We start from the raw sequence: 122202 nt of genomic DNA, 5'->3' as shown, positions 1-122202 counted from the left end.
TATGCTTGGTCCTTTCATGAAACACTGGGTTTGATGCTATGTGCCGAGCGGCTTGATTGTCACAAAACATTTTCATAGGCTCCATCGTTTCTACTTTCATGTCCTTGAGTACTTGCTTTACCCAAATGAGTTCGCTAGCCGTGGATGCCATCGCACAATATTCTGCTTCGGCGCTTGATCTAGTAACTACGCTCTGTTTTTTGCTTTTCCATGTCACCAAGTTTCCCTCGACGAATATACAGAATCCAGTGGTTGACTTTCTATCACAACTTCCAGCTCAATCCGCATATGAGAAACCAACTGCATTAGTGGAGCTATTTTTCTTCATCCAGATTCCCTGTCTGGGTGTTCCCTTTAGATATCTGAGGATCCGATCAATGGCTTCAAGGTGGCTGGTACGAGGAGCATGCATAAACTGACTTATCACACTAACTGCAAAAGAAATGTCAGGTCTAGTGATAGTTAAATAAATTAATTTCCCTACTAAACGCTGATAGTGTCCTATGTTGGTCAAAGGATCTCCGTCTTCTAAATTGAGTTTAGTTTTATTTTCCATTGGAGAGAGAGCAGGTTTGGCTCCTATCTTGCCAGTTTCCTTTAATAGATCAAGAGTATATTTTCTTTGAGATAGAAATAACCCTTTGCTGGACTTTGCTATTTCTATGCCTAGAAAGTATGATAATTGACCTAGATCTTTAATGTCAAATTCCCTTTTTAGACATTGTTTGACATTTTCTATCTCTTGATTATCATTCCCGGTTATTATGATGTCATCAACATATACCAAAAGAATGATGGTGTGTGTGCGAGTGTGTCTAACGAACATGGAAGAATCAGAATCACACTTATTGAAATTGATACTTAATAGAAAACAGCTGAGTTTAGCATACCATGCCCTTGGAGATTGTTTCAGACCATAAATTGCTTTCTTGAGCTTACATACCAGGGATGAGTCTGAGTTTATCTTATACCCAGGAGGAATGGCCATGTAAACTTCTTCTGCTAAGTTTCCTTGAAGGAAGGCGTTCTTGATATCCATTTGGAATAGATTCCAACCTTGATTAATTGCTACTGAGAGTAGGATCTTAACCGTGTTCATCTTGGCCACTGGAGCGAAGGTCTCTTGATAATCAACTCCGTAAGTTTGAGTGAAGCCTCAGGCTACGAGTATGGCCTTGTATCTGTCAATAGTTCCGTAACTATTGTATTTGATCTTGTATACCCATTTGCACCCCACTGGTTTTTTATTTGGTGGAAGAGAGACAACACTCCATGTGTCATTCTTTTCCAGGGCTAGAAGTTCTTCTTCCATAGCCTTACACCATTTAGGATCGGCATTGGCTTCGTAGAAGTTTGTAGGTTCAAAATGATTGGAGAGCTGAGATAGATAATTGCGATATTGGTTAGATACAATATTATATGAAATAAAATTCTGAATGGGGTACGTCACCATATGAGACACATAGTCTCTAAATTTCACAGGTGGTCTGGTTTGTCGACTGGAACGTCTCAAGGCAGTTGCTTCCTCTGAGACTTCATGAAATGAAGCTTCTTGTTCTTGTGAGTGGTTATCTCCCCCTGAAGGAATGTGTCTTGATATGTCAGGTGGCTGTGCTGGGAGTGGGCTGTGATCAAAGCTGCTAAGAGAAATATCAGAGTTAAGCGGAAAAAGAGAATGAAATTCGGCACCGGTAGGGTTGGTATAATAGGACTCATTCTCGAGAAAAGTGACATCCCGAGAGACATAGGTCTTGTGAGTCAACGGATCATAGCACTTGTACCCTTTTTGGGTAGAGGAATATCCGAGAAAAAAAGTCCTAACCGAGCACTTGTCTAGTTTGTGATGGCGAGTGATGTGCACATAGCACACGCACCCAAAGACTTGAAGGTGACCTAAATCGATTTTCCGACCTTTGAGAATTTCCAAGGGACTCATATGTTTTAAGGTGACTGAGGGAAGTCTATTAATAAGATAGGTAGCAGTCAGGAGGGCATCCGATCAAAAAGTGGAGGGAACATTATGTTGAAATAGGAGAGTACGGGTGACATTGAGGAGATGGCGATTCTTTCGCTCAGAGACTTCGTTTTGTTCGGGAGTATTGACACATGTAGTTTGGTGAGTAATGCCATGTTGTTTAAAAAAGATGGAAAATTTTGATTGATGTACTCCGTACCATTATCAGAGTGAAAAAATTTTATATGAGCATTATACTGGTTTTTGATAAAATAGTAAAATTTTTGAAATCGTGAGAATACTTCATTTTTGCCTTTTAACAAATAGAGCCATGTAGTTCGGGAATAATCATCAATAAAAGTAACAAAATATCGAAAATGATTGTATGAGGTAACGGGGGCAGGTCCCCAAACATCGGAATGTATTAATTCAAAAGGTTTTTCAGACATGCTTGAGGATAATGAAAAAGGAAGCCGTGTGTGTTTGGAAAATTTACATACATCACAGTGGCTAGAATCCAAGTGAAAATACAATAATTTGTTGAGAACATGGTCGGAGGGATGTCCTAATCTTCGATGCATAAGCATGTCTTGGGGGATTTTGGACACTAGACATTGCTAGGGAGGATCAGAAAGACAGTATAGGCTATTTTCTAGGTGTCCCTTACCAATCGTCTTTCCGGAAATTCGATCCTGAAAAAACACTGAGGATAGTGAGAAAATAACATTACAATTTAAATCGCGAGTGATTTTACCAACAGATAACAGGTTAGATTTAAATTCTGGTAAGAATAAAATATTCAAAAGAGATGAATTAAATAAGTTTGAGGTGCCATAACCCTGAATTTTAACTTGATTTATCACATCACACGCCGAGAATCTCACTCGGTAAATTTTCTTTAATTTTGCAGGATTCCAAGTCATGTGATCGTGCACTGAGTCAATAATCCAGTCATGTTGATTAGATGCGATTATTTTTAAGTGACCGAGAATTAAATTGAACTGAACTGACCCATCGGGTTGAGAGAATCCAAACCTGGGGTTCTTTGGGCCAAGGCTTGAGCCACAATGTCCTGAATTTGGGCCTGGCGGGCTTGCTGAGAGGAGGGCAGATGGGCCTAAGGTAACTGGGCCTGAGCTGAGGCTGGATTCGGCCCAGTTGAGGACATATAAGCCAGGCCTGGGCCGAGCCCAGAAGAGAAGAGCGGGCCTGGATCAGCAGTGGGGTAGGGCCGGGTCGAGCTATTGGGCCGGACTTCTGAGTCGGATCGGTGGAGCCCAGCATATGACGCCCCCGCACTCACACCCCTTCGCCTAGGGTTTTCTTTCTCCCCAAATTTTCTGCCTCCTTTCTTCCACGTTCCCGAGCCTTCCCACCCCCGGCCGGTGACCCGCTGCAGCGGTCGCAGCTGCTCGATGGCGCCGACCTCCCCCATCGATCGGGTCGCGCGTGGAGTAGGCTCTGTTGTCGGTGGTCTTTGGAATCTCGTTCATCGAGTTCCTTCTTGTTTCCTCACGCTGAATCAAGGCTATTATGGCTTCGATTGATGGCAGTTGAGGAGCGAGCAGGATCTGCGATCGCAAGCCCTCGAAGCTTGAATCCAGACTCCTCAGGTATGTGTAGATGAGATCTTGTTCCGCTCTCCTCTATAGTTCTTCCAAATCGTTTGATGGTGGGAGGTAGTTTTGTAACTCCTCCTACCTGATTAGAATTTCTGTTGAATACTCGGTTGAGCTTTTGGTCCCTTGAGCAATCTGGGACAGTTCTTGCTTTAATTTGAATATATGTGCAAAGTTGTTTTGGTGGCCGTAGAGAGTCTTTATTTTTTCCCATATTGCTCTTGATGTCTCCATAAGGATACATAACCGAGCTATTTTGCTGTCCATTACGTTGGTGAGCATGGACATGACCAAATGGTCAGATGATTGACACTCTTCTAGTTTTTCTAATTCTTCTTCTGTTGGTGCTTCTGGAATTGCTGATTTTGGCTTTTGTTTGCTGCCTGTGATGAACCCAATTTTTTTTCTTGCACTGAGGGCGATAAAAATGGATTTTGACCACTCGAAATAGTTGGGACTGCCCTGCAGCACAATATTGGTGATTTTGGTGGTTTCATTGTGAGCCATTATTTTGAGTGTTGAATTGTGATTTTTTTTTTGTGGCTTGGTAGGTGATGACTGGCTAAACCAGCTCTGATACCATGAAGAAGTTTGTATAAACTTGTATTGATAAAACAGTGATGAGTATATTACAATTCTGAGTTTATTTATAACTGATGAAGAATTTATATTGATGCTTGTATATGTCCAACGACTATTTTTCTGAGAGGGGAAAGGTAGAAGTGACCTTTCCTGCTTTGCAGGAAAGATTGCTCCTTTTCACCATTGGTTAGTGATGAGAAGCCTGCACAAGCAATCCAGCTTGTGCAGTCTCTGAGACCATGCCTTCCATGTCCTTCTTTCTGTTTTCTTTAACATTTTTCTACATGAAAAATCCAAATCCAACATAATGGTTTTCCTCCTCTTTCTCTCCCTGTTACTTCTCATCCTACCACTTCCAATTCCCACTTTAAAGGTTTTGAAGTTGAAAAAGATGGGACTGTTAAAAAAGAAACCTTCAACTCCGATTCTTTCAAAGACTTAGATCTTTTCTTAACGACGTCGTCTCCTTCTTCTATAGATCCTATATCATAAAAACTGACTTATTAATCCAAATCAGCGATCAAATCTCTTAAGATCCTCGCTATCAATAACTACTTTTGATTACTGGAATGAAGATGAATGCGAAGGTCCACCCACCTCCAAAAATCTAAAAAAATTATAAAGCCTACTACTAATAATAACCAAAGTGCAGACTAGGGCTGAGCACAGATCGGTCAAATTCGGTTATTTATAAATTACCAGTACCATACCAAACCTCGGTTATTTTAAAATTGAAGGTACCAGTATCGTACCAAACATAAAAGGATCCAATACCGTATTGTACCAATTTTACGGTTCAATACAGTTCGGTTCGGTACTATTTTCGGTTCTAAAAAATTTAAAAAATACAACTTTAATCTTATCTTTAATCAAATACATTTAGATAAAATATGATTATCAACCTAAAAAAAGTAGCATGAAAATCTGAATTAAAATTGCAATCACATTCTTGAACAACCTGTTTCGCAATTCAGTCACTTGCAAATACAATAATTCATTCAATATTCAAATACAAACTATTAAAATATATATTACTGCTAGCATAAAAATATTTTATGGATGACAGTCATTAAAATAAATAAATTTACAAACTTTATGTAGCACTAAAATAAATGTCCAAAATTAGCAAAGAAATGTTATTACCTCCCCTCAAAATTAGCACTCCACATTTAATCTTGGTACAAGGGACTCACCAATCTCAAGATCTTGAATAATTTCTACAATAAAAGTAAAAGATTACGTAACTTAACAGCATCAACAATAAATAAATATATATAAGAAGTAAAGAAATATTACCTGACTCTATGCTTCAATATCCTCTATTGATTCTTCTAGTTCGATAGGTTTATTTGAACTTTTAAGCCAATCTTGACAACAAATGAGGACCTCCGCTGTTGTAGGAAGTAAAGAACTTCAATATTGTTAAAAGAAGTTTTGACAATTTTTTTCTCAAGTTTTGTTTGATTCTTTTAAAAAAAAAATAAAATTTATAAATATAATTTAATATATTTTTTATATTTTAATATTAATTTATAATATTTTAAAAGTTAACAAATTAATTATTTCTAAATATTTAATTTTTTAAGTTTTATTAGTATAATAATATAAAAATTATTTTTATAATATTTATTTCTCAATTTTAATATTTATATAAATTAATACTTTTAGTATAATTAATATTATTATTCTTAAAATAAAAATATTATATAATTAAAAATTAATTTATTAATAAATATAGTGTAAATAATATTATATTTATATAATAATATCTTTTATAAATCTTACTAATTTATATAACTTTTTATTAAATTAAGTAATTTTTTAATTAACTTATCAAAGATTTCTAGATAGTAAATAAATTTTAAATCTAGTATTATAGTATGTATACTAGATTACTAGTATCAATATACTATGTGACATATTAATATGTAACTTATATTTTTTATAGAGTATAAAGTATATTATAATATTATAGTTATTTTTAATATGTATTATTTTTTATATTTCGATAGCAATTGCTTGAATTATATAAATGATAAATATAAAATAATTTTTTATAGAGTATATGTATTATTTTTTTAATATATGTATTATTTATATAATATAAATAATTATTTATAAATATATGTAAAAAATTCGGTTCTACGGTTTGGTCCGGATCAGTACAAGATGGATCGGTTCTGGTACGGTTACGGTACGATTTTTACTAAAAAACCAGTACCATACCGTAATAATAAAAAAATTCGGATCGGTTCAATTCGGTTATAAAAACTTTCGATTTTTTCGGTTCTGGTACTTTTCGGTACGGTTATTCGGTTTGGGCAGGAATCACCGAGATCCATGCTCAGCCCTAGTGCAGACTCATAACCACCATTAGTAGCAACAGCTGCTGCTCGTGGAATATGGCTATTCTCAACAATTTGATAGGTAAGAACCAAATTTATCAATTTGATTCTATTAACGTCAATGAATTTTTTTTGTTATAATATATAAGAAATGATACGATAAAATTAGAATTTTGTGAGATCTAATTTTGATCCATCTCTCATATTTTGATTACATTTTCAGAGGCTTCCCAAATTAACTACTATAAAGGGGCTAAAGGAAGCGTTTTTCAAATTTGATGAAGTAGTTCAAAGTGTGTGTGCTTCTCCCTATAGTGGTGATGGTGCTTATGGAGATCGGTGGTGGTGGTTTTGGTTGTATAAAATGGTGGTTGTGATAGTGGTAATTGTTTGGTAACGATGATTGGAACGGTTAAATCAAAACTCACCGTTTTGCTTAACTGGTGAGTCATTAATTTTTATTTTTTTACTAACTCAATCTTTTAAATTATTTTAATAGTCTTCGGTGCCATGTCAGTAAAGTTACTAAATTTTTTCACCAAATAATATATTTGAAAAAAATTATACATATTGGTAATATTTTGTAAGAATTGAATAAATTTATTAAAAATACAAAAGGTGAGAATCTATTTGGTAATTAGACCTATAATATTATTTATTTTTAAATTATAATAACACTGTTCTTTAGTTACAAATGAGAGAAAACAAAACCATTCAAATTTTAAGAAAGAAAAATTCTCAAACTGAGACATCGAATTAGGTATTTTAGTATTTGATTAATTAAAATTATAGAAAAACCATTTACATAATACATTATAATATACAAATTTAATGAAGAAAAAAAGAAAAGAAAGGCAACCATCGCTTTTCATACACAACTAAACTAGAAAATTAGTCCTCACCATGTATATGTATGTAATATGTAAACCTTTTCTTAGTTTGAATCAAATAAATGTATGATTAGGAAGACTTCATAATTTTATAAAAGTTTAAGTTTAAATTTTCTTTACTGATTTAATATTTAATTTTATTAATAAAATAATATATAATTAAAAATAAAATATATTAATATATCATCATATCATATAAATAAAATTTTAAAAAGTAATAATAATATAATAAAATAACATATAATTTTATAGATATATGATATAATTATATTTTTAAAATAAAATGTAGATGATTATAATTTATTATAATATAAAACTTATTTTAATTCATAATTTTTCTAGATTATAATTAAAAATTTTATAACTATATAACAATTATTTTTATATAAAGTTCTATTATATATATAAATATAGATATAAATATTTTTTATTAAATATATTAAAAAGAAAAGGTTCATGATTAACCTTTTTAACAATATATGTGTTTTCAGCCACAGCTCAGTTAAAAAGTAGTTTTTTTTTTTTTTTTATTATATATTTATTTACTCTATAAAACCTGGATCACATACTTGTCAGTCGGTGGGGGGAGAGTTGAGTAGGATTAAGTGACCCTCTCAACTTTGTAATATTTTAAAGGACTTTGTAATAAATTCTTTCATTTCATGATTCCTATAATCGATTATTATTAAGCTGAAAAAATAAATAAAGTTTTATTATTTAAGGTTAAAAATTAGTGAGAAAAAGTCATTATTTAGTAAACCGTTAGAAATGTTATTTAATTAAGAAAATACTTATTTTTTTACCTTTCCCTTTTATAATATGAAGGTTTATTAAAAGTAATTTATAAAACTATAAGGAACTTATTAAATTTTAATGTATGTACATATTGACTACTATATTTTGCCATAAATGGTATACTTATATAATGATTTTAATTTGTAATCTTACTGATTGACTCCAACTTTGGTGTCAATATCATAAGAATATTATCAATCGAAATGAAATAAAAAATAGTAATTAGATTAAACATGCTTCCTGTGCATGATTTCCACCGTATTGATGACATGATATTTTATTTCTTTTGATCGTTACATAATTGCTATAACAAAATTAAAAAATATGATGGTTATGGTGGAAAATTCATAATCTTATGCGGTGAACATAATTTTTTGATTTCAGAGTTGCAGAAGCTACTTAGTCCACAGGCCTGTTACAAAATTTAGATACATGACAAAAAGAAAAGAAGCACCTCTCTAACAGCCTGAAAAATAGATTCAACTCCCATGGCTAAGCTCACTAAGGAATTAAACAAAATAAGGTAATAAACAGTTCTTGGCAGAGATACATAGGCTTCAGCTTGGAGAGGAGAAGAGCTTTTGACCACTTTGGAGCAACCAGCAATAAGAGTTCCTGTGTGGTGTTTGCGAATGACAGCAACACCCAATTCTGTGGAAGTTGGGCAAAAAGCAGCATCAACATTAACTAAACTTCAATTGAAATTGGTGAGGAGGCTTCCACTTAGCAGGAAGGGATCAGATAGAGCAAGAGAGCTTAAAGACTTCATATCCATTTCTTGCTTATAAACAAAAGCCTCCACAACCTCCTTCATTATAGTCCTAATCCCTGGAAAACATAGATATATGATTAGGAGATTTCCCTTCATATATAGCATAGTTCCTACTTTTTCAAATTTGCCAGCAAATACAAGCACGATAGATTACAAAATTAGAATCCACTTCAGCACTAGAATGGTCGATAACAGATACCACCAAGTCCTCACAGAGGAGAACCCTGTAAGAGCAGGGAAAAACCACATTTTGAGGCCAGCCAAGTAGCCCTGGCATGATTATAGAAGAAAAACAAATGCTCAGAGGTTTCAGAATCGAGCAACTTCCTGATGAAGAGATTAACCCTGGTAGCTAAGCAATTCCTGAGCATTCTCCATACAAAAGCTTTAAGCTTAGGAGATAAAGAAGAATTCTAAAGAAATCGCCAAATACTATATCGTCCAGAGATATTGAGGACGAAGGAGATCTACTATCATTCCTGGAATCAAATAAATTACAAAGCAGCTAATAAACAGATTTGGTAGTAAGAATCTCCTTATGATCATAATGCCAAATAGGTCTATCCTGCATGGAAAGGGAGCCAAGAGGAATCTTCAAGATAGCCTCTTGAATATGCTCAGGGAAAAGAGCCTGCGACAGATTGTCATTCCAAGAAATGTTAGGAGACGCAAAGTCAGAAACTTTAGCCACATTATAACTAGTCCCCCAATAATAACGAATTCGAAAATCCAGCGAACTAGGAACCCTTGGATCACCCCAATAGTATTCTTGACATTGCTAATATGAATTCTAAAACCTTTAGCCAGGATATCCTTAACTCCAACATACTTTTCCAACCCTAAGAGGGTCTATAACCATTGGTGGCCTCCCAAAAAGAAGAATTAGGGTAGTATAAAAATATAAGAAATGTTCATTATGTACATACTAAAGGAGTGATTGATGTGCATATACATAGCCAGAGTAAGTTTCATTTTTGTTTTTCTTAATCATGTGAACTATAAATGATTTGTAATGTATTTGTTTGTAGTATAATCATAGATTGCTATGAAAAAAAGAATTTGGGATTAAAGTAAATACACAAACAATTTATTTCATTATTTCGCATATCGATTGGAAAAGCAATTAATCATCTGAATACCCAATCAACAATAAAACAATGCAATTCCTATTGGTAACTGTAGAAAAGTTGGAAAAAAACAGAATGGTATATTTTATGAGTATATATGACTGAAACATCTATTAATTATTTAATATTTAAATAAAAATATAAGTTAATTAAATTAAATATTGTAACATATATATATACCTGAAATTGCTAAGTCTCATCCAAATAAGAAAAGGTAATAGATTATTTAAGTCACTTTGAGTTCTAAAATTTAACCCTTTTCTGCTTAAGAGCATTAACCTAATTAGCTTGACTACATATTTTATTTTATTTTATTTGGACAAAAGCTATAATAAATATCGAATGAGATAGAAACTAGGGCAATATGACCATCAAAATAAATGTCTCTAATTGATTGGTATCTCCTTCCAAGATTTTAATTTCTTTTTTTCAATGACTTTAAAAGGAAATGAAAAAGAAAAAAGGAAAAATTGCCTCTAGCCCATAATAGAAAAAGAAATAAAAGAAGATGAATGTGAAAGCAATAAAATCATTTCATAACATCAAAAGAGAACTGTGTCAGGTCTAACTGCAATTGCTGATGGGCATTATATTATGTGGGTATTTCTTTGTCACCAATATCATTTAAGTGGAATTTTGAGAAATTGAGTGAAAAATAAAGGGACTCATGCATGGGATCCAAGATGGGTCCTTGAGTTGCATGCTTGCCACGTGAATGGCCAATGGTAGGCATCATATCTAAGGGACCAGCAGCAGCAGCAGCAGCAGCAGAGCCAGAGGACATATTAATTGGACCACCCCATTGCCTTTTTTTCAGGACCTTTTTTCTTTGCATTGCACTAACTAAAGATTGAGTGTAACAGGCTCTTTAATTTGGTCCCCTGTCTTCGTTGATTCTTTTTCTATTACCAGTTCCTTTCACTCATCCATCCTTTTCTTCTTCTTCTTCTTCTTCTTCTTCTTGAACCCTACACTTCTTTTTATGAATCATATTTTATGTCAACCTCAATATTTATCCAACAAAAGTCTGAGCAAAAGAAAAGAGAAAGGGGAAAAAAGAGTTTTCTTTTTTCTGATGAAATTGATGGAGAAACCTATGGTATTTCCATGAGAAGATGAGTTTATACTAATGGGTTTCAATTAAATCAGCCGGCAATGCAAAGAAGAAAACAATATGTATACAAATATGAACCTAATCCTAGTTTTCCTAGATTATCTTCAAGAGTATACTACTTCAAACTAATCCCATTTTTCATTTTCATACTTCAGAGAGCTATGAAATAGATATTCAAATTTCTGGAGTAAGCTTGATAACTTTGACTAATATAATATTATTGAACAGAAGTGGACATTGCATTCATGTAGGAGGTCACAAGGTGATAAATGTAAGCATAAGAAATATCAGAGATATCCTCCTTTGATGACAAAGCTATTAAATAAATGGTCTGAAAACATCAGATATATCATGTCCTTTAGTTTTCTGTTCCCGATAATCCTGCAGATGTTCCTCCTTTGCAAGTTTCCAAAGCTTACTTCACCTCCTCCATGACTCAAATTATTGATCCCAGGCTGCCAGAATATTTGAGCAAGCTTATCATTAACTTTATCTTGTCAAAAATCTATGAGATGAGGTCATAGTAAATATCTATTGAGATTGAAGCCTGGATAAATACGGTAATATTTTATTTTTTATTTAAGTGATAATATGCGAGTGGATAAAAATCAATCATAAAACTCTAATACCATATTAAGATTTTAATCAAAATATTAAATTATGGTCTGTATAATTATGTATATATAATCAAGAATCATTTATAATTTAGGAGTGACATACGATATAAATAGTCTGAATTTGACTCGAATTTCATTTGTTATTTAACTCATGGGAATTTTGTTTAAAAAAGTGAATAATCCGAACATAATCTTATTTTTAACATCATTAAAATTTCAAATTGAATTTAAGTAAACTATTTGAACCTGACATTGTTCATAAACTTTTAGACTCGTTATAAATAATATATTATTTATGATAATAAAAATAAAGTTAAACAAGTCTTTTTCTATTTTTATATTTAAATATATGATAATAGTTTTTAAATTTTTCTTTTGTGAGAGAAGATTTCTTTTATTTTTATTTGAGTAGAGTAAAGTATTCTTATTGTAAGTTCTTTTAGAGGACTTTTTATATTATTTTTGGTATTTTTTCATAACCTTTTCATATTTTTTATTTATTATGATTTATATAACAAAAAAAATTAAAATTTTAATATTTCAAGTAGTTTAAGCTTGATACGGATTTAACTTATTTTTTAAACTCATTCAGGCTTGTAAAAATATCTTAAACTTAAGATGATCTCAAGTTACTAATATAACTTTTCCAAACCAAAACATGTTCAGATGAAGTGCTTAATGTCGCTAATATGTAATTAGGTCATATTGAAGAGAAAAGAGCATTAAGACAATTAAGGAAGAAAGAGAAGAGAACCTGCCGTTGGAATGATAGTAATATCCCAACGAACAAACTATAATAATAAGCACATAATCACAACAATATAGATTACTGCCGTTTGAATTTGGCTCGCTGTTTTCAAGCTATATCTCAACGGTGGGAATGGTGTATACATCGCATGCTATAGCTAAGGAAGGCATTAGACTTAGTAGTTTCCTTATCTAGATTGACAACGTAGGATCTAGCTGGCTTCGTGATTTTGTATTGGTCGAGCGCTTTAGTCATGACCGAGTGATTTTGTATTGGCCGAGGCCTTTAGTTATGATCGAGTGATTCTGTATTGAACTCTAAAATTTTATTTCACTTAATTTTTCTTAGTAAAATTTTTTGATGAGACAACTAGAATTTATATTTTTGCTCTTGATAATAAAAATTGATTATTTACAAAAAAAGAGAGTAGCATATACAAAGTCAGTATAATTAGCAATGGTTACCTGCGGATATTCTTTAGGTGTCGCAAAACTAGACAACAAAATGTGCACCTCAAATATTATTAAAGAAACGCATGCATGCCTTAATTTTCTCGAATTCATCGATTGAAAAGCCTAAGTAGTACAATAAGTGATTGCACCAGAAAAGGAAATTTGGATTCACATGCCTACTTGATGAAAGAACTTCTCAAAATAATTAGACACTATAAAAGATAGATGGAGCAGCATCTCAAAATCCACTAAGAAGACAAGATAGATTGAAAGTTTATCAAGGAAAGCTTCTGCACTGTTATTTTAATTGGAAAGATTGGCTATGGCAGTGATATATCTTAAATGGGCTTGGAAGCAAACAAAAATCACGCATTAGCTGAAGAATATTGATTCAAGCTGAACATTATAAAGAATAAACATAGCCCTTTTAGCAAACATTAAGAGGAAATCGATATACAGTAATTAGCAAGAACATAAAAGACCGTGTTTCAATCAGATTATGCAATCAACTTGTATAAACATATTCCTCCATTTCCATCTAAGTGAAGGATTTAAGCGTTGAAGTATGAATTATCTATCAACAAATGTGGAACTTCTACTTTATCAGAAGTGATTTCCTCACTTGAGCATTAAAGGAAATGTTTCTGGAGCAAATTAAATTGTTGATAAGCAAATGCCGAAAGGGATATATATTTTATTGGATCTCATCAAAACAAGTCAACAAATAAAGCTCATATTTGGATACCAAAAGGATATGTTTCATTAGGATAGTTCAAGCTTTCGGTGTATTTTAGAGCTAGGAAACAAGGATATGTACTTATAATGCTAGGGTTTATAATATAAATAATAACTTGAATATCCTTTACATGAAATACTAAAATTAAAGTATCTTCTCAATTTTGCTTCGAGATAGAGGAAAAATTAGAAGATAAGACAAGCATTGAATTCTATCTTTAGAGACTTTGGATCTCCTTCATCATGGAATCACTATATTGTCACAAGATACATTGAAGCTTATGTTAGGAGCGTTGAGAAGAACATATAGCTGTCAATTCTCAATGCTTTTAGGTTTTTGCAGCTAAAGTACTTAATTATCGGGCTAAAATACGGCAAATTAGATGATAAGACAGAGGTGGCCGAAGATTAAACTCTAGAATTCTTTAATTTTCTTTTATCATATAAGCTATGCTACTATAACAGAAACCAGCCCAAGCTATTGTTCAAAAAGAATAAATTCAAGATATTTGGCAACACTCTAAGAATAGTTATATTTCTAACAAAACAAAGGTAAAATAATGGGGTTAATTGTACCGCTGGTACTAAACTTTCGCACTTTTTTTCAAATGGTACCAAACCTTCAATTTGTTTCTTTTTGGTACAACTCTTATTATTTCAGTATCTTCCACCAGTACCAAAGAGGAATCCAACACTTATTTGCTGATGTGGCTGCCAGATTTTGAATTATAACACAACACTTGCCACATCTGTTGCTGACTCCTTCATTTTATCCTAGTCAGCAATTAACTAAAAACTTTTAATTTTATGAGGAATTTCCATTTCAAACACTCTCTTTTTTAATAATTAATCTTTTAAATTATCCTAATCAGCAATTAAAAAAAAATTAATTTTATGAGAAATTTTCATTCCAAACACTCTCCTTTTTAATAATTAATTTTTTAAATCTAGTTAATTGCTGACTAGGATAAAATGAAGGAGTCAGCAACAGATATGATGTTATCCTTCATAAATTCGGCAGCCACATCAGTAAATAAGTACCGGATTCTTCATTGGTACTGACGGAAGATACAGAAATAATAGGAGTGGTACCAAAAAGAAACAAATTAAAGATTTGGTACCATTTGAAAAAAAGATGTGAAAATGTGGTACCAGCAGTGCAATTAACTCTAAAATAATATCTAGTGTAACTAATGATACTAAAAGATTTCCCATGTGCAATGAACAATTTATAACCTTCTGGTAAAAATGCACAATCAGTGTGATTTGAAAGCAAAATCTTGACATCTGATGTTGGTTATGTTTATGAGCCTGCCTTCAAAGTCAAATCCTCGAGAGCCAAGAATAAATTAACTATATCCTGCTAAATAAGTTCTCATCATGTTATGCATTAATTCTTGGGGCTATAACTTAAGGGATACATGATTAATGTATGAGGGTTCATATAAAGGCAAAAACTAAAGGGTAGGCCTCCAAAAATTCAATATATTTTAATTTTGTTCCAGTGAAACTGCTACTTAAACACCATGGCCATGAAACAGAAAGTGCAATTTTGTAATTATTTAGTAAATTCTTGATTGATTATTTCAATCATTATCTTAATTTTCAGGGTATTCATGAAATTTAATCTTTTTACTGTTAACTACAAACCTATGAAAGCTATCGGTTTAACTTATTGTAAAAGATAAGAGTACTGAAACTGATCATTGTACCAAGACTTAAAAGGAATTATAGAAGTTTTAATTAGTGTAGATCATTAAAGACAGAAATAGTAGGAGAAATCTTTGACTTCCATCAGAGCATATAATTAATTAGAGATGCAAAGAAAATTAACAAGAGAATATCAGCAATGGAGAAATTGGGAATTGGTGGGCTGACTGTTTTTATATAAGAAACAACAAAAGATGGAGGGCTAACTGAGATGACTGAATAAAATTAAAAGAAAGAAGTACATAGGCTCTTGGGTACATTACGCAATAAAAGAGAAGCTAATGTTGGACTGTGATAGAGGCACACAGATATCTATAATAATCTTGAAATGACTGAATCATCACTGTCATCAAAATTATGAAGATTTTCTTTGCCATAAAAAAGAAAAATGAACACCTCATGGTACTATATAATTAATAATGTTATTGGAAGAGGACCAAAGATGAAATGTTTGCTTGGAAAGAAAGAGAGACTACATATATGGATAAAAGGTCCAAATTGCAAGCAAAGATAGTTCACAGTTGGTCCACCAAAACAAGAATGATAGTTGATTGAATGCAAAAGCCAACACAACAATGGCAGTGACAGTGTGTCAATGTTTCCACCATATATGTGAATATGAGTTTGGATGTCAAACTTTTAATTCTTCAGAGCATATAATATATATTTCCTCCATATATATTTTTCCAATTCTCAATGATCTACTAATTCTGAAAAAGACATTAAAAAAAAAAAAAACACTTGCAAGAATGTCTATAATATAATTAAGTGTATTTTTGAATCACAAAAGACAATATGTTTGTGGAAAGGGATATATGATATGGAGAACCTAATTAAATCCAAACTTCAGTAAGCTATTTTAGCTGATATCATCAACTCAAAACAACATGTATAGCAAGTAGCTAGCTAGCAACAAATATCAGATAACCACTTGTTATCATTCTTACCTTATTCTTAGCTTCTGCCCAAACATATTTCCTTAAATAATTCTTCTTATTCTTCAACCTCATCACCATCTCCAGAGGTTCTTGTTGGTTGGAATTTTCTGCACATACCCAGAAGAAATAGAAGAAGAATCAAGATCAAAGATCCATTAATAGATCTAAAACTATATACCCATTATAGTTAAGAGCTCATAGATTGAGGAAATTTACCTCCTTTTGTTGTTTTCCATTTTATTACAATAGTGAAGGCTCCATCACCATCGCCATCAGCAGATTGTTTTCGACTTTAGTCCTATCACATCTCTGGAAGAAGAAATTACTAATAAAAGACATAACATTTGGATTCCCAGAAAGCAGATTTTCCTAGGATAGGAATAATCATAGATCTGCAGAAAAAGCTATTCTTGAATTAACCTAAAAGATCCTATAATACTCCTCTGCAAAAAAGGCCACAAAAGGAAACATAAAATATGGCCTAAAAAAGAAAAGAATCCACAGGAATAAGATTAAAAATTTAAAAAGAAAAAAAAAAAAAGAATACACAGAAATCATATTAAGTACATACCCAACACCTGATAGCAACAGAAAAACAAAGAAAAAGAATAAAAGTTGACCTTTTGTTGTTGATGGAGTGCAAAATATTGTCTCTCTTTTTAAGTATATAGTCGTTTATTGCTGATGCAGCATCATCAAGATTCTCACTTTCAAAAAACAAACTCTGGCTCATGATCATCAAGAGAAAGAGATTGATTCATTAGCACATACATATAATCATCACCAACCGTGCATTTGCATGTGAATCTTGATGATGCTACACCCGCAAACAACGACTGCCAATCTATCTATCTGCCTATCTATTTTTATCTATCCATGCACAAAAACCTGCTTCTTCATTATGAGCAACATGTAGATACAGATATATGTACATGTGTATATGTATATATACATATATAGAGATTCAAAGGAAAAGATGAGAAACAAATAACGTTTCGGCCAAATCCAAGTGGAAAAATAAAGAAAAAGTGTTTTGTGACTAAAGATTAAAGAAAGAGCCATATAGCAACAAGGTCACGAGCAGTATCTGACGTGGCCAGATACTACTGGTTAAAATCAACATAGATTACGTGAAGGGGGTACCCAAGAAGAATCCACTATGGTGTGTTGTGTTTGTGTTGGTGTTCAGTTTAAACTCGATCTTTTAAAGAAACTAAAGACAAAACAAAACTGATTTTCAGATAATAGGAAAAAAAAAAAAAACAATGGAGCATAAGAGTACAAATCTTTTTTTTTATTATTTTATGATATAGCATATACTAAATGAGATTCAAAAAGAATCAATGAATTTTCAATTTTTCATAGATTTTGGTATCTGGGTCCGGCTTCTCCGATTAGACTCTGACAAGTAAATACATATATATATATAAGTACCCATGTCAGATTCCGGCCAAAAATATTCATCAGAGAGGAAAAAAGAAAACATAAATCATCCAAAAACAAACTACAAAAATCTTAAACATATAAGAACTTTGAGTTTCTTGAAAGAAATTGATTGATGAAAAGCAAAGCAAGAAAAAGAAAGAATGAAGCAAAAGCAAAATCCTTTCTTTCTTGGATATATAGAGAAAGAGAGAGAGAGAGAGAGAGCTCCAAAATATGGATAGTAACAGTAGATGAGTTGATAGAGATGTGTATGTGTGTATATATACATAGATTATTCGAAATTTTTATTACTTTTAAGTTTTATGTGGTTTTGATTTATAAGCTTTTCTTTTTTCTTTTCTCTTTAACTAAAATGATGTGTTTTTATCTTATTGGTTGATGCTTAGCTGTATAGTACTGCTGCACAAAGTGTTGCCGCAGTTACACATCGCCATCTTCCCAAAACCCTAGTTATTTAATTTTGAGTATTGATAGGGTAAGGTCTCTCCCTCTTGCTTCTAATATGCACTTTCATTTTTAAAAAATTAATTATTTTCACTTCATGTTTAATTCAAGAATACTGTATATATCTCATTTCTTTTACTCATTAGAAATGGAACAAAAGATTATCATAAAAGTTGTAAATTATCGCTAATAATGATAAATAGTAATTGAAAAACTCAATCTCTATAATTTTTTTAATTCTCACACATAAATATAAAGTTAGATTTCTTTCATATCTATTAAATTCCAATCAAATAGTCGAGATTTTATTAAAAAATTAATTTTATATAGTAGATGGTTATTTATTAAATAATAAAATCTCATTTATTAATTTTAAATTTAATAATTAAAATTGTATTAACATAATCTATTATGTTATTTAAAATATAAGAGAATGTTAATCAATAATTGGTAGATTTTCTGTACTCCAATTGATTGCAAAAATATATTCTATTTTTAATAAATAAAAACGACTAGACTGCCAACAGTAAGTCTTATTCAAATAGCAAAAAGAATAAAACAAATGTTATTATAAAAGATTGTTTAATTAATCCTAATTATTTTGAAAAGTTAATTAATGGATTTTTTCAATGAAGAACTACGTGAATTATTAAAGAGAAAATGTATTACATAAACTAAGCGATTGTTCTGTTTCAGCTATCACATGACAACATTTGACACGAGATCAATCATGTTCCACAACTACCTTAATTTTATTCCCAATTTCAGTGTCTATCTTTGCTGTCTATATTCATTAGGAAACGTCAAATATCAAATAAATACGTTTTAATTTTTTTTTTATCCATCACAGTAAATACATTAATTGGAAAAAGTAATAATCTTTCCTATAAATTATTTATCCATTGTGGTATATATTATATACCTTTAATATAAATTAAAGAGAAAAATAAACAAAATTTTCAGCATAATTAATTGTAAGCATGCATAATCTCCATTTCTCTTATCATTCATTTGCTGTCAAAAGCAGTTTAAGATCTATAAATTTTAATTAATCCATTTTATTTTTGTACAATCCTTCGAGATTAAATACAAAATATTCTTCTGTACAACTCTGATTGCATTAGAAAAGGGCAAACCCATAAGAGATTGTTCTATTAATTACCACCTAACAATTGACAATTAATGTGCCAAGACTCGAGTGAGATCCTACTATTCAAATCTCACCAATTTTTTATTTTTTTTTACTTTAGGATTCAAAAGGTAAGAAACTAAAATAATATACTAGATTTTTAAATTATTTAACTTTTTATTCATTTATTTGAAGTTGAATAACGTTATTAATTACATAACAGTTATCTATTATATATTATTAGAAGAATTGTTTCAAAATTGATGGTAATATTTATACCATTAATAATAATCATAATGTGAGAGAATGTATATTTGAATAATGATATTTCTCACATCATTAAAAAATAAGAAGTACAAACAATTTATAATTATATAAATAACTATGTAAATAACTAAATGGTTTGATTTTTATATTTTTCTAGTTTTCTGTCTTCATGTTCAATCCCAGCGGCTTGGTCCTACATTGTCTTTGCATTTTAATTAAAATTTCAAATTTTAGAGAAGGAATTTTATTTGAAATGATAAATTAAATGTTAAAAGTAAATTTCAATTGTATTTGAGATGAAGTATTAGAGATTTCACAACACTAAAAAATAAAAATAAAAAAGACCCACTATTTATAAGAGTAAAAATCCACTATTTAACTTCAGTCTTAATCAAATTAATTTAAATTTCTTATACATATCACATACCAACAACAGTACTAATTTCACTAAATAATTGAGAGATGGATGTATATACAGGTCGAAGGAATACATAATTACATCACCTGACTTTGAAATCAAAAGCAAAAAAAAAAAAAAAAGCGACAAACTAATAATTTTCCAAATGAAAATCATCAGCTGAATCAAATTATAAGAAAATAAAATATGGAAATTCTTTTCAGAAATTAAAAAAAAAAAAAAGTTTTTGCACACCATAAGCACGTGAAGCTGTCTGAATGGGTAGAGATTTTGGTGGGTTTTAAACTGAGGTTTCAGTGGCATAGGGTAAGAAGGAACCCCTCGAGTTTGGTGTGTTCAGTGCCGTCCCACCACTTGCCTTCTTACTGTCTCTTTCTGCATTTCATTTTTCTTTTTCATTTTGTTTCTCATTTATTCCCCTTTCCAAAAAATGTATTGTTTTTCCACTTAATTATATTATATCAACAAATCATTTTATATAATTTATATTATGATTTTACATAGGAATCTACTCCCATATCCATAGCTTCAAAATCTAAAATTTAATATTCTGATAGTTTCATTTTTTTCTAATAAAATTTTAAATGTTCGGACAAGCAGTAACTTTCCTTAATTGAAGTACATGCAATTATATGTATGAATTCAAAGTTTAAAACTTAAGCTGTGCAGTTAGCAATTATTGGAATTGACCTGGCACACTTGAATGAATGAAGGACGAGTAGGGTAGAAGAAGCCATGGCCCCAAGGCACTCAAAGATGCTTGCCATTTTCCTTTTCCCCTTAGCTGGTGCCTTTTTTTTTTTTTCCTTTGTAGAATACATTTTTCTCTTTCTTTTTTCTCCTTCTTTTAAGAGTTTATATTAGAAAAAAAAATAGAAAAAAGAGTTAAATTGAGCATTCAAAGATAAAAAAAAAAAAAAAAAAAGGCAGTCTCCCTTTAAGAATTTATTTTTATTTATATTATTTCCTTTATAATATTAGAATTTATATATTTAATGTTTCTATGTATAAATATGAAATTTGTTTTTTATAGAATAAAAGTTTTATATATACTTTATGTTTTAGAGATAACTAACTATGCTTAATTTATTAAATTAATAATATCATATTATACTGTTAGAAATTAGAATTTTAATTAGTGCTTATATTGATAATTGAATGTATAACTAAAAATTATGAACTATAATTTATTAAATAACAACTTTTTTTTTAAATAAAGCAGAAAAATCAGGATATCCAATTAAACTTATTTAATTTGAATTTGAAATATAACTAAATGGGCAATAATATGGAAAATATTATTGGATATTGTAGCTAAATTCTAAATATTGTGCTGTAAAATCTAATGAGGAAAATAATGCCACAAAAGACCACAGAAATTGGTGGGAGGCCATAGGGTTTACAGGTGATTCTATTTCTCATCCACCAACTGACACATACATACTTCTGACAATTATTTTAGCTGAGAATTATGACATCATTATTAGCTCACTTCTGAAACTTTAAGAGTAGGGCTTATGAGCAGCCTCATTGACACTGATGGTATCATAGGCTAAAATTCATGCCAAAAATGTTTATCACATTTTATTTTTATTATTATTACTATGCCAAACGCTCTTTAGAGAAAAGAATTGAAGCTATAATTTTAAGGTTTAATGACAATTTATTAAAACTATAGTTAAATTTATAAAAATTTAGATGCTTTGAATAAAATATTTTTAAAGTGCATGGTCCGCTCAAAATAAATTTATTATCTATTAATAATATAAGATTTTATTTTTCTTTAATTTTAAATAATCATACCAACGCGTAATTATATAATTGAAGCATATTCTTTTCGATATTATTTGAGCTCAAGTCGGTTCAATATAAATGGAAAAGAAAAAAGAAAATTAAGGGAAACAGAAGATTTAAAAAGAAAAATGAAAATTGAATAGGTGGATGATTAATTATAAATCGAGTCCATCAGGCCTCCACCTGAAGAAGGTATCCTTTCCGTACAATTTTGACGTGGCAGCTGCAGATTTTGGTGTTTATTTAATTGGTCGGTTCATCTTGTCATCATCGTTGAGGAGTTTGTCCTCCAGAAAGAAAAGCAAAAAAGAAAAAGAATTCGTGTATTGCTTACTAATAAAGCATGGTGAGATGACAAAACTGTCCCCCGTGCATTTATTATATAAATAATTAATCTTTGTTTTTCTTCAAGGGAAAAAAGAAATTTCAGAATTTTATGGTCAAAACAGAGAATTTTTATTTTTATTTTTATTTTTCTGGATCAACGTATCATTTTTCTCCAAAATCACCTTTATTTTATTTTTACAGCATTTTCAAAGCAATAAATTCGATTTCAGTTACTTCGAAAAATCCGGATTATTGATAGTACAAAATTTAATTTAGTCCTGATAGCACTCATTCTTCATTTTTATTTTCTAAATCAATTTTTACCATTTCATGTTATATATATATATATGATATATACAAAATTGCTAAATATTTTACTTTAATTAATATCAACTCTTATTTATATATTGACATATATAATATTTATACTAACTATCTTTTTTTATACTTTGAAGTTAAAAGATATTTTGTTAATATATTAAATAAATTTAATTTATTATATCATCCTTAGACTTTATCAATTATATGGTGATGTGTTATTTTATTTATTAACCGTATTTTTATTAATTAATATATTTATTATTATTAAAAATTTAATGATTAAAATTCAATTAATAAAAATAATTAATTAATAAATTAAAATTACGTATAATTATATAATCGATTTAACCTATATAAATATACTATTCTACTAGAAAAATAATAATATTTGGTCAAATTATGCTAGTGATGGCACAAAACAAGATATCCATCTCGAAAAGGAAAGGGAAGATTAAATGTTGCCTTCTTCTTTTACAAAGGAGGATTTGATGGGAGCCACGGTGGTGAGGTGAGATATATATATATATATATATATATATATATATATATATATATATATATATTAAAGTGGCCCTTTCAAGTCAATAAATAATAAAAGAAAATAAATTGATTGTGATTTGGTGATTAAATTGGGTATTTTGCCATAAAAGCAATGTTTGGGATTTTGGAGGGCTATAAATATGCCACCTCTTGCTTTTCATTTTAGCCACTAAAGCATTTTTCCTTCTTGCTCTTCTACTTTTTTACTAATGCCAATCCGCCATCCCACATCTCCTCAGGCAAAAACAAAAGAAGGGCTAAACGCCAAATGTTTTTATATAATCAAATTTTTATTCAAATTAGATTCATTTGTTGTCACTTTCCTTTCATTTTCTCTATATTATTAGTCTTGATGTTATCTTTTGTAATTAATATAAAGGACAAAATTAAAACAATCATCTTACCAATTAAATACTAACATATAAATAAATTGCGTTTATTCATTATTGTCAAAATATTGAGAAGAGCCGCAAATTCAGTTTCTCATACTTTAGCAACACTGATATATATGTTCTTTTTTGAATTTATGCTTGTTTTTAATTTAATTGTACTCTTTTTTTCTTTTTGAGATTTTGTCTTATTAATTTTTCTCTTAAAAATATTCTTTAAGGAAACAATATGAAATACTTTTTATATTTCTTCTCACAAAAACATACACATACCAAAACTCTTTTTTTTTTAATGTAATTTAATTTCATGTGTGATTTTATAGTTTCTCAATTAATTTATTAATTTATAAGTTATATTTCTAATTAAATACTCATTTTAATCATAATAAATAATATATTAATTATATTTTAATATTATATTAATTAATAAACAGTTTTCTAATCATATAATAATATTAATTTTATTCTAAAAATAATATATTAATATTATATTAACTAATAAATTAATTTTATAATTAGATATTAATTCTAATTCTAAAAATAACATCTTAAATTATATTTTTAATATTATATTAAATAATAAATTTATTTTTATTATATAATAAATTTTTAATTTTAAAAAATATTTATATTAATATATTAATTTATATAATTATTAAAATTAATTAATAAATAATTTTTATTAAAATATTTAAAGATATATTAAAAATAATTAGTTTACTATTATTTATTAAAATTTTATAAACTAATTTTAAAAAATAAAAACTTTATTTAATTATATTTATTAATTTAATTTTATAATAAAAATAAAAATAATAATAATAATGCGTGAGTAAACTGTTAATTAATAATTAAAGTTTATGCTTAGTTCTTTTTGATTTGTCGCCATCCTCCCATTGCCACCATCAGTGACAGAATTCATCGCAATCCAATCTAATTTCCTTTCATATTTTGCTCTGTCTCCTAATTATTTTACTCTCCCAATGATTTATTAATTTAGTTTTTTTTTCTCTTTTAAATAATAAAAAACAACAAGAAGAAAGAAAAATAACAATCATACATATCTCTGGGTTTTACAGTTAGAAAAAAAAAATGAACAGATAGAGGGAGTTTGATTTGTTTTAGAGTTTATACTATAAAAGACTTCTATTTTTAGATTTTTAAATTCAATAAATAAAGTGATGCAGTTTTTGTATTTGCCAAAACTGCGTCGTTTGGATCAATTAGTTTCTTAGTTGACACTCTTTTTTAATCAGAATTCAAGTTGGTGTAGTTACTTTACACAATCACATGTACTCAATTTTAATTTTATATTCTTAACTGCTGTTTATAAATTGAATTAAATAGTGTAAAACAATAATTTAAAATATTTTAAAACGTAAAATACTATTAAAAAAAACCATAAATCAAACAAACTCGAAAAATTTAGACATCTAAAAGTAGTTTTTTCTTTTTCCTATTATTAACTGAAATAGAAGCCAAATATAGGAGAAGAATGAATCTCCTAAAATGTGTAATATGAACGTTGAGGATTCCTATTTATACATAAAATTTAGGAAAAATAAATAAATGAAAACTAATTAATTCCGATTGATGATAGCACATAGAGGCAAGGGCAAAATGCAAGTGGAACCCCCCACTTGGCAATGGAAGTGGAACCAACAAATTAATTAATATATATATATATATGTATATATATATATTCGACAGCTTTATTTACACTTAATATCTATCTATCACATATGTTATATTTAGTCCACATAATCTACAAGTAGTTACAAAGTAGCTATCGTATGTCAAGGCATGGGATATGTCTCTTCACTGACCAAGCATCAGAGCTCTCTAATTTTTAATTTTCTCTCTTGTCCAAAATATCTCGTAACCTAAAATTCTTTAGAAAAACGATCATGATTATGATTATGAATAAAAGCATAAAAAAAGTAAAGAGAAATAGAATTATATTATTTTTTTTAAATGTATATTTTTAAATATCTCTTGATGTTTTAATAATTCACGAGATATTAAAAAAGAGACGAATACTCATTTATTTTTAAAAATATATATATATATAACATTCAATTATGTTTATCAATACATAATAGTTAAATAAAAAATCTAAATTCTAATGGTGGAAGTTATTAGAATTAATATTTTAAAATAATATACCTTTTAAAAATATCGAATTTATTTTTTAATTTCAATATAAGATATTAGGTATAAAATATATCATATTTTAATAAAAAATTATTAAATTATAATTCAATATTATATATATAAAATTACCTATATAGTATGATAAAATAATTCAATATATACATACGATAAACCGGTGGATAATATACAAACAGAAGTATGTTAACGTGATGGTAGCAAGAAAAACTAAGTGAGTTGGAGAAAAGACACTGATGTTATAGGCAACTGAAGAGTTGCAATCAGCAATGCAATTGAAGGAAATGGTGTTAATTGCAAAAGAAGAAAAGGGGGAGGGAGGGAGTGGGGTGTCACATGGAAAGCACGTGATTGTTAGTGAGAGATATGGGAATAAAAGGGTACGACCAGGGCCACCATGTCACGTGACAAGGTGTTGAATTGGGCAGAACAGAAGTATGCCTTAAATAACAATCTTTCTTACATAGTATTCGTGTATAATAATTTATGTACGCTCATGAATTGTCCATCTGTGGTATCCCACGTGCAGATGCAGGACCCCACACCAAAATCTCACGTCCTTGTCCACACATACACACACTTCTTTTTCTTCTCTTCCTCTCACGTTCCTTTTCTTTCTTCCCTTTTCATTTTTAAATTTATTATTCATTTTTCAAATTTTATTTTATTAGATTAAAGATTTACATTCTATAATATTCTTTTATTAACTTTTTATATTCTTATTTTTATTTAAAATTTCTCACATATAATATAAGAAAAAATTACGTATGTTGATAGATAATTGAAATATATTTATTAATTTTAAATATAAAATATATTTATTAATTTTAAATTTAAAAATACGTATCAATCATTAAATATTAAAGTCTAAAATACTTATATATATATATTATTTTTTTATTAATTATAGTATATATTAAATTTAAATAAAAATTTATTAAAAAAAATAAAAGGATTGTATTTTATTTTTTTCTTTTTGCATTTTTGAATGGGGAAGTCTATGATGTATCATCCTCCATGTCTCCACCATCTTTGTTTCAAATTTTCTTTTATAAAGTTTAGGTCTTTTTTCATTTTTGCCTCAAAAAACATAAAGTCTTAACAGAAACTTTTGGTAGTTATATGTAGAATTGATACAATTTTATTTGAGATTACAAAACAATCTAAGAAATAGAAAAATATGTAAAACAATTTCAAGATAATAATTTTTTGAATAAATATGAAAAGAAATTTAAACATAGAGATTTTCAATCTAACAGATAAAATATATTAAATGATTTGTGAAGCAATTGTAAGGATTAAAACTAAATTCTAAACTCTGAATTACTACATAGACTAATAATATTATTATGCAAAGAATTTTTAAAAATATTATATATGAAGAAAGCAATTAAGGTATGAACAACATGAAAAATAAAATAAACGGTTCATAGAATGTGATTTGTATCATCCGAGACTATTGTAGAGTCATGTGTGGAGGCAAAATCAAAAACTAACCTTTTTTTGTTACCCATGCCAGATTCAATGGCCCCTATAGGTGTAAGAAATTCATTGGACACAAAATTTTAAAATGAAAAGATTGTGAATGGGTCATTAATAAATTAATTTTAATTTGAGTTTAATCATTAGTATGATTTAAGTTAAATCAATAGATTTGTCCTTTTATATTATAAATTATTTAATATTTTTTATTTATCCGATACGTAATAATAAACCACACAAAATAGTTAAAATACGTTATCTCAAAACTTTCACCTTCTAAACTTCTCTAATTGAGATATATATTTATTGTTAGACTAAATACGAAAATACAAAATTATTGTCAATTTTAATTCTAATTAGTTCTCTCGTTTCTGTATAGAAAGAAAAATAGTAAATAATTAATTAAATATTGTATCTTTTATTTTATTTATAGATTAATATATATTATATAGTGTTAGAAGAGTGACAGGAGTAGATGGATGCAATTGCTGGCATATTTGGGCTTTATATGCTCCCACACTAAATCCAGCAGCTGGATGGGCTTGGGCCACCTTTTCAGCCCTTTACTTTCTGATGCCTTAATTAATTCTTAAAATTACACAATCCCTAAATCAATAAGCATGTCATTATAGGGTTAGGTTTAAAGTTTTAACCTCAATCTTATGGACCTTAATTAATTCTCTTAGTTGTTAAATGGAAAGCTGTTTCTCTTCTATTTTGTTTATTTTATTTTGTCAAAAAGTCTGTTCTTGTTTTTGTTAATCAAAATTTGAATTTTAAAATCAGAGCATAAATGATATTTTCTCGCTCATAAAATATTATTGACTTACTATTCATCAATGTTAGTTAAATTTATTAATAAAAATATATAAAATAATAATTATTTTCTTATGGCTCATAACCATTAAAATTCTAATAAATAGAAGATATTTTACTTTCAATTAAATACAAATTAAGAAATTTTCTTTATCATTACTATTAGTATTAAAACTATATTATTAGACATATTAAATTACGTTAATTTTATTGGACTTACCAATTAATTTATTGTTGCTAATATGAATTACTATAACTGTTGAGATTTAAATTTGATTACAACTAAATATGTATATTCAATAAAAATTTATAATTTCCAAATAAGAAAGTTATATTTGGTTTTTTAAACCAAAATTTAGTTTTAGATGATAATGGTATTTTTTTACCATTAATTATTCAACAACAATTAAAAGAATAGAGTATAATTACGATGGATTAAAAAAATCATTTTTTCAGGACAGAGGAAGTGAGAAAAAAAATCCATACTATCATTAAATTGTATAAATTTTAGTTTTTACCAAATTCAGACTTTTTTCATTATTTTTATTATTATAATTATTTTTATTAATTATTATTTTATTCTATTAATTTAATAATTTTTTCTCTTTTTTCGTTTCCATTCTGTATTTGTTTTGGTTGCATGCTACATAATTATAATTATTTGCGAAAAATAAAATGAGAAATGAGTTATCAATGAAGCAATGACATGGTGACAAGTCGAAATGAAATTAATTATAAAAATGGGAAACGCCATTAGGCTTCCACGTGGCGTCCTGTTTAACAATACGTCTTCTGTCTTTTTTAGAAAATACATAAATAAAATATTTTCTTTTCTTTTTGAATGTTCAAATAACAATTTTCCACGTGTGCGGTGCAATTGCCTTTGTTTTTTCCTTGTCCTTCTTTGCCCTTTTCCTAGTGGACTAATTATGGGAGCTCTGTTTTCAGTTTTTTCCAATTTCTTAATTAAGAATAATATTTTTAGTTTCTGTTAGATTAAAAGAAAAATAACATAAGAATAATATTTCTGTGATAAATATTAACATCTATTAGATATTTATGTATATTAAAAATATACATATTATATACAAATTATATACTTATTATGTATGCATTTATTTATTTATAAATTAATATTATTTATTGTCAAATTTATGCATAATTCTTGTAAATTAGAAGCGACTTTTTCTATTTTTTTTTCATTTATGATATAGAAACTGGTAAATTGATACTTTTTAAAAAATAAACTTCACAAAAACAATTTATAAAAGTTTACAAATTAAATAAAACGAATTTTCAAATCGTATGTGAAATATATAAATAGTATTACAGTTATAACTATGATATCCATTTAGTATATCAATCTAATAATAATAAAAATGAAATTCTAATTAAGAAATAATCAGATTACATATTTTATTATTATATAATAATATGACAGACAAATTCTTTTACTAACTACCATATCACCTTTTATTTGAATATAATTAATTATATTTAGATGTTGTACAATCTCTTAGCTCCTCTATTTTAAATTTATATTTTGCAATTATGTTTAATAAATTAAATTTTTTAGATTTTTTTGTAATTAATTATGTATAAATCAGTAGTGACGTGAAAACTAGAGAAAGAATTCGACTGCCACATCAACATAAAAATTATAGAAAAGTATAAAAGTATTTTTATTTGATTCATTAACGATAATTTAAAATACTTTTTTATAATTATTAAATTAATATATAAAATAAATATAAATGAAATAATTATAATATCATTTATATTTTTTATGCCGAACCAGAATCCCACCGTGTTATCTAGCAATAAAAATTAATCACTTAAAAGATATATCCTATACACTATATATGTATTTAAATATCTTGATTTTATACATTTATTATTGTCATTAATTTTAATAAGATCAAGATTACGTTTAGCTTACTATTTTAAAATTAACTACGTCTTCAATTACTGTTAATATTTATAAATAATAATAATAATTGACAATTTATTAGGATATTGTAACATACTAATATTCAGTATTCTAACTCAACCATCCTACTTGATATAAAGAGTTTATTATCATACTAGTGATGATTTTTTTTTAATTCTCATAAATAAGAACTATTATCTAATTGCTAAGTTTTGGCTTTATTTAATTGTTACATTCTTCATTGCGTGAATTTTTTTTGAATGCTATTAATTATTATTTGAATTAGTGAAAGAGATATACAATCATAAATAAAAATTCAAATTAAATATATATTTTAATTATAAGCAGTAATTCTAAATATGCGTTCATAAAATTTGACTTAAATTTTTTTAAATAAATTTTAAATTTTTTTTACATCTTTTTTCTTAATCTATGATCCAGATAAATAAAATAAAATCTCCCTAACCTCATTTAGGTTCTTAAATTTACAAATTTTATCAAAATTAATAAATTACTAAAATTTAGAATCCTATACAATTTAATTTTAAGAATATTTCTGTTTATATATTTTTTACTTGTTATGTATATTAAATTTATGGATTTTAAAAGTATATGTGAAATAAATAAAATTGAAATAATTTATCATTCATTAAAATGAAGAATTTCATAAAATTCCTTTAATAAAAATAAATTTTTTTAACTTTATTTTATTTTCCTTTTTCAAATTCATTTTTATTAAACCGATCATAGGCATTAGCTCGTAGACTCTAAGTTTACCTTTCACTCAAAATTTAACTCTTTTTGATATTATAATTTGTATAAAAGGAAAAATTAAAACCTTGTAATAATATTTTAAACCTTTTGGCAATTTGTATATTCTTTTAATGTGAAGAAATGATAATAATAACAATAGATTATAAAAATGACAATAAATTGTAAACACTAAAATGATATTTTTTAAAAAACTAAAGTTTTGAGAACCCCTAAAAAGGGGAGAATTGTCCTCTGCATTATTGATATAAAAAGGATAAAATTGCCATTAACAAAATAAATAAATAATAAAAGAAGACAACAAAATTAGGCATGACGAAAGTACAAATAAATAAATACAGTTTGCGGGTTGCTGTCTGATGACTTCCCTTTTTGCAAGTCCCCTGCCTTTCCCATTTGTTTGTCGATTCAATTTTCATTTTCTCCCTCAATAATTTGGAAAAATACAAAAAGAGAAACCCTTTCTTTATTAATTTTTCTGCTTTTTTTTTTTCCGTTAAATAAAATTCTCTTATTTAATCTCTAAATAAATTTACTAAGCTTAAATTCTTTATAATAGCGGGATACTTGAATTTCACCTTTGTCACTAACAAGCTTAGTTCATGTCAGATTCTATTGACGGATTCTCCTAGAAAAGAAGCAGAGAGTCTTTTCTTTGTTCTTCTAATTCTTTTACTTTGCCTCACAATTCTCTCTGTTTATCGATCAGGTGTTCTGTTTTATTTATTCTCTTGAGCTGGATTTCTACTTGTATTTGTTTCTGCTATCTTTTACGTTCAAAATCCCCTCTTGGGTTTTTCTCATTTTTGTTTTTTTGAGCTAAATTTTGTTGCCTCTTTTTACTTTTAGCTTGAAAGGGTTTAGTGGGTTTTCTTTGTTTTTCTTGATTTTATGAGGATTTGAGCTGAAATTGGTAGGGGTTTTAGGCTGTCAGGTAGTTCTTTTTTGCTTCATTACTTGCATTTGATTTCATCTGGGTTTGCCTTATTTTTTGCAGTTGAAGTATAAAGTTCTGATTGTCAAATAATTTATCTGTGTTGGGTGGCACATAGGAACTGTCAATTGGTGGTTGAAGGGCTAGAGACTTGGCCCAATCAGGTCAGTCTCTTCTTGAAAATGTGGATTTTGTTGTAGATTTTAACTCAGTTTTATGCATTGTGGCTCGTGTGGATGTTTAGATTACTTAGCTGTGCTTGAATATAGATTATAGTCGCATGCCTTTCTTTGTAGTAATTGGCTGGAATCTTTTAGTTTTTTTTGCTCCTTTTGTGTTTATCTATCTCATCTGTTTTCTATTTGCGTTCAAATGCTTTCTACTGGGTTTTGGAAATGATTTGAAGGTTGCTTTTACATTTAGAATCTGTATGTCTTTACATTCATAGAACTTTTGCATTTTAACTGAATGCGTATTGACTATAAGCTCGCTTGGTTATGTCTATCATCTTTTTTGATCTGTCGCAAGAAATTCAAAATTAGTTTTCATTTGGCTGATTATTCTTTAAGTTTGTTTGGATAAAAGTTTATAAATTTAGCTGTTTTCTCCAGTTGCATTACTCCATGAGTTCTGTTTGGTTTCTTTTACTGTTTTTGAATGTACATGTTAGAAGGGGCTTTTGTGACTTTTCTCCATCCATCCACAAGACTGAAAAAATCTTTTGTTTGCTGAATCAAAGAATGTGCATCACAATTGAGAATCCTTGCACATAGCAATATCATGCGCATTGAGATGATTTACACTTATCCTCAAATGATGGGTTGAAAATCATGAAATGACTAATAAGAAATTGTACTGCCACATGTTCACTTTATTTTAGCTAATGGAATTTGAAATAGGGTGATTTCGAGAAAATATGGAAGAGTTTTATCTGTTGAAATTTTGCAAATATATAGACTTTTAATTTACCCACTAATGACACTTATCAGACATTTTTGCCTTCATTGCTTGTTGGTTACCTTGTATGAATCAGCAGTTAATAGCTTTGCATTGCCCTACAAGTTCTTTTTTCCTTTGCATAATTAGGACAGGCTAGTAATGGTTTAAGCATAATAGTAATAGATAAAAGGACTTGACATCATAGATAATATAACATACTTGTATACACAGGAAACTCAGTCTTTTCAATTGTTTTGTAAAAGGAGATCCTTCTTTGAGGAATTCTTATCACATTGTCAATGGATAATATTTATGTAAATTTCTTGAAAAGGTCCCTTGATAATGAGCTCCATCAACAGTTTGAACACCTTCAGAATCAAGCTATATTTTCTTCATCTACATTATGATTAGTTTGAAACATGCATCAACGGTATTAAAAGCTACAATCTCAGGTCAAGAACTTGTGAAATGAGAATGCGACAATGTTTAGTATGAACATTTTGGGTTTGGGAATTGTAAGAATCTATATGCTTAAAAAGCATTAGAATTCTTTACTGTTAGATGAGGCAAGATTCATGGATTTTGACAATCTCTCATTCATTAAAATTATTAAGAGATAACGGAGTTGAAATCCCACCTAGGGAGTGGGATAGTCACTTATTTTAATGATAGGGGGTGGAATTGGAAATCTTATGATTCCATGAATAGCAAAAGAAAATTCTTAGTATAGAAGTTATAATTGGGTACTGATATTTTCTCAAATCACTTCCAGTTCCTCAATTAATCTACATAAGATGTGAATATGCTATTCTTTCTAATCTGTTGGTTATGGTTCTTTTTCAGTACCTATCTTAATTAATAGGTATTTGATGGACCCATTTATATTGATTAATTGCTATAGTTTATACTGATGATATTTGTTATCGTAGAAGCTCAACCTTGGATAGATATTTTATCTGTGGAAAAATATCTCAAACCACAACCCTCAAATCAATTTAGGGGTTTTTTAGTACATAGAAAATTGGGATATTTTGGTAAACGTTTATATAACCAGTTTTATAAGATTCATATCTTCTAAGCTGATAACATTAGTTGCACTCCTATGCTACTGAGATTTCAAATGGTTTATATGTTAATGATTTGAATCTTATAATCCCTTTTATTGAATCTTTTCTTATCTAGATGGTATATCATTGAACTTTTTCTTCAACATGTACCTACCTAGTAGAGATCATTATTTCCTGGATTCTGCATAGAAGTGCTGACTTTGGCCAATAGCAAGCACATTTTCCCCCATTGGCTGATGAATTTCTTTGTCGCGTCGTTATCTTATTTATTGGGATGATCATGAGAAGAGTACATTTTTATTGCTCTTTATTCTTCTCTCTCTTCTCACCTCACCTTATTTTCCTTAGAACTCCTTAGACACAACTAAATGACTAGTTATGTTTATGTGTTCTCCTTCTCAAGAACTGTCTAATCGCTTCGGACTTCTAATTGTGAAAAGATAAACTATACTACTTGGAGTAGGAATTTTTCTGAATAAAAACACACTTTAAAGACAATTGGACAGTTCAATTTAAAACTGGAAACTCGGACAACCCTTTTCATCCATCTCCAGCAGATATTGAAATTGGAGAAATTCCCTTAACTCCAGTAGACATTTCTGTTTATTTTTTTAGATTTCCTTAAAAAAATTGTTGGCTGTGTTGTAAGTCAAAGCTGCAACGTTTAGAGAGGCTCAACATGTGACTTGAGAGTGTAGTTGATTACGTCCTGCTATCCCCCATATATGATATTGTCTTGTACTCTTATTAAGCCATACATTTTCTATTTCATTTGGCTTGCAGCTCTATTTACAAATTGTTGACTTGCCTCTTTTAGTTTGAGAATTTCTAATGCATGGCCACTTGAAATAATTTCAAATGGATGTCAAAGGCTAGTGGAGAAAGAAATGGCCTTCAAAATAGGCATATCCACTGGAAGGCTGAATCGCATTCAGATTGATTGGCTTCAATTAATGAAAACCATCCATTGGGCCTGTGTTCAAGATCTATTAGATGGGTTGCTTCACTATTCTGAGAAGTGACATTATTGGGATCACTAGGCCACATCTTTAGTTGTTAAAAGTGGAGTGTGATTTTATTCCATTAGATAATATCCTTCAGTTGGTAGTGAAAACATACAAGTCTTTGAAGATGGAAAGAGGGTTAAGATTTTGTTTTATGGACGAACATTTTTCTACATCATTTTTGTTTTGCTGTATGCTTTCTTTGGTTTCCTGGTGATAGGCTATTAGATTAGCTTTCAATTACAAAATAGAGTACTGATATAGTAGGCCGGAATTCTTGTTCAATTATAGATGAGAGCGAGGAAGCAAGTCAATCTTTGTATCAAGGCTTCTTAATAGATAAAATACTAAGAAATATGTGGCAATGATGGAGGAATGCATCATGAGCAATAAAGTTGTTTTGTTGATCCTAGATCAGATGCACTCACTCGGTTAATCATGGACTTATTATAGGCTGTGATACAAGTGTATAGCTACACTATAGGATGAAGGCCTTACATCTCTGGCACCTTCTTTTCGGTCCCTACTACTCCTAATGATTTGTTTCACGCGCTAAAAAGAAATACTGAGTCTTTGATTCAACATATCTTTGCATGTCTCAAACATCTAAAAGGTAATCATGGGAGATAAAGTCATAGTCTTCACTCACCAATTTTTAGGGTATTCCTGCTTCAAAGGAAATCCAGTTCTGTTCTCTCTTTATGGTGAAATCAGTAGGCATGTCATTGGCCCTGCCGTACATTGTTTAGTTCTTCTAATCTACAACAATCAAGATCTCCTTCTGCTAAAGAATAAACTGACACTTTATCAGAGTCCTAGAATTCTCTCATTGATAATTAAAATGTGAGGCGCTAAGGTGATTTGCTTGCATATACCTATTTCTTGAAATCTAATTTCCTGAAAGCTACACTGTCAGGATAGTTATCTTCAAGAAAGTTGAGTGCCCTCGTATTTAGTTCTCATGCCGTTTTTTTCTGGAAAGTGCACTATTTTTCCGTGGCAGTGATGTTTGGTACTGTCTTGGTTATCTTAATTATATATATATATATATATATATATATATAATGGTTTTCCCTTAAACTTTAAAAGTTGACTTATTGACATCCTCTCAGTAGGAGACTTTGTTTATATTTAAGGAAGTTAAGTAATCAAGGAAATAATTTTCTTTTTCAATTCAACTTTTTTGAGATTATGCTTAGTTTATACTTCAATACAAAGACTTACTGGGAAGTTTAACTTTTTGAGGTTACTTAATGCAAGCCAAACACTGCTTATTTCTTAGACTGGACCTTTATAAAATGCTTTGAAATTGCATACTACTGATTTAGTTTTCTTAGGTTGTATATATTGGTTTGTGAAGAAAAGAAGAGATAAAAATATTTTGCATAATGACATGACTCTTTTTATATTGGAGGTGACCTATTTGGTTCCTTTAGTTATATCTTTACCTGTCAAAGTCAAAGGAAGAAGAAGAAAGAGGAAATACAACATTCTATATTATATGGATCAAAGGAAGGCTTCATTAGATATTTGAGTATGCCAACTGGCTTTGTATGAGAATCATTAAGCTACTACATTTTTCACATGACCTTCTTTTAGTTGCATGTGCGGGCATCTATTCTAAGGGAAGCAAGCCCAGTTCTATCTATATTCTGTAATTTCTTTTTGGCTAAAATTTCAGTCCAGGAGAAACGGGGATAATGATTAGTAATCGGCCAAACTCTCTTAATTGACCTTCTAAGAAAAATGAACATGAGCCAGCAGAATTTTATAGTGTTGCCAATTTGTTGCAGTTAAATAAAATGCAGGTCAACTTTTGTATGCTCTCATCATAGTTTCTTTTTATTCTTATGGAGGAAATATCTCTTTTTTCTTTCAGGTCATTGGTGTTGCTAACTTGATGATTTTGCGCTTTAGCCAGTTGCTTCTTTTTTCAACATGAGCAACCAATATGGTGAAGATCATGTAGGTAGAAACAAGTAAATTTTAGGGTTATCAGAAACAAACAGTGCCCTGATATTTAGTCCTTTTGCAGGAAGACACAACTGTTGTGGGATTTGAAGTTCCAAAGTCTCCAGATTCAAGTTACAACAATGCCTATCCTGGGAATGAAGATGATGCTCGAGACCCACCTGCAGTCCCTCCACACCTGCAACATACCTTGCTTAGCTACCCAGCAAGTGCAGATACTTCTGAAACTATCCCTGAGCCGCAAAATGTAATTCTCAACCATCTTTATATTGAAAACAGAGAGGCCCCACGCTCTGTGGTGGCACTTGGTTTCACTCATCGCTTCCGTTCAAAATATGTCACTGTTGTGCTATACAAACCTGTTCAGAGGAGGGGGAGTTCCAGCACTTAAATATGCATATAGTATAAACCATTACTAGTGTTGGTTTGATTGCTCTGATTGTGATGAGATTAGCCGTGACTCGTGATTGACTGAAATACAAAATTAGACAGAAAGAATATTTTATTGTCTCGCAGCAGCTGGTGGGATTATGTTTGTTTCATTGAAGTTCTCTTCCCCTGAATTATCAATTCTGTCAGCAGGGGAGAATTGCTATACATATAAAAGTTCTCGATTCACATTCTTTTCGCCTGGTGTGGGGTAAGGGATGTAGCTCTTATATTACTAGACTTGCAACTTTGCTTTTATGCAGGTCGTGCATTTGCAGTATTGAAACTTGAATATCCTGTTCATGTTGATGGGATTGACTTTTCTTGGAGTTATCTGGCTACTGACCTGGTTCCATGAATAGAAAAGAGCTTGAGACCCACAAGATTGTCTCAATGATGAGTTTCTTTAATTGATTGGCGGACACGTACATGTTGCAAGCAAAACCATGTGCATCAGATGATAAGCTGTGTTTTTTTTAAAGATAATTTCAGTTCTGACTTTAGTCTGTATGTGAATGTGCTTATCCACTCTGATAATGAAAACTTAAAGAGGCATCAACACAATAATATATTTCTTATCACATTAAGATAAGTTGAGTCAACCCAGAACACATAATGTCCAAAAATGGTTTTATCCTCTGGAGAGAATGTTGACAGGGCAAGACCCTGTCATTGCATCATTGTTCCTCCTGCATTATCTGCTAATTTAGAGTCATTTCATGGACCTCGTGGAACAATTTCTTCTTATCATTAACAGTTGAAATGTTAATCAGAATATTCTGATTCATTAATTTTGAGATAGAAGATGACTAGGGCTTGTGGGTAGTGGACCTGGTCAGGAGTTAAAAGTCTAACCTTTAAATGGATCTTTTATGATAATGTTGTATCAAAACACGTATGATATATATAAACCTGACTTAGAAGGAATTTTAGCCATGGAAAATTCTTCATTTTTTCTGTGATTTCACTCCAATTTATTTACGCTCAACTTAACATGGTTTGTTTTAAGTCTATCAAGAAAAACATTGATAGTTTCTCTAATACAGTAAATATAAGTTAAGCCCTTAATGTATTAGTACTGAAAATTATGCTTTTCTAAAATATTAATGAAACCTTAATGAGAAAGAAATATATTTCTAAGAGGTTGTTATAGCTTTGATATGAGGTTACCAGGCTGAGTTTGTAGCTTTTAGACTTCATTCATTAGTAGTTTCTAAATTAGACCCTGTTTGTCTTAATGTGTGTACGGCGCTTTGAACTGTTACAGTGCTGCACTTTTCAGCGCTCGGACTTGATATATGAATCATCCAAGGCATATTAGTACGATATAATTTTCTGTTCGAACTGGGGTTTGAATTTTAAAGCCAAATTCTAACTAGAGTTTGAACTTTGAAGCCAAATTTCTCTTCAAGAAGAGAGATAGAGTGATTCATGTGAGATTCAATGTAAGTTTAACTTTCTATTCACTCGTGGCATAGAGGTTATCACGACTAGCTTTGGGTATAAAATTTATTAATTTCACACCTTTTTTTTAAAATCAAATTTCTTAATTATTCTATCACTTTTCACTAGTTCAACGATGGGTTCAACTTATTTTTTTAAAAGAAGCAGTGGGTTCACTTATAAATTTAATTTTGCTATGTTATCGAGTACCGGATAGTTTTCTATCGCAGTAAAGGCTAATAGTGGTAGGAAAATGTGTACTTGAGGGCCTTATGCTTTCCATTTCTCTATTTAATTTGGGGAGTATTCTATATAATTCAAAAAAAATTCATTGAATTTTTGAATCGCATAAGTTAAAGCTGGCAGAAGAGCAAAAAAAAAAAAAAAAAAAAAAAAAAAGGAAAAAGAAAAAGAAAAGAGAAAGGTATCAAAATATGATAAACTAAATTCTCTATATCTCCGGCTTCAATTTCTGGAACACTAACCACATTCTCAGACGACCTGAATCATTCTTGAGTTCTATTCTACCTCAAACATGGCATTGCCTACTACAAGGTTTAGTTTTGATTTTTAGATTAATTAATTATTCAATATATTATTTTAAAGCGAATTGATTCATAATCATATCAAGTCTGTTCGGTTTTCTAAATCTTGCAAGTTTAATTTTAAAGTTTCTATAACTTCATAGCCAAATAATAAAAAAGAGTCTTATATGATTAGTTTCAATTCTTACATATTTTTCTATTAATTATTTTTTGATTCGTTTTGTTGTGTAATTCGATTCATTCAAGTTTAGAGTGTCGCCCTTTTAAAAACTTGTTATAAGTAACTCCTTATCCAAACATCATATTTCTGCCGTAACGTCTATTTTCCATTCTCATCGAACTGTTTTTTAAGATTAGACAGTCATAATTATATACCGTTACTTCTTTTATGGCTACACCATATTTATAGTCTACTAATTTTTCATGTCCAGAAATGTGCTAGAAATAATTTTAGCAGTCAAATTCAACTCTACCGATTTTTTTTTCCTTCTTTTTTGGCCTTTCTGGAGGATCGTGGCATGGAGGGTGTGTCTCTTACTTGGCAATTTGATCAATGAAGTGACTTATATCATAAGATGTGAGCAAAGACTAAATCTCTTGACAATATATAAACTCAATAATATTGCATAAAATAAAGTTTTCAACTTCCAATATGTTAATCTACTTTTCTTTTTCTTCTTCTCCTTCTTCATTTCCAGCAATTCCCAACCACAAAGAAGTCAAGATGTCCCAATTTCAGAAAAAAATAACACCAAAATAATCCCTAAGAGGAAATGAAAGGGTAACATGGGCCATATATTATATATTTTCTTTCTCCATCAAACCAGCAATTACACTATCAGGAAGAAATGAACTTCCACTTTGTGTATAAAAAATGATGATTTCTTTTTTTCTTTTCACTTGATAACTTGTTGAAAATATTAATCAATATAGGCCACAGAAATGTAAACAATTATTAAAAAAAAGTAGTTTATATTTGTCAAGTAATAGAATGATGGCAATACGCAACTTAATCTTATGAATTTAGAAAAAGTGAATTGGAGTTGAAGAGGATGTTATGAGCAATCCTAATATTAATCAGTTGACTTTGCAGGATTAATTTTAAATTTTATTAAAAAAATGGTAAGATGTTTCTGATAATTGGGAAACAAACCTTAAAATAAGTTTTGGGTTGATATTTTTAAAATGGAGAGTTATTAATCAATTGCAGGATCAATATATTGGTCATTACTAATTAATCTATTGAAATATTCATAAAGTAAAATAGAAAAAAGGTAAGATGAGGTAAGCCCTTTTGCTATAGTCAAACAAAGTACAAACTTAGTACTATGAAATTGTTAATAATTACTATTAAATTAAGAGGGCAGATGAAAAATTGTTGAATCAATTTGAATGCTAGATATGACCTTTGTTTCAAGAAAACAACCAAAAGCCAACAACGAGGGTAGAAACATGCAACATGTATATGTATATATATATAAACATCAGCTCTCTTGAGTTTGTGTGTTTCTTTTAAATAATATTTAGAAAGTACTCAAAAGCTAGCGTTGAGATGAGAAAATTAAAGGCTATTCTGCAATGACAAATTTTCAATTGTTGCCTAATATATATTAAGTTGGTGCAACTGCCAATAAATTGACTTCTGTTCAGTTTCATTAATGGGAAATAATTAATCTTAGTGTATGTTTTCCAAATAATTAATTATGTATATAGAAATAAAATTTGATCATCCTATTACATAATAAATATTAATCAAGATTAAATAAATATTGTCTTTCGTTTATAAAGTTTGTCAATGAAATTTTTAGATAGACAAAGCCTACTATTTCATCTAGACACATCTAATAAAAATAAATTATAATAATGAATAATACTGCATCATCTAAAGTAATTTATTTTAAATATTTTTTAATTAAATGTTTACAGTTAAGTTTAAATTAATTATTTTAGTGATATAATTTCGTTAACTGATGTGAATCAAATTCATTGGATGTGTTTATAGCTAACGTAATAAATAGCACATAAAGATCTTTGAAGTCGACCAACGTTTCCATTAATAAAAGATGTAAAACTTATATACATTGAGATTCATACTCAAAACATACCAAAATTCAAGTTTTAGAATATGAATTGTAATACAAGAAATTGATTAGTGAACTCTTAAGTGCTAATTGGAACTGTCATTAGTTTAATGATCAACTAGCTACTATACATATCAAGACATAAAATATATTTTGGTTTGTTATTAAGCAATTTAAAGCTCATTTGCACACATCATTTAGAAAAAAATAAAATTAAAAAAATAGTGCATCTTGAGAGTAATTAACAAGTTATATGGTGGAGTTAACAAGCAAAACCAGGCTTTTGTGGTGAAATAAACAATTACTCTTGAAATAGAAAATATAAAGAAATAAATTACCTTCTTGTACATGAACTGCAAGTTGGTTTGGCTCATGAGCTATCCTTTGGGATATAGCATGAGACTAAATACTATATTCATAGCTAAGATGCGGCGAAATGGATTCTGTTCATAATTTTTTTCTGTATAATTTCTCCACTAATGGAATCTCATTTGCCCCTTGAAGATTAAACTACAAATTATATTTTCTGAATCAGAAATGTCAACCCTTTAACATATTATAAATATCCTTTCATTTTCTCTATACATCATCAATCAAAACTGCTTCAGTTTTCTCTTTATCTCCCATTGTAGAGCAAGAAAAAGAGTGAGTGAATTGGATAAAAGAGAAAAGAAAAGAAAAGAAAAGGAATAAAAGAATGGGTGATATTGAGGGATCTCCAGGTAGTTCCATGCATGGGGTGACAGGAAGAGAGCAAACATTTGCATTGTCTGTTGCTTCACCTATAGTCCCAACAGATACAACAGCAAAATTTGATTTACCAGTTGATTCTGAACACAAGGCAAAAGTGTTCAAGCTTTTCTCGTTTGCTAATCCCCACATGAGAACCTTTCACCTTTCTTGGATTTCTTTCTGCACTTGCTTTGTGTCCACCTTTGCAGCTGCTCCACTTGTTCCTATCATTCGCGATAATCTTAATTTAGTTAAATCTGATATAGGAAATGCTGGTGTTGCTTCTGTTTCTGGAAGTATCTTTTCTAGACTTGTAATGGGTGCAATTTGTGACTTATTAGGACCAAGATATGGCTGTGCTTTTCTTATCATGTTATCTGCTCCAACTGTGTTTTGTATGTCGTTTGTGTCCTCAGCTGGAGGATACATCGCTGTCCGATTCATGATTGGATTCTCTCTTGCAACCTTTGTTTCTTGCCAGTACTGGATGAGTACTATGTTTAATGGCAAGATCATAGGACTTGTCAATGGAACAGCGGCAGGATGGGGAAACATGGGCGGGGGTGCAACTCAGCTAATTATGCCTTTAGTCTATGACTTGATTCAGAGAGTTGGGGCAACTCCATTTACTGCTTGGAGGATTGCATTTTTCGTTCCGGGTTTACTTCATGTGATTATGGGAATCTTGGTCTTGACTCTAGGCCAAGATTTGCCTGACGGGAACCTTGGCGCCCTACAGAAGAAGGGCGATGTTGCTAAAGATAAATTCTCCAAGGTCAGTAATTCATCAAATTTCACCTCAATTGTCATTTCTTGATTAATTTTGAGTTTTGAATTACCTAATCTAATAATTTTGATATGCTTTTAATGTCTTGTTCAGGTAATGTGGTATGCTATCACAAACTACAGAACCTGGATCTTTGTCCTTCTTTATGGCTACTCTATGGGTGTTGAATTGTCCACTGATAATGTTATTGCCGAGTACTTCTACGATAGGTAAATAATTGCTTCACCATCAAGAATATTCAAGTTCTTGAACTGCTATAATGACCATAATGTAACTAACCAAAATATCTTTATTTTATGTATAACAGGTTCAATCTTAAGCTACAGACGGCAGGCATCATTGCTGCAACCTTTGGTATGGCTAACCTTGTTGCTCGCCCTTTTGGCGGATTCGCCTCCGATTATGCAGCCAGGTACTTTGGCATGAGAGGAAGATTATGGGTTCTGTGGATTCTCCAGACACTAGGAGGAGCCTTCTGCATCTGGCTTGGCAGAGCCAATTCCCTGCCAATTGCAGTCTTGGCAATGATTCTCTTCTCGGTTGGTGCTCAAGCTGCTTGTGGAGCTACTTTTGGTGTAATCCCCTTCATTTCCAGACGTTCTTTGGGTATTATTTCAGGACTAACCGGTGCTGGTGGCAACTTTGGTTCTGGGTTAACACAACTGATCTTCTTTTCAACCACAAGATTCTCCACAGAAACAGGTCTTTCTTTAATGGGTGTTATGATTGTTGCTTGTACTCTTCCTGTCACATTAGTCTACTTCCCACAATGGGGAGGAATGTTCCTTCCACCATCGAAAGACGCCATGAAATCCACTGAAGAATTTTACTACGCATCAGAATGGAATGAAGAGGAGAAGCAGAAGGGTTTGCACCAGCAAAGTCTCAAGTTTGCTGAGAATAGCCGCTCGGAGCGTGGCAACCGAATTGCCTCAGCACCAACACCACCAAATACTACACCTAACCGGGTCTAGTCAACAAACAAGAAAGCAAGGTTTTTCAGGATTGATCAAGATCAAGAGAGCAAATTATTCTTGGCCATAATAATTGACAGAAGGTTTGTTCAGTAGTTACTACCATTGCTCTATTTTCTTGCCATTTCCTGCATTGACCCCTTCATTTCTTCCGACAGTTTACATGTTTTGGAGAATCAAGAAAAGGGGGAAAAAGAATATTAACGAAAGTGAATATTCATATAAGTACTGTTTTTTATATATTTTATTATAGAGAATCAAGGAAAGATGCAGAGATCTCAATGAATATATTAATTTAGATTCTATCTGGCCTGCAATGATCTATTCTTCGCATTCCATATCTGGATGGAATTGGAGAAATAAATTAAATAATGGGTAGATTTCTTAGTTAGTACAGGAAAATTTGACCTGTCTTTGATTATGAAACACAATATAATGTAAACAAAGATCCAACAATTTGTAAATAAACAAGAAAAAGAAAAATTATGCGTGTGTAAGTAGCTTACTAATAAAGTATTTAAGAAAGCTACATATAACATTAGTATCCCATGCTTGGACAGAGTAGAAAAGACAAATATATATATATATATATATATATATATATATATATATATATATATATATATATAAGACCCTTCTGCTTAGACATGTTTGCATTAAAGAGTCTGGTTTTTTTCCTTAACACTTTAGAGCATGTGGTTTTTTTTATTTGTTTTAATATTATATTTTATCAATTGATATTATTAGAGTTTTGTAATATAATATTAATTTCTATAATAAATTATTTATTCAGTGATTTAATAATACAATTGATTGCAAAACTTACAAATTATAAAACTAATATGTATTTTAAATCTATTAAGATGAAAAGATAGTTTCAAATAAATTTATAATATTTTTGAGAGTATCTTAATAATTGATTTAAAGATAAATTGTGTAAAAAATTACTTTATTATTAAAATTCTTATAATATTAATCTCTCATCATAAAGAAAGGGTAACGATCTAAAATGTAAATAACAAACTACATACTCATCTTCAAGTGTAAAATCAATAAGCCACAAGTTTTTATTTTTTTTATTTTACTTTTCTCAGAAATATGGACAGATAAAAGTAATTAGATCAGTAGCCTTGTAAGAATTGGGATTAAATACGAGATAAAAACTCGATTTTCATTAACCACGTCAGTAATGACCTTTTTGTGGCTTAATTGTTATTATCTGTTTTTCTTTTTCTTTTTGGAGTTTTTAATTGAAGAAATTTTATGACTACTACATTTTTAAAAAATATTATTTTTACAACCGTTTCTTAAAATTCTTTTACTACTTTTTTCTCTAAAGAAATTTTTTATATAATTTTTTTAAGTTTTTGTCAAATACCGAAAGAATATTATTTTTAATTAATATAATTGTGAATTCAGTTTTTATTTTCTATCTTTTTAATTTTTTTTTATAAGATTTCTTCAGAAAAACATGTAGCTAAAAGATACTGAAAGTTTATTATTTTAATTTTTATTATTAGATTTTTTTTTTAAATTCTCTAAAAATAATAAAAATATACCTATAAAATAAAATAAAAAATACTATTTTAACTTATTTTACTGTGAGATAAGCCAAATGAGATAACCTTACTATTTTTATTTATATCTCTATATTTGACATTCTTGAATTGAATGACATTATATATTTTTATAGAAACTAGTATATTTTGATGACATGAAAATATGTGTTTTAAAAAATATACCACAATATTCTAACAATATGCTAAAATACTGTTTAAATTATATGAAGATGGTAAATTATATGGTTACTTTGTACCATATTTTGTTTTGATCCACCAAGAAGGTAACGACAACTTACATAATTTTTTTTTAAAAAAAATTGATAATCTGTAATTACAGATTACCAATTAAAATAAAATTTGCTAAATTAATATAAGATAGTTTTAAAAATTCATACACTTTTAAAATATACGAAAAACTAGTTTAATTTACGAAAAAATATAAAGATGATTCTCATTTTTCGTAATCAAAACTTAAAAAAATAGATATGTACAGTATTTACCCTGTATACGAAAACATAAGTACCCAACCAAGAAACACAATCTAACAGAAAAAAAATGATAAGTGTCGAGACTTTCTTTGCCAAAATACGTCATATCTTTTTGTTTATTTGCACACGAGTCAGTACAACTTTTTCTCAAATTATAGATTAATTTGGCAATGCCAATAAAATAATTCCATAACCTTAATAATTATTAATATATAGTGGCATCATATACAAGAATTCAATTGGAATTTAGTAAAATGAAGTCATTTTAGGTATGATCTCATTTCTTTTCCTTTATTCTTTTCTTTTTTAATTTATGGCGGACCTAATAAGCTTATTCTACAAAATAAGTAGTTAGCATCTTATTTTGCACTATTTGAGTTGAATAAACAATTATTTCATATTTTTTTCTTTTATTACATATACTTGAGTTAAAATTGCATAATAATAATAATATAAAAATATTAATTTAACTGAAATAATATCGTGCTTTTACACGTATCTGTCTTTCAAATTTTAAAAGAAATAATTCAATTCTCTAAAAGAAGAAAAAAAAAAGCCATTTATGTTATATTATAAACTAATATGTTATCTTACAATGTTGAGATGGAAGAGATTAGCACTGAAGTCATATATGTGGACAAGAATGCATAATGTACCTAAACTCACATAAATAAAAGGATGTCCTGGCCGTACCTTACTCAACAACCTGATGACGTCCTACATGTACACACAAAAACCCTAATTCCTTTGGACGGCAAGAAATCCCATACAAAAAGGATTTGTTAGACAATTATCAGGCTGATTTGATATGGCATAATTATCTGCAACAGCACCCATAAATCACTAGTCACTAATTGACTCATTCTTGGAGCAACAATTTTCCAAGCATAATATCCCAGCAAATTTCAATAAAAACTGCTATACAGGGAATTAAGCAAAATACTGTCGGATAGAATAAATATTATCAAAAGGAAGAAGGGCAAGAAACTTGAATTAAATTGGGTTCCAAATACTATTTAAAAGTTTGGTTATTCCTAAAATCTTATTAACTTAACAAATTTAATATTAAAATAAATTTAATGGTAAACTTTCAAAATTATTATTACTTAACATTAAAATAAATTTCTATCTCTGATTAGTATTACAGTTTCTTTTCGGAGATATATATTTAAATTCTAGAGATTAATAATTGTAAAAGACTTCTTTGCTCAACATTAAGATAAAAAGAAAAGAAGACTTTAGTTTGTTTACTTTGTTGCATGATAAGGAAAACTCTTCCTGCCTACTCAAGGCAGATGGACAATATCTTTCTCTAATGGAACCAATTTTTTGCGAAGAGTTTTATTATAATAGGTTTTGTTTGTTGAGTATAATTTAATATACGGAGGATATATATTCAACAAAATTTAAATAGAATAATAATGAACTAATTAATATATTACATTTAATTACAGCTTACAATGATATAATGACCTGGAACTAAATCACATGAAATATGCATGAAACTATTGGGCTAATTGAATGTATGAAACGTATAAAGTAATTATTAAATTTGAAAAATGTATTTTTTTTTTCATTATTCAAGTGTGAAACACTCATAATATTAGGCATTCATTTAATAATTTAGTATAGATATCTTCATGTGAAATCTAAAAGAGATTAAATCATTACAGTATAATTAGATATGGTAATTTATAATCTTTTCAACTATATTTTGCGTTAATTACTCGAGAGTAGAGTCTAGATGAAACAAATATTATGGCTCTATGGAGCTTGGAGCGTTAGTCAACATGATCACAACAACAGTAGTACCTACAGCTCAATACAACAAAGACAGCAAGTGTTATTTTTATATAATTACACAGAAAAATATCATTAATTAGGGTTTTAGTCTTAATGATTCCGAATTGGAATGAAAGGCCAAGTTGATCCTTTGGATATACGATGAGTCCCCACATAATTGAGTATGCAACCAGTTGAGATGCGAAGACAAGTCTTTGGTTTGTTTGGTTTTTCTCGTTTTTACCCTTAAATCCAAAATGGCCCAAGGGGATCACAATAGTCAATGAATCTCCCCACTTGCTTTCTCTTAGCTATGCACCTTCTTTACAATGTCAACTTCGAATTCTATATAAATACCTCAAGACCTTCTCTTTTTCACATATCAAGAAGTTTTCCTCTTCTCTACTATATACTCTTAGAATTCCACTTCTTTGAGTAGAGAAAGAAATGGCTAATATTGAAGGATCACCAGGAAGTTCCATGCATGGAGTAACAGGAAGAGAGCAAACCTTTGCTTTGTCAGTTGCTTCACCAATGGTCCCAACTGATACAACAGCACACTTTGATTTACCTGTTGATAGTGAGCATAAAGCCAAAGTTTTCAAACTCTTTTCGATTGCTAATCCTCACATGAGAACTTTTCACCTTTCTTGGATTTCTTTCTGCACTTGCTTTATTTCCACCTTTGCAGCTGCTCCACTTGTTCCTATCATCAGGGATAACCTTAATTTAGTTAAATCTGATATCGGAAATGCTGGTGTTGCTTCTGTTTCTGGAAGTATCTTTTCTAGGCTTGTAATGGGTGCAGTTTGTGACTTATTAGGACCAAGATATGGCTGTGCTTTTCTTATCATGTTATCTGCTCCAACTGTATTTTGTATGTCGTTGGTATCCTCAGCTGGAGGATACATAGCTGTCCGGTTCATGATTGGATTCTCTCTTGCCACCTTTGTTTCTTGCCAGTATTGGATGAGTACTATGTTTAATGGCAAGATCATAGGACTTGTCAATGGAACAGCGGCAGGATGGGGAAACATGGGCGGGGGTGCAACTCAGCTAATTATGCCTTTAGTCTATGACTTGATTCAGAGAGTTGGGGCAACTCCATTTACTGCTTGGAGGATTGCATTTTTTGTTCCAGGTATACTTCATGTGATCATGGGAATTTTGGTCTTGACTCTTGGACAAGATTTGCCCGATGGGAATCTCGGTGCCCTACAAAAGAAGGGTGATGTTGCCAGGGATAAGTTTTCCAAGGTTGGATTGGTTTCTCCTTCTTGCTCTCTCACATTAATTGTCTACTTATTTCCCATATTTGAGCAAACTTATTAACGCCCATTTTAACTTCATTGTTACTTGTTTTTTCAGGTTATGTGGTATGCGATCACGAACTACAGAACTTGGATCTTTGTTCTTCTCTATGGATATTCTATGGGTGTTGAATTGACCACAGATAATGTCATTGCAGAATATTTCTTTGACAGGTTTGTTCCCCACTTCCTTCTCTTTTCTCATTAATATTTCGTTTCTTTTTCCTGATTAGTTGAGCTCTGGCTAGGGTTTTAGCTCGTAACTTCATATAGCTTGGAAATGATATCAGTACCCCTTAAAGAACATACTATAACTGCTTTCTTCATTATTCTTGAACTTGTACTAATATGTACTATCTCAAACAGGTTTAACCTCAAGCTCCATACTGCTGGCATAATTGCTGCAACTTTTGGTATGGCGAACCTTGTCGCTCGTCCCTTTGGTGGATATGCTTCTGATGTAGCAGCAAGACACTTTGGCATGAGAGGAAGGTTATGGGTTTTATGGACTCTTCAAACTCTAGGAGGAGCCTTCTGTATCTGGCTCGGACGTGCAAATTCACTTCCTCTTGCCATATTTACAATGATTGCCTTCTCCATTGGAGCTCAAGCAGCCTGTGGGGCAACATTTGGTGTCATTCCCTTCATTTCTAGACGATCATTGGGTATTATATCAGGATTGACAGGTGCAGGTGGAAATTTTGGTTCAGGGTTAACTCAATTAATATTCTTTTCAACTACAAAATTCTCAACACAAGCAGGTTTGTCTTTGATGGGTGTTATGATTGTTGCTTGCACACTTCCTGTAACATTAATTTACTTCCCGCAATGGGGTGGGATGTTCTTCCCGGCGTCGAAAGATGTCACAAGATCAACCGAAGAACATTATTATGAAGCCGAGTGGAATGAGGAGGAGAAGCAGAAAGGTATGCATCAAGGAAGTCTTAAATTTGCTGAAAATAGCCGATCGGAACGTGGCCGGAAAGTTGCCTCTGCACCAACTCCACCATATAATACACCATCCCATGTCTAGTCTACAATCCAAGATCAAGAAAATCATGCGTAAGTGATTTCCAAGATTTGACAAGAGAAATATGTGCAATAACACAATGTATCTAAAATAGGGTTTCTTTTTCTTCTTCTTCTTGTATCTTTGCATCAATAAGAATCTAATGGAATCCCGTATCAAGGATTCTGAAGGTATGTTAGGCGTGCAAGTATCTAATATCTTCAAACAAAAGTATATTCATCTTTTTTTCCATTCCTTCCTTGTTTAAAATACTAATTTGCAGTGCTATTGGTTTTTTATATATAATTTTATGGAATAGAAGTGGTGATTAGTTGGCCTCAGCATAACCCAAGAATGATAGGAATTGATATAATAATAAAAGTGGAGATCCTCAATAATTTCCTGTGCTTAAGGAGAAGTTGACTTTCCTCGGTTAAAGTTTTATTAATAATCATGACCTAATTAAACAAACACAAGGGTTAATCATCGTGACGTTAAGGATGCCAAATTATTTATAAAACAATGTTACAACTTCACAACAGGTAAAGCCTTAATAATGATAATTAGATATATTCTGTAGCTAGTTAGTCAATGGAACACCAATTATGTACTTCATTTTATATATAAAAGAAGAATGAAATTGTTGGAATTCGGCTGGAGATATTAAAATATGTACCTATTAGCTAGGCAGTTTATTTAACATTTCAACAGGAGAAAAGAAAATCATATAATTGAGTCGCTTTTGGGACCATAACAGAAGAGCAAATTCTCCCCTCCCAAGAATATGTCCAAAAATAAATTTAATTTCTCATTGGCCATATGCTCATTATTATTTATCTTTATAAATCAAATAAGTCTTTCGTGACTTACTCGAAGTTCGACTTGGAAAAAGTTCGTCCGAACTCATTAATAAATACTCGTTAATATTAATAAATTAAGTTCAAACTTATCAATACTCCAGCTTGTTAGCTCTCCAACTAGCTCTTTTACAGATTTACGAGTCTATTTGTGAGTTAACTCATTAATAGATTTATATTTATACTGATACAAAATATTTTTTATTTTCATTATCTTATTTTATATATATAGATGTTTATCAATTTATATAAACTAAAGTGTAAATATACTTTTATTAAAGTTATATAATATAATTAAATTCTATTAAATATTAAATATTTAGAATTAATCAATTCAATATAATAAAATAAATTATATTATTAAATAACTTAATAAAATTAAAAAATTAAAATTAAAATTGATAAATAGATTTTAAATAAATTTTAATGAATTAAGCTCGAAATAAGTTCGAGTTCGTAATTATTGAATTCGAATTTGATTTGAGTTCATCCAAAATAGTAATGAATCAAACACAAATTTATTAAAGTTTGGTTCGGCTCGATTCAATTACAGCCGTGTTCGAACAACTGAAATGTAAATATTTTTCTTATTATTAAAAAGATAATTTGTTTCTTATTAGGGAAGAAAACAAACAACAACAACAAAGGTTTACGAAGTGAAATTTGGAATAATACAGGATTCATTTATTCCTTCCTAGTTCCCTCTCAATTTCTAGACTAGTTGCAGCAACCTATAAATACAAGGCTTTAATGTGTTTTATTTTTTCTGTTCTACTTCCTTGTACTGTAATTTAAATCTTCGGATGCAATGAAATGGAACATATTCATTTTTGTACCTTATCAAATCTTTAAATCTTTATGATTTTGAAAAAAAAGAAGAAGAAATATTTAAACATTTTCCAGAAAGCTGTGTAATACTGGCACTAAGGGTATGAAATTGAGAAGCGATAATTTTGGTTTTCACTTAAATATTTTGTCAATTTGCTCATTTAAGGGCCTCATACTAGGCCTGTAAGCCGAAACTGGCTCAGGCAACAGAGCTTCTTTGAGCACCATTTGTAGTACGACGGCCTGATAACCCAACCCAAAACCTACAGTAGTTTGAGCCTTTGTCATACAGGCCAGAGGATCAAACTTTTTGTTGGATTAACCACAATGCTGTGTTAATGGACTTTTTGTTGGGCACCTTGCAAGTGACAAGTGATTTTGTTGGCAGGAAGCATACTTATACATCTCAGATTTAATTATTTAACACACGTGAACATATCGGATTATGATCACATATATATAAAAGTGCCAAAAGGAGGGAGGATGGATAAATTTACTGAAAGGGTTTTATAATTTGTGTCGTTAAGATTGACCAATCCGGCCTTTTACTAATTTAATAGAAAAGATAACAAATAATAGTAATATAAGAATAAACTTTATATAGAGATAGAACACTATAAGATTATAAACAAAATAAAAATTAGAATTTTATTAAAAAAATAAAAAAATAAAAAAAATTAAATACCAAACTTAATATATTGAATACCAATTTTACTTAAATATGAAAAGCAAACGCTTGTCTGTATATGAATAGGGGCAAAAGAAATGAAGAAAAACAAAAATAATATTGCCATGCATTACCTAATATAAAATATAATTCGATTTCAAAATCTTATACAATAAAAAATCTTAAATTTATGTTTTTAAAAGGAAAACAAAAATTATAAGCATTAATTATTAAATTATATAAAATTTATAATATAATTGATATTAGATATGTTCAATTCGTCATCATATTGGATTCAAATTTTATCTTATAAAGTTATATAAAATCTTTATATTCATTTCGTCTAAATTTAATGATTATTTTATTATTTACCATGTGAAAAACTATTTAACCAGTTCAATTACTGTTAGATAAAAGAAAAATATTTTTATTTTTATTTTTATTTTTATTTAATAAATTAGAAGTATTTAAATAGAAAAAAATTTCCTATAAGTCTAGCTACTTAAGTAAAATTAAATAATCAATCTCAACTATACTTTAATGTATAAATATAAAATCTAATTGTCAAAAATAATCGCATATACAAATATATAATATATATTATTTTATAAAAAGAATTATAATTAAGTTAGAACCAATAAAGTAACTATGTAATAAATCTGCATGTTCTTACAAACTAGATAGACTTTTCATATTACTAAAAATTAAACCATTGACATTTAATGAATGGAAACTAATTTTTTAAGAGAAATAAAATCAGAACTAAATTTGTCTGATAAAATATCAAAGAATTTATATTTTGGCTGGCATCAAAGGTTTAAGTTTTCTAAATTGAACAAATATATGGATATTGACCATAAAAAAAAAAAATTATATGATCAAATTCAAAGTTTGAGAAAATACTTAAACAACGTTAATAATTTACATAAATTTTAATATTTATTTTGTTTTAAAAAAAATTAAGTCAATATTTTAGAACGTTGACCCAATCATAAATTTTACTTAAAATAGATAAAACTATAGGAAATCTTTCAATGCATTAGGAATTAGTATCAAGTGGACTAAATATATATATAAGAAAGCTATAAATAGAAACTATTTTGATTTATGTGTATTTTTTTATTATGAAATAGCACAAGATGAACTATGTCTATTTACATATTGTAAAAATATATGATAGGATTACCCTGTAGTATATATTATCGCAAATAATATAGATAAATAAAAGATTTATAACATATTTATGAGATGAATATTACTCTAGGAGACCATAAATATTTAAATTGAATAAGTTACATTTACCAAACAAACATATGATGAGATGTTTGGAGAAATAAAATTTCCATTTGGTTAATAATATATCAACTTATTGATGATAGATTATTAGTATTAGTATAAATTTAACTTGAATTATGAGAACATTGAGTTCAATTATTTAAAAATTTAAAATTAATTCAACTAATGCAGTATGGATATAAATGGATTAATTAGTTCTTAAAAATAAAATTATATGTTTCAATTATAATTTAAGAATTGTACAATTTTTAAATTAATAGTATTTATTATTATAAATTTAATAACAATTTTTTATTTGATTATAAATGAGCTCAATTATTAATATTTACGTGCAATGCATGTGAGTAAAAAAACTAGCATATCAAAAAGTGTTAGACAAAATGAAGTGTATTAAATTACATTTAAAGTTAAGACGTTGAAATAACTAAATGAATACAATTCAAGTGTCTAAATATGTATTTGGCCAATTTTATTCTTTTATTTTATTTTTTTACTTCTTACTAACTATTTTATTTTCAGTTCTATCTTCTTAAAATAAAATTTATTTTTCTAAATATCTCTTAGGAATTTTTTCACAAATACCATAAAAAGAGCCAAAAATATTTTTACTATTAAAAGATTTTTTTTTCAAAAATACTATTAGTTAGGATTTCAAAAATACTGTATAAAAATCAAACAGCCACCACATCTTGCACACGTCATATTAGGAGCAAAAATTTTAAGTTGGATGATTCAAATGAAAGGAAAATTACAAAAAGCCCTTTAATCCATTTACATGTTTTTAATTAAAACCCTAAACTAATATTTGTTTTTGCTATACTATTTCTAATATTCAAAAGGACTAACTTTTCATGTATATATCATGTGATCTATAATATTATATTAATTTACATATAATATTATTATTTATTAAACTATTTATTAATTTTAATATTATACTATCTACATATTATCTATATATACTAATATATATATTAATTTCTGACTTTTCTTTTCAGATTTAAAGAGCATCTGGAATAATAAAAGTATTTTTGTTATTATAAAATAAAAAAAATTATATTTTAATATCATTAGTAAGATTTCATCAGTTTATAATGAGTGTAAAAGAATAATTATTTTAATAAAGAAAATTTATAGAAATAATGAAAAGATGATAAATTATAATATGTTCATATAAAAATAAATACAAAATGGTATTTGTTATAACCGAAAAATAGAAATATATTAAAAATATTATGTTTATTTTAAATATAAAAATTACATTTTAAAAAATCAGAAAACAATAAAGAGTTCTTTTAAATGCATTTAATCACCAAATAAAAATCGTCTCCATAATTAAGATTATGAAACTTTTCTTCGAGTATAATCAAGTGGAATAATCACAAAAGTAGTTTCTAGAGGCTCCCACTCGACTTAGTGACCAATCTATTAGTCTTCTAAATTAAGATTTTAAAATAGGTGCTCTTTATTTTAAAATTCTTATTTTAGTGTATGGTAAACTATTTTAATTAGAGATGTCAGTTTCATTTAATATTTTCAACCATGTAAAAATGTTTAAAATAATTCAACTCAATTTGAATATATAAATTAAAATGACATTTAAATATGTGGAAGACTTCCAATCTCATTAATATTTATTTTTCAATGTTAGAGTGCCTATTGCATAACAGAAAAAGAATTATGTAATTTATTTGCTAATTTAAAATTTACGTGCGTTGAACGAAGTTAAAATTAATTTATAATCAAATTTATATGAAATTAATTATAGATAAATTAAATTCTAATAAAATAAATAAAAATGCTAAATAAATTATATATTAATAAGTCAATATATTTTATAACACTAAAATATTTTTTTTTTAAATTTACTATTTTTATTTTTTTTTCAAATGAAATAAATTTTTAAATAAATTTCAATTAAATATAATGTAATATTCGATTCTGACAATTTTTTCTTTTTCTTTTCCATTCATGTTAATAGAATATCAAAATTCAAACCTGGAAATCTTAATGTTAATGAGGATGGTTTGTTATTATAAAATTAAGGCAAGACAGAAGCAACTTGGCATGTGAAAATAGCAAAGGATTGAGTGTCAATGAAGGGATATATGATATAGTTAGTTGATAGGCTATCAGATCTAAATATGAGGCTATCTATCAGATAAGGATGACTCAATTTCACATCAGGAAAAAGCTTTTCAATAATAAAAATCCACAACTGGGAAAATGCCCATACATTTAATTATTTATTTCTTTGGCGCTGCAGATATCTATTGACCTTAAGAACTCGAAAAACTGAACCAAGTATGACTCAGATCTGCATGCCATTGCCATGTGCTAGCTAACTGCAAAATGCCACTGACAGACTCCTTACTTGGCACTGCATTATTTTTATAGCATTCATTTTTCACAATAAATTCCATCCCAATTTAAATTATTATGTCAATATATATATTATATAATATTCCCACCATTTCTACCAAATTTTTATTTTTCTATTATTGTTATATATGGTACCAATTTTTTATTTTTCCTTTTTTTGAGTCTTGACACGTAAACATTGACTCTGAATCTTATAATATTGGTAGATAGCCTTGAATTTTTCTTTTCTCTAAAAAGAATTTTCTATAATAAATAATATATTAATTAAAATGAGGAACGCCATAACCGTGGCGGCAAACTGAAGTTGTGAGGTCAATGCGATAGAGTGGAGGTACGGCTTCGTACTTGCTGTAATTTATATAGTTAAATAATATCTGTATCTCTTTATTTTTATTTTTGTTTATTTTATTTTCCTTTGTATTAGGTGATGTAAAAATTGGAAAATAGATTAAATAGATAATAAAAGTTTTGGACTTTACCGAATCCTCTTTTTTGAATTGTGTGTGAAAAGTTGACATTGATACCTTATTTTATTTTATTTTTAAAATTACAGTTTTGATTTTTCTTTTATTTGTCTTTTATATAAGAATTGAGAAGATGAAGAAGGGAATTGTTGATGTGAAAAATGAGTAAATTCTTATTAAAAGCTTAATGAATTCTTACAATCCTTTTATACAAGAAAAGACAGCTCCTTCACTAATCTAACGGCTATATTGGCAGCTAAGCTAAGTTAACAGAGTATTAACTCTGTTATAACAGTATCTTAATTACTTAGAATTCTGATTATAACTATCTAACTTACTCTAACAAACTAACTGATTTCTATAAACATAAAAGCTTAATATTCTTGATTTTTAATCCTCTATTACCTCCCCTCAAGGTGGAGTGTATATGTCATATACACCCAGCTTGTGAAGCAGTTTTTGAAAAGCAGAAGGTGGCAATATTTGGTGAAGAAATCTGCTATCTGTTGATCACCAGAAATAGGAAAGAGATGTATTAAACCATCTTGAATTTTTTCCCTTACAATATGACAATCTATCTCTATGTATTTGGTACGCTCATGAAAGACTGAATTATGTGCTATGTGGCAGGCATATTGGTTATCACAGTATACTTTTTTTGGAGTTTTTTGTTGAGTCTGTAAATCATTCAACAAGTATTTGATCCATTGAAACTCACATGTGGTGTTTGCCAAGGCCCTATACTCAGCTTCTGCATTTGATTTTGAGACTGTTACTTGCTTCTTTGTCTTCCAAGATACTAGAGCTTCTCGAAGAAATATGCAAAATCCAGAAATTGATCTTCTGGAATCAAAGCAAGTAGCCCAATCAGAGTCTGAAAAAGCTTTCAAGTTCGATGTGTTCTTTGCTGGAAAAAACAAGCCCTGCCCTGGTGATTTCTTCATATATTTTAATATTCTGGATATAGCAGTAAAGTAAATCTCAGTTGAACAATCTAAAAACTGAGATAACTGTTGCACAGGAAATGATATATTTGGTCTTGTACTACACAGATAGATCAACTTGCCTACCAATCTCCTATAACCTTTGATGTCTGAATAAGAAGGTGATCCATCTTCTTTGATTAATCTTGTTAATGTTGTCATAGGTGTTGAAGTTGGTTTAGAACCATCATGATCATGTTTATTGAAGAAAGTCCATTGTGTATTTTCTCTGGGATAAGTTAATTTTTGAAAAAATTTCAGTATTTAATTAATAGATAATAAACTATTATAATCTTAAAATGTCAAAATCTAAACCGCATAATAATAATAATAATAATAATAATAATATAAACCTCTCCTTTGAATTATTGAGTATTCTGAAACACATAGGATCCATATCCATAATAACAAACCTTTTTCATAATCTAAATCAACAAAGTATTTTCTTTTTCATAACTAAAAATTCAACTTGCTTGAGTATGCATAGAGTAGCTGCCAATGGGTATATTTCACCATATATTTTGCACCATATATCATTTTCCTTCAGAAGTTTTTTACATCAATTTAGTGATGGCAGTCAGTAAACTACAAAATTAGCATAAAATACCAAAGTGAAAATGTCTATCAAAACAGATGAGGAAATGCATCTTTTCTTTTAATTATTATTTTTAACTTTTCCGTCGAGCCAGATTAGGAATCTATTAAATTAAAGTCAATAGATTCATGTACACAGTCCATGTTAGTTTAACATATTAAAACTATTAGAAAAAGAAAAGATGATAATTACCATATTAACCAAATGTTATTCGAATAAAACAATTAATTAGTAAAATCACCATCTAACTGATTCATCAATCCAATCTCCAATCACATTAATTTTTTTAGAGAAATATGAATATTTGTTATTAATAAAAAATAACAAATACATTTTAATATAAAAGATAAAAATAAACATCAAACATTGAGAAATACATAACAATCATCAATCGTGTTGATTGAACAACAACTTGTAATTTTGTGCGAAAAATGCTTTACTCGGTGGCACTAAACCATATATCGACTTTATAGAAGTCTTTTAACAAGCCCGATTGTTTGAATATTAAATTTGATATTTTTTTTTTCACTACTCCTATAGAGAAATAACTCAACACTCTCGTAATGAATGACCGTAAAATTCCTATAAAAAGAGAACTCAAAACCTTTATAATAGAGGACTATAAAACTCTTAAAAAAATACTAATATTTATTTATAAAATTAATTAATAAAAAAAAAAAGAACCAGTGCTGATCTAAAAGTACGGGCGATGGGTCAAAAAATAAAATTTTGATGAAAGGAAAAGAGGTGATTCCCAATCACATTAACTTAATACATATAAAATTGATAAAATTTAACTCTAATCATTAAAATATCTAGCTTAATTTTATTGGACTCCATGCATCCTCTACTTATGGTTTTTGCTATAGTAATATTGCAGCACCCTATCATTGTAAATTTATTTATTTTAATTATAGACTATTATTTAATATTATTTTAAATAATTTATTTATTTTATATATTTTTATACTAATATAGATTGTCAATAAATTTATATATAATTTTAATTATTTATATGAGTTAAAATTTTATATTTGAATCTTTTAATTGTCAAGTACCACTAATTAAATTCTAAAAATAGATAAAAAAAATTAATAAATAATAATGAAGTACTATATAAAATTGATTAATCTAGTATATATTTATGTTAATAAATTATTAAAACTAAAATAATATCAATATTTATAGGTTTATATAGTACCGTACACTTATGGTATATTAGAATGATATATTAATACAGACAATACAAAAAATTTAAATATAAATTTTTTAATCATCAAAATAAAAAAATATTTAAAATGAGAATTTTGTAACAACATTGTTCTTAAAACTTAAAGAATAGAATATTTGGTTCATGAAATAGCTAAGAAATAAAATAGTTACTTCATATTTTAAGATTTTATTCAATTTTAAATAAAGAATAATTATTCCATAAAATATTTATTCTTTAATTTGTAGAATATATATTTCATGGCGAATTAAAACTATTCTACATGATAATATATTCTCTTAGTTGTTTATCTTAAATTCACTTAATACTGTCTTTAATTATATGATTATTACTATTAATTATTCATTATCACCACCAATATTGCCACCATTCACTACTATTGATGTCCAAGTGGTCGCTGCCACTCACCACTATATACATTCAATTATTAATTTTATTTAGAAATAATTAATATAACTAAGCTCATAAACCAAATTAAGGAGAAAATACAAATTATCTAAAAATAGTTATTATATTTCTTAACAATATTTATTCATTCCATACTTATTTTATTGCATGAACTATACATAGCCTAAATTCATAAACCGATGAAGGATTAGAAATGTTGGCATCAATGGCCATAACGATGATTAGACACTCTGCACGAATTGACCCCGGAATTAACGGAAAACAAAATATTTTATTATTTCTAATCTCATTTTTTACCTATTTAACGTAATATTCACTATTTTTATAAAATTATTAATTAATTTTAAAATATTAAAAAAAATTATAAAAATATTAAAATATAACATTAAGTGAAATAAAAATGAAATTAAAATGATAGACCATATAATAATAATTTTTTTTTAATCCGAGCAATATCTTTATAAGAGTTTTATTTAAAAGTTATAAAGATAAAAATATATATAAAATATCTTAGCTCTTAACTGAAAATTAGCCATATTAATGACTGTCAAATATGAGATCAAAGAGAACCAAATTAGATTACGGTTTTGATGTTATTAAAATCTAATTTACCGATCTAGCCACCCAACTAATAGAGTCCGATAGTTTAAAGAAAATGTATATCTAAATTAGGTGAGGTTGTGAGGTAAGAGAAAGGGGAAGAAGTCAAAGGATACCGACATGTACGGCTAGTACTGTCTGTGTCCTTTTCTTTTTAAAGTTGAAAATAGCTAATCGTGGTTGTCATTGTTCTTTTTTATTTTTTATTTTTTAATTATGTTGAATAAGAAAGAAGAAATTTAAAACGTAAGAATGACCCTCACCACATAATGATAAGTACAGTATTCATATTATAATCAGGTTTACAGATACATCCATCACTAACCCTCGTTATCAACTTAACAAGCAATTTTAGGGCCGTCAAGACAATCTTTCTCTACTTTTTATATTCTTTTTTTGTTTATTAGAGGTTGCCCATTTCTATTACTTAAGATTTTTCTAATTTTTTTATAAATAAAATGATTGGCTACTTTCTAAGATCTTTTACCGTTAAAGATTACTTTGCTATCATTGATACTCTTCTTCTTTTTCTTGGTTAAATGCTATCGTGGTACTCTCAACACCCAAATAATATGGCAAGTTTGGGAAGGCTCTCTAGATTCGACTTTTCTCTATATGAAGTGGTGTAATATAGTTTTCACCCTCAAAAAAGATAAATTGTTAATTCTACAGTTTGATCTATATAAAATTTAATTTTATAAGATCTAGAAAGATATATGGGCTCTTCGGAGTTTTAAAATTTAACGAACTGAAATATTTGAATAGCTAAAAAGAAGAAAATCAATCGAGACTCCGTTAATCGCATAAACATTTAAGTTTATGCGATTTTTATCATTTTTATAATAAGCAATTAGAGAAAAAAAGAAATTCTATAAAACAATAAGCTATATATTTTCTTGAATAACTTGATTTAGAATTAAAATTATATATCATCTATTTTTTATATTAAACTTTCACCCAAGTTTCCTTCTCTCTATATTTTTTGTTTGGAGAGTCTTTTTCTTTTTGGCTGAGAAATTAAAATAATGCATCTTTTTATTCTTTTATTTTATTTTTATTTTTTTTCCATTCCCAGACAAAAAGTCTAAGTGCTAAAATGACTCCTAACCGAATCCCTCTGGCGTCTGATAAAGGCTAACTCCCTTTGGCCAACCATTGAAAAGCTAATTCTCCAATTTTAGGTTATAAAACAGAAATGGTTTGTTTCTTCCTATAAAATTTATAAGTTTTATTTTAAATATCTACATATACATGAGAACAAAATTAATATAAAATACATAGCATTCAAAATGCTGATCTAATAGACCGTACCATAAGGACAATTCATGTGATGTTTTGGAAGACAACATGAACCTTCCCTCCCTACACGTATTAATATTATAATATCCCAAAAGTACAGGTTATCTTCATAAGAATATAATTAACCATAATAACTTTAATTAACTTACAATGTCAACTTGTATTTATCTATAATTTCTAATTGATTTCCTTCTCTTCCCCCCACTAGCAATTGTGTTTTGACTTCTCAAATGTTGCCCACACCTACCTACCTTCAACTAAATATGTTTAATTTTGTTATTTGACTTCAGCTTGCACCAATTACTCATGTGATCTTCTCCATTCTTATTGGGATTTTTGGCAGTTAGTAACTTCAACCAAAAAAAAAAAAAAAAAAAAACTATTTGAAGAGCAGATAATTTCTCCTAAATATTTTTTTAATTCTTTACTAAAATTTCATTCTTTAATCTACCGTTGATTAGCTTTATATCGACGGTTATTTCTTTTTTTTTATTTTATATTAATTAATTCTAATAAATAAATATTAATGTCTTTCTTAAGAGGTTTATGGTCCTCTATTACGAGAAGTCGAGTTCTTCTTCTATATGAGTCATGATGTAAGTGAAACAAGAGATTCAATCCGACAATCAAAAGATCAGCTCGTCAAAAGACACTTATAAAGTCGATATGTGGTTTAACACCACTGAATATAATATTTTTCCCATCGATTTGTAATTTTTACTCTGTTAATATATTTGATGATTATTAAAAATATTATATATATATATATATATATATATTATAATATTTAAAATTTATTTTTATCATTTATCATGATTAGTGGAATACCATATTATTTTATAGAAAAAGAAAAGGAATTTCTCCTAAATGAAGTCACGTCCTCTTTCAGTGCTTTACTTCAGTTGATATCAAAGATGAAATTGGCTTCATATTCATTGTTGAATTGAAACTGCAAGCAATAAGTTTTGCACTCTCTCTACTTCTTTTGATGCACAAGCAAATTAGGCAGTCTTAATTATGACTTGTGTAATCAACCCTTTCCTGGTTTTATATAATCCACACAAATTGGAGCATTAGCTTTTATCAATCCCATGTTACATAATAATATTATTTATTTTTTCTTTTTTAATTTTATATGTTTTTGCAGTCGTGTGGTTAGAAATAAATATGATCTCTAAAATGAGAATTGCTAGTGGGTTAAAGGTCGATTACACATTAATTAATTAATAGTAAAATACTAATAAATTAAAAATAGGTTTTTGTTATTTTTGAAAGCTGAGATAGGAGCAATTGACACCACTCACTTCCAATATGCTATGCTAAAACATTTATGTATAGTTTGATATATACCTCCAAATTAATATTTCAATAAATAATCATCTCTAATATCCTATTTTTTAACGCATAATTTAATACCTTTGCTATAGAATGATTAAAGAAATTAATTAGTAAAGTCTTATTTCCTTAGAACTATTTACCAAGAGCAGTTCGTTTCTTTCCAGTTGTTCTAATCTCGAAATATATCTTAAATTACCTTATGAAATACAATATAATAATATTTAAAAGATTAAAAGAAATATATTAGTGGGTGCATCTAATTTATCATCTTTATATTTAATTTTTTTATTATTCGGAATATATAGCAAGCTCATTGGTAATTTACAAACAATAAATATATAAAAGAATAAATTAGTATAATGAAAACCTTCTAACTGCCTATAATTATGTGGACAATAGAAATTATACATGAAAACATTCTTATTTTTCTTTAAGTAAATGTTCTATGAGTTAGTAATCTCCGCTAATTAATAGATTATTTACAACGAATCGTATTAATTTTGAGAAGTTGGACCGCATATATTAATTAGTTTATCGAGAATCATGACTTAATAATTTAATGATTTATTTATTTAAGAGATAATAATTTGATGGTACTTCGAAATTACCCCCTTTATTTTTCCCTTATCAAATTGAATAATACAGGAAAAGAAAAAAAATAATTCACGCAAAAGGGTTTTAACCTTTAATCATCATTATGACAAGTCTAATCCAATTGGAGAAGCTAAACAATATATAGATTTAGGCACTGTTCAGGCTAGCCAACGGACTCCAAATTAAAATAAAATTAATTAAAAGAAAAAGTTTAATTAATCAAGGAGAGCATAGTACTTAATTAAATGGCCAAGTAGTCCTGCCGTTTGTAATTCGGATATACCCATTGGATATACCATTTTACAATTGGATCCAGAAAACTCTATAAATACCAGACCTCTTACTTCTCTTGCATCCAACATCAATTTTGTGCCCTTTGCTTATAGCTGTAGCTAGCTTGCTTTTACATTCCACCTATAATTTGCTCTCTTCTTCTTAGTTTGTCCATTAGTTGTTAATTTCTTTTCAGAAATGGCCCAAGATGGTGCTTTAGGAACCTCCATGCATGGAGTTACAGGCAGGGAGCAAACGTTTGCTTTCTCAGTTCAATCAACTGAAAATGATACAACACATAAATTTGAATTACCAGTTGATTCAGAACATAGAGCCAAAGTCTTCAAACCATTTTCTTTAGCAAATCCTCATATGAGAGCGTTTCATTTAGCTTGGACATCTTTCTTTACTAGTTTTATCTCAACTTTTGCAGCTGCACCACTTGTTCCCATTATCAGGGACAATCTTAATTTAACAAAATCAGATGTTGGTAATGCTGGTGTTGCTTCTGTTTCTGGAAGTATATTATCTAGGCTTGTAATGGGTGCAGTTTGTGACCTTATTGGACCAAGATATGGCACTGCATTTCTTTTAATGTTATCTGCACCTACGGTTTTTTGTATGTCATTTGTGTCTGATGCACAAGGGTATCTAATCGTTCGGTTTATGATTGGATTTTGCCTTGCTACGTTTGTTTCTTGCCAATATTGGACAACTATGATGTTTAATGGCAAGATTATAGGTCTTGTTAATGGATGTGCTGGAGGGTGGGGTGATATGGGTGGTGGAGTTACTCAACTCTTGATGCCTTTAGTTTTTCACATTATTAAATTAGCTGGTGCAACCCCATTTACTGCTTGGAGGATTGCTTTCTTTGTTCCTGGTTGTTTCCATGTTATTATAGGAATCTTAGTTTTAACTCTTGGCCAAGATTTGCCCGATGGAAACCTTAGCACTTTGCAGAAGAAAGGTGATGTTGCCAAAGACAAATTCTCTAAGGTAAACTTCTCTCTTTTCTTCTTCTACATTATGTTGAATTCGTATCAGTCTTGTTCTTTAATTTTTTTTCTTCAAAAAAAAAATAAAAGAAAAGAAATTTAATTAACTGGGCTACTAGTGATTACTCCAGTGCCATTGTGTTCAAAATTCGTCAAATAATAATTCATGTCAATTATTGCAGTCTGATAAGTATGAACAATAAGCTTGTTAATTTCTTGTTTCAGGTCCTGAAGTATGCAATCACAAACTACAGAACATGGATTTTTTTCCTGCTTTATGGATTTTCCATGGGTATCCAATTGACCACCAACAACATTATCACTGAATATTTCTACGACAGGTTGGTTTAATTAAGTAATTTCTTTCTTTTTATGACTTCTCAAATTAAAAGAGAACTAATATGCCAGATTTGAACTCCTGATAGATTATGCTACTAGTCTAATGGCCCATTATTGATCTCCTTTTTAGAAAAATATTGAAGACCATTTATTTTAACTATAAAGACGTAATTATATAATCCAGGTTCAACCTGAAGCTCCACACAGCAGGAGTTATAGCAGCAAGCTTTGGCATGACCAACATCTTTGCTAGACCATTCGGTGGCTATGCCTCTGATTTAACAGCTAGACGTTTTGGCATGAGAGGCAGGCTATGGACCCTTTGGATCCTCCAGACATTAGGAGCTGTCTTCTGTATATGGCTAGGCCGTGCAAATTCACTTCCCATTGCAATTCTTGCGATGATTTTATCTTCAATGGGTATTCAAGCTGCCTGTGGAGCAACTTATGGAATCGTTCCTTTCGTTTCGCGGCGATCTCTAGGCATATTATCTGGCCTGACAGGTGCAGGAGGCAATTTTGGTTCTGGCTTGAATCAGTTAGTGTTCTTTTCTAGCTCGAGATTCTCTACAGCAACAGGGTTATCTCTGATGGGCATATTGGCATTAGTTTGTACTCTTTCTGTGGCATTGATTCATTTTCCGCAGTGGGGAAGTATGTTTCTTCCGCCTTCGAAAGACCCTGCGAAATGCTCGGAGGAGTACTACTACACGGCGGAGTGGACGGAGGAGGAGATGCAGAAGGGAATGCATGAGGGAAGCGTGAAGTTTGCTGAGAATAGCCGGTCGGAGAGAGGCAGACGGAATGCTCTTGCTTCGGCAGCAACCCCTCCAAATGCTACACCACTCAATAATGTTTAGTACATTGCCATGTTTCTTGGGTGAAAAATCCAAATTTTACGGAATAAATTGTCATTATAATATTAGAAGCACATGTGCATATCTTTTTCTATAATTTGTTCTTGATTTCCGTTGGCAGTAATATATATGTATATGTATAGAGGTAAGACTTACGTATCGAATAGATAGTCCAAATATTTTACATTTGGACGTTTATATGAACACATATATCAATAATTTTGTATTTATAAATATGTGTTATTATTTAGCAATTTGATATTTTATTTTATTTTATTTTATGCATATATATATATTAATTTCTGAGATTTAAAATTTTTTTGACACGTTTGTTTAATTTTTGACACGTAAGATTTTTATTTTGATATGTATATTATTTTTTGACATATAAAATTCGAGTTTATGTGTAATTTTATAATTTTTTTTATTAATTTATTAATTAATAAATTACATTTCTAATTAAATAATGACTATAATCCTAAAAAATAACATAATATTTATATTTTAATATTATATTAACTAATAAATAGTTTTCTAATCAGATAATAATACTAATTCTATATTAAAAAATAACATATTAATTATATTTTAATATTATATTAATTAATAAATTAATTTTTATTAGACAATAATTTTAATTCTAGAAAGTAACATCTTAAATTATATTTTAATATTATATTCTATAATAAATTAATTTTTTAATTATATAATAAATTTTTAATCCTAAAAATAGTAATGTGAATTATAGTATTAAGTTAAATAATACTAAAATTAATTAATAACTGTTTTTAAAATAATTTTCATATAATTGCACTAATAAAATTTTAAAATATTAAAAAGATTAAAATAATAAAAATAGTAAGTTTGTTATTATCTTTTAAAAGATTGTAAATTAATATTAAAAATTAAGATTTTATTAAATTATATCCATCAATATAATTTTATAATCAAAATAATAATAACAGTCATGCTACGCACGAGTAAAAGACTAGTATAAAAACTAGTTTGTAATGATTATTATAAATCATTTGAGCTATATCATCACATATCGGGTTGTTGATGTGCTCAATTTTGCTAATAATGAAGAATAAAATAGGGTAATTTTTATTTATATTAAATTAATAGAAAAGTATCATATATATGTAAGTATTTTTACATTTTAGAATCGAATAATTACACACATCCAATTATCTAAAATTAATAAATATGTGACATTCTTTTATGATTTTAATACATAGATGAAGCCTGTAACTAAACTAGATAATAATTCTCCCAATAAGATAGCCATAAACATTAAATTTATGATGTATTTAACCTCTTTAAAAAGTTCTTTTCTTTTCTCACATGAAGGATTGAATTTTGCTAATAATAAGAAATAATATTTTAAATAGATTCAGTCTACTATGTTATTCATAAACTAAATTAATTGTATGGTAACATGTAATTTTAATTTGTTAATTGTTGCATTTTTATTATTTGAATTTTAATTATAAATTGATAGACCAAATCAATTTATAATTAAAACCACATATCACTGTGTAATTAATTTAGTTTAAATGGTTTGATAGACTAAATCTATCTAATTTTTTTTTTAATAAAAATAGAATAGCATAAAATATTAAAACCGTGATGCATTAACCTCTCAAATAATATTTTTTTTGTCTTCACATATAAGACTTCCAACTATAAATCTCATTTTTTTTTTAATCAATTCATATTTATAATATTATATTTTTTTTTTCCTATTCCCAATTACTCGAGCTGATATCCTTAACATGGCAAAGACTTGAAACAATGGTGGGATTCAAGTTTCTCCTAATCACATGTGCAATTACTATCACGGCAGGAGAAAATATGTCCCTCTCTTCAAAATCGACTTCTTTTAGTGACCCATAAAGCAAAATAAATAAAAGAATAAAGTAGAATAATGTTAATGTAATTTGACTTGGCTGACAATGATGACAAAATGAAGAGGTACATTAAATTATTTATGAAGGTTCCTAAGAAACTTCCATATTAAGTTGACTTTCATTGGATTAAGGGCTAATAATGAACTTTCTGTCTGCCCATTTAATGGCTTAAAAAAAATGATTAGTAATGAACAAACTCCTTTTGCAAATTATACACAAATTTTGATTTTATTTATTTGTTTTATCATCGTGTCTGTTTACTGTTTCAATTGATAAAGAGAAATGGAAGTGGTTTACTTCAATTGATACCAAAAATGAAAATGGTCATTGATGCAAATCCCAGCAATAAATCTCTACTTTTTTTTTTTTAATTTAATGTATAAGCAAATCAAGCAGTTCTTAAATATGATTTCTGCAATAATTAGTCCCCTTAATTTGTGGTATTATCCACAAAAATTGGAGCATTAGCATTTAATATCAAATTTAAGTACATATATATATACATTCATGCACTGGTTTATAGCTTGAATTTTAGGTCAGTATAGCTTATATATAGAATTTAACTTTTTAGTGGGATTAAAATTACACAATCTGAGCTTTCTACATTGATAACTCAATAAATTAATAAGATTTTACATTTAATAAAATTTCATGAATCTGACTGCTTATTGTAAATATAATTTCATATTGTTACTATCTCATAATTAATATAAAAAATTAATTAGTAGAATACTGCATCTTTTGTTACATTTATGTACTTGTTAATTAGATTGAAAAGAATTTATTAAATAGTAGTTTGTTTATTTATTCAAAAAAAAAAACGATAATTCTAGATTTTTTCATATATATTTTTTTCTCCCTCGAAACCCTTGAAGCAAAGTATATGCTTTGAGTTATATAATTTTATAAACAAGAAAATCAAGAAAAGGTCTTTGAATCCTTATTATGGCAACTCTAATTCAATTGGAAAATCTAAACAACGAACTCTTGAGCCAAGCCAACCGACTCCAGATTAAATAACATAAAAGAATTTGTTCAAATAATCATTAGGTTGAGCATTGCTCTTGAACTTATAATATTGTAGTAGAAAACTCTCTCTCTCTCTCTGTGTATACCATTTAAAACGATTTTGGTGCAGCCAGAATTTGCTCTATCTTTCATAATTTTAATCACAGTTGTTCGTTTCTTCTTAGAGCAAAATCTGATGTTGCCAGTGCAGGTTTTGCTTCTGTTTCTGGAAATATATTATCCAGGTGCAGTTTGTGACCTTATTGGAACACTGCATTTTGTTTTTAATGTTATCTGCACCTACTGTTTTTTTTATCCTATTTGTGTCTGATGCATAAAGATGCCATGAACCACCTTACAAGGACCACACCTCTCCCAATTCTATTCTGTTGCTTCTGTGTTCTTCAATCTTGAAGAATAATTCGTGTTAATTTCTGCAATCCAACAAATATAAAGTGGGTGTGTATATATATATATATGGCAAGACTTGAAACAATGATGGATTCAAGTTCTCCTAACCACACAAGCAATTACTTTGATGATAGGATTCATTTTGGTATTGGTTGGACTCGAATCCAATTCTATTAGTAGACTCTATACTTGGCCAATCTAGTTAACTCCCACCTTAATCAATCAAATTAATTCAATTTCTAATACCATTTCTCCCATCAAAATTGATTTCTTTCAGTGACCAATGAAGACAAATTAATAAAATAATAAAAGAAAGAGCTTGCCAGTACAAGTGTCCGGTAAAGAACATAGGAAATTTGTCATATATTATGCAGCAAGTTACATATGTTGTTGAATAATATAACGTATTTGACTTGCCTGGCAATGCTGACAGAATGAACAGTTCTTTACAAAAAGAAAGAGAAACATTAATTTGGAAGACTTCAAATTATGGAAAATCTGCAACTATCGATTTGTAGTATGATTCTGATTACATCAGTTTTGGGCTGCAGGCATCATGCTGATATGATATTGAGCTGTCTATGTTCTGTACAGTACACAGCCATTAACCTTTTACTGGGAGTATCTAATTACCAGCACTTTTTGGTTGACTGGATACACCAGTAATGCTCTAGAGTCTATCAATCAAGTGCTTCAATAAGAGAGAAAAAATTTTCTTATGTGTGATTTTCCAAAGAAGCAAAAGATAATGTCAAATATTATACATCCTTGCTCATCACATGACAGATTAAAATCGACTGATATTGCAATGGAATTGTATCATTTACAAAATCTATATACAGTGAACTACAGAAGGAAAGCTCACCTCTGACTGCAACCTCGTGCATTTCCTCATGATTTAGCAATGAAGCAGCCTAGAATACCAATCTCAACTAGAGGCAAAGGAATGATTACATCAAAACTAGTAGCTCAGCTTTCCACGGCCACCACACGTGAGACAGGACCGTGCCGATGAGCACTTCGTGCAGTAACTCCACTTCTTAGGAAGCCTGAGATAGTATTGGATCAGTCCAAACCAAGTGAATATGTTCATATGAGAGAGACTGAGAGATTCAAGCCTTACGCTGCTGTATATCGCGTGGCCATATTCTTTGCATTCAACCTTGCTCTCTCAGCACTTTCTTCAGACAGTTTCTTGAGCACAAATCCTTCGCCTTTACATTCAGAGCATAAACCAGAACCTTCACAATCTTCACATGTTTTCAACTGAATCTGCATAAAAGATAAGACTATTAATTAGGAAAATTAAATCAATCACGCATGCCTAAAGTGTATATAAAATAGGATATTAGGCAATAAGGGAGCTGAGCTCCATACTGGATGCTGCAGCAAAATGTAATTTTGTACCTATTTCATGTTTGAAATTAGCATTGCAATATAAAATGCATGACAAGAGAATAGGCAAAAGTTTTTACAGGAAATCTTGGCAAGAGACTCAATTATCTAAAACTTTATTTTAATTGCTAAAAGCTGCAGATATATGAACTCTTTTTAATTGTTAAGAGCGGCAGAATACATGAACTCTTTTCCTTGCAGCTCGGTCGTCATGACTGTACATTTGTTGCCCAATTTATGATGACATGATACAAGAGAGAAAGCACTCTGTACTTATATAAGCTGCATTTGTATATATCCAAGCATCAAAACATGTTGTTTTTCAAATGAAGCACTTAATATGTCATTCCAAGTTGAATATGCACCTCATTTGTCTCAGTAGCTTTGGTTCTTCTAACAAGAACTGTAGCTGCTGTACCAACAACTGCAGCAGCAATTGCCAGAGAAGCTGTTGTTTCTGGTAGAGCAGAGGATATTGTGGATGCATTTCTCTTATGTTTTTGTAATTTTACACCAATTGAAGACCAAGTAGTGGGATCCTGTATAGTAGGAACTTCAGGCTTGGACACCCTAATTGCTTCAAAACATAAAAGTTTTAGATAATTCAACGCACAAACAATTCCAAAAGTTATAAGTTCTAAGATAAAACCCCAAAAAGTTAAAACCCCAAACAGGCTATTTTCAAGTAACTGAATAAAAAGCCCTGTTTCCAAGGGATTGTTAATATGCATTGAGTAGAATTTTACTAATGCAATCAGCAGAGTTTGTGTCTCTTAAAATTAAGATTCAAATACACTTGGCCTAAACAATGTCCTACGATTAACTGGAAAAGCAAACATCAGAACAACATCACCAGTTACTATAGCTTATAATTCAACAAGGGCATACGAAGAAAAACAAATTTCCTTACACAAGTTGATCCAGAGATAAATTTCAGTAAGAAGCACACTTGAATAAGTGATACAGTAAACACTAACAAGTTTGGACTCAAATAAAGAAAAAAAACCAAACCGGAAACAATTAGGGCAATCACAAAACAAATAAATAAACATGAAACCAATGTCAAAATGGGGCTTGAAGGCAGTCAATAATTAATGAAAGCCAACTCCGATAAACTAATGTACTTTCTGTGCAAAGGTCAAATACTTGATTGACAGAGAAAATCACATTATCTAATTATCTTATAGAATGTAGGAAAAAATATCAAAATCTCTAGTGAAGTCGTTTGCCAGGAAAAAGTATATAATGGAAAATTATATATTATTCAGCAGCAACTAAACAACCATAGTTAATAAAGTTACTTGTAAAGGTTGTCAGGGTTACATATTTTGTAACCGCAAGTGGTGGTGCATACACCAAAAAAAGATGTGTTATATATTCTACATAAACCAAGAGAGAGCTCGAAAACCTGATAAGCATCATTTGATAATTAAGATCATAACATATCTCAAGCATAAATCTTTTAGCACTTAAGAGACCTTTTTGGTGAATTCATGGGCAAGTTTGATGGAATATATGAAAAGAATAGAACTTATATAGAAGATGAACCAATTAGTTTATTTCACCACTTTGTGATATGGTCTACTAAAACTACTTTAAGCATTCAAGAAATCATAGAAGCCTTCAAGGTAACTGAAAATTAACAATACAGCAGAGGACGATAGCCTTATCCCTTCATCATGCTTCCCGTAATCTATTCAATGATTCCTGAAATAGTAACTAATACTATAATCACATGAACATCATGACTTAGTGCATGGAGAATATCAGAGATTTGGTGGTTTAACTGTAAAAAGATTATTGTGGTGTAATCTGCATAAAGAGTACAAGAAAATTTCTGATGTAGCTGCAAAATGACTATTTTCTTACAGAAATTTTAAGTATAACAGAATTTTCTAATTTCTCATATACTAGCACATCACCAATCAAATTGGGCCCAACATTAAGTAGTTACAAATGAATGAGAGCTTTCTCATTCAAAACCGTGCATGGATTTTCATGAAACCTACTTCAATCCGTTGAAAATGGCTGCTCAATCCCAACCATATTCATTATGGTGCATACTTGCAACTTGCAAGTAGTTTTGTTAGCTTATTCCACTAGAAGCTTAACAAGGCGACGCATTACTGTGAGTTTTGATAGCTCAGCAAGATGAAATATCCAAAAATACAACAAATAATCCTTGTCTAGTTTATTCTACGTCAATGGTGAAACAATACAGTAACAAAACAAATTGGAAACTTTACATAATAAATATTCATACTGATCAATTACAGAAAACTCAATGAAGAATTTATACAACCAGCATAAATGCAATTAGTCCACATTTCATAATTTTCTCCACCACCCACAACAATAAAGCAAATCACAAAAAGTATATCTATTCCATATAACTAACTTAGAAACCTAATGCTTAGCAAAGAATTCACTCTATGCAACTGAATAGTGCAGGAAATATATTAATACATTAATTCTTCCTATCTAATAATACAAGGGCCTTATTCAAGAACTCAACATTACTTCTAGTGTCCACTTCTTAAGCTACCCTTTTAACAGCCGCAACAACTCTAATTGATTTGATAAGCCAAATACGAAAAAAATTAATAGCTCATCTTTATCTCAATTAAAAAGGACCATTATAACAAAAACCTTCCTCCGTAAGGACCAATATGAATGGAGGATGGTAGTTCTACCAAATAAAAAGGAAACCCACATCAAAATGATCAAGAAAATACAACTCCCATCACTTAAAGCCTCAAAGGCTCAATCTTCTACGGGCATTTATCCATTAACGGTTGTCAACTACCTCAAGTAAATTGCAATAATTATGAAGCTATAAGTGATTGTAATAGCAAAATTAATATAGATAGATTATGCAACTAATAGAACAACTTGGAAACCAGCTGATTGAAACTGAGTAACTTACTTTTATGAAAGGAAAGAAACGATAAGGTGGGCATCATAAGCTCCATTTTAAGAAGGGCGTTCTTCTTCTCCTGTGTTTTTAGCAACAAAAGCAACTGTCTTTATATTTTCTTTAACTTCTTATCTTGGCTGTCAGCACTATTCTCCATAATACCCCTCAATGGTGCAAACAATATCAGAAATACCACCTATTTTTCTTAGGTTTGATTTATCTTAACATGCACTTCAATTTTGTTACTGAACACACTACAGTCTACAACTAAAATTGCTTGGATATCAAGGGGACAGTTCAGATTTATGAATCTTTTTTCTCCAAGTTGGCTTCCTTCCTTCACCTATGTGCATTTGTTATGTACTTTAATCAAAACACGAAGACATCACCTGTACACCACAAAACGTGGTTTAAGGTTGAGTTTATAAGGTCCAAGTATATATGTATAAAAGGATATAGAACATAATTTCTATGTTGTGTTTGTATTTTTCTTTAGTATCTTAAATAGCATGTCAGTTTCTCTAATTTAGGAATTGGTACCACTCGCATGATGATTTTGTCTTTTTATCTTTCTTTCTTTTGGTGGGTGAATTTTTTGAAATAGCATAGCATGAAATTGCAGAAGCAATAAAGAGAATCACGAGGTGAAGATGGAGCAGCCAAACTTGAATCCCATGGAAAAGAAGGATCCCCTGATCTTTAACAAAGTTGTTGGCCCATTTTCTGACTGTTATATAATATGCAAGTTTTGTAGTAAAGGGAAGTTCTTCTTGGCCATGAGTACCATATTTATAGAGGGTTTTCTTTACTTTTATGTTTATGGAAGGAAAAAAGGGAAAGACAGAAAAAACCCACCTCTCATTCAAAATTTTTGGTGATGCATACACCGCATTAAAGCCTGATCTTATGGTCATTTACTCACACACACACATGCTCCCTGAGTTTTTTCTGCTCAAGCACCAGCAGACATAAAGGATTGTGTCATGTCGGAGTTTCACATAAAATCTTATACTTCTTTTGTGATCCTAAGAATTGGTGACAACAATTTATTGTCTATTCACTTTATTGCATTCATGTGCTTGAAATTTTAGTAAATTCATTATCACCTTTATTAGAGTTATATGTTGATAATGTACTCCAAATTATTTATTATCTTTCTATAATTAAATGATCTATTCAATTAGTCTTTAAATTTGTAATATCAAAGTGAGAGCTACGAAAAGAAAAGAAAAGAGAAAGTGTTTCTTTGAAGTAAATTAGGTTGTGAAACATGTTTAAAAAGAAATCATAAGAATTAGTCTAAGCGACAACTCAATCATTTTTATTTGTATGTGAAAGTCGAATTTAGAATTTGCGTTCTTACTTAGCCTTTTGATTAACAAAGAGGAAAAGAAGTAAAAAGAAAAATAGATAAAGCAAAGTGTAGATTTAGCTTAAGATTAATGGAACCTAAAATGAGGAAAAGGGTCGATTGATTTATTGTATTGAGGTTATTTTCCGGAATTATAGAACAAAAATCTTTGGTGGGAATTAAAAGATAACGTTTAAAAGTTCTGGATGCATTAACAAGAACTCACGGGCATCCCCCCCACAGCACTCTACTACACTGAAGAAACAGAACCCACCTCACCAACTCACAGTCACCACACCATCAAAGTAATGCCAATTTGCTACTAACAAATGAGCTGGTGTGGTCTCTGTATCTGCTTTCTTCAGCAAATTCACGAGCCTATTTAAACACCCCTTTTCCCCACCTTACCTCCTCACTCCCTTAAAGCCCATCTCTAAATCTTCACTAGTTAGAGCCACAGTATCCTTATAGTTACTGAATATCACTAGCCACAAGGTAAATTGCCCTGACAAATAACTCATCCAGGACCTTAAAAAATGCAGACTAGAATCGTTTGTGTTATGGTTGTCTTTCTGTTGTTTTTGTCTTGTGCTACTACTGCTATGGCTGGACGTCTAATTCCTTCAAGTGTACCGAGCACCATGAGGCCAATGGGTGCAGAAGGTGGAGATTTTGTGAAGATGAGGCCTCATTTCAATCATAAGCTGCCAGTTTTTGGCGGCAAAGAAGTGAAAGGTTGCTTGCCAAAAGGGTTTAGGCATTCTTCTGCTCCTAGCAGATTTGTCAACAACGAGCCATTTGGCTCTTGCTCTGGGGTCCCCGACAAGAAGCCTTGATCCCTTTTTGCTTCATGAAAATTCTTAAGATTTTGAGGTACTGCCCCTATATATGATCAGCGGTTGATGTCGAAGAAGGATATATAATTAAGGATTAAGCAAGGAAAATTTTTATTTTTTTGGGTTGATAATAATTAAGGAAAGATATATATATGACTTATGTGTATGTCTTCCATAGTTTTGAGGAAAGATGTAATGTAAGTTTACTCTCTTTTATATATATATATATATATATATATATACACACTTCCAATCATGATTTTGCCTTTAATTTGTTCTGGTATACTGGAAATCTTTCAAGAAAGTTAAGAGCGCCACAAATCGAAATTTGATTATTTACATTGTGTGCTATAATGATTCATAACAATTGGAATCTACTGTTCATTCACTAAAATATATTTTTTCTAATTTGAAATCTTTTTATTTAATTAAATTGATAAATAATTGATATATATTTATTAATTTTAAATAATTAATTATGTGTCAATTATTTAATATTAAAATATAAAATATACTTTTATATATATATAAGTATTCTTTTCATTCACTGCCATGCATGCACCTGCTGCTGCAGATATATCTGTCTAATTATGCTCTCGTATACTATTCTCAGTCTTACTCATTAAATTCAAGAGGAAAGAAAACTTTTATTCAAAGGAACTTTCATTTCCTTTCTTCCATACTCATCAATAACACTCTTAGAAATTATGACGAGAACAAATATCAGGAATTTTTCTTTTCTATTTCTATTTTTATAAGCATTAAAAAATAAGTTTTATATATTTTAGAGGTATGAATACAGTGAGATTAAATATTTATTTAATCAAAATTAAATCTAAATATGAATAATAAACTGTACACTTCTAAAAACAATTCATAACTTTACATTTATATAATATAAAATTATATATTTTAATCAGAGCAATTGTGGTAGCTTAAACCCAATCATGCGAGTTGGGGTTTTCATTCATATGTCAATTTTATTAAAATGTAGGAGAATTTTCAGAAGTGTCATATAATTAATAAAAAATAGTACTTTTACTGTATAAATATTTTTAAAAAAACACAGTTTTTCTATTTTTTTTTTTAAATTTACGATTTTTAGTTATTTTTCGTTTATTCTTTAATTGTTTTTTGGTTGTTTATCCAAAAACAACCAAAACTATAATTTTGAAAAAATTTAAAAATAATATTCTTAATATTTTGACTACTAAAAATTAAAAAAATAAAAGAAGATGGATATTTTTATTATTTTTCTAAAATTATATGTGGGTCTCTGTTCTGTTTTCTGGGCCTGTTACTTGTTAAGACTCTAAAGCCCACCAAATGAGCTTAGGAACGCACAAGCAGTTCCATTTCCTAAGAAACTACGGCCCATTTTGATTCCTAGAATATTTCAAGGCTAAAACCCGTGCAAATTAGATGAAAAGATACCATATTAATTACATTCCATCTTGAATAATCTTGATTTATATAAGGTATCAATTAACTTTTTGTAATATTATCTCCTTTATGTTAATTATTATTGATAATCTATTGGGTTAATTTTAATAGTTGTTTCTGGAACTTAAAAATAAAATAATTAAATTTGTTATACATATAAAGTATAATAAAAATAAAGAAAAAAAGTGGACTATATAAAATTAGTTTGAATAAATAAAATAAAAAAATCAAAACTATTTTGAGAGATTAAATTTTTATAAATTGAGGTCAGTAATTCTGCTGGAGATGACTTATTAAAAACATGGAAGGGCTTAGTTTAGATAAAATTGATTTAATTAATTAGTTAATTATTTAAAACTGTTAAGCTTAACCTCTATTATATCTATCAATTTTAATGTTACTTACTAATACACTTAGTTAAGTAATACCAGAAATCAAACAGATTGTTAATTGATGATTAAAAAAAAGTATAATTTCACCCATCAACTTATTATCAAATGTAATTAGCAGATCCGATGCTCTCTTTCCTCTGACAATCCAAATTCAGATCGTAGGAGCAGAAAATTAAAGTAAAATTGTTATATTTAGAAGAAATTATCTTATTTTTTAACAAAAATAAAAAATAAATTGATCTAATTACTTTATTTCTTAGCTTAAACTTTTTTCCTAATATAAAAATCCTACGTAGCTCTCTTTTTTTATTTATTTCTTCTATAAAAATCATGGATAGTTCATTAATTAATATCTCAAGAAAATAGAAAATAAAGAAAAGAGGGTTGATAGGCCGTGAATTATATAACTGGAGTATTTAATTCCTGACATTTACCATAAAAGTGAAACTTATATAATGTAAAAAAAAGAGTCGAATCCAAAACTTCTCACTCCTAAAAGGAGACGTTCTTACTATTTAATTAGGTCATGAGTATTTCATTATTTTAATTTTTCGTTCTTTTTATCTGTAAAAGATATATAATTATTTACATATTTTTTAGCCAAAATTCACTAAGTTGTATATTCTTTTTTCATCAAATTAGGATTTTGTGCCAGTATACCTATACTTGCCACATGAAAAATGATTTATGCAATATCCTACTTCACCACATCTCTGAAAGGTTTAGGCATATACCAAAAACTGGCCATACTCAAATAAAACTGTAAGGAAAGACTTGTAGAAGAAGAGAAAGAACCAAAGAAGATGAAAATAAAATTAATTTATTTATTTATATTTTTAATTGCTTTGATTTTTGGCATACTTTAATTATGTGCCTAAAATATTACTATTAATTAATTTCTATCAGTACTTAACTTGATCTAAAATAATAGATAATTAAAAGTCTTAAACTCGTATTACAATGAGATTATCATATACAAATCAAGTAAATACAATAGTGTAGAATTAATACTATAATATTAAGATTGAAAAAAAAAACAATAGTATAGAATTAATAGTATTGGTATAAACTATAAAGGCTCTTCAAAATATTTAAAATCTTTATTTAGTTAGATAAAAATATATTTAGAAATTAAAGTTTATTTTTTAAACATTAAATTAAATTATATTAAAACTCAAAAATATATTATTCTAAATTTATGATTAATTCCTGCTAAGTTTTATACTTAATAATAAATATAATGATTAATTAGAGAAAGAATAGAGGGTTATAATAAGACAAAAATATATTCATATTATTGTCATTATTCTTTTTTTTTTAAATGTGTATTTCTTTTATTCATTAGAAGACACAATAAAAATATAGTTTCTATTTACATTGGTTATAAAAGAGAAAAACTTGCATAGTATAAAAGTGAGAAATTAAACCTAAAATCTTCTTATCTAAGAGCAAAAGCACTTTTCAGTTTTTTTTTCATTATTTAATTTATAAGAGCAATCAAAGAAAAAGTGGGTTAAACAAACCAAAAGGGCCAAAACCGGTTGTTATGGAAGAGATGAGATGAAGATGTCTTCTTACATCATTGTCTTCTTTCTTTACCAATTAAATTATTGTCATCATTAGACAAAACAAACTACAATGTGTCACTATAATTTAGGGTCATTACTAGAATAGAAAAAGAAGATTATTGGACTATTATTTGCCTTGAATGGCAAGGTAAGTCAAATCATGTCTACAAAAAGTATGCAAGAACCATTACTTGGCAAGTTTTATGAGCTTGCTTTGTATTATTATGTTACTTGTGCTCCCCCTCCATTAAGATAATTATGTACAACCAAAAGTCTAAAACTATGTATACTCACTTATTGCATGTCTAATGAAATGTACCCATGTGGATTGGTCTTCTTAGGCTCAAAGTAACCATTTTGCTTTCATTATTTCTTAAGTGAATACAGGATTTAGAGAAAAAGAAAGAAAAAAAAAAAGAATCCAAAAGGTCAATGTAATTGTAGCTGAAATTTTGATTTTTTTTTTTTTGCATTTTATGAATACCCCGTGAAAACGAACACCATTTAGATAAATTTTAGAGTGTCTTAATTCATAGCGGGCGTAAATCTTTTTTAATATTCTTATGTATTTATTTAAAAAAATTATAAAATTTAGATCAAATTTATATAAAATATTAAAATATGTATGTTTACATAAAATTACATACTAAGATATTTTTATATAAATTTTTCAAAATAATTATTTTATGTAAATTAATTTAGATTTTATAATTTTTTATTCATTGAACACACAAAAATATTAAAAGCCACTGCTCTAAAATTCACCTATTATTTAACTGCCATATTTGATAATATTTCCAATGTAATGTTAATTGATTCTCAATTAGTCTCATTAAAATTCCAATATTTTCTTATAAAACCAAAGTTATTCTTATAAAATCATTTAACCATTAATTCAAATAAAGGAAATCCTTATTTTTCTCTCAAATTTGAATATTGAAAGAGATACATTGCTGTAAAATTCCAATCAAAATAAATTAGAATAATAATATTTTTAAATTCTTTCAGAAATATAAAAGATATATTCAAAAGTCTCATTTGAATCAACCCATATCTGAAATGATTATTTTGTTTTTTTTTTCTTTGATAAAATAATTTTGATATTGAGTGATTTGAAAGATCAAAATTGTCAGTTTATGTAAATCTTTTTGGAGCAGTTTCTGTGTCTGCGTCACAAAATAGTAATGATTTTAAGAAAATTGGAGAGCTTTTGCGTCACAACTAGAATTTCACTAATAGACCCACGCGGCAATTTTTGGCCCATTTTAGTCAAAAAGGAATTTTCATGCAATCATTCAAATTAACCCTCCTTTTCCCCCCTTCCCCCAAAAGTAATCACTCATTTCCTAAATTATTCAAGAATTAATTTCTTTTTCTTTTTCTTTTTCTTTTTTAATTAGAAAAGGGGTTGCTAATTTGAAGCTAAGAACAGTCTCACAGTTCTTCTTTAATATGTTTTGAGTAGAAAATCTATTCTGTTTAACAGTCAATGGGTAGTGATTTAATAATGAAATCAAAACAGAAAATGAAAATCTTTTGATAAACATGTGATATCTAGAGTTGTTGGGTTTTTCTTCTCTAATATTAGTGTCATTTTATAATTACCAACCCATCAATAATTAATATTTATTTTTCTTCTTATTCATGATTTTCACTTGATATTTACTTTATTGTTTATTTGTAATTTGATTTTAGTAATTCGTATGATGTGTAAATATATGTGATAGTAACATATAAGTTGCTGATAATAAATAACGACACGTCATTTTATTTTAATTAAAACTTTAATTTAGCTATAGTTACAATCAATCAATTAAATTAAGTCATCTAAAAAAAATTAAAAGGACAAATAAATTTACAATAGATTTAAAAATTTAAAATTTTAATATTATTATATCATAAAAATATTATATATCAAGTCAGATATAGAATAGTTGGTATAGATGAAAATAAGGTGTTATAACATTTTTCATTTATTTTAATAGAGAAAAGAAAGTTGACATTGATGAGAATTAAATCTTAGTGTCTAAATTTTTGAAATTAATGTTATCTTTATCATTGGACTAACCAAAACACACTTAAACATATTCAATAAATTGAGAAAAATATTGTTAAGCTGTGGATGCCATCATTTTGGACACAAGTCAACCTCATAATTTTTGTGATCACACAAAGAGGTTGAAAATGACTCATTACTTGCTAACAACTCTGTGTTATGTCTTGTAATTATAAAGGCTCATTATTTTGATAACAATGGGGCAAAAAAACAAAATGGAAAAAAATGTGTGGGAAAAGGAAGGAGAGTAGCCAAATAGAGGAAAAATAGTATATGGAGAATTTTGAAAAAAGAAAGGGAAACAGAAGCATAAAATTAGGTAATGAGATTAAAGGTATATATATAGAGAAAAAAGAGATTATTTGTCTGAATTATCTGGCCTAATAGATCACAAAATATATACATATAGGATTAATTATATATTATTAAATTGAGACTAGAATCGAGACTTATTGTATTTTTATAATCAAAATTAAAAATGGTATTCTCTCGATATAAAAAATTTCTATAAAAATAAGAAAAATGTTATAGAGAACTGTTTTGCTTTCACTTTTCTAATTTGATAAATTACAACTAATATACCCTTAATTTATTTGTATTTGTAGGTTAATTTTTAGGAAATTAAATAAAATAGTCAACGCTTGTACTCTCACATAACTATACATGTTTCAACGACTTAAATGGACTTTCTTAACACTTCTATATGTGAAGTTGAGTTCCACACATAATGATATTAATTTTGGGCGAGGATGTTTTCAATTTTAATATAAATTAGTTGTTTATTTACGCTTTATATAATTATTGTTATTATTTTCTTATTATAAATAATATTAATTTTATAAATAAAATCTTATAAAAGTTTTAATATGTAATATTTTGAAAATTAGTAACATTTAGATGTCGGTATTAAAAAATTAATATTATAAAAATTTTATTAGTACAATAATATAAATTATTATAAAAATATTATTAATTAATTTTTAGTATTATATAAATTAATATTGTAAATATAATTGATATTACTCTTTTTTTAAGATTAAAAATTATTATGTAATCCATAAATTAATTTATTCATTAATATGATATAAAAAATATTAATTAAAATATTATTTTCTAAAATGAAAAATATGGTATAATTAATAACTAATTTATAAGTGAATACAATATTAGAAGTATAATTAAAATATTATTTTATCGGAATTATCATTTTATAAAATAATCTAATTTATTAATTAATAAATTAATAAAATCTTTATAAAAGTATACATGTCAAAATAAAAATTTTCAATATAGTAACACATGTCAAAATAAAAATATTTAAAGTAGCAACATATGTCAAATTTTCTTTTATGTCTCATAATATGATATATATAAATATAAATAGGAAACATTTGGTTTTCAATAATTCAATAGTAGAATATGGATTATCACCTTATAGATCCTAAATGTGATTAAATCAATTAATAAAAAAGATTTAAGTGATTGAAGATTTTGGGAAATAATTGAATAATAAATGCATTTATTTATTTAAAGTAGATTTTTATTGGATTAAAAATACTAATAACTATTTTTTTAAAATAATTAAAATTAATAAATTAAAAACTTAAGAAATTCAATAAGATGTGAATTATATAATATGAGTAATTATTTTTTATATATGTTTCTCACCATAAAAAGAAATATATTTATTACACTTATTTATGAGCAGTTAAATAATGACTTAAGTTTAAATTATTTTAATTTTTTTATAAATAAAAGATCAATTAATGAGAATTCTTACGTTTTTAAATAGATTTATTATATAAAAATTAAATTAAATTATGATATGCGATACTATTTAATAATTTTTTTATTTATATTAGCTAATTTGTATATCACTATTAATCATTCATAATTAAAAATTAATTAATATAAATACTATAACTAACTAATAATAATATATATTATTATAAAATTAATCTTATCTACCAATAAAAATTTTGTTTCAATTAAATTATTTCTTAATCGAAAATATCCCTTCATTGACTCATTTAGGTTGTTAATTTACGTGCTGATTGTTCTATTTTAATCTTATTTCTTTGTATGATTTTATGTTATAGGATTAAAGTTCCAAGTCTAGCTGCTTGGATCAAAAGCTCAATGGGCAAGAATTATTTTCTTTTCAATTTTTTCATTCAAAATACATAATTAATATATTTGTTTAGAACTGGCAAACTAATAATTCAAACTAATGCTTACTTTTAGTCTCTTCTTTTCCTAGATAAATTGATTTGAGATTTGTTTTTGTGCTTTCCAAGTGTTACTTTGGCTGGCAAAACATCATCACAACCTAATTTTAGGGAAAAAAAACAGAAAGCAATTCAAGAAAAAGAAAAAAATAAAGAGAAAAAAGAAACAAAAAGAAAAAAATAATCATAAAGCAAAAGATGCTAATTATACAAGACCCGAAACAATCGGGTCAGATAGTATCCAACTCCCTTAAAATGTCCCATTATTAAAAAAGCTTCATTCTCTCTCATTTTCTTACTAGCTTTAAAGTCACTTCCGCATTCTCACTTCACTCTTCGAGCTCTGCACTTAGATCCAGGTTTGTCTCTTTATACTCTCCACTTCTATCTCTCTATCAGCATATCTTGTTTTCTTGTTATTGGATAGTGGTCTGATTCGTTTCTACTAAGCTGTTTAACTCACAGTAATAAGAAAAAAAGAAAGGAAACATGAAGTTGGGTTCTTTGTGTTTGTTGATTTTGGAAAGGAAAATGAGAAACTTTAGCTCAAATGAGATAAAGGGTAGTTCTTGAAGCTTAGTTTTCATAAAGGTTTAGTATTTTGAAACTTTTCCTCCATATTCTTGGTATCCAAACAGGGGAACCAAGTATTTGGATTATTTCTTTTAGTAAGTTGAGTGAACGGTACTTGAGTTTGAGAAAGTTAGCAAGTGGGTAGGACTTGTTTTCTTTTGCCATGTGATCTTTGTTTCCTTGTGTCAAGGTGAAGGCAGGTGTCTAGTCCGAGTTTAACTCATGGGTTTTGGAGTTTCTGCCCTTGTCTTTTTATTTACTCTTTTCATTTTGTTGCATTAAAGTTTAGTTAAAGGCTACAAAGATTAATAATATTTTACTATCTGTTTAGTTACTGAGATAATTAGAGAATCGATGGGAAAGAAAACTTGAATGCAATAATTTCTTCTTCATGATGTTTGGGCTTATTATCTTCTTACTTGTTGATTTGGTTGACATAGACTGCAATTGGTATTGATTTTGTCCTGTCTCCAATTTGTTAAAGAGAAGCTGCAAATGAAGATGGGACGTCCAAGAAGAAAAATCGATTTCCCCTTTGTTTCTCATTGATTGAATTTATGAAATTTCATTTCTCGATTCCTACAAATTACAATCTTGTTAGCATTTCTTTTTATGGTTTCTTATTTTCTTGCCTGTCAATGTAGTCACAGCTCAGAAACTTGAGTATATGCTTCATTATTTGAGATTTTTCTTTTTCTCATTATCCTTCATGTTGGATGCAGGAGATAATTTTCTACAAAAAATGGGGAGCTAGGAATAGCAATCTAGATTGAATAGTGTAAATACTAGCGGTGATGTCTGTTAGTTGGGAAAGAATCATTCCTTCAACTGTGGAACGCTGTTTCTGACAATCTGAGGTCTAAGATAGCTGTAGGAGAAGATGGAAGAGATACAATCTCAGTCAGATAATTACAGGTCTTCATCATCTTCTGCCAGTAGTCCTGCAAGCAGGGTTCCTTCAAGTAACTTTTTCTACTTGCGGAAGCCTGGTTCGCTTCGACAACCAATCTCATTCGAGGATTCACCAGAGTGGGAGGATACAGATATTGATGTTAGGATGGAGGAAGGAGGTGATTCTATCAATCTTGCTGTCACTCCAGCATCCCCATCATTATCAAAGCTCAATAGTGGGTCATTGCCATCCCCGCCACTACCAGACAGTACAGTTGTTGCAAGAAAGATTGCAGGAGCTTCTGTAGTGTGGAAAGACTTGACTGTTACAATCAAGGGTAAAAGAAAGTACTCTGATAAAGTTGTCAAGAGCTCAAGTGGTTATGCATTGCCAGGGACAATGACAGTAATCATGGGTCCTGCCAAATCTGGGAAATCCACTTTGCTGAGGGCTATTGCAGGTTTATAGCATGCTATTCATTATGATCAGTAATTGAACTGCTGTATATATCTAATAATTGTAAATAGCATGTAGTGTATTTGACATTACTGTATTTCAGGAAGATTGCATCATTCAGCCAAAATGTATGGTGAAGTATTTGTGAATGGTGCCAAATCACGCTTGCCTTACGGCTCATACGTAAGTTCTTAGCCTTTCAAGGCTATCTTTATTTTCTTATATACAGCAATATAACTCCTTTCTTTCTTCCTTTTCTTATTTTTTTTTTTTTTCCTCAATCTGGAGTTTCTTCAATGTATACTCTTGGTCTTTTCATTCCTATGATTTATTTTGTCTCGGTATGTAATGTAGGATAGAAAGGTTCTCACTTGCTTTATTAACTTTGGTGTTTATAGTCTATGGCGCTACTTGTTCTCGAGGAGCTGATATTAGTTTGTTTCTTACACATCAAAGTCTGGCTGAGGTGTTATGGAGATATGCATTGTCAAGTCTAGTACAGCATGTAGCTTTGACTAACTAGCTCTTTTGTACACATCCATTCCTCTCATAACATGATCAGATTTTTATCATGTTGGAAAAATTTCATGGTAAAAGCTAATTCCTGTTAAAGGAGGGAGGTTGTCTTCAGACAAAAAATAATAGTTTCCATGCAGTGGTAGACAGAAAAGTTTTTTTATGTTCTAAAATGTAGTTGGTTTTGACTTTTGCTTATCTTCCAATTTGTAGGGTTTTGTTGAAAGGGAAACTACTCTAATTGGGTCCCTCACTGTCCAAGAATATTTGTACTACTCTGCATTGCTTCAACTCCCTGGTTTTTTCTGCAAGAAAAAGAGTGTGGTTGAGGATGCAATCCATGCCATGTCCTTGACTGATTATGCAAACAAATTGATTGGAGGCCACTGTTATATGAAGGGCCTCCGTAATGGTGAGAGAAGGCGTGTTAGCATGGCTCGGGAGCTAGTGATGAGGCCCCATATCCTATTTATAGATGAGCCCCTTTATCATCTTGACAGGTTATTATATTCCTCCTTCTAGTCTTATTTTGGTTTCAAAGAGTTCTTGTCTGGAGTTCCAGACATCTTTGTTACATCACTGTCCCTGCATAACTACACGAGTGCTTGGCTAACTGCATTGCCGATATCTAGTACTTGTTCAGGGCTAGGAACAACGCGTTCATTTCTGGGAAAAGGAAGCTTTTATTTTCTAGATCTTTTCAGACATACTTGGGTGAACATGTAGTATGCAAAAATGAATCTGGATTATTTCCTTTGCATATTGTTTAAATTCATGTAAAACTGCAACTACTAGGATAAAGTACTTGGCATGACAAGAAAATGTAATCATTAAATGGCGTGTTAATTTTATCTTAGGAAAATTACTAAGTCATTTTGTATAGAATCTGCCAATCTTGATTGTCTAATCATCCTTTGTTTTCATGTTAGTATCTGGCCCAGACTCTGGACAGGATCTCTGCATGGTCATAGTAATTTGACTTTTTTTGTCACCTGGCATTAATTTTATCACCATATCATAGCTAACTCTTGGACTTTGTTCTGATCAGTGTCTCTGCTCTTCTGATGATGGTTACATTGAAGAAACTTGCTAGCACTGGCTGCACTCTTATCTTTACCATTTACCAGAGCAGTACAGAAGTATTTGGCCTTTTTGATCGAATCTGCCTGCTCTCAAATGGAAATACACTATTTTTTGGAGAAACTTTGTCTTGCTTGCAGGTATGATACTGAAAATTAGTCTTTATCTTAATTCCAGTTCTGAATAAAGGAACTATATTTTAGAATTAGCAAAGGCCACACACTACATGAAGAATTTAGCCTAGTGCCATGGTTGTTATTTAATTGCTTCTTATTTGGCATGTCTAATGAAGCACTTCTCAAATGCCGGATTTCCTTGCCCCATCATGCAAAGTCCTTCTGATCACTTCTTACGTGCGATAAACACAGACTTTGACAGAATAATTGCAATGTGCAAAAACTGGCAGGTAAGTTTTATTATTGCAATTAGTCAGCAACCTTTTCAGCCTAAGAGGCTGAATCATATGCACTGTATTAATTATTGTGTGTGCTATATCACAAAAATTATGTAGCATCGTATTAATCTAGGTCATGTAAATGTAATAGTTATGAAGTCATGGTAACAGGATGATGGAGATTTCTCATCAGTGAATATGGACACTGCTGTCGCCATACGTACTCTAGAAGCAACATATAAATCATCTGCGGATGCTGCTGCAGTTGAAACAATGACATTAAGACTCACCGAAAAGGTAAGGATGTGAAGCTTGTAACTTTCTCTTTAGGGTACTTTTATTTGGCCAGTACACTTACTGAGGTTATACTGAAGATGCAAATAATAACTTACAATCCTCAGATAATTCTTTTATTCTGGATAAAATTAAGTCTCAAATGTCATCAACAATTTTAATAACTATGTATGCTGTCCAGTCCTTTTGCTCTTATCTGCCTCAAATTAACCAGAGTGAAAGAGCTGCATGCATGACTCCATTAAGCATTGCAGTTATAGTTTTGAATAACTTGTCATGTGTGGTTACTTCTGCAGGAGGGTCCATATCTTAAAAGTAAGGGAAAAGCTAGCAGTGCTACAAGAATTGCAGTTTTGACTTGGAGATCATTGTTAATTATGTCAAGGGAATGGAAATACTATTGGCTTCGACTTATTCTTTGCATGCTTTTGACACTCTGTATTGGCACCGTATTTTCTGGCCTAGGGCATTCTTTGTCTTCAGTAGTGGTGAGTTTGTTCAAATAAAAATTCAAATAGCATATCTAATTTCTCTCTTTAAGATACCTAAAGGAAAAAATGGAGTAATTAATTAGAGTTTTGGATCCTACATCCTAGTTAGAATGTAACTTCAGAAAATGCATCTGATTTTTGTTTGTAAGATACTAGGAGAAAGGGGGAAAGAGGCTTTTGATCCAAGTAAAATCTAGTACCTATATGATCTCAAAGTCTCTGAAACACATTGTTTGACAAGAGATACATCTAATTTAAATCTGGCCTTTGCAACAATTTTATCTTGCATGGAGTATGGAGCCTGGCTTTTCTTAGAAAGAGTTCGCCTTCAAATTGATTTTAACTGCTTCAATAATGCTGAAAATCCAAATGTTCATCATCTTTTGTTTTCTTCAATATTTACTGTACTACAGTTAAAGTTTATCATCCATGCTTATTGTCTTGACTTATTGCAAATAGAATTTCTGCACAGACAAGGCTCATGAAATGGTTCTTTATCTTTTCATCTTTATATTTCAGACGAGGGTTGCGGCAATATTCGTATTTGTATCATTTACTTCACTTATAGGAATTGCAGGAGTACCTTCACTTCAGAAGGAAATTAAGGTATACGTTCTTCTTCTTTTTTTATTGGTTTGAACTTCAAGGACTTGAAAAATCTGTGGTTTTGTATGAAATGAAGGATAAGCCATATCTTCCTCAAGAATATAACTTTTTAATTTTTGGTCGAATAGTAAATAAAATATATTTATGTACCATTTTCAGTTTTAAATCTATATCACCATATTTAGTAAATTGAAACATGTCTGAAATGTATTTGAGAAACTGATTTTTGTTTGTTCTTTCTGCTTGCCTGCATCATTACATTGATTGATTTTATCAATTAATTTGCAGATATATGCCAGTGAAGAGTCAAATAGGCATTCTGGGGCATTGGTCTTTTTACTTGGGCAGCTTCTCTCCAGCATCCCTTTCCTTTTTCTCATCTCCATTTCATCAAGTCTTGTCTTCTATTTCCTGATAGGGTTACGAGACGAATTCAGCTTGTTAATGTACTTTGTTTTGAATTTCTTCATATCTCTCTTAGTAAATGAAGGACTGATGCTACTTATAACGTCCCTTTGGCAACATGTTTTCTGGAGTATTTTGACGATGGTATCAATACATGTAAGTTCATTACAGAAACAAGATTTTGAGATTACGTTTTCGTGTTTAGCTTCTGCCAAGAATAGTATAATAACAATGAGAAAAGGATTTACTTCAGTACACTCTTATGCACGCATGCACAGTTGCATATACATATTTCCTTTGCTGGTTAATGTTACTCTCTCTATCTAGCTTGCTTGCACTTGGCGGAAATTGGCAGTTCTACTGGATGAAAATGAAATTTTAGCTGCAAATTTGGTTGCTGATTTATAAACAAATGCTGGATTCCATTTACTGTAAATTGATTGTACACTTGGTGTGATCAATGTTTCACCGACATGTTTGATTTTTATTGATTTTAGCACAATTAATGACGTGGTATAAATCTCATTGGAAGTATTTATTGCATTTCAGGTGGTTATGATGCTTTCGGCAGGATATTTTAGAATTCGAAATGCTTTGCCAGGACCAGTATGGACTTATCCAGTATCTTATATTGCTTTTCACACTTATTCTATTCAGGCAAGTAGGCTTGTAATTCAATTCTTTTTTATCTGCTCCTTAATTATGACACGGTGTTGCTGAATTTACTCCTATATGCAATGTTTTGTTTAGCTAAGATACATGTCACATTTAGAAAGCAGTATTGAGAACATCATTTTCCCTCTTAAGTTTTCACATCTTGATACATTTGGCTGACTTTTTCAAGTAAGTTTTACCGCCCAAATGGATCATTACATCTAATATCTGTTTTCTCATTGTAGGGACTTTTAGAGAATGAGTATCTAGGAACTTCATTTGCAGTTGGAGAAGTAAGGACCATTTCAGGGTTCCAGGCTCTTCGAAGTGCATATGACATCTCTTCAGACAGTAATTCCAAATGGGAGAATATATTGATATTGTTTCTCATGGCAATTGGGTATCGTATATTAGTGTTCATTGTACTGCATTTTCGTGTCGGAAAAAGTGAATCTGTACTTAAGTTTTGCCGGTGTAATCAGGATACAAACAATCCGAGATAAATGGAAGTTGCACTACTAGCTAGTCTTAGATTCTGTTGAAGTTTGTATGATGCTCTTTTTATTTTAGCCTGCTTAGCAACTCTTGATGAAATATAGAAAATCAATTCCTCAAGATGTTTTTGGTCAGCATCTACCATCAAGCTTCTCAAGACCATTTGGTCTGTCAGCTTAGATTATCTTTATAATTTCCTAAAGGGTCCATATTTAGTGCGTCCGCACCCTTCTATTTGAACCTCTGGGTAGGATCCCTTCAAGTTATTTTCATTTTTATTTGCAGCAGTGTATGTAGGAGGATGTAAGTAATTGTCAGAACAAAGCAAAATGAGACGGTGAATTTGAAATTCCAGGGTAAGCAATAATAGTTACAGACAGACAGGCTGGCTGCAACTTTACAGCTAGAGCAATGATTTATGGGCAACTAACCTCTTCTGATAGTAACAGCTTTCCAGTATTCTTCTTAGAGGTCTGGCTGTTGTCAGCTCCTTTTCCTGTCTGATATGAAGCTCAATTATTTCAAGCTTAGTTATATGTGCCTTAGGGCACATGTTGGCCAGAAACAACCTGACAGTAGCTAAGTAATGATATCTTACATCTTACCCCTTTGGAATTTAAACAATATAAAGATCAAAGCAAGTAAACAACCCCTAGTTACAAGTATTGACAAAAACACTGTAAGAAGAAAATAATACATGGAATCATGGAAATTGGGTATTTTAAGTGCCATTACACATTGGCTCCTTGGCTTGTGCTTTCTTTTCAATCCTGTCCTCTAAATCCTTCATGAATTGGGCCATATTTTGCTCTGATGACCCACCAGGTGACACTGCATTTTCCAATGTCTTCTTGACCTCCTTAATTTTGTTCCTGAGCTCATCTTTTGAATTTCCACACATCAGACGGTTAATATTGTTTGCAACATCCTCTTTGGAGATCAACTTCATATTACTCATGTTAATGCCAACCTTCCAATCATCAACCGCTAGTTTCCTGTTAGTGAATTGATCAGTATATAGAGGGAAACACAATAATGGTACTTCACACCATATACTTTCTAGTATGGAATTCCATCCACAATGTGTTAAGAACCCTCCTATTGCTGGGTGAGTCAGCACTGAATGTTGATTGCACCAAGGTATGATGATCGAACGGTCTAAAACCTCTTCCTTAAATCCATCGGGTAACAGATCAGTCTCGTCCGAGCTCACGATATCGGGGCGAAGCACCCAAACAAAACTCACTTTGCTGAGGGCAAGCCCATTTGCTATTTCTATAAGATCATTTTTTGAAACATGGGCATAGCTACCAAATGCCACATACAAGACTGAGCCGTTGGGCTTTTGGTCTAGCCATTGGATACAATCGGACTCGGACCACAGGCTAGTGGACAGAATGCTCTTGCCAAAGTCATTTGGCAAGATGGGTCCAATCGCATAGAATGGAATTTTGGCATGTATTGCCGATAGGACGTCAGATTCAAGTTCTTGCACCGAATTGCATATAACAAAATCTGCATTTTTAGTATCATTGAAGCAGTTAAAAATAATTTGATGGCAAACCGATGTTGTATCTGTTTCTTGAAGATACGACGTCGTATCTTTCGGTTCGATTCCTTCCACTCCCGGTATGTAGTCTATGGTATCTTCGCGACAATCTGATTATAACATTTATAGAACCTTTTTTAGAATAAAAAGATACATCATGAAATAATTTTCAGTATTTTCATTTGTAAGAATTGAAGTCTGAAATTTAAATATCTTCGTCCGTCGTGAAATTTTTATGCTATATTAACTTTTACTAAAAAAAAAAAAAAAACTATAACGTTGAAATTCTCATAAAATTGAATAAGCTTACCTTGACAAGCAAAATGACCATGTATCCTTAAGAGATCCATATGATAATACAAAGTAAATACCAGAGCAGGTTCTGTCCAAAAGGAAACATGTACTAGTCCAAATTTACTGGCAATCTTTGAAGGCCAAACGAAAAATGTATCAGCAATCAAGCAGTGCACATCCTCTCCAGAAGAAACAATCTCGGCCACAGCCTCTTCTACATGAGCTGAGAACACATGCAATAAGGCTGCCATGAATTGGTCATGGTTCAATGACCTATCGAACCCAATGGGTAGCCCGTCGGAGACGGTGGTGTACCGGATGTCAAGACCTGATTCACGGGCGGTAGTGAACATGTCCGGTCCGGCTCCTGTTTTGGTCAGGGCCGCTTTAGAGGTCTGGTGGTGGATGGAGTAGGTGTTGATGAAGGTGATGGTGAAACCTTGAGAAGCAAGCTTGATAGCAAGGTGAACGGATGGTATTAAATGGCCTTGAAGAGGGTAAGGGATGAAGATGGCATGAGGCTTCTTGGGTTTGTCTGCCATAGTTATCTTTACAAGCTTTTGATTTTGTTGCACGAAATGGAAAAAGAAAGGCTTTCTTTTGTACAAGGAGAGGGGGTGCGGTTCTTGAGGTTTCTATCATTTTCGAGAAAAGTTCTATTTACCCAGATATACTTTTACAATGACTGATTTCGCCTTTTTTTCGGATTTTTCATGCATGGACGGTAATGGTTCTACCTATACAATTTGCTAATAGTAGAAATGAAGGCGAAGAAGTATTTGAAGTTGCTGGTTCACTTGGTACTTCAAGTAAGTTGGCCATATATCCATGAATGGTTATTATGTGTAAGTTAATACCGAGTATTCAAACAAATCCGAGATAATAATTAGTTTCATTTTAATTCGATTATTACCATTTTTAATTTTCATTATTATAAATATATGTCTCCGTATTATTTTTTATTTTTATTTATAAACTAACTAAAATTAAAATATAACTATATTTTATAATATTTACACAATCATCTCAATAAATACGTGTCACCTTACCTTGTCGAAAATGAATAATGCATGTCAGCGATGAAGAGAATAAGGGGGCACTTCCATGGATATCATTCTGGATAAACATAGGAAGGAAAAGATCTTCCCTGTAGAAAGCAGCCAAAAAAATAATTCAGAATTCGGTGAAAGATGATGAGATTATTATTATGCATGCCGCTTTCGATGACCTTCCCAGTTCGGAAGCAACTTTTTAGGTTTGATCTAATATTCTTATATCAATTAACATGTACATAGTTTAAACCGAGAGTCCACGTACGTAATACTGACTTCATCAAAACAACCATGTTAGGACTTAGATAGCAAGCATGGTTTAGATCCTTCCGTCTCCGCCAAGAATTGACATGTGTATTTTGATGATACATCTTTATATTGCCTTTATATCTTTTCTCAATTGTTTTACATTTAAATTGGATGTAAATATCATATAATTTAAATTTCATAATAAAAAGATGATATATATAAAAATATTTTAAATTTTAATACTAAATATATTTATTTATTTATTTAATCTAATAGATATGTGCCAATTATTATTAATTTGTTATTGATACACTAAGCCTAAATAATTATTTTTTTATAAAATTTAGATCTTATTTTATTAATCACTATTATTTTATATTAATCACAATACGATATTATTTAAATAATTTTTTGAAATTTTATATATATTAGGCGGTTTTTCAATACATCTTAAAAGTTAAAAGTTAAGAGTACCATCCCGCTAAAATTTAGCAAAAATTTATTAATTTTAAGTAATAGTTGTAATTTCCTCATAATATTTGAGGTGGAAATTTTAATTTGTTTTAATTTTTTTTTAATGTGGTTAATGATTAACTATATTTTTGAATAGATTAATGCATTGAATTTAAGTATTATCTATCTATAATATATCTTTGAATTTCTCCTATATATGGGACTTTATATTATTAGAATAAAAGGGTTCTTAATTCTAACAATACAACTATTTTACTTTTTGAATCCAATTTCTTGAAAAGTAATAAATAGCAAAGAAACTTAAAAAAAATTGTGAAAATTAATTTATTATTGTTTGCATAGACTGATTTGGTATAAATGAAAGCAATAAACATAATAAAAATAAAACTGTACGGTGCGTTCGTTGACACCGTAATAACAGTCAAATGAAAGATGAACATAGCTCACGCGGCATACCGTCATTGGCTAGAACACGTGTTAGTGGGACCCTCATCATCCTGAGTTAGCAACCTAACCGGAAAACGGCACGCAGTCCAACATGCGCTTTCGTATTGCCCAATTCCATACACACCAAAGAGAAAAGAAAAAGAAAATTCTTCCCGCGAAAACAATCGCCCACCAATTTTCGATTTCTCTATTCAGTATTTTCTATTTTTATTTAATTTATTTTGCATGATTTAGTTCTCCATAAACAATTTTACTGAATAGAGAACGATCAATAATTTTGCAGCAATGATTTGCCACTTCTCGCCGTTGATTAACGGCGAGAGAGCGGTGGTTATACTTTTTATTGGTTGCATTTTGTTCTCTCTCCCTCTCTCTCTAGTCTTGCACGGCGTCGTTCTCTCAATAATCGCTCTCTTCGCTCTCTGCACCGAGATATGCTCCGAGACTTGTTCCAATTCTCTTTCTCAGTTCAAAACCAGGTAATTTCCCTCTCCTCAATTTTCTAACTTTCATTTCTTAGGTTTTTGAGATTGTTAAGGTGTTTAAATTTGAGGCTTAATCAAGCTAGAAACTTACTAAACATGAAGTCATTTAACACCTTTCGGAAAATCTGGAAATGCAAGAATACAATTCAGTTGAGTTCTGTTGAGTCAACTCTCATGTTTAATTTCATTCAACTTGAGGAGAAAAAGTACGAAAGTTTTGAAAGCAATGAAATCATTCCAAAAGTGACACGATTATGTAAGAATTCAATTCAATTGAACTCTGAATTTAGCCAGTTTAGAGCCACTACAAAATGAGAACTGCTTTGTTTATTTTTTTAATTGTTAATTTGTGATATGAATTATTTCAGGCCTGGTGCTTCCTCAGGGATCTTTCTAGGTGCAATTACATTACCAGCTGTTATGCTCTCGAAATTGATACAGCTTTCAAGAGCTTTCTCATTGCATCAAATTGAATCTGGAGGTACTTATTATGAACTCAATTTGACTCATTTGGTGTTATTAGAGTCTAGCAATCTTTCTATATCTAACATATATAGATATGCTTGTAATCCAATTACATTTTCATTCATTTATAACTTATATCATAATAGGAACAGATAGTCAATTTTATTGCTTTTACACTGTAAACAAGTAGAATTGTCTGATTTAGAGCATAAAAGCTCTATGAATGACTTTATGACCTGAGATGTGGTTATTTTGGTTGGACATCTTTTGCATTTGGAGAATTCATCAGACAGATGGTTTATCATAGTATATGGAAATTGTATTTACCCCTTGTTTGGAAATTTTAGGATATAAGAACTTAAATCAATCGAATACTATTTAGTCAATTTTTATATTTGGGAAACTCAGTTGATTGAGTTCAATTTGGTTCTTAAAAAGCAGGCATTTTGAAAGAAATGAAATCATGCCACAGGTGGCATGAACTGAATTCTTGCATGCGACTTGTTCCATAATCTTTGTTTTTGAAAGGCCATATTTGCTGGAATTCGTTTCTTTCAACTTAGGAAAAAGCAATGCAATATGGAACAAATGAATCATGCCACAAGTGGCATGATTTTGCAAGAATTGATTCAGGTGTACTCTTGCATATTATCTATTCCAAGCATGGCCTATGATTATTTACATTGTCATCACCTTCACCAATCTGTCTCTCTAGCTTTCGCTTTATGATAATGTAAATAACTTACTGTGCAGAACTTAATTATCTAGCGATGCAATATTGGGCGACATCTGCTATCTGCATGAGTGTACTTATCTTCCTCTGCTCAGTCATGCGGTATTCAATGGACAACCAAGAAGACCACCCGCAACATAGGCCATCGGATGCGAAATTTAGCTTAAGCTGCATTCTTTTATGTGCAACGATTTTCGTTTTGTTTACTATTGGTAGGTCTGCCATTCTTCTGCAACTAGTGCGTGCATGCCCAGAGGGTTTTTCTTATGTTGACTAATTATTTGTTTTCTTGTGAATATGTGAAGCGGCTGTTTCTTTCAAGATATTGGAGATAGGAGTTCCAATGTCTTTATTTGGTGGTTCTGCTGAAAGATATTTTGATGACTGGTAATTAAACCTAATCACTGTATTTTGTTTATTATTTTTACAGGTATGCAAACAACACTGGAATTAATGTGGGTGCTCTTTCATGGATTTGCAGCAGTGAAGTTAGTGCAGCATCTACTTCATACTTTTCCATCATGTGCTTCCATAGGTATGTATATATGATATTATGCTAAAATTCATCATTCATCAATTAAAAATTTAATACTTTTATTCCAGCCATAAATTGTGATTGCAGGTCATAACGGACCACATGTACCTTTATCATTCCTGTTTTCACCACCATGCATACATTGCAAATGTGGTATTTAAAAAGCCTAGTAGGTTTCATGAACTGTAATGGTAGTCTGGATTAATTGGTTATTGGCTCTGATTTTCTAGGGCGGATTTAAGATGACTGACAATGTTGCCTGAACAATTTTAATTGATTTGGTCATTTTTGTGCTACAAAACATGAGGTCTTTGTTAGCAAATGTTATGGAATGTAGTGACATTAATATCATCAATATGCATATGAGAAGTGATTTATACCTGAAGTTTTTTGTGCTAATGACCTGATATGTCCTTTCTATATTTCTAGATGTATTTTTCTTCCATGGTGTTGTTTGGGTTTTATCAAGGTCTTTCCAATTTCTTAGAAATTATTTCCACCTGTTTCTTTTCTAGGGGAAGCACTTCTGGTGACTATGGGTCTTGTTATCTACTTTGCTGACATGGTGGCCTGTACCATCGTAAAGGCTAGTGCCTTCACATGATATTTTACTATTTTAGCCTGGATGAACCAGGAATTTTATGTTATATTGGTGATGGATATTGTTTGAACAGCTTCATGGATATTGGACATCATCAGAGTCAGTTCCCATAGTGTATGGAATCAAAAGAAGTGAGATTAGTACTCTAATTCAGGTATGATCTTTAATTGGTGGAACTATTAATGAAGAACATTATTATCTATTCTTGAATGAAATAGCTGTACAGTAAAGGTCAATCTCTTTCATGCAGGGACTACTTCTTGGTCTTCTTCTCTTCCCAATTGTGTTTAAATTTTTTTTACATATATGGAATTGCGCTTTCTGTCGAACAAGCTCTGGACCGGGGGCATTTAGTGAGAGAGGAAGAGCTTTCTTATTTTTTTCTTCCCTTGGTCTTTTCATGGTTTTGATAATTCCTTCATGGATGCAGTTTGTTCAGGATTTTCAAGTGCATCCATTGTTATGGTATTATTTCCTTTAATATCAGACCATTTTTTTATTTGATTTACAGTCTGTTCTAATGCAGAAGTAAATATTTATTGAAGTGATATATGGCATAGAAATAACTGAATAGGCAATAGGTATCCTATGTTGTAAGTTACAGATATTTCTTGAACAATTGCCATCATGGTTTGCATAATATTTCTTAACATTTGAATGTTCATGTTATTTGTCTTTTCCCTCATTTAAAATTATTGCTGCATGGGTTTAAAATAGGAACATTTCTGCACAATTGGTCTCTACACCACCCTGATAGAGGTGCAAGTCATGGCTCTGCAATTTGCACTTATTGTGGCAAGTTATTTATGTGGGCTTGAAACTGCTAGAATGCACTTTATTTTGACATCAAATTGTTTGCAATCCTTTCTGTGTAACTTATCAGAATCCCTTCTTATCATATTTTTTATTAACAGGGTGGTATCATTTGTCTTTTCGGAACCAGTTAAAAGACTTTCTTTGTCTGTCTACTGGGTTTGTGTGATATATGCATCTGTTCTGAGGTTTTACAACATATCAAAGAGTAGTAAGATTGAGAGGATTCTTCTTCGAAAATATTACCATCTGATGGCTGTTTTAATGTTCCTGCCTGCTGTTATCTTCCAGGTAATTGGGATTAGTATCAGATAGTCTGTTCTCTTTTTGGTCGGGTGTGTTTTTCGATTCTAGTGATTTCATTAGGTACACCTCAGCTGACTCTGAATTTGCTTTCAGCCAAAGTTTCTTGACCTTGCTTTTGGTGCGGCCTTGGCAGTTTTCTTGACATTAGAAATCATTCGAGTAAGTCAACGAACCATGCAGATTGCATTTGTAATTTCTGTGATTGAACAAAAATGAGATGGTCAATTTTATGATGTTTTCTAAAATGGCTGAAATCAAGTTAACTAATGGCTGAAAGGGCTTTATTTTAGAAATTTCTGGAATTATAAGAATCATGTTCATGAACTATGACCATTTTGTTTGAAGATTGGGATTGAGGCTTAGTCGATTTAAGTCATTCTGGTTGCATATTTGGAATCTCCGTGATAAATGTAAACTCAAAATACCCATCAGCATATTGTTACATTATGGCCTTAATCATTCAATGCATCACCATAATGGTATTCTTCTTTTTATAGTATTTTCTAGAATAATATCTTCTGTAGCCAGGTATGGAGAATTTGGCCTTTGGGACAACTCATACATCAATTTATGAATGCATTCACAGACCATCGTGACTCTGACCTCCTTATTGTCAGGCATGTCTTGTTATTCTTCTTCCCAGTTTGCTTTTGTGATGCACATTTTCTTATGCAAACGACTAATTGGTGTTGCTTTTGTTTGTTTACATATCCTTTAGCCACTTCTCGCTTTTGTTGGGATGCGCACTCCCTATTTGGATGTCTTCTGGGTACAATGATCGACCTCTTGCTCCTTTTGCTGGAATTTTGAGCCTTGGAATTGGAGATACAATGGTGAGCCTGCTTGTTGCTATGTATGTTACTGCCAGCATGTTTATTTACAAATGCTTTCTTTTTTACATTTGCATCTTTGGTAGTTGCCAAATTATGCATCTAGCCTCATCAGTCAATAGCACCTACATTCATGTACTAAAACCCACGTTGCACTATTGATAGGAAAAGAGTAGTAATCACCATTCTTTTTAAGATTAGGTCCTTTCACTTATTCCAGTAATTAATTGTTTGTTTAGCCAGATTAGCCATATGGAATGTGCCATGAGGAATTTAATTTCTTAAATATTGACTTTTATTAGGAATGGCAAGACTTAAGCCTAATAGGGAATATGAAGTGAATGACGCGGCACCATCAATGAATTTCTTTTATATATTTCCTTGCACTTTCTTGAACTTCAGGTTGAGTATTTTTAGAAAATTTATTCCCTACTGAGCTTGGGTTACCATTTACATTTTGCTCGATTTCTGGATTTGGAGCTTGAATCCAAAAAAGAAAGAAAAGAAAAGCTGAATTTGGAGCTAGTATCTTGTTGTAGGTCGATGTAGCTTCTGGAGTTTAACCCTAGATTTTCATTTAACCCTCTGCTGCCTATGCCCTTATTTAAGTTAATTTTGAACTTTGATAAGGGATATTTCATTTCAGGTTTCGTTGTGGGTGATTATTATGTGTAGTCTCTTGGTTGATAGAATAGCTACTCATTTGGCAGGATGCATGTGGCCAGTTGGTCAGGAGATTCTTAATGCTTGACAAATTGAATCGTAGTTTTGCAATGCATCTGGCTGTATATTTAAAAAATGAGAATGATTGGGTATATGATAGTTGTGCGGCCAGTGGTTATTCTCTCATATTACTCGTATAATAATTATATCTTTCTTAGACTAAAAAGCGTTTGCTTTTATGTTTAGGCGTCAATGGTTGGGCACAAATACGGCGTCCTTAGGTGGAGTAAAAGCGGGAGTAAGTATTATTTTTTGTTATCAAGAGATATGGATTAATGTCAGTCAAGTGTTGCTTGAGTTGATGTCTCCTAATATCTTATGAAATTTATCTACTTGCTAGAGAAAACCATTGAAGGCACTGCAGCTGGTATAACATCAGTCCTGGTTGCATGCTCTGTTTTGCTTCCAATTCTAGCATCCACTGGATATATTCTCACCCAGGTCTGTCTCCCTCTTGCTTGCTTTCTCTCTCATTGAAACACACACGCACAGACTAGTGTGTCTGCACATCTTTCCAGTTTGGACCTAATTTGAACAGTTGAACTTCAGAATCACTCTATTATTCTTTTTACAGATATGACACTACTACTGAGTCAGTTTAGTAGAACTCCTGCTTAAGATTTTTAAATAGATCTTATATATTGGGACCAATATCTTCTATATAAGTTGAATACCTTTGTGTTATTGATACTCATGCTTATCATGTTTAAATTCATGCATAATGCCTTCCCATTCCAAATTGGACAAGTTTTTTGCTGAGGTTTCTGTGCTTTGAACTACAAGTTTCTGGGTTTAAACTGTGTGCACTTGCCTTCTCTCGAGAAGAAAAAAAAAAAGAAACATAAGTACAAGAGTATTTGTGGAAATTTATTACGTGGTTGATTAATCTCTATTTTCTTCTCGTACTGGGTTATAGCTACAGTTTGATGTTTCCAATATTAATCTTTGCAGCATTGGGTCTCTCTTCTCCTAGCGGTGATTGTGAGTGGTATGTTGGAGGCCTACACGGCACAACTTGATAATGCTTTTATACCACTTGTGTTCTACAGTCTTCTATGTTTGTAAAATACAAACTGTCATCATAAATTAAAGTATATTAACAGCTCAATAAAGAAATCCTTCTAACAAATTCCATGATTTATCTCCCTTGCTTAACTCGAGAAACATTTTGTAGATACAACCTAACCACATTTACTGTATGCATATTTTTTATAGGTCGAGTTATTCATTAGAATAGGCGTTAGGATTGAGAATGTTTCTTGTTGTAATACTAGATGTAGGCTTAGTAATAGGGAATTTTAGTTGCTTGCTTTGTTGTATTAATGTAAGCTCTATATATAGAAATTCCTTTCTGAAAAGTAGCTTGTGAATTGTCCGACTTATCTAAGATTCTTTTATTGATTAATTTGGAGAGAATGCAATATGCATTCAATAATTTTACAATGTGTGGTATGTTCATTAATTTTGCTATTGCGCTTTATGTGATGATGCTTTTTATGTGGAGAGGGCTTGTAATTTGGAAAATCTGCGTCGCCTGAGTTCCCTTGGTAAGGTCGTTATGCTTATGCTTTTACTCGCCCGGTATTAGCAGTTTCGGTGAGCAGTCTTGGAAAATTCATCTTGGAGCTTTGTTAGGATGTTGTAAGAGCATGCCCTGATATAATTCAGGGCCAATAACCTCTTCTTGTACTATGATATATAGTGCTATGATCTGTCCTTTGACAGGTGTGATCTTTTCAGAACTTTTTGAATTGACAACGCATGGGGATTTTAGGAATTACTCATCTTTTGTTGCCAAGTGGTCGAGATCCACTACCATTAAATCATGCACTCCGTTACATTCATCGCTACATTGCTTGTAGCATGAATGCAAGAGGAGGGAGGCAACAATATGAGGGATCTTTTACTTTGTGGGGCTATGGAGAACAAAGTGCCCTATGCTTCCAGGCAATGTTTTGTTGAGCACTTAATTGAGACTAAGTCTACGGGTGTTGATCATTGTTGGAATCTTTTATCACTTGTATTACTTACAACTTAAATGTTCCTGACTCGGCCAAAACCTCCTTTCGACCCATTCCTGAGATTGATCAGCTGTCCATGGAGCTAATTAAGAAAAGAGGAAATGTGCATAATGATGCCTCTAGCTCCCAAGCTGCTGCTATGGAAGAGGATGATGATGCGGAACTTGATCGCACTTCAGATAAGGCAGTTGAGACTCCAGGACTGAGCAAACCTCCACTTCTCAGACGAAGAGAGGCATAATTGCTACTGGAGGTGCTTCTGAGCACATTAGTACTTTGGATGAGATGAGATGGATGCTCCGTCGCATTTTACCCGAACTCTGAGGCAAATGGACACTTTTTTATTTCAGAATTTAATTTTCTTTTCAGTAGCAAAGATATAATATCAATATTTAGTCAAAATAATGGAATACATTCAATTTATTTTAATATATATTTTTTATATATAATATACTCACTATGCTTATATCTTTAAAAAAACGTAAGAAGTTATTGTAAACGATTTTTATTTTACAGATTTTAATATATGTTTCATATATATTTGATATACATATAATATATATATATAGTATCTGAAACTGTTATCTGGTTTTTACTCGTACCTTTGCTATCTATACACCTGTAAACTTGGCACGCACTATTTAAGAAGTTTAACTAATTTCTTAGGATAAACATACAAACATGGGTAGTACCATTACAAATGGTGGGTAACACCATTATAAGAAAAAAATTGAATTAAATTGAATAATTAACCATGAAGTCTTGAATTAATATTCTATGTCATCTCCTTTCTTTGCTAGTTGTATAATAATCCATTTACTCTTCCTTTGATTGTTCTATAATTTTATTTTTCTTCTCATTCTTCACTATATATTTCTTCATAGAAATGAAAAGGAAATAATAATATTTGTATTATTATACAGAAAAATTTCCAGCATATCAAAATAAAAATGCTACAAAATTTTTTATCTTCTTAAAATTGTATATAATATAGTATTTATATATATATATATATATATATATATATATATTCTGGTATATATTCATATACATAATATATATATACTGTCTTGAATACAATATGAAACCTATTAGTATCACACTCATTAAAACCATCGTCAAAAGTAAACAAAAAAATCTATCTAAAAAATTCATCGAACACCTTAAGTGTATATTTAAATATTAGTTGCAACCATCTAGTTTTCTACATTCTCCAACACTATAAGGTAAATCACACATATTAAATTATGAAACTCTAACATTCTAAAAACGAAATTAATAATAAATCAAATAGATTCAATATATTTTCTTTCGATCACTCATCAACAAATCAAAAACTTACAATATATTCCAAATTAGTACAAATAACAAAGAGCAATAATAAATCACATTTTAATGGCAACAAACATATTCTTAAATATATTGCTTTATGATATTTCCAACTGAACACTAATTGTGTTTCACAAGTACCAGGAGCATCTTCGTATAGTGTCCACAACTATTCTTGGCAACGATGCAATCCACAAGGAAGAATGTGGTTTAACTCATTTCACTCTTTTTAATTTTATAGAAAATCCTATGAATTCATTTTCTACGCCTAATATTGTCAACCATCTTTGTTGCATAAAGAACTAATAATAGTTATCATCTTTGCTGCACAAAAAACAATAATGATAGTTATCTTATCGATCTTCACACCCATTAATTTATGTTTTTAAAAATATTTTATTCCATCAATTTATAGTAGACGAAGCAAGAATGGATGGTGAAAGATAATTTGGTTAAGTAGAAAGTACATAGAGAATTGAAGAGAAAAGAAGTAGATGGGTAAAACTATTAAGGAGAAAATAAAATTTCACAAAGAAGAGGGATGTGTAATTTTATTAAAGAAAAAGATACAAACTTCTAAAAGACAACAAGAAACAGTACAAAAAAAAAAGGTCAAAAACAATAAAAATGAAAAAGAAAAACTACCTTATAAAAGATATTATACCAAAAAAATCATATAATCCATGTAATTTTCTCTATATATTAAGCCAATTGCCTTAAGCACCCTAAGAGTCGAGAGATTAATTTTGGGCTTCGTCATTAGCCTATATATAACAAGAATTTTAGCATTTCTAATGGTAATTATTAAGGAAAAATAATATGCAAAAATTACATCATTTATAAATTATTGGATACTTTTTAAAAATGATCTGAAATTAACAAAAAAATATTATTTTTATTATATAAAAAAGAATATTATTCTCTTAATTTTTTCTTCAAATCTACAGCGTAATTTTTTAATTATTTTTTAGTTGTACTTTGATCATTTTATTTAAAAACAACTAGAAAAATTAAAAGACAACTAAAATTATAATTTTGAAGAGAAAAATTAAAAAATTATATTTTTGTAAAAGTAAAAAAGTAAAAGAAAATACCATAAATTTAAAAAAAATAGTATTTTTAATATTTTTTTGTAAATTATTTACACCAAATGGACACGGAGTGATTACACCAAATGTTTACGTCAATATAAATGGAGTTGACACATTCTAGAATGGCTCAAGTTCAACTTGTATAGCGGCACAAAACGAAAAATATATATATAACTAAAATTGACTCGAATAGTCCTACAAGTTAGCCCCTTCTCATAATAAAGTCCTAAAGTCTTTTACAAATATTTATATTAGTTGAATTGTTAAATCTATATTTGGTTGAAATATATAAAGAAATTTATTTTATTTAAAAAAATATATAAAAAAATAAAAATAATAAAGTTAAAAAATATTTTAGTATTATAGAATATATTGATTAATTAATATGTTATTTAAAAATTTTGTTTATTTTTAAAATTTAATTATATAAAATTATAAATTAACTTTAATTTCATTCGGAACACATCAATTTTAAATTATAAATAAATTTTATAAATTTTAATTAAATATAATATTAATCAATTATAAAACTCGTTATTGGTTAATTAAATCTAGCATTCGCCAAGAGAAGCTAGAGTTGACTACTGGAACGAACTAACAAAGGAGATTTAAATAAATAGTGAAAAGGGCTAACTTTTTTTAGGACTGTCTGAATGATTGAAAAGAGATCTGAGTGAGAATGTGCCTTGTCTTGTCTTTTCTGTAGCCAACCCAACTTTTTAAAGATTGATTCTACTACTTACCATGTTTGCCATCTCATGTGCTTCCTCCAATATTGGTACTGAGGCTGTCTTATATAGTTAAGACCGTAACTTAGAATTATTATCTATAAAGAAGTTTTGAAAGTTACTGTCAAAATCTAAAATTAAAATACATAGATTACTATTTGTAAAATCTAACCAAAATTTTACAAAATTTAAGAAATATCTTAATTAGTTTATATAATTATTAAAAATTATTTATAGGATAATATTTGATGATTATTTTTATCTTTCAGATAGATTTATATCGATATATTTATATCTAGAGAGAATTACTTAAAAAAAGACTCATCTATATATATATCTATAAATCTAGTTCTAAGAGGAGAAGAGTTTTTTTCTATCTGCTCTCCACATATGTCCACTACTATTATTTTTTCTACAGTTACTTTCTACTACCATTCTTTTTTCTACAGTTACCTTCCCAAAAAGTAGAGAGTAAAGACCAATCTCTTTTTAAATCTAGAGGGAGCTTATATTTTATTATTTTATATTTTTTTATTTAATACCATGACTATTGGATTAAATATGTTATGTTAGTTTTTATAAATGTTTAGTTTAACTTTTTTACTTTTATATGAATCTCGTTATTTATTTATTTAATGAATGATTTCTTTATTTTTATATCTTTATTAATTTCAGTTATTATTATTAGTGAACTATCATATTAATTTAGCAATAATAATTGTTATGAACATACCTAGGTTGAATGTATTAAAGATACCAACTTTATTTTAATCTATTTTGGTAGAAGAAACTTTAGTTGCATCATTAATTTAAATGACTAAAGGAAAATACACATCACAATCTTATTAATTAGATTTATGCTTAAAATAAAACAAAAAAATTACTAAATAAATAATTAAACCAAATACTGTTTTTAATATATAACTTTAAATCATAATATTTTACATTTGCATTGCATATTTTCTTAGCGAAAGGGAAGTAAAAGCCATAAAAGAAAATTACCCTCTAGGTAAGTAAGAAAGGGTTGTCATCTATCTTGACCAGTTTCATATTTATTTATTGTTTAATTATTTGACTTTATGAATATTATTCTCTCAAAAATATTAATTTAAAATGTTTAGATTTATTTTTATTATTTTTTATTAATAATTAATTTATAACAAGTGGCCTCATAGTTTTTCAAGAGACTAACTTCGTGGTGAACTTACCTATATTATAGGAAAGATTCGTGCACTTGCGAGTACTAACTTAGAGACATTAACTTAGTAAAATTTTATGTTAATAAATAAATATATTCTATAACACCAAAATATCTCTTTTAATTTTATTTTATTTTCTATTCTAAATTTAAAATGAACTTTTTATATATTTCGACTAAACATTAACATGAATCTCACTCTCAAATCTAATTAGGATGACCATGAAAATGAGTAACATGTACTATTAGCACTTGTATATAAAAGTTTGGAACACGGACGCATTAGTATAAAGGCGTTACAGTTAAGAGTATAAAAGTATCTTTTTCCCTTCTATATTAATGGTCTTTTTTTAGTAATTTATTTAAATTAAAAAATCGTATAATAAAATTAATTATAAAAAAATAGTTAATTAGACTAATTATTATTCTATAAATATTGTAAGATTTAATAAATAAATAAAAATTAATGTTACACAAATGGCAAATAATTGAAAATTTTTTAATTTTTAAAAAAACAGTTGGTAGAAATTGAAGAGAATAATACCATAAGTTCATCAAATTATTAAATTCTATAAAAACTACCTTCCTCGTATATTACATAATTAATAATATAAGAGAGTACTGAATAAATCTTGATTATAATCCTCTATAAGATACATTTCAAGAAGAATCAAATTAGACATATCCGAAAAAGAATCAAATTGTGAGCAAGTCAAGAGCAGTTTTATTGATGTCAGAAAATATAAGCCCTAATAATCCTTTAAAACAAAGGGTGAAATTTTCTTTATCATAGTAAAATAAAATGATAACTAAATATAAAAATCTATTAAAAATTAATCATACTATACCAATAAAATTAATAAAAATAAAAATATAGTAAAAAAAATTTTAATATAATATATTTTTAATATAATATAATATATATATAAAATAACTAGAGATATATTCTTAAAAATGGAATTTCATATAATATAAGATTTTATTGAGATAAATTTTTAATAATTACATAGAATTATTCCCAGATCCTATTGAATTGAAAATTAAATATTGTTAGAAAAAAAATGTTCTCCTTTATGCAGCAATTACCAATTCGCGTATATTAATCATAATGTTTTGAGTATATATCTAATTTCAAGTCTTCTATCAATATTAGTAAATTAACGCTTTTAATACTTAATAATTTTTTTTAATTCAATATTAATTATAAAAGTAATAATCTGAAGATTTTGAAATCATATTTTGAGAAACTTAAACTGCCTTTGAGATTAAAAACTGATAAGAGTTATATAACACTCGGACTAATCCATATCAAAATAGGTGGGAGGATATCTCTAATGAAAAAGGAGACAGATTAAAGAATGAGCACATAGAATGAGTGGGCAGGAATTAGAACCAAATGTAATACATAAGAATTTAGGCCTGCCCCTTGAGTTCTCAAAGTACAACATATACTCGAATATAACAAAGCACACAGATTAGATGTTCGTATCAAATCATTGTATATAATAATGATAAGAATGCGTAAACATAAATAATAAAGAAAAAACAAGACAAAAATATTACCTAATACCTGGCAGGGTACCATTCAGCTGAAACAATAACCAAGCCTTTCTTTCTGTTACCCCATCTCTGCTCTCTTTCGTCTTTTTCTTAATTCTCCCCAGGCTAACATCATATGGATGACGCTGTCGCCTGCCTTATGTTCTGACTCAGAGAGAGTACTATAATTCACAACCATAGGCAAAGGCAGCACGATGATCGTAAAATAATAATAATCTTTGCATCAATCCTCTCATCTGATTTAATCAGATAATCCAGCCTTTCTCTTGAGGTGTTCCTTGAAGTCCATGATGTCGCCTTCCCATCGGGTTACACCTTGATTTTCACACACCCATATCTCTTCTGCTACCTGATTTATAAGCCTGAAATCATGGCTAACTAGAACCAAACCCCCATCCCATTCATTCAATGCCTCAGCCAGCGAGTCGATTGTCTCAATATCTAAATGGTTCGTTGGTTCATCCAACAGCAGCATGTGGGGCTGCCTATAAGCCAACCAAGCAAAAATGACCCGGCTCCTCTGACCGTCGGACAAATTCTTCATGGGCATCACCTGGGCTTTGCCGGTTAAGCCAAACTTCCCAATTGCTGCTCTCATCTTTTCTTCCTCATTCCCTGGATACTCTCTGATCATAAAATGTAGGGCAGACATGTCTAAGTCAAGTTTCTCAGCCAAGTGCTGATGAAACTGAGCAATCCTCAAATGATTGTGTCGCCGAACCATGCCATCAACAGGAACCAAATCCCCTGTCATGAGCTTCAGCAGTGTGCTCTTTCCAGCACCATTGGGCCCCACCAAAGCAATCCTAGAGTCCAAATCTACCCCAAAATCAAGGTTTCTGTAGAGGATATTCTCAGGAGTGTAGCCAAATGCAACTTCCACAAACTGAAGCACTGGTGGTGGGAGCTTTCCAACATCAACAAAACGGAAGACTAGCACCTTGTCTCTAACTACCTTCTCCGTAAGCCCACCCCGCTCCATCTTTGCAAGGGTTTTCTCCTTGCTCTGTGCTTGACGAGCCAACTTTGCTGAACCATGTCCAAATCTGGCAATGTACTCCTTCATTGAAGCAATCTGCTCCTGCTCCCACTTGTATTGTTTCATCTGATTTTCCTCCAGTTCAGAACGAGTCTGAACATATTGATCATAATTTCCAGTGTAGATCTTCAATGTCTTGTTTTGCATGTGTATAATATTCGTGCAGACACCATTCAAAAAATCCTGAGAATGCGACACCACCACTAAAATGCGTTCAAATTTCTTCAGAGTTTCCTCCAACCAGACACAGGCTTCCAAATCTGTCACCATAAAAATGAATACATTAACATGACACTTATACTCAGATTTCTCATAAACACCCTGAAAACCCTGTCCAGATTATTCTTTTTCAATCTTGAGCAAACAAAATTCAAATGTCTAAACATAGCACCTACCGACATCTAATACACCACCTATCAACAACTCACACACCATACTTCAACATCATACATTAATTTGTAGATTTTACATATTTTACTCCAGGCACAGCAACTCAAATACCACCACAGTCGTACAAATAATCCTCATGGATTCCCCTACAATCACCACTCTTTACAGGCTTATACCTACCAGAAAGGCATACATTACACGTCCCAAAAAAAGAGAGTGCAAAAGCAGAGAATGAAATATATCAACAATAACAGATGTCCATGTATAAAAAGAGCTCTAGCACAATCGTAATCAAGCTCCCCAAGAAAAATAAAATGAACCAGATGTAATAGTAATGTCAACCAAAAGATGCCTAGTAAGATGTCAACCTTAGCCAAATATGTATCATATGCAGTAGAACTTACCAAGATGATTGGTAGGTTCATCAAGCAAGAGGATAGTAGGGTTCATGAACAGAGCCCTAGCTAATGCAATCCTCATCCTCCATCCACCAGAAAAATCACGAGTTTTTTTTGCCTGCATCTGCTTGCTAAAACCAAGACCAAACAAGATCTCAGCAGCACGTTTTTCTGCAGTGGATGCATCTATAGCTTCCAAACGCTCATAAATACGTTCAAGAGACTCTCCACCTCCATCATCCTATGTAAAAACCAAATCAATACGATTGAAACTCATTATTATATCCCTCATGCACAGAGCTTTAGAGCACCAAAGTTTCTTAGGAACATGCACAAAGCTTTAGAGCACCAAAGTTTCTTCGGAACATGCACATACCTGAGCTGCCAAAATCTCAACTTCCTTCTCCAATTTCAACCTCTCCTCATCACAGCTAATAACAGCCTGAAGTGAAGACATGTCAGAAGCTTCAATTTCTCTGGTGAGGTGATAAATATCCATGTGGTCTGGAATTGGAAGCTCACGGCAACCAATTGCAGTTAACAGTGTTGACTTTCCGCATCCATTTAAACCAAGTAATCCATATCGTCTGAAATACAACATAATTTAAAGGGAAAAGAAATAAATATCAACCAGTACTCGCATATGAAATAGTACATGATTTGTGTCAGAAGGTAAGATTATCAAACCTGCCATAGTTGAGCTCAAGCACAGAATCAACAATGAGATCATGTCCATGAAAAGTCACTGATAAAGACTCAATCTGCAATTAGCAGATAACTTAGTTAATCATCCAATATCATCTCCAGTGGAATAAAAGAAACTCAACTCCATACATATAAATACAGAAATTCTTTATCACTCAATATTTACCTCCCTCCAAGGAGTGCCCACAAGGACGAACAATTGCTTATATTCACAAGGAAAGTTTCTACTAATTAAATGTGGCATCAAGAGGTGTCAGAATGCTCTGGTGACAGGACCGAGCCGCTCGCCTAGTCACTGGTCTAGGTAGCACCAAGCTAGCAACAATAAGCTAGTAGTGAGACTCATTATGCTATGATCATGACACTATTTTAAAAACCTTACGCCGCTCTAACTCAATTTTGTTTTGAGTTTTCAGTTTCCCTAACATATGAATGTAGGAACGCATTGCTCTATAAAAAAATTCACCTAATTATCACTGGTGAAGATTATTGATTGCCTAATTGTATTTCTAGATATAGCATTAATCATCAAATTTCACTTTTTTGACAAATCACCAAATTCATGACTACAGAAACCATCAAACAAGCATACAAAAGCTTCAAATTTCCAGTTTCTAATAAAATTAAAAAAAGACTTACACGAATATCTCTAGAGAGAGGATGTGAGCATAAAACACCGGTACAAGTTCGATCTGAAATCTGCATAGCCCCTATTCCATTCGATAACTTGTCTACACTTCCATTATCAGCCGCCGCCGTCGCAGCAGCAGCAGCTTTAGAAGACGCAGATGCCTTCCCGCCTCTCTTCGCTGCCGCCGCCGCCTTCTTTTGCGCTGCCTTCTTCTTGCTCGCGTCGGACACCATCTAAAAAATTTTATTAAAAAAAAAGAAGAAGCAATATTCAGCTAAAAATTATACAAACAGAAATCGAGAAGATTGATACTTTTTCGTAAGAGAAAAATAGACCTTGATCTGAAGAGTGTGTGTGGATCTAGGGTTTCGTGGGTTCGATGTGGATTCGGGGTTTTTTTTCAGCTTAATAATAAAACCCGATTGTTAGGGTTCTATTGAAAGAGGGTTTGCTTTGAAGGTGGGATTTGTGTATTTATAGAGAGTTCGAATGACACGTGTTATATATATATATATATATATATATATACATATATGTTAAGTTGCGTATCTTAGTACAACTTTGCTTAGTATGAAACGACATCGTTTGTTTTTTTTCTTTTTTTTGTTCTCTTGTTTGTTATGCACTGTAGAGCCGCTATCTCTCTCTCTCCTCAATTGAAAGAATCCCCTTCTCTCTCTTAAAACCAGGTAAGATTTGGTTCTTTTATATTTGAATCTTATTAACTTATATTTCTATAGTAGCTGATTTCGTTTTCTTTTCCCTCTTTTGATTCATTTTTATGTATGATATTTGCACACTGATTTGTGATAAAGTTTGAATCTTTTTGTTGTGTTAATCAATTTTAGAAGAGGTGACTCATTTATTCTGTTGATGGAATCTTTTAATTGCATTTCCTCTTTGTTGATGTGAGTTTCATCAGAGTAAGTCAATTTTTGTGTTTTCTGGAGGGGTGTGCGGGGGTAATTGGGATACAAGTGAATTGCTTGTTCATTTACTGTGGATGATAGAAGCTTTCCTGATTCAACTTACTCTATTTTAGGTTTAGAGACTTCAACTTTTGTGAAGCTGTCTTGCTGCTATTGCTTTTCTGTTTTTCCTAATAGATGTGGAAATTAAAAATTTTGTTTGCTAAGTGTAGTTTAGGGCTTTCCCTGACTATTCTAGTCCGAAATCTATTAACATATGCTCATTGCATTTCTATTTCTAGATTGCTTCACTTATTCTTTGAATTGGATGTTTCTCTCTTTATTTCTCTTTCCATTTTCTTAGTTAACTTAAATTCAATTGGTTATATGTTTTGCTTCTGCGGACTATCTGAAGCCTGAATAGCTTTTAGATTTAGTAAAATTTTAGTTTTTGAATGTTATATTTTGGGAGGCAGTTAGTAGAAGAATTAATTCTTTTAATTTGGAAGTGGAAGTGTTCTAACAATGTTTATATCCAATTACTATCTAGCATCTTGTGTTGTTGCGTGCATCTTAATGGTTCTAAGGTTCTTAAACCAGTGAAATAATATCAAGAGTATGATTTCTCAATGATTTCAGCTTACAAATGTAATTTCACTAATTTTATACAATTTTAAAAATATAAATTTATGTGATTATTGATTTCATAGGTTTCATACGCTTCTTTTATGTCAAATTGACACTAGTCTGGATTACTGAATGGATCTTGTGCAGCATGATGTTCATCCTCTGGCATGTAGTTTTCAATAAATTTTATCTTCTCTTTTCTATTGTGAGTTACATTAAAAATGTTGAGTAAGTTGTCAATTGCATATTCTGATTGTCTTGTTTGAATATTTCTAAGTCTGGGGAATGGAGGCTAAGGAACTGACCGTATATGGAGGAATGGAAATGTCCTCTATTTCTCAACTCACTAAGCCTTAATCCCAAGTTAATTGGGGTCGGTTATGCGGACTATCCTTCTCTACTCCGAAGAATTTTTTGGGTTACATCTTCAGAAGGATATAGAGCCACTAGATCATCTTGTGCGACTTTTCTCTTAAGTTAGTTCACGTCTGCCCCTTCCTTTCTTCTCTACCTCCCAGTTACCCAGAAAGAATTGAAACACCACTCATATCAAACCGATTTCGCCTGGTTTCTTAGATTTAATTCAGCTCAGTCCTTTATTTTGAGAATGTTGGTTTTCTTTTTATTAATCATTTTCTTGAACAGACTGATGCTCACCCCTTCGGTTTGCTGCATTCTTATAATTTTTTAATAATTTGGATGTCATGAAGGTTAACTGTGTCATCATAGATCACAAAAAACAAGTTAACTTTTGTAAAAGTTTGTTGTCACTTGTTATATTACTTAGCTTGACAGTTTTTCTAAATAAAAGTCCTATGGTTACAGAATTTTGTAGATAGTGACATTTATTAATAGATAAAGATGCAGAGAATTCTTTTCACCTAATAAAGAAAGGGATTTAGGACCCTTGCAGCCTAGGCTACCTATATAATTGCAAACAACCATTGAAGTTCCATAAATTCTATTTCATTCAGAACAGGTTGAGTTCTTGATGATGTTTATTTGTCTGATCCTTGTTAGCCATCTGCAGTTAGTTTGCATGCCTGCATATATATCTTTCTTTATGTTTCTTGTAGTCTGTTGAGATTTCTCAAAGATGGTACTTACCATTTGGAGTTACAGCAAGAAATAGATTTTTTATAGACCCTCGACTACTGTTCAATTGGCAATAATGTAAACTTCCAATTTGAACAACCTATTAGGCACTGCTCTTTTGTGATTTTTATTTTTTTTTGGGGGGGGGGGGGGTCTCTGTATGACTTATAAAGGTCAACCTCACATTAAAATTGTAGGTAACTGGTGATATAGTAAATTTCAACAATTGCAATTGATTAAAGAAATGAATAAAGTGTAGGACCTGTGCTTCTCAACAGACGTGTTTATTGCAGTGTAGAGATTTGAATTTTATTCCCTGATGAATGTTTGGATTTTGGGAAGTATGTTCAAATGTCAAGAACTAGAAACCATGTCGTCAGTATGCCATTAGCGGCTACTGATGTGGTAAACATAAACTGTGCTTTCCTTTCTTCTTTGTTGAGATGTCTTGCTTGTTTTGATTGGTAAAGATGCTAAATTTAAAAACTGATATATTGTTTGTTGTTAAATGAAATGGCAGGAGTTTCAAAAAGATGACAGTTTTGAAAAGGTATGTGTTGAGGATGTTTATATCATTGAAGTACATTACAGCAAATGTTGTGGACCGAAACAATGGAAGGATTGTTGCGACAGCATCAACAGTCGAACATTCTATCAAGAACACACTTGAGTGTGGTCGGTCATGCAACGCCAAAGCGGCAGCAATTGTTGGAGAGGTGTTGGCCATGCGACTCAAGGTGGAGGGACTCGAACAAGGACAGGGAAGAGGAATTCATGTTGATGCAAACAAAGAGGTTGAGAAAAAAGGTTTTAAAAACCGCACGAAGATTTGGGCTATTATTAATGCCCTTAGAAACAATGGAGTTAAAGTCATTTCAAATGATAATGACGAAAATAATAAATCTACAACAAAATTCCCGTAAAATTTTATTGCAGTCTCCTATTTGTTTTCTTGGTGGAAGAAGCATGTAAACTGTTCTCTTGGCAAGAACAGATGGTAGTCTGCACCTGTTCTATTGTTATGTGAACATATGAGAATGGATGCTTAGTTGTAGTAAAATGAGGAGAACAGGAGCAACAAACAGGCAAGTAGGCCCAATCCAGCAAAATTGTGGACTGCGGGGTCCAACAATATGCACAAATAGTTCAAGATCATTCAGACATGAATTTTACTTGCCCTTTGCCTTGTGCAGAATATGCTACAAAGAAGGCCTAAAAAATTCACTACCAGCACTTTGGGGACCATCTTGCCAAGATCCAGCTGGTTTATCTTCTTTTTTAAATGATAAGGGAAGTTAATGGGAAAGTGTAAAGCTTGTTGTCTCCAACTTATCAGGAAAGTATTTTCCAGAAAACCTTTACCTTACTAATGCAAACATGATCTGTTCAGCAACAATAAACACAAATAAGGGGGCCAATTTTGCATTAGTAGCATTTAGAGTACAAACCAATAAAGGAAGCTTCCAAGTATTCCCATATTAAAAGGGGCTTGTTATGTTATTGCTGAAACTTTGTTTTCATTCTTTCCTATGAAGCTCTTTTGACAGTAAGGTGGTGAAGGATCCTTATAGATCTTTTGTTGAGTCAACACACAAAGCTGACTTCAATCAACCTAAAAAGTTTGCTGATGCCCTAAATTCAATTGCACTTTCTTTTCTTTTCTTTTTCTTTTTACTCTCGTAATTGCTGGAAAAGAAGCTTTCTTTTATTTATTTTATTCAGCAATTGGGATACAATAAATAAGCAACCATTGCACTGAGTAAGCACCCTTTGAATTAATGCTATTTTATTTGAAGTCTGATATGTATAAATTTCAATCACTCAATTTCATCCTTCTTAGTTCTTTCTTAATTTTTTACATGAAAGGAGTAAGATATCATCTAACCAATTGTCTGTCAATCAAAACCAAATTCCTTTCTGGGTGATCTTTTGCCATGGTGCATTTAAAGTGATTTAATATGTTTCACTACCAACCAACTTGTGCTGGAGAAATTTAACAAAAAGAAAATTGGTTAGTAGGGTTGTAAATTATAACTATAGTTATGTCTGCTTTCTATAGCAATTGAAAAGAGAAACTAATCACTCTAGTCCTAATCAAATAAATGCCACCTTTGGAAATAATGTTTTGTTTTCTTTTTCTTTTCTCCAATACTTGCTGTGATGGAAAGTCATGTTAAAAGTGCCCATCAACTTTGAAAAATTTGTCTCTAAGAGGGTCCTTTGGCTTTTCTTTCCTAAAAATTTGACTTGTTAACACCTTTCACAGCAAGTTGCTTATTGACTCATCTACCTTCTTCTTCTCCTTCTTCCTTCAATCATTCACAAGCTACTCATAACATTTGGACTCTCACCCCCAAGTCTATGAAGAAAAATTTTCCATGCTTGATTACATTCTTGACTTATTGTTATTTAAGTACTCCATCCAAACTGAAAATTTCATGCATTATTTAATCAGATAAGGATGATACAATAATTCTATCAAAAATTTAATATAAAAAGAATGTCCCATATACCCAATGAGATCTAAATTGACTATACATTTTAAACCTTGTTTTGATGCTTAGATAAAGTTAGTAGTGGAGATAGGATTAGAAAGTGGCCGATAAGGAATTTCATCAAAGCAACTTTACCACCATGTGATATTGAATGGTATGTCTTTCTTGATTACCAAAGTGTGGCAGGCTAGAACTAAAGTATATATATTATGCTAAGTTTTTCATTTAGAAGGAAAGTGAACAATCAACAGCAAAATGGTTACCAACTAATTTTATTGAAAATCATATTTGAACCATTTAATGCATATCAGTAAATGTAAAACATTAAATGAGATATGAAAGCTCAAAATGGGTTACACATATAATTACACAAATTGGACTATTGTTCATATTTTCTTATCTTATATTTATTCTGTCTATTTTCACAAAACAAAATTAATGGCAGGCTGAAGCTAATTAAAACTTTCTTGCAATTAGTCTATCTAAGTTTGATTATTTAATTAACCCATATTTTAAATCAAAAGATTTCATATATGATATTTAAGTTCAAGAGAATTAAACCCAACATATTATCAAGAAGAAACCTGCAAGAACTCATAAATTTCTAATTAACTTGGTGATTACAATTTACAAAATCAATATTTCTCTTTTGTTTGTTTTTTCTTTTTTATTTTTCCTTTTGAGGGAAGGGTTGTGACAGACAGAAAATGAAATGATGGAGAACTGAAAATTGTCCCACATATTACAAAAGTTTTGATACACCATGAAACATAAAATCATGTCCTGGATTCTTTCATCTCTAAACAGAAATAATTTCTCTCTTTGTTCAACGTTTTTTTACAGCACCAAGAAGTTTGTGCTTGCACCTTCAAACAATCATCATTCATGGCAACAATGCAGTAAGGTACCACTTTCTTCCCCTCGTACCACTAACTACTTACATGTTACTACGAAAATATTAATGATAAAAGATACTGACTTTTGTTGAAAATATAGATGCATTTTAATGGACTCTTTCAGTTTAATAACAAAGTGAGAATTACTAAATAAGCTTTTAAAGAAGATAAACATATAAAGTTTAGAATAATAAATTAACCCGATTGATAAATACTTATTTATAATTAATGTTTTATTTATTCTCATACATATATACATTACTATGTTTACTCAATGTCTGCAAATTTTTGCATAGATAATAAATACTTTTGATTTTCTTTTCAGTCTTGACAAAAGAAAAAGATGAAATTTGTATGTATTTTTTACACAACATAATAGTTTTGTAATTAAGTCTCATTAAAAGGGAAAAAGAGTAATGTTAATTGTGCAATTTATTTTTGTATTTTCTTATTTTAACAGAAGTTGTGCAATTTCAATGATGAAAAGCAATGGAAAAGGATTGTTGAGTGGCATTAGATAACATGAAAAGGACTTTAGCAATCAAAATTAACTTCCTTTCTCTTCTTTATAAACCACTTTTCTTTTTCTTTCTTTTATTTTTTTGGGTTATGAACTCATCTATGCTCACATGGGATTGAGCTCATGCAATCATCACATCTAAAGGAAGAAAAAGAAAGAAAAAAAAAAAAGGGAAGATTCAAAAGAAGTAAAAGAACCCTTTCATCACATGTATTTGGAATCTAATAAAAAATTCTTTTTCTTGTAAATACAAATAATAAACAAATATACAAAAAGCACACCAACTTCTATTACAATATAATGAATCAAAATCCCAAATTTTATATGTAGATAGAGACCATAGAGTAGTATTTCAATTGAAGTTGACAACTTTTGTTAAGTCATTTTATGTATGTAGGAAGATAAGAATATTCTTTCATTTTCTTTGAATTTTCTACTCTTCCCACCGACACATGCTCCTCCCTTGTTCACTGAATTTTAGATGTTTAAATTATCTTTTTTTTAAAGGAAATATGAGTGAATTAACTGTCTAGTCTTTTATTATAATGAGATGGGCATCTCAGAAATCACACACTAAAAAGAAGCAAAATTTACTAATCATCAAATGGAGTTGAATAATTTCAATTTTGACCTTATCTTTTAGATTATGCTTTCTTATATTTCATTATATCTATTTTCAATACTCAATAAAAACAATTCATTTTTAGTAAAATGTAATTAATAATGAAAATTAAGAATTCGAATTGTTTTTTGTTTTAAGTTTTGGTTGTGTTCTGCTCAACCCTAATATTGCAAAAGCTCGTCGTCTTTTTGTTAACACTATAAAATTCTCAAGAAAATGTTCATAATTTGTTTTTTCTTTTCATATAATTTGTTGCCAACTGGTATTTTGTCATCCTTTACGGAAGTTTCTTGCATCTTTTTGCGAAGGACACAATGAGAGGAAAAGAAAAGAAACTGATATGAATGAGTCATGTCATGGGAGGGGGAGACATGTGACATGATGATGGGAATCAAAATACATACATACATAAATAAACATTAATAATAATAATAAGATGCATATTACTAAAATACCCACATCATAATTTTTGCACGTCCTAATAGAAGTAGTAGTACTACTAATGATAGGGCCACATGCACGTGTAAGCTCTTTCCTCCTTATTACTTCCAAATGATCAACCCAATATGCTTCTCTCTTCCAATCTATAATTATCCAAGTCAATCTTTTCCTTTTCTTCCTTTCTAATAATCTCTGACATCATGGCCTTTGTTTTCCATGTTTCTTTGGCAAATTGCATTTTTTAAAATTATTACTTTTAAGTGAAGGTAATTTGTAAATTAATTATAAATTAAATTAGATGTAAAAATCAGAATTTTAATTATTTGGTCATTTCAATATTTTAATAATCAATTTAACTTAATAAATATCCTTAATTTTATTTTAGTTTTAGATTTAATAACTTTATTTTATAAACTAAAAACCCCTTTCAACTTAATAATTTTACTAAAAAAATTTATCTAGTTTAGATATATTATCCTACACACTAAATTTATAAATAATTAATATTTATTTATTAACTTTTAAATAATTATATATATGTCAATAGTTTAATATCAAAATATATTTATTGTGGTCTATATACTTGATATGATTCAAAATCAATGTCATTTTATTTTATTTTTTCTTTAACGTCTTCTTACTTTATATTTTTCTTCTCTTATTGTAATTTATTCTTAATATAATATCTCCTCCATTTGAAATGAATGTTATAATAATTATTTAGCATATTAGATACTAACATTTACTTATAAATAAATTTTTTACACAGTATCATATGTCTCGAATTATAATTAATATTTATTTTATTTGAAAAAAAGACATAAATAAAATATGAATGATAAAGTTAAAAAAGAATTTTTTTTATATTATAGTATATATTAGCTTATTAATTTAAAATTTATTTAAAAAATTTATTTATTTTTTAGAGTTTAGTTTAATTATAATTAATTTTATATAAAAATTTAAATTAATATTTATTTTATATAAAATATATAAATTTCAGATTTATAAATTAAATTCAATAAATTTTATGAAATAAGAAGGGAAAAAGAAAAAGGAAAGAATTCCATCCCTTCCCTGCATGTGGTGTTTTTCTAGCTATGCTAAAATGTAGCATTTGCAGAGAACCAAAATGCCAAATCTTTATACCCTGCATGGCAATAATAAGTGTTAAGTGGGAGGACTCAAAACCATTCAGATCATGACACCTATCTCTAGTTTTGTAGTATACTAAAATAGCTTAAAAGCTATGGTCACCAATCATCATTGCATGAAAAATTAGGGCCAAAAAGTAAAAGAGTAATTTACAGGTGAAAGGAGGGGTAATTTTGATATGAATTTTCCTTTTTTCCTTCTTTTGGATAAAGGTGGGTCTAGGAAAACTGCCCTGCATTGCTGTCCTTACAGTTCGTGCATTGGTTGGTCGTGTTTCAGCACTCTAAGCTCGGGCACTGAATCAAACCGAATGAAAATCTAAAATTAAATTAAGAAAAAAAATAAAATTACTTAGCTGAATTAATTTGTTTGATTTTGATTAAAAACTGTTTTTTAGTTAATTTAATACATTGTTTTAAATTACTATTCGGTCAAGCAATCTATTTTTATATTGATTTGTCTAATTGAAAATTTAATAATTAACCGACTAGTGCTTTTTTCCTTTGTATTATCAGTTCAATTTTCAATTTAAAAATTAGAAATCAAGCAGTCCGGTTGATTCTTTTGGAGCACCGTTCACGTTCAGGTTCGGCGCCCCCCTACACGCTATGGCTCCACCATGGCACCACCAACTGGCCACCTTAAGTTCCAGGAAGGTGGGTGTCATTTGACGTTTTGCTCGATCTCACCCTTCCTTCCCCAAAACAAAAGGACAACTAATCCTCAGAAAAAAAGGACACAAGCAATTTGGCAATTCTATTTCTCTGTCATCTATAGGTATAATGCAGTCAAGAAATGATTATATATTTGCAAATGTTGAGCTTGACAAGGCTGCATAATTGGGCAAACGTCTCTTTATATTCATTATAAACTTAAATAGTGATAAGACACTTAAAATTTTTTTTAATTATCACAGCTGAAAATATCAACTAAAACATTCTTTGATGGACAGTATACATGTGTTAAGATAAGTATTGATGTAAGCCGAGAGAATTTAATACAACTTGTAACAGGTGAATTCTGCTTGAAGCTATACGTTTGGAGAATTGCTATGAATCGTGTGTTAAAAGATTGTAATTTTGTATCTTATTTCTAAGATGTCTTAAATAGTTTTAAAAATATATATTTTTTTAAATTGTAACATTTGACAGTTAGATAATTAAGAGATGGTTATATATTTTTTAAAAAGTAAAAAAAAGTGACATAAGAATGCTTTTTTGCACATATATCGGTTATTCAGACCGAGCGATCTATTTGCCTCGACGAGCTCATAGCTCGCGGAGGGCGATCATTCGTGATCGTGCATCAAATACTATTTATTTAATAGCAACTATCTATATACAATTAAAAGTTAAAATTATTCCGAGTCCAATTAACAAAGGTGCTGTGCACATAAAACCCCAAATTGGGGTCCTATAAAATACACACCATTGGCCTATATCGTCTATGGCAACTGTAGTGCGGGAATCAAATAGTGAGGGTTATGAGGACAACTAATAAGGACACCAAAGATAAGGAGGAACAGGGGGGTGTTTCGCAGGTTGAGGATAGTCTAATTTTGTCAAATAATTGGTAGGTGACAAAACCCATGACCATGACCCCTAAAAATTTTATAAAAAAAGAGAATGAATACTAGAAGAGGGACCCATTTGTCACCTCGAAAGCACAGTTTATTACCACCTTTTGCAAGAGACAGGGCATGGCTAGGGGTCTGCTTTACATGGAAACACTCTCATGTTGTTGTAAATTGCTGCTGCATTTTGTGCTTTTGTTTGGATTTATTTGAGTCACTGGGATTTGGATGAGTTCTTCTCTGTGTCTGCACACACACACACACACACACACACATTGCTGCAGAAGTTTGTGTGAATAACTGAACACCCACTTATGTTTTGGTGATTCAGATGGCTGTAAGTATGACATGCAATGGGAAATCATAAAGTTGAATTTAAGAAAAGATAAAAACACCCATTAAATTCTGTCATTGCTACATTAATTGATATTAAACTTTGTAGTGCAGTGGCCTGTCATTGAATCATAATTAGTAATTGCCAAAGCTAAGATCTCAAATAAAATTCCATTCCCACTGTTTCCTACCAAAACTAGTAGAGCCAATTCATTTATGAGAGAATTGGGGACACTTTAAATTTGGATCTTTGCATCAATATTTATTAATATTTGTGAAAATCATATAACTATTTTTAAAGATATATAAAAGGAGATAGCTATCTTCTATTATGTAATTTTTAAAAAAATAAATCAAAGGTGTAATTATCAAAAAATATATATATAAATCCTTATATTCTATTATCTGAAAAGGGTTGAAAGTAAAAAGAGTGTCCGTCAACAAACAAAAGGAAATGGAATTAAAAGTGAAAAAAGAGAATATTATCACTTTCTATTGTTTGGAGAAAAAGAAAAGGAAAATTGAGAGGAATAAAAGTTAAGGTGAAAAATAAAGGACTGCTCCTATTGGATGGAATAAGTGAATGAAAAACAAAACAAAACAACCATGCCCCTATCCTAATAAAAAGAAAACAAAAAAGAAAAGTTCAAAATGAATTTTACTAAGAGTTCATATTTTTGATTGAAAATTAATGTTTGAAATTTACAAGTAATGAAAATTTTATAAAATTTGATTTTTTTAACAGCTTAAAGAAATTAAACCTAAAAATTTGATTAATATATATTAATTGTTAGTATTAGAAGATAGAAACTT

General features: G+C 29.9%; 11 protein-coding genes and 1 long non-coding RNA gene across 19 annotated transcripts; 7 read left to right on the top strand and 5 right to left on the bottom strand.

Annotated features, from left to right (window-relative positions):
- Window positions 1-11241: 11241 nt before the first annotated feature.
- Window positions 11242-18374, bottom strand: LOC112536984. 2 transcript variants are annotated; one of them, XR_003080906.2, is made up of 3 exons: window positions 16615-18361; window positions 16408-16505; window positions 11242-11653 (listed from the first exon to the last, which is right to left on the bottom strand). It is a non-coding gene; the product is annotated as an uncharacterized LOC112536984 (long non-coding RNA). The 2 variants fall into 2 exon arrangements; XR_007216882.1 differs by lacking the exon at window positions 11242-11653 and having other exon boundaries at window positions 13104-16505; window positions 16615-18374.
- A 12639-nt stretch (window positions 18375-31013) lies between these two features.
- On the top strand, window positions 31014-37183 carry LOC8271870 (SNF1-related protein kinase regulatory subunit beta-3). Of its 3 annotated transcripts, none has more exons than XM_048378502.1 (4): window positions 31014-31350; window positions 31694-31739; window positions 36465-36550; window positions 36621-37183. In XM_048378502.1, exons 3-4 carry the CDS (start codon window positions 36524-36526, stop codon window positions 36945-36947), a joined length of 354 nt encoding a protein of 117 aa, XP_048234459.1. In that variant the 5' UTR covers window positions 31014-31350; window positions 31694-31739; window positions 36465-36523; the 3' UTR covers window positions 36948-37183. The 3 variants fall into 3 exon arrangements, with proteins under 3 accessions (XP_048234459.1, XP_002523686.1, XP_015577600.1); XM_002523640.4 differs by having other exon boundaries at window positions 31015-31350; window positions 31639-31739; XM_015722114.3 differs by lacking the exon at window positions 31014-31350 and adding an exon at window positions 31359-31575.
- Window positions 37184-40986: 3803 nt separating this feature from the next.
- On the top strand, window positions 40987-44044 carry LOC8275209 (high-affinity nitrate transporter 2.1). The gene is made up of 3 exons (XM_002523641.3): window positions 40987-42561; window positions 42667-42782; window positions 42881-44044. Exons 1-3 carry the CDS (start codon window positions 41752-41754, stop codon window positions 43545-43547), a joined length of 1593 nt encoding a protein of 530 aa, XP_002523687.2. The 5' UTR covers window positions 40987-41751; the 3' UTR covers window positions 43548-44044.
- Window positions 44045-47760: 3716 nt separating this feature from the next.
- On the top strand, window positions 47761-49950 carry LOC8275206 (high affinity nitrate transporter 2.4). The gene is made up of 3 exons (XM_002523642.4): window positions 47761-48636; window positions 48748-48863; window positions 49056-49950. Exons 1-3 carry the CDS (start codon window positions 47827-47829, stop codon window positions 49720-49722), a joined length of 1593 nt encoding a protein of 530 aa, XP_002523688.1. The 5' UTR covers window positions 47761-47826; the 3' UTR covers window positions 49723-49950.
- A 6653-nt stretch (window positions 49951-56603) lies between these two features.
- Window positions 56604-57337, bottom strand: LOC125370927 (uncharacterized mitochondrial protein AtMg00810-like). Its single transcript, XM_048378384.1, has 2 exons — window positions 56911-57337; window positions 56604-56695 (listed from the first exon to the last, which is right to left on the bottom strand). Exons 1-2 carry the CDS (start codon window positions 57335-57337, stop codon window positions 56604-56606), a joined length of 519 nt encoding a protein of 172 aa, XP_048234341.1.
- A 6266-nt stretch (window positions 57338-63603) lies between these two features.
- Window positions 63604-65778, top strand: LOC8275207 (high affinity nitrate transporter 2.6). The gene is made up of 3 exons (XM_002523643.4): window positions 63604-64512; window positions 64737-64852; window positions 65035-65778. Exons 1-3 carry the CDS (start codon window positions 63712-63714, stop codon window positions 65708-65710), a joined length of 1593 nt encoding a protein of 530 aa, XP_002523689.2. The 5' UTR covers window positions 63604-63711; the 3' UTR covers window positions 65711-65778.
- Window positions 65779-69523: 3745 nt separating this feature from the next.
- LOC8275208 lies at window positions 69524-73505 on the bottom strand. Its single transcript, XM_015722089.3, has 4 exons — window positions 73358-73505; window positions 70797-71008; window positions 70160-70308; window positions 69524-70085 (listed from the first exon to the last, which is right to left on the bottom strand). The coding sequence occupies exons 1-4, from the start codon at window positions 73401-73403 to the stop codon at window positions 69998-70000; spliced, it is 495 nt and encodes a 164-aa protein (XP_015577575.1). The 5' UTR covers window positions 73404-73505; the 3' UTR covers window positions 69524-69997.
- Window positions 73506-83276: 9771 nt separating this feature from the next.
- On the top strand, window positions 83277-90198 carry LOC8275210 (ABC transporter G family member 3). Of its 2 annotated transcripts, none has more exons than XM_002523645.4 (12): window positions 83277-83581; window positions 84518-85147; window positions 85247-85326; window positions 85873-86159; window positions 86708-86879; window positions 87032-87145; window positions 87305-87430; window positions 87724-87915; window positions 88438-88524; window positions 88813-89085; window positions 89479-89586; window positions 89829-90198. In XM_002523645.4, the coding sequence occupies exons 2-12, from the start codon at window positions 84676-84678 to the stop codon at window positions 90084-90086; spliced, it is 2169 nt and encodes a 722-aa protein (XP_002523691.1). In that variant the 5' UTR covers window positions 83277-83581; window positions 84518-84675; the 3' UTR covers window positions 90087-90198. The 2 variants fall into 2 exon arrangements, with proteins under 2 accessions (XP_002523691.1, XP_015577586.1); XM_015722100.3 differs by lacking the exon at window positions 83277-83581 and adding an exon at window positions 84119-84391.
- A 456-nt stretch (window positions 90199-90654) lies between these two features.
- On the bottom strand, window positions 90655-92745 carry LOC8275211 (UDP-glycosyltransferase 86A2). The gene is made up of 2 exons (XM_002523646.4): window positions 91938-92745; window positions 90655-91737 (listed from the first exon to the last, which is right to left on the bottom strand). The coding sequence occupies exons 1-2, from the start codon at window positions 92461-92463 to the stop codon at window positions 90800-90802; spliced, it is 1464 nt and encodes a 487-aa protein (XP_002523692.1). The 5' UTR covers window positions 92464-92745; the 3' UTR covers window positions 90655-90799.
- A 1482-nt stretch (window positions 92746-94227) lies between these two features.
- LOC8275212 (dolichol kinase EVAN) lies at window positions 94228-101077 on the top strand. Of its 2 annotated transcripts, none has more exons than XR_007217031.1 (14): window positions 94228-94622; window positions 94997-95109; window positions 95847-96038; window positions 96257-96361; window positions 96877-96947; window positions 97036-97116; window positions 97213-97427; window positions 97877-98066; window positions 98175-98240; window positions 98610-98698; window positions 98800-98934; window positions 99821-99872; window positions 99975-100075; window positions 100586-101077. XR_007217031.1 is itself a non-coding variant. In XM_002523647.4 (14 exons), the coding sequence occupies exons 1-14, from the start codon at window positions 94429-94431 to the stop codon at window positions 100697-100699; spliced, it is 1698 nt and encodes a 565-aa protein (XP_002523693.2). In that variant the 5' UTR covers window positions 94230-94428; the 3' UTR covers window positions 100700-101077. The 2 variants fall into 2 exon arrangements, 1 of the variants encoding a protein (XP_002523693.2); XM_002523647.4 differs by having other exon boundaries at window positions 94230-94622; window positions 98800-98914.
- A 6310-nt stretch (window positions 101078-107387) lies between these two features.
- Window positions 107388-111210, bottom strand: LOC8275214 (ABC transporter F family member 1). Of its 2 annotated transcripts, XM_015722097.3 has the most exons (7): window positions 111060-111174; window positions 110733-110957; window positions 110260-110408; window positions 110076-110149; window positions 109765-109975; window positions 109395-109629; window positions 107388-108860 (listed from the first exon to the last, which is right to left on the bottom strand). In XM_015722097.3, exons 3-7 carry the CDS (start codon window positions 110335-110337, stop codon window positions 107803-107805), a joined length of 1656 nt encoding a protein of 551 aa, XP_015577583.2. In that variant the 5' UTR covers window positions 110338-110408; window positions 110733-110957; window positions 111060-111174; the 3' UTR covers window positions 107388-107802. The 2 variants fall into 2 exon arrangements, with proteins under 2 accessions (XP_015577583.2, XP_002523695.2); XM_002523649.4 differs by lacking the exon at window positions 110260-110408 and having other exon boundaries at window positions 111060-111210.
- Window positions 111211-111262: 52 nt separating this feature from the next.
- Window positions 111263-114660, top strand: LOC8275215 (50S ribosomal protein L18). Of its 2 annotated transcripts, none has more exons than XM_015722085.2 (2): window positions 111263-111413; window positions 113875-114660. In XM_015722085.2, the coding sequence occupies exon 2, from the start codon at window positions 113888-113890 to the stop codon at window positions 114275-114277; it is 390 nt and encodes a 129-aa protein (XP_015577571.1). In that variant the 5' UTR covers window positions 111263-111413; window positions 113875-113887; the 3' UTR covers window positions 114278-114660. The 2 variants fall into 2 exon arrangements, with proteins under 2 accessions (XP_015577571.1, XP_025013949.1); XM_025158181.2 differs by lacking the exon at window positions 111263-111413 and adding an exon at window positions 111613-112735.
- Window positions 114661-122202: the final 7542 nt, after the last annotated feature.

This window comes from Ricinus communis, chromosome 8, assembly GCF_019578655.1.
Source record: "Ricinus communis isolate WT05 ecotype wild-type chromosome 8, ASM1957865v1, whole genome shotgun sequence".
In the NCBI taxonomy this organism is placed as follows: Eukaryota; Viridiplantae; Streptophyta; class Magnoliopsida; order Malpighiales; family Euphorbiaceae; genus Ricinus; species Ricinus communis.
Note: the sequence above shows the minus strand (reverse complement) of the source record. Positions and strands in the feature narration are given on the sequence as shown.

What these genes read in the sequence shown, in the direction of transcription:
- LOC8275215 (XM_015722085.2), top strand. Translation starts at nt 113,888, where the DNA reads ATGACAGTTTTGAAAAGGTATGTGTTGAGGATGTTTATATCATTGAAG.
- LOC8275209 (XM_002523641.3), top strand. Translation starts at nt 41,752, where the DNA reads ATGGGTGATATTGAGGGATCTCCAGGTAGTTCCATGCATGGGGTGACA. An exon ending in CTAAAGATAAATTCTCCAAG is followed by an intron (nt 42,562 to 42,666) that starts GTCAGTAATTCA and finishes TGTCTTGTTCAG; the next exon opens with GTAATGTGGTATGCTATCAC. An exon ending in GCCGAGTACTTCTACGATAG is followed by an intron (nt 42,783 to 42,880) that starts GTAAATAATTGC and finishes TATGTATAACAG; the next exon opens with GTTCAATCTTAAGCTACAGA.
- LOC8275206 (XM_002523642.4), top strand. Translation starts at nt 47,827, where the DNA reads ATGGCTAATATTGAAGGATCACCAGGAAGTTCCATGCATGGAGTAACA. An exon ending in CCAGGGATAAGTTTTCCAAG is followed by an intron (nt 48,637 to 48,747) that starts GTTGGATTGGTT and finishes TTGTTTTTTCAG; the next exon opens with GTTATGTGGTATGCGATCAC. An exon ending in GCAGAATATTTCTTTGACAG is followed by an intron (nt 48,864 to 49,055) that starts GTTTGTTCCCCA and finishes TATCTCAAACAG; the next exon opens with GTTTAACCTCAAGCTCCATA.
- LOC8271870 (XM_048378502.1), top strand. Translation starts at nt 36,524, where the DNA reads ATGAGCAACCAATATGGTGAAGATCAT. An exon ending in ACCAATATGGTGAAGATCAT is followed by an intron (nt 36,551 to 36,620) that starts GTAGGTAGAAAC and finishes GTCCTTTTGCAG; the next exon opens with GAAGACACAACTGTTGTGGG.
- LOC8275214 (XM_002523649.4), bottom strand. Translation starts at nt 110,957, where the DNA reads ATGGTGTCCGACGCGAGCAAGAAGAAGGCAGCGCAAAAGAAGGCGGCG. An exon ending in CTCTCTCTAGAGATATTCGT is followed by an intron (nt 110,150 to 110,732) that starts GTAAGTCTTTTT and finishes TGCTAATTGCAG; the next exon opens with ATTGAGTCTTTATCAGTGAC. An exon ending in TGAACCTACCAATCATCTTG is followed by an intron (nt 108,861 to 109,394) that starts GTAAGTTCTACT and finishes TTATGGTGACAG; the next exon opens with ATTTGGAAGCCTGTGTCTGG.
- LOC8275208 (XM_015722089.3), bottom strand. Translation starts at nt 73,403, where the DNA reads ATGGAGCTTATGATGCCCACCTTATCGTTTCTTTCCTTTCATAAAA. An exon ending in GTTTCTTTCCTTTCATAAAA is followed by an intron (nt 71,009 to 73,357) that starts GTAAGTTACTCA and finishes TATGTTTTGAAG; the next exon opens with CAATTAGGGTGTCCAAGCCT. An exon ending in AAGCTACTGAGACAAATGAG is followed by an intron (nt 70,309 to 70,796) that starts GTGCATATTCAA and finishes TCTTTTATGCAG; the next exon opens with ATTCAGTTGAAAACATGTGA.
- LOC8275207 (XM_002523643.4), top strand. Translation starts at nt 63,712, where the DNA reads ATGGCCCAAGATGGTGCTTTAGGAACCTCCATGCATGGAGTTACAGGC. An exon ending in CCAAAGACAAATTCTCTAAG is followed by an intron (nt 64,513 to 64,736) that starts GTAAACTTCTCT and finishes TTCTTGTTTCAG; the next exon opens with GTCCTGAAGTATGCAATCAC. An exon ending in ACTGAATATTTCTACGACAG is followed by an intron (nt 64,853 to 65,034) that starts GTTGGTTTAATT and finishes TATATAATCCAG; the next exon opens with GTTCAACCTGAAGCTCCACA.
- LOC8275212 (XM_002523647.4), top strand. Translation starts at nt 94,429, where the DNA reads ATGATTTGCCACTTCTCGCCGTTGATTAACGGCGAGAGAGCGGTGGTT. An exon ending in TTTCGTTTTGTTTACTATTG is followed by an intron (nt 96,039 to 96,256) that starts GTAGGTCTGCCA and finishes TTATTTTTACAG; the next exon opens with GTATGCAAACAACACTGGAA. An exon ending in TGGCCTGTACCATCGTAAAG is followed by an intron (nt 96,948 to 97,035) that starts GCTAGTGCCTTC and finishes TTGTTTGAACAG; the next exon opens with CTTCATGGATATTGGACATC.
- LOC8275211 (XM_002523646.4), bottom strand. Translation starts at nt 92,463, where the DNA reads ATGGCAGACAAACCCAAGAAGCCTCATGCCATCTTCATCCCTTACCCT. An exon ending in TGGTCATTTTGCTTGTCAAG is followed by an intron (nt 91,738 to 91,937) that starts GTAAGCTTATTC and finishes TGTTATAATCAG; the next exon opens with ATTGTCGCGAAGATACCATA.
- LOC125370927 (XM_048378384.1), bottom strand. Translation starts at nt 57,337, where the DNA reads ATGACAACATTAACAAGATTAATCAAAGAAGATGGATCACCTTCTTAT. An exon ending in GGCCTTGGCAAACACCACAT is followed by an intron (nt 56,696 to 56,910) that starts GTGAGTTTCAAT and finishes GGTGATCAACAG; the next exon opens with ATAGCAGATTTCTTCACCAA.
- LOC8275210 (XM_002523645.4), top strand. Translation starts at nt 84,676, where the DNA reads ATGGAAGAGATACAATCTCAGTCAGATAATTACAGGTCTTCATCATCT. An exon ending in TTTGCTGAGGGCTATTGCAG is followed by an intron (nt 85,148 to 85,246) that starts GTTTATAGCATG and finishes ACTGTATTTCAG; the next exon opens with GAAGATTGCATCATTCAGCC. An exon ending in ATTCTTTGTCTTCAGTAGTG is followed by an intron (nt 87,916 to 88,437) that starts GTGAGTTTGTTC and finishes TTTATATTTCAG; the next exon opens with ACGAGGGTTGCGGCAATATT.